Genomic DNA, 140640 nt, shown 5'->3' with positions numbered 1-140640 from the left:
AGATTACATCAGGCTGCTTCCTTCTAAAAACAGCACCACTTCTATCCATGTTTGTGTTCGGGATTACAGCTTGAAAGGGTACACCAGCGGGCAAAAAAAAATTCTATCAAGTCAACCAGCGTGAGAAAGTGCCAGAGATTTGTAAGGGCTAGGGCAGCACCTTGCAGGGGGCAGCACCAGGGAGCAGGGGGGAAAGAAACACCTTTTAATTTATTTTTAATTTTTTAGTCTCTGGCCCCCAATTCAGACTTGCCAGTAAATCAGGTGTTTTTTTCGGGGGGGGGGGGGGGGGGGGGGGGGGGGGGGGGGGGGGGGAGAGGTCTGGTATGGCGGTGTTATCCAGTCACAGTATGGTGGTATTGGTCAGGTCTGGTATGGTGGTGTTATCCAGTCACAGTATGGTGGTATTGGTCAGGTCTGGTATTGCGGTGTTACCCAGTCACAGTATGGTGATATTGGTCAGGTCTGGTATGGCGATGTTATCCAGTCACAGTATGGTGGTATTGGTCAGGTCTGGCGGTGTTACCCAGTCACAGTATGGTGATATTGGTCAGGTCTGGTATGGCGGTGTTACCCAGTCACAGTATGGCGGTATTGGTCAGGTCTGGTATGGCGGTGTTACCCAGTCACAGTATGGTGGTATTGGTCAGGTCTGGTATGGCGGTGTTACCCAGTCACAGTATGGTGGTATTGGTCAGGTCTGGTATGGCGGTGTTACCCAGTCACAGTATGGCGGTATTGGTCAGGTCTGGTATGGCGGTGTTACCCAGTCACAGTATGGCGGTATTGGTCAGGTCTGGTATGGCGGTGTTACCCAGTCACAGTATGGTGATATTGGTCAGGTCTGGTAAATGTGATGTCTGGAGCTATTACCTACCAATCCTGTGGTGAGAATTCCATCAGACATAATGAAGATGGCTCTAATCATTGATTGAAAGTGGAAATTTGTTTGTTTAAAAGTAGTTAAAAACCATAAAAAACACAATTAAGACAATGTTTCTACATGTAGATAAATGCATGTGGTTGAAACCACGCCCCCCAAGATGTTCCGTCTTCCAGTTTAGTGCCTAGGGCAGCAGCAGCTGTTAATATGGCCCTGGCAGGAGGTGGTGTATTCTTTCCAGCTTAACACAGACCTCTCTGCTGCCACCTCTGTCCATGTCAGGAACTGTCCAGAGCAGCAGCAAATCCCCATAGAAAACCTCTTCTGCTCTCCAGACTGGAAAGAATCCACTACTTCCTGCAGGACATACAGCAGCTGATAAGTACTGGAAGACTTGAGATTTTAAAAATCTCTAGAACTTTCTGGCACCAGTAAATTTAAAAGATTATTTTCCCACTGCAATACCTCTTTAAACTACTTTGAAGTGATTGGAGTTTAGCTGTAATAACACACAAAGCGTGGACAGTTGTGTTGTTTTTGCTTTTGGAAGAAAGCCGTAGTGTTTTTCTAGTTCTAGATAACCCCTTGAACTGATGTACAAGATAACTTTAGTAATATATGAGCCATCAGATAATCTCCATAGTGCATGACATGTTCTATTGTCTGGCCATATCCACTAATATCTGTTTAACCAGCTTAGGCCAAAGCATTGTGTGGATCGGACAGCTCCTTAGGTTGTATGTCCGGGCCCCTGGCGGCCTGAAGCCCTTTGCTTGTCGTTGATACATGCCTGACATACATGACATACCTGTGTTGGACAGTTTTATGGATCTTGTATGACTTACTTACTGACTTACAGCTTCACTGAAACTTCAGTATTTGTTGTCTGCAGCAACCAGATTATCTGGATCCCCACCGAGGGCCTAAAAGGACATGTAAGAGGTTGTCATGCACAAGAGTGCGAACGAGGTGTCACGTACAATGCCTGGGATTCACAACGGCCTCTGTCTGCTCCCTGATGGTGAGGGTAGTCACACAACAAAAGCTGGCGTGGAGGCACTTATACAAACAGTGCCACTGGCGCCCTTAGAGCGACACCAAGGAATGAATAGGGGTGAAGGTTTAGAAAAGAGCCAGAAGAGGCGATTACTGATCAAATAGGATTAAAAGGGAATGGGCCGCAAGTGAAAAACGCTGCGGCAAGGAAAAGGAATAACCGCAGTGAGCCGGAGAGAGAAGTGCCTAGTTGGGTGCTTCTCTCTCTAATGATTGTGATGGTCTGAACAGCTAAAAATTTTGACATGTCTCTACGTCTATATTATACCCGTCACAGGTGAACTCAATAAAAGACATTTCTGGAGTGTAGTAACATTACCGCCTATAGCCTGGAGAAGGGGTGGGGATCAGGGTGGCCAACCATCCTGAACAGTGGGAAATTTTTTCCACCGTCATTAGAAAACGTCGGCTTTGAGTGAGTTGTAGAGAAGTAATAAAGAAAGTCAGGTTGGCATCCCTAGAGGACGCCCAGGGATAGATTTTGGCCACATTTAGGGTCGCAAAGCGATAAACACACTCAGAAATTATATAGGGGATTATTATGTTTAATACACAGTGTCACCTATATAAAAGACTGTACAAATATGTTTCCAATGAGATCCTCTCCCCCATCATTATAACAGTGGGTGGAAGGAGGGCGTCACATCAGTCACCTCATCAGCTGTATATAATAATGATGCGTAATCATTGGCATTAGATACGCCCATAGTGATTGACCCCCTTCTATCTGTGCACCATTTGCCACTAGGCCCCTTTCTTATTTTTCTAGTTTTTTTCAAATATATTTATTTAAAAACATTAAAAAAAAAAATAAGGCCCCCTAGGCCACTTGAAGTTGCGATCTCTTGATCTCCAGTACATTGCAATATTCCTGTACTTCTGATCCTAGTAAACCCTGCCTCCAGGAGTAGTAACATAGCAGGCCTGACCGCCTTCCTCAAGCCCTCAGGTTTTCAGGCTATGTTGTGGTATATGTTTGGATACCTGCAAAAAGATTATTCCAATGAATATTGTAGTGTACCCTTGCACCGTAACAGGCCAAACATAATCTACTGGTGTATATTTTTTATCTGTTTCCCCAATATACACTTTTCTTTTTCAACATGGCCCCCTACCTACCATGTGCTGTGTATAATACTAATATCTTGTGTGGAAGAGGGGTCCACGAGTTCTGTGTACTGCTGTAATGTAAGGTCGGCACTATGGTTTCTGCTATACATCTCTGAACTTTCAAACAATGTATTCCTTTGATATGCCATAATGGGAGTCAGACATAGGGGCAGACATTGACCATGCCACAGGCACTTGTATATTTACCAGACACAACACAGCTCTCACTCATGGGTTTCATCTCCATTATAGTCAACAGGGCTGTTCTGCAGTGCTGGATACAATGGAGACAAGGGAGCAACCAGTGTCTGGTGAAACTTCAAAAGGGGCTACAGCATGGATAATGTGGCTCCCAGCTGTCTGACTCCCACCCAGGGATATGTCATTCAATGTCCCACCCGGGGATACGTCATCCAATGTCCCACCTGGGTATATGTCATCCAATGTCCCACCCGGGGATATGTCATCCAATGTCCCACTTGGGTATATGTAATCCAATGTCCCACCCAAGGATATGTCCTCCAATGTCTTACCCGGGGATATGTCATCCAATATCCAACCTGAGTAGATGTCATGCAATGTCCCACCCGGGGATATGTCATGCAATGTCCCATCCGGGGATATGTCATCCAATGTCCCACCCGGGGATATGTGATCCAATGTCTCACCCGGGGATATGTCATCCAATGTCCCACCTAGGGATATGTCATCCAATGTCCCACTTGGGTATATGTAATCCAATGTCCCACCCAAGGATATGTCCTCCAATGTCTCACCCGGGGATATGTCATCCAATGTCCCACCCAAGGATATGTCCTCCAATGTCTCACCCGGGGATATGTCATCCAATGTCCCACCCAAGGATATGTCCTCCAATGTCTCACCCGGGGATATGTCATCCAATGTCCCACCCAAGGATATGTCCTCCAATGTCTCACCCGGGGATATGTCATCCAATATCCAACCTGAGTACATGTCATCCAATGTCCCATCCGGGGATATGTCATCCAATGTCCCACCCGGGGATATGTCATCTTATGTCCCACCCGGGGATATGTCATCCAGGGCCGGATTAAGGTTGGTGGAGGCCCTGGGCGACAATTTTGTTTTGGGGCCTCTCAAAAAAAAAAAAAATATGTATATATATATATACAGCCATCCATACAAATGGCTGCCTTACTGTGGGGGATTAACAGTATAATGTTCATAAACATTATACACGGCTGTGACACCAAGCTTTTTATGATTTGTAGTGAAAATGTTTGTAGATGTTTCATTTCTTTCAAATTCAGTGTTAAAAACTGTCAGTTTTCATTTAATTTCATGCGGGGCCCCTCTCTGTGTATTATCAGTGTGATGCGGGGTCCCCCCTCTCTCTGTGTATTATCAGTGTGATGCGGGGTCCCCCCTCTCTGTGTATTATCAGTGTGATGCAGGGTCCCCCCTCTCTGTGTATTATCAGTGTGATGCGGGGTCCCTCTCTGTGTATTATCAGTGTGATGCGGGGTCCCCCCTCTCTGTGTATTATCAGTGTGATGCGGGGTCCCCCCTCTCTGTGTAGTATCAGTGTGATGCCTCTCTGTGTATTATCAGTGTGATGCGGGGTCCCCCCTCTCTCTGTGTATTATCAGTGTGATGCGGGGTCCCCCCTCTCTGTGTATTATCAGTGTGAGATCAGTGGTCCAAAGTCAATTTTATTTTTAATCATAATTTTGTGTTTTTACTTTGATGCCCATTTTTATGCCAACCGTGGGGTCCTTTTTGCCATATTTATCACCAATCCCCTCACGGCCCCTCACTTCCAAGCAGGTTATGAATACAGTGGTGCCTTGGATTACGAGCATAATTCGTTCCGGGAGCATGCTTGTAATCCAAATCCACTCTTAAACCAAAGCAAATGTTCCCATAAGAAATCATAAAAATGCAGACAATTGGTTCCACACCCCAAAAATAAATATTAATGATTCTGAATAACATGTAAAATAGATTAAACAAACATTCAGAAACAGCAGGATATGTGATATTATAAGTTACTGGACAGTAATGGAGAGTATGGGAAACACAAGGGCTGACAGAGACTGCAGGGAGCATGAAGGAATGAGCCGGACATATGTGGGCACAGTATAGCAGCCCTCTCTGTCCACGGAGAGAGGGGTTACAGCTATGGAGAGATTACCCCCACAGTCCTGTCCTCTGATGCAAGCCCCAGCCTGAAGTGTATATGCCATGATTTGAAAGGAGAGGAAGACTTCCTGGGTCAGAGTACAGGGCTGTAGACCCCGCTATGCAGACTATGCCCCTCCTCCACTCGTGCTCCCATCCAGTTCAGGGAGCTCTTAAACCAAAGCAATGCTCTTAAACCAAGTCACAATTTTGAAAAACTGTGAGCTCTTAAACCAAAACACTATTAAACTGAGTTACTCTTAAACCAAGGTACCACTGTATTACACATTTTCTGTAAGAATAATGGCTAAAACAGGAAAAATAAAAATCCTCTGAATAAGAAACTGCTGAATAAGAAACCAACTTCAGCCTGGTTAATGTAGATGCTATATAACAGCAACATGGCAGCCACTATGTGGTAATGGGGACAGAGGCTATTTGTCCAGTAGTACGGCAATACTGTGCACAGTGCCACTGAGGGGGTAGTGGGTCTCACCACAAAATGTGGGCATTGTTGTGAAAACTGGGGGGGTGGGCATTAAGGGGGCAATGTGGAGAGCAGAGCTGTATGTGTGTGAGCATTAATAAAAGGTATGTATGTGTAACTGGCAGGTGTGTGTGTGTGTCTGTGTGTAAAACACTGAGCAGGGTATCCCGTCCTGCAGCTGCCGTGGTTTCCTGTCTCCCAGCCATATTACAGTCCTCATATGGAGAAGCATTAGTCACAGGACACACAGGCTGCTGCAGCCATAGTTAGCAGCAAACAGTGAGGATACACAACACTCTGTGTGAGGTTGTGTATCCTCTACTCTTTGCTTTTTTTTTTTCCAAAAACCCTACTTCCATGTGTGGGCTGGTGGAGGCCCCCTAGTGGTGGAGGCCCCAGGGCACGTGCCCCTGGTGCCCTGCCTTTAAGCCGGCCCTGATGTCATCCAATGTAACACCCGGGGATATGTCCTCCAATGTAACACTCGGGGATATGTCATCCAATGTCCCACCTGGGGATATGTCATCCAATGTAACACCCGGGGATATGTCCTCCAATGTAACACCCGGGGATATGTCATCCAATGTCCCACCTGGATACATGTCATCTGAGTACATGGTACCCTCAATAAGAAGTGATATTACTGGGCACCAGTTGTGTGTGCACTATTGTAAAGGCACTACCACTTGTTAGTTGCTCTCCTATAGTATGAACTTTTGATAAAGACTGTTGTATAAACATTGCCACATTACTAACGCTATTATATGGGCATTGATATACATATGGTATTATGTAGTAAGCCCGCGGAAGGTGTTATAGCAGTGGGACGGACGGTCACTTGCTAGATGGAAGTGTGACGCCACTATTATGGTGGATGTGCAGCGAGCCGGGGTAACGGGAAGAGAGTGAGGGGAGTGAGGAGAGGATGATGGTGATGGTAGTCTCTCCTGAGCGTGGCACTGAGCTCCTCTGTGAGGGGACGCACTGAGGGCTGCAGGGGGAGAGTGTGCTATACCTGCAGGATGGCTGGAACTTTGTCACGGTCACAGGTGGGCCCGAGGGCTTCTGCAGGTACAGGGGGACTCTCTGGCGCGTCCCGGGTATCTCTCTCTCTTCTGTGGCTGCTGCAGCGGTTTCTGTAGGGGGGGCTGCACCCGTGTGTAAGGTGGTCGGTGGACTTGTAGTTCCCCCGGGGCCAACCCCAAAATACTGCTGCCTGGTAATATGGCCCTTGATGGTGGTGTGGTGCAGGTGGACCAGACAACAGGGAGACAAGGAGGGAGGCAGTGTAACAACAACTCCTTTACTGTAAGACTTGCAGGTGTTATACAGTCCTTTAGCATACAGTGGTGAATACTGGCGGCTTTGACTGGGTTACTGTACTTGTGAGAGCCTGGTGGTGTGTAGAGAGACGACCTGCCTTAGGTCCTGGTCTGCCAGTACGTGTGGGACGCTGGTGAGCACGGTGATCCTGTGGACTTCTCCCAATGGCGCTTGAATCTGCTTTTCCCCTCCCTGTCTGCCAGGGAGCTTCCTGCAAAATTACTGGGCCGGGCCTTAGGCCACAACTTTCGGGTCCCAGAGGATCCAGGGGTCCTAGTCAATCCTACCCCCCGAATGTCAGGAAGATGGGTGCCGAGGCTAAGTTAACTCGGCTCCCTCCTACAGCCAAGTCTCTCCACTGGGTGTCTGTCTTTAGGATTCCCACTGACTGTATATGTGCGGGCCCTTTCCTGAGGGGGCACCTGACAAACTGTCTCTCAGGGTCTCTCTTTCTCTCACCTCCAGCTGTCTGTTCTCTTGCTGCTCTGTGTAAGATCTTTCTCCTTGTTCCCCTCAGCAGCTTCTCTCTCTGTGGTGATCTCCTGAGGTGATGTTATTCCCTCTACAGCGGGTCACTTGTCTCACTGGTCTCTTGTCTCCTGTCTCAGCTTGTCTCACTTGTCTCAACTTGTCTCAGCTAAACACTGCAACAGCCAGCCTTATATAGGGGGCCTATCTGCATAACCACACCCCCTTCCAGCAACTTCCTAAGCTTACCACACTACCTAAGCAGTTCCCACTAAGGTCAGTAGATGGCGCTGTTGTGTAGTGTGCAGTGTAAGCATGTAACCCATCTCTGCCTGCCAGTTACTGGTACACAGAAATACACAGAATAGTTGCACATAAAACATGTTAACTCCTAAAATAGACAATAAACTGCTTGTAGACAGGTGCCATCCTCAGCCCAGCCACAGGAACCATGCTCTGGTACACTACATAATTCCCCCTCTAAAAATAAGCCGGCCTCGGCGACGGGCTGGGGCGAGGATGAAAGCTGGAAACACAAATAAAAGGCACCATACCTGTATAAAAGTGTAAAAGTTTGGTTAGGCACATAGGCAAATATAGTGCAAACAACTCTGTAAACATAGTGGGCTCCTGCCCAACAGGGAACTCTTATAGTCTCTCTATTGGCACTTAGCACAGCGTCCATATTAGAGTGGTCCTTTCGAATAAGCAATACACATGGCTGCAATAACAGTGTAATAGTGCAAACAAACTCTTTGGCACATGACCTGGGTAGCGTCCATTAGAGTTTCACGGAAAAAAGGCAGTCCATGGCATATGTGTGTCTTTTTAACACACTAAACCCCAACAAAAACATAACCCCCCCCAAACAATAGCACTTTAGATGCAATACTTTCATGGTCCTAAGACCAGGCACTTTTACTTGAACGTTGCAGCACACATAAAACTTTATAAAACCATATTTTGGATCATGGCAGATGCCAGGCACATAGCACTTAAACGTTGCAATAAACAGTTAACTTGTAGTAGTTCCTGAGGTAACTAGGGCATTCCTGCCAACAGTGGGTAAAAGTACCTCAGTCAAACTCAGCGCTGCTGCAACTTGTAGAGAGCCAAGATGGCGGCTCTGCCCTTAGCGCTGGTTAAGGGTGGTCGCTCTTCACCTGGTGGGAGCGGCGGAAACGCTGGTAGCTGTGCTGCTGCTACTCCAGATGGTGTGTGGGTGGAGGACTCGGCCGAGACCCCTGCAGGCACTGCTTTCTCCTCTCCGGTGGATGTGCTAGGACCGCTGAGCACCTTCACTCCTGGCGCTAAGTGCATATGCCAAGTGGCATTCGCCTCCACAATGGTGGTGGTGGCGACGTCCCGAACACCCGGAGGGCTTGTGGACCAGGTTGCGGTGGTCACAGGCTGTGCAACCACCAGGGTGGCCTCTACTTGCGTAGGTGGTACCTCTAAGGTGACGGTGGGTACCGCTGGAGCTGGGACAGTAGGGACCGGATCAGGCGGAGCCGCTTCTGCAGCTATTGCTGGGGCTGAAGGGGGAGAAGGCGCTGGTTCAGCCATTTTGGAGCTGGGAGCACTCTCATCCGAGTCTGGGGGCGGTAACGGCAACAGACGTAGGCCCTCCGGGGTCTCACGGAGGGCTACGGAGGGTCTGTGGGGGTCTTCTGACCAGTCCTCATCTAGGCCGCTATAAGGTGGGGGCGGTACCCTGGTGACACCCGCTGCCCACCACCCTCGGGGTCCTAGCATGGGGGTAAACTCCACTTGTTCTCCTGGGAACAGGGAGTGCAAGTGTTCCGGCAGGTCAGGGCGTTTCACCGAAGCCCGGTTTACAAAATACCACTTGGGCCCGTGGTTTTCCTCAATAAACCCATACCCCCGGTCCCGGCTGAACTCACGTACTGTCCCTTGCAGCCGTAAGGGGCGTGCGTCCTTCTCGGTGGGCTCCTTCAGCCTCTGGCGGATCTCCCGCTCTCGGTCCATCCTCTCCTGGTAAAACTGCCGATACTTTTGGTCGGTGTCGGTGCTTGGCCGCTGTCGGGGCTGGGTCCCCTGGACTGTGTTGGCTTCCCGGATCTCTGTGAGGATCTGCTGCAGGCAGTCTTCGTCCCCAAAGCACCATTTAGGGATCACGGATTCCTCCGGGCTCGGTGGCCGACCGTCCATCAAATGGGGTTGTATCGCTGCCCCTTCCTCCCAGGGTATGACAGGAACTTGGCGCGGTGGAGCCTCTGGCGCCCCTGCCTCTTCTGGGTCGGCTGTCTCGAGCGCTGCGTCCGGAGGCATACTAATGCAGACCTGCTCCGAGGAGTGAGGGGCAGGCTGCGGCTCAGGCATGCCGTCCGGGTTGGCGGACATGGCGGATGCGGGAACTCCGGTCTCGGGTTGCTGCTTGCTCGCCATGCTGCTAGCTACTGAACCCCCTCCTCTTCCGGGCGGTCCAGGCTCCGCCCACTTCCTGTGGGGGACGGAAGCGCTCTTTTTCCTATGAGGCTCGGACTCACCCAAGATGGCGGCACACAGTGGACTCCGGAAGCGCTGTCTGTGCAGACCTCTAGGAGACTTGGCGGGCGACCGTTGCTGTTGTGGTGCTGCGTAGCTGCTCTGAGGTGAGGCGGGACTTACTCTTTCCCGCGCTTCAGCGGAGCTGTAGTTAACCCCTTGAGGGGCGGTGCACTGCGGCTGTGACGCACCAAACAAATCCTTCTTCTTTAGGACAGTGGCAAAGTCTCTGAGAGCACAGTAAAAGTGGCACAGTGAAACAAACATGGTGGCTTGTAAAGTCTCTTTCAATAAAGCAAAGTCCATGCTGTACATCTGTAAATCCACACACAGGGATATGGGTTCCATCTTCCCCCTCTTTTAAGCAAAATTTCTCTCAGGCGAAACAGTTCAGTAAAACAGTAGCAGACACACTTTAGCAGTCTTTTCTCACAAGCAGCATACAGTTAAAATCTCTGTGGATACAGGGTTCCCCCTCTTTTGCGGTTAGCACACACTTGAGGGCAGTTTTCTCACAGCTGAGGTGTCGGTACTTTGTGACAGGCACACAGCCTATCCTGTTCGTGACGCCAAAAGAGAACTATGCAGCGAGCCGGGGTAACGGGAAGAGAGTGAGGGGAGTGAGGAGAGGATGATGGTGATGGTAGTCTCTCCTGAGCGTGGCACTGAGCTCCTCTGTGAGGGGACGCACTGAGGGCTGCAGGGGGAGAGTGTGCTATACCTGCAGGATGGCTGGAACTTTGTCACGGTCACAGGTGGGCCCGAGGGCTTCTGCAGGTACAGGGGGACTCTCTGGCGCGTCCCGGGTATCTCTCTCTCTTCTGTGGCTGCTGCAGCGGTTTCTGTAGGGGGGGCTGCACCCGTGTGTAAGGTGGTCGGTGGACTTGTAGTTCCCCCGGGGCCAACCCCAAAATACTGCTGCCTGGTAATATGGCCCTTGATGGTGGTGTGGTGCAGGTGGACCAGACAACAGGGAGACAAGGAGGGAGGCAGTGTAACAACAACTCCTTTACTGTAAGACTTGCAGGTGTTATACAGTCCTTTAGCATACAGTGGTGAATACTGGCGGCTTTGACTGGGTTACTGTACTTGTGAGAGCCTGGTGGTGTGTAGAGAGACGACCTGCCTTAGGTCCTGGTCTGCCAGTACGTGTGGGACGCTGGTGAGCACGGTGATCCTGTGGACTTCTCCCAATGGCGCTTGAATCTGCTTTTCCCCTCCCTGTCTGCCAGGGAGCTTCCTGCAAAATTACTGGGCCGGGCCTTAGGCCACAACTTTCGGGTCCCAGAGGATCCAGGGGTCCTAGTCAATCCTACCCCCCGAATGTCAGGAAGATGGGTGCCGAGGCTAAGTTAACTCGGCTCCCTCCTACAGCCAAGTCTCTCCACTGGGTGTCTGTCTTTAGGATTCCCACTGACTGTATATGTGCGGGCCCTTTCCTGAGGGGGCACCTGACAAACTGTCTCTCAGGGTCTCTCTTTCTCTCACCTCCAGCTGTTTGTTCTCTTGCTGCTCTGTGTAAGATCTTTCTCCTTGTTCCCCTCAGCAGCTTCTCTCTCTGTGGTGATCTCCTGAGGTGATGTTATTCCCTCTACAGCGGGTCACTTGTCTCACTGGTCTCTTGTCTCCTGTCTCAGCTTGTCTCACTTGTCTCAACTTGTCTCAGCTAAACACTGCAACAGCCAGCCTTATATAGGGGGCCTATCTGCATAACCACACCCCCTTCCAGCAACTTCCTAAGCTTACCACACTACCTAAGCAGTTCCCACTAAGGTCAGTAGATGGCGCTGTTGTGTAGTGTGCAGTGTAAGCATGTAACCCATCTCTGCCTGCCAGTTACTGGTACACAGAAATACACAGAATAGTTGCACATAAAACATGTTAACTCCTAAAATAGACAATAAACTGCTTGTAGACAGGTGCCATCCTCAGCCCAGCCACAGGAACCATGCTCTGGTACACTACAGATGGCCGAGACCTTAAGGTTTTGTCACGTGACGCCAGTGCCAGGTGGGCACACAGGTGTCATGGCACGCCTGCTTTTAGTGTGTAAGGCCAACTGTACCCTTTTCACCTGTGGTCGGTGCCCTGTCGCGTTGCTACCGTGTGCCTTGGGATAGTGTAGTCACGGAAGATGAAGTCACAGGTGGCCAGAGCGGTGTTATGACCCTCCCGGATAGTAGGACCCGCCACCTACAGAAAGGGGAAGTGTCCTAATGCTAATGTTGCGGTGCATATGTTGTGTACAGTAGCGGATTATAATAGGTCCGTTTCGGGCGGTAGCTGAGGTAGTGTAGTAGAGAGGAGGATGCCGCGAGAGTCTCAACCCGAGTAGTAATGTGCTCTGCTGGTATGTTGGAGTATATAGAATACTTTTAGAAGAAGAAAAATGAGAAAAACCTGTGCCTGTGTATTGACCTTTCTAGAGTCTTTACACCGCCTTATGCCCAATAGCGTTGGCTGAACCGTACTAATAGGTGACACAGGCCCCAGCACTCTGCTGGGATGAGCAGAGTGCTGAGGGTTTTCTGGCTGACACTCACGCTGCAAGATGGAGTTCATAGACTTTTACAGTAACTTTGCTCCACCCGGATCAGCTCTTAGCTCTTTGGCTCTTTAGCTCTTTAGTGGATACTGTCCTGTGCTGTTGTTTCTCCTAGTCCACAATGTGGGTTGAGGTGATCTGTTGGCTAATCCTCTCCTGAGGGGTTTGACACTGCATCATGCAGGGTATAGGCACTGAGGAAGAAGTTTGTAACAGAGCACTGTCCTGTGTCCTACCCAAACGGGGCACTGACTAAGACTACTCCTCTTCCTGTCTCTCGTGTGATGCACTTCCAATCCAGCATGTAAGGCGAGCTGTGGTTGGATGGAAAGACTGCAACAGAAGAGCAGAGAGAGAGAAGAGGTGATAGGACAGAAGAAAGTAAAGATCCTACTGGCTCACAGATTCTGGTACACACATTCACAATAATCCTTTGAGACACTTAAGCTGTGCAGCTTCCACACTTCAATACATAATATAGTGACATTGTGGGATTTCGTGTGCCCCCCAGCTTTGAAGTAGAGAGGATCAGACTGATCTTTGAGGTTTTAGATAAGTACATTACCAATCTCAGGCACAGGGCTATAGATGGAGGGTGGGTGAGTGTTAGCTGATGCCCCAGGCTCCTGTATACATGGATGTGTGGCACCATTCCATAGTCGGGGGATACATTACTGACTGCTTTTATATTAACAGCCAAGACGTAGATAAAGACAAAAAACGTCTCTGTGTTTTCTATGTAAATTTCCATTTCTGCTGCTTTGTTTCCAGGAAATAATTGCTTTGTCATCTACATGTACCTGCAGGCTACTAGTGACATATGCTATTCACGTGGACTTGGGCTGAAAATCATCTTTCTGGATAGTTGAAATGGTTTCTTGTTGTTAAACTGTATGGCCAAATGTATGGGAGGACTTGTCATAATTTATAGCTTTAACATTTTTTTCCAAAATGAAATTTGCTTTATTTTTAGCCATAACATATAGCTATTTTGGAGCCTATTTTAAAGGCGTTATCCACAATTTGCCTTTTCCAGAAACACTGCTTTTAGTAAACCTGGATATACAATATATACAGTCTATATAACCACATAGTGGGCAAAAGCAGTAACCAAAGCATCTTAGCTACAACCGACACAACTAAGGGGTTGTCCAGGCTTAGAAAAACATGGCTGCTTTCCTCCAGAAACAGCATCCCCCCTTTGTACAGGGTGGAACACTGCCTACTCTTGTACGCTCCGGCCGGGATCCCATGCAGTGCCGCAAAGAACTGACATGTCACTTTTCTGCGGCCGCAATTCAGTGAATTGCGGCCGTAGAAAGACCTGTCAGGTTACACAATGAAGCGAGCGGCTCCGGCCGCTAGCTTCATTGTGTGCTATGGTAAGTTCTGATGCGGGCGCGCTCTGATGCGCTGCATCAGAACACTGCGGCCGGAAAGATCATCCGGTCAGTACTTAAGTCCTAGCCGGAATGATCTTTGCAGAGACCGGCTTTTCCGTGACCCGGCCGGGTCACGGAACAGCAAGTCTCTCACGTAGTGTGCACATAGCCTTAAGTTGTTTTTTCACTCCTCGGAGGCAGACAAGGAAACTAGTTTGATATTGCTTTAGTATGGGCTTTGGGTACGTTCACACTTACCGGATCCGCAGCTGATTTTCTGCTGCGGATCTGCAGCTGATCCGCAGCAGATCCACAGCAGATTTCATTTAAATAACTGAACACAGCATCAAATCTGCACCATCAAATCTGCTGCGGATCTGCTGCAGATCTGCTGCGGATCAGGTAGGTGTGAACGCACCCTTTAAGGGTTTTCCCATGAGAGGTATATCCTTTGCATGTGTTTGTAAGATTCTCCCAGGTGAGATGGCTCTGTGATATACACTTGAGGAAGTCACAACCCATGGCCATGTCATTTATGGTTGGGTAGAGTTGGTGCCACACATCCACACTCCACATGGTATTTTGAATCCCTTAAACCCCCCCTAAGGGCATCATGTTATAATTGTTACACCTGTCATCCAGAGAACAGGCCCATAGGACACCATTCATCATCACCATCGGCCACAGGCGATGAGTTGTTGCTCTTCACTGGAAAACGAGTTTATCAGCCGTATTACAGTATCTGTGTGTGATAACATGGACAATCGCTACATAGGTTGTAATATTGTATAAGGTCAAAGGACAGGAATTATCCTGTCACCTGTAACCTATAATTGTACACCAGTCCACTAAGAAGAAGAGGTTATTGGCTTTCTCTTGTAATTTACAAAAAATTCCAAATTTACAGCTCAGTCTAAAGTAAACTAAATCAGTGCCATGTGATTATTTTTCTTATTCTCTTTTGCTACACTAGGTGGCACCCTAGAGCATCATTTTAATTTTTTTTTTACGATTTGGTGATGTCTGCTGCATGTATACCATATCTCCCAACTTTTTGGAAATCTTATGGTTCATCGTATGAAATTTTACCTGCATTTTTATATTGCTGTTAAAAAAAATGGACGCAATGAATATAAATGAGATGACCAGGGATCCCATTATGGTCTCTGCTGTGGCTGCAAGAATGGAGAATGAGCAGTCTGTAATAAAGTGTCTATACACATTATACTAAATCCAGAGGGTTCGGCCTACTGTCTAAGGTGTATGGTTGCTTCCAGGAGAGAAGAGTGGGACAAGATGGATTTTCACTGCCTGTCCCTATTGTTCTTGAAGAGATAAGCTGGTCCTAGAGTCATGCTGAGCGTTCATGAGGGAAGATTGTAAAGTCCAGCATGGCCGTACATTGATATGTAAGCCACAGCTATTCTGCTCTTACTCCCCCCATCATTTGTTGGTGGAGAGTTGGCTGAACTCACCAACTATGGGTTCGGACAACATTAGTAGGGCTGGATTTAAAGTAACCCTGGCAACTGCAGGGGATAGGGTGATCCTTTATAAGTATATTATAAGCAGCTTGCTACTGTCTATGATGAAGCTGCCCCGACATACTAGAAATGTGTTGGCCAAACCTGCTGATTTTTGTAGGAGCGGCCCACCTTCTAATGCGTCTAGGGGCTTCTCCACTTCCCTCTGACAGATAATATCTATGGAGAGAAGGATCAGTCATGTTAAATTTCAATTGACCAATTTTTTTTCTCTCGGAAGAATAAGTCACCGCCAGAAGCGTCCCATGAGTATGGGGGGGGGGGGATAGATACATATCATATGTTATGTGTATCAATAGACTAGATAATGAATTCTTATTCCTTTTTATTATTTATGGATTTTTTGGAGTTATTGAAAAACAAAAAATTGATGTATTGTTCTTTCATGGTAAACCCCTGTCTGTGCCCCGGGATGAAGAATTCTTCCTCATACTCGTATACAAATCTAACTCTGCGGATGGTATTTAGTTCCTCATTCCATCACATGAGTGTCTTCATGACCTAGAGATGACATCTCTTCTAGGTCCTCATGTTTACCTTGGATGAAGAAGCCCTGGGTGTTGATGGGAATTGGAGTTTGGCTCTAGAACCCGACATTTATCCTACCTGCGGGGTGTTTACTCTGCTCCGCCATTAATAACAATTCTGTGGCTCTGACCTCAGGCACGTGAGGTGTGGAGGAAGTCACATCAGCAGCCAGACCCCTGGCCAGGTGTATGTAGATGGAGCTGACCCCTCCGCTCAGGGATATTTATCTTCCAGTGATGGGGAACCACAAAGACAAATGACTTCTAACAAGCAATTCATTGTGACAGTCGGGTGCGAATGTGACAATGACGTCACGTGCTGATTGGCTGCTCGGGGTTTAGGGCACCTGTGAGAAGTTTTTAGTCAGTCACTTTAGTGACCACACAGATGAAAAGTCAATATGCAAGCCGATCCTGAGATAAATGAGCCCGGGTCAGAGGGCAATAATGGTGACTATAGGCACTGAGGAGAGCCCTCAGCAGGGGGTATGGGTGGTGAATGGACATTCATACAACCAGATTGTCCTCATCTTATTACGTCTTCATACAAAAAGAAACAAAAATCATCAGTAAATGTGAGTCACTGAGTCGTCCTTAATCTGTGGGTGGGAACGCTTCATGAGAACTAAAATGGCCGCCATCACACCCACCATTACACAGCTTTCCTGAATTGCAGATTTTCTGCCATACTGACATCCAGAACATTAGGAAAGCCTGGTGACTAGCTTGTTATTTTTTGACAAGAGACACTTTAAGACTTTTCCATAGTCCCTGTGATCTATATATTCCGCACACACAGGGCACTGGATGCTGATCTGCTGCACAGTTTGACATCCCGCTGTGTCCGCAATATGGGGAGGCTATACAGGCCGTCATAAACATTTATGGCATAGGCAAGATGTCGTTTCTGCATAGTGGTGCAACTGTACAGTGATCAGAGGATCTTCAGGTCAAGTCTAATAGTGGGATCAAAACAAGAAAAATATATACAGTGCGATGCCCTGGCCCATGGGGGCCACTTCCGCAGTGCTGGTGTTATGAGCGGGCAATGACCGGGGCAGCTGCAGGGGTTATACTTGTCACGGTATAGGCCTGAGGGCAGCACAGCTGTAGGGACGGTCTGTGGAATCTGCGGGTGATGATGGGCATGCGATTCTTCGCTGCACTTAGGGCACCAGTTAGTGGACACCAATGCCAGGGTTCAGTAACAGCGGTTTTATTATAGATGAGGTAACTAGTAGCAACAGTCTCTCCGGATGCAACCGGGTATATAGCAGGCTTTGACAAATAAAGCAGGAGTGGTTCTGCATAGGCTGTGAGAATACGTGCCGGATGATGGGAGTAGGAGTATGAGAGAAATAGTGTTGCTGGGTGGATTAGCTTGAGAATAATACTTGCTGTGAATCCTTGCAGAGATGAGGAGAGATAACGGAATGACACCCAGATGAGAGAGAAGAATCCGGTCACCTGAGCAGGCAGATACAGCCGAAGACTTGAATACTGCAGAGCACCTGATCCACACTTCTAGTGGTGAAGTGGGAGCTGCAGAGAAGAAGTCCAACTCCTCTGAGGTAGGAGAGGGACGACACACATCCTCCTTGCTTGAAAGCAGGGGGAAGACTAACTTGTTAGGAGGAAGTGGGAGGTCACATGGTTGCTCCTGGCCAGAACTAGTCGGCCATTGGAGGAACCATGGTTACAGGTCACGTGATCAACAGCCTTGCATACCACTGTACAATGCAATAATACACAGGAATACATGAGAATACACATGAGAATGCACATTACCAGAGAATACTAGGGGAAAACCAGCAGCAGTTGCAGTGCAAACACTTACCAGAACAGGCATGGACACAGCAAGAGAAATGGCCATAATAGGAGTAGTAGTCTGCATGTTCTGGGACACTGCACAGTATCAATAAAATGCACAGAAAAAGAAAATACCAAGTAAAATCATTTTTAAAGCAAATGTACCATAAAGTACATCACTTTTATTTTTTTACATGAATAGAGCGGTGATGGTGCAGTCCTTTTTTTAACCGCTGCCCGGTTCCCGCATACATCACTGATCCATTCCCGGGCACCGAGCTGGCCTGAAGCTCTGGGGAGGGGCCCGCCGGCCTCCAGTGTGACAAAGCCCACACCCTCTGTGACATTGATTTTAATGGAGCCGCGTCACAGAGAGGAGGGTTTTCGGCACACTGGGGGCCAGTGGGCCCTCCCCAGTGCTTCAGGCCGGGGCGGCATCCCCACACCGGACCCAGTCTATTTATTTAAAAAAACTTAAAGCGATGTACCTGATGGTCCATTTGTCTTAAGATGTGTCGATATGAAATTGGAGGAAAAAATTACAAAAAAAATTGTTTGAAAAAATTATAATATATATATATATATATATATATATATATATATATATATATATGAATACCAGAGACACATAACTGCCGTTACCCAAACATAATAACCTTAAAGGGGTATTACGGAGGGGAAAAGAATTGTTTTCAAACCAACTGGTGTCATAAATTTATATTGATTTGTAAATTAGTTCATTAAATTCACTAAATTACTGCAGTAGCAAATCCCCACAGAAAACCTCTGCTGCTTTGGACAGTTCCTGACATGGACAGAGGTGGCAGCAGAGAGCACTGTGTCAGACTGGACAGGATACACCACTTCCTGCAGGACATACATCAGGTGATAAGTACTGGAAGACTTGAGATTTTTAAATAGAAGTAAATTACAACCAAAACAAAACAATATCTATATAACTTTCTGACACCAGTTAATTTGGGAAGAAAAAAAAATTCATCTTTAAAATGATCACATAATACAAGTCACAAAGCAAACATAATCTAAACGACAATTGAAGGGATTTTTGAAAACTTCTATGTGCCTAGTAAAACATGACTGCAAAACAGAGCTGCTATAGCGTTCCCTTACCATAGTGTGTGAACCGTCTTTCATTAGGGCATAACCGTGAAAACGTTCTTTTATTCTGGTGGGAACAGAGGTGGGAACTAGTCATTAGGGCGAAGCCAGCCGATAAATAGTCACAGCTCTCTGCCTGTCAATCGTCTTTGCAGAGTGCGCTGACAGGCAGAGAGCCGTGACTAGTGACGGCCCAGACACTGCCCAGATGACTAGTCACAGTTCTCTCTGTGCACTGGAAAAAAAGAACATTTTCTTGTATATGCCCTAACAGAAGCCGGTGTACACACTATGGTAAGGGAGCAGCTCTATCAGTAGTGTTCTATGCATTATTTAGGCTGGGTTCACACTACGTATATTTCAGTCAGTATTGTGGTCCTCATATTGCAACCAAAACCAGGAGTGGATTAAAAACACAGAAAGGATCTGTTCACACAATGATGAAATTGAGTGGATGGCCGCCATATAACAGTAAATAACGGCCATTATTTCAATATAACAGCCGTTGTTTTAAAATAACAGCAAATATTTGCCATTAAATGGCGGCCATCCACTCAATTTCAACATTGTGTGAACAGAGCCTTTCTGTGTTTTTTTTTAACCTGTTTTTTCCTCGTTTTTCTCCATTCCCTATCCCCCCGGCTGGCACATACATCACATTTTTCCATGGCTTCCAGCAGCTTCACAGAGATAAACAGAACACATGGGGAAGGAAAATGTGTGAAATGTGCTGCGGCTAGAAGAAATGCATGAGGAAGGACATTTTTTTTTTTTTTTGGCTATGTATGAAATGTGCAGATATTTGCATAATTTTCCTGCTTTTAGATGAGTTGAGGATGTTGTTATCTTTCATAATAACCGCAAATAATAGCCATAATAACTGTATATTATAAGTGACTGGAGAGGCTGTATATTTATAGCTTTGTCCCATTCACTGCTGGTTGGCACCTTGTGGCCCTAGAGGGCTGGGACTAGTCTAAGATGGCCTAAGTCAGCTCTGGATCAGTCAGAGGGATCACTGCACTGTTTATCATTTAAAGGGGTTATCCAGCACTACAAAAACACGGCTACTTTTTCCCAGAGACAGCAGCACTCTTGTCTCCAGTTTGGGTGCAGGTTTTGCAACTCCGATCCATTGAAGTGAATGGAGTTTATTTGCAAACCGCACCTGACCTGGAGACAAGAGTGGTGTTGGGTCTGGTAGTAAGGGTCCATTTACACAGAAAGATTATCTGCCAAACATTTGAAGCCAAAGCCAGGAATGGATTTGAAAAGACGAGAAATCTTTCTAATGGTGTAAATGGACCCTTAGTGGTCAAGTTTAGACCACCAGGTGAGCACCAATGTGGGCATTCAAATGCAGCTGTCAGTTTTAATAGCCACTATCTCCGGCTGCTGATAGCAGGCTGGGGTTGTGCGCTTCCAGTACTTATCAGCTGCTGTATGTACTGCAGGAAGTGGTGTATTCTTTCCAGTCTGACACAGTGCTCTCTGCTGCCACCTCTGTCCATGTCAGGGACTGTCCAGAGCAGGAGCAAATCCCCATAGAAAACCTCTCCTGCTCTCTAGACTGTAAAGAATCCACCACTTTCCACAGGACATACAGCAGCCTATACGTACTGGAAGACTTAAGATTTTTTTTTTTAAAGTGCAAGGACTTTTCTGACATCACTTAACTCACAGAGAGATAGATAGATAGATAGATAGATAGATAGATAGATAGATAGATAGATAGATAGATAGGAGATAGATAGATAGATAGATAGATAGATAATTTCAGTATTGTAGTCAGTGAGACCCATATACAGGTATAAATTATACATTATAAATCACAATAAAATGCTGATCCTCTCCCTGGTCCAGTTGCCCCTCTGGTGTAATTGTGCAGGGTTGTTCCCTCATCATGGTCCTGTGTGAACGGGGGCAATTATAGCTTTCCAATATTACCAGGACTGAAAGGAACAAAAGTGTCACCATCCCCAGAGGACATCAAAGGACATGGACAGGACCCCCTTCACCTCTCATTCTTCCATTGTCACAGCTGAGTGGACGCAGGGGGGGGGGGGGGGGGGGGGGTGGGGGCTAGGAAAGCCTGGAGGCCCCATCATTGTCTGCCATGATTGACATGTCCTCAGTAACCCCCTCCCTACAGGTCCCAAACCTTCATTGTCAGCCATGACTAGTATTACCCCGTACTTAGCTCTAATGATACTATACACTATGATCAGTCTATGATCAATCCCAGTAATATCAGGTTGATCCTGATATTGTGTCCTAGTGATCTCATGGCAGAGAGTAGATGTTCAGCCATTGCTCTGCATATCCGGCAGCAGAATACAGGTCGCTTCAGAGCAGCAGTGCTATGATACTTACCCCTCTGCATTGGCCTCTATGATTCTGCAGCACATTACCATACTACCATGCATCTGAATAGGGTGTTAAAAATCATCTACATTTTAGTGCTGAAGCCATTATGGATTGAGTACAGATTTGTTGCAGATTTCCCCCATTGAGTTAAATTACAAATTACATATATACTACTTATATACATATAGAGAGAGGATTTTTCAGTGGATTATTTCTGGATAAGCAGTGCACATATATGTCCGCCACTGCATTTCTATGGGAGCCCATTCATAAGGTTGCAGGGTCCCAGCAGACCCCAATCCTGTTGTTAGGTGATAATATTTGATGCCCCTTATAGCAATACCTTTTATCTTTCATAAAGCCCCACTCTGTGGAGTATACTGCTTATAAGGTTCTTATGCACAGATATTTCTGCTGTACAGCTGGTGGGTGAATATGTATGGGTGAATATGTATGTATGTGTGTGTATATATATATATATATATATATATATATATATATGCATGCACTCTTTTTAATTTTTATTGTCATAAAAGCAGTTTCCTCATTCCACTTTATCAATCTGGAATATTTCCTGAAGTCCATTACATAAAATCTATAGTTCTAATGCAACAAAACAGGAATATAAAAGGGGGTAAATACTTACACATGGCCCTGTATATAACAGATTAATCACTGCCACCTAGTGGTGGTATTGTATACTACACATTTGTTTCACCCCTGGGTAAATTATATTAGTCTGGTACAGGAGTATTGTTGTACCGTGTTAGCCATAGAAATCAGTACAATAGAGAAGAAATCAGGCGGTACCTTGTGGAGGCTAACTGAGTATATTTGATTGTAAGCTTTCGAGAGGAACACACAGTAGAAGATCTGCGGGTTAGGGTCTCAATAGGACATTTTAAGACACAAAGAGAAAGAAGGGAATGGGAATATAAACTAATGCTCAAATTTAAAACTTTGCAACATGATCTCAATATCCATGCCAGCTTCATGTCGGCCTATGTGAGACCTGTTCTGGCTATGAAGACCATTAATTGCTATCAGGCCATTAATCTGACAACAATCAGATAGCAACCAGAGCTTACCATCCTCTTGTCACGCCTCATGAGCTTTGGTTTATTGACCGGTTGTAAATAGCAGACCCTGTGTATATATAGCAGACCCTGTGTGTATATATAGGAGACCCTGTGTATATATAGCAGACCCTGTGTGTATATATAGGAGACCCTGTGTATATTACATTTTGTTATTTTTAGTTTCTAAAATCCTTTGATGAGCTCTGTCTAGTGTGTATATAAGTCTGTGATTTTTTTAGTTCTGTATAACATCTTGTCTGACGAAGGGAGCTAGACTCTCGAAAGCTTACAATCAAATATACTCAGCCTCCAAAAGGTATCGCCTGATTTCTTCTCTATTCTATTAGCTGGTACAGTGATATATTCATCATAAAGGCAGACCACTCCTCTGCTCAGTGTCAGTGGCCTTAGGTAATAAGGGGGGCCCAGCTGTAACTCTTCCTGGCCCCTGCATTTTCCTGCAGTCACCACTAGGGGTATCTCACTGCATAGAGATTACAGTTCCGTGGTAGCTGTTCAACTTTTTTTTTATCCAAATAGCTCCCCTAGTGGTGGCTTCAGGGACTGGTCTTATCATGGGAAACAGGTGAATTACATGTTCAGCCTGATCTATCTATCTATCTATCTATCTATCTATCTATCTATCTATCTATCTATCTATCTATCTATCTATCTATCTATTATCTCCTATCTATCTATCTATCTCCTATCTATCTATCTATCTATCTATCTATCTATCATCTCCTATCTATCTCCTATCTATCTATCTATCTATCTATCTATCTATCTATCTATCTATCTCCTATCTATCTATCTATCTATCTATCTCCTATCTATCTATCTATCTCCTATCTATCTATCTATCTCCTATCTATCTATCTATCTATCTATCTCCTATCTATCTATCTATCTATCTATCTATCTATCTATCTATCTATCTATCTCCTATCTATCTATCTATCTATCTCCTATCTATCTATCTATCTATCTCCTATCTATCTATCTATCTCCTATCTATCTATCTCCTATCTATCTCCTATCTATCTATCTATCTCCTATCTATCTCCTATCTATCTATCTATCTCCTATCTATTATCTTTCTATCTATCTATCTATCTATCTATCTATCTATCTATCTCCTATCTATCTATTATCTATCTATCTATCTATCTCCTATCTATCTATCTATCTATCTATCTATCTATCTATCTATCTATCTATCATCTATCTATCTCCTATCTATCTATCTCCTATCTATCTATCTATCTATCTATCTATCTATCTATCTATCTATCTATCTATCTCATATCTATCTATCTCCTATCTATCTATCTCCTATCTATCTATCTCCTATCTATCTATCTCCTATCTATCTATCTATCTACTATTATTATTATTTTTTTATTTTTTTTTGTATAACAGTGGTTGGTAGGGTGGATTAATTTGTACTATGGGAAGGGGGTCTACCTACATTTTAGAGGCACAAAAGATACAGGCACAGCAACTATATAGGAACAACAAGGGGGTGCATTATTGCCGTCTGGTGGCGTGAATGGGTAATATAACTTTTGTTTAGGGGATTAATGCTATGTGGGAGCGCTATTGTGTGGTGCACTGATAGGAATACTATTACTGTGTAGGGCACAAAAGCTGTATACTGTTACTGTGTTGGATACCATAGGGAGCATTGTTATTTAGGGCAATATAATGGGGAGCTTGCAGAGAGGTGGGGAGAAGGGGAAGCTGCCGGATAAATGAGGAGCAGGACACAACCTGCAGGATGAGCTGTGGTTGGAAAGACGGGATAGGAGAATAACTACAGAGAGGTTGTAGATGGGACTGCACTGTAATGACTTCTGCAGCTTAGTATCAACAACGTTTTTTCTTCTTAGTATTGTGGTAGTCAGTCATTATGCAGCGGTCATGATGTGACGGAAATAATTTGGCCCTTGTATACTGATATTATTGGTAATATTAGCCTTGGTATACTGGGTTTTGGTTAGTACAGAGTTATCACAAACAGGTGTACCATTATTGGGCACATTGAGTAAACATCCACAGGGTGAAAAAGTGTGTCTGTGTCAATGACTTCTCCAAGAGCTACTTCGTGACCAAGGAAGGAAGATAAGTAGCCATGTTTTTGGAGCGCTGGATAACCCCTTTAATAACACATCTGTTCTTTTTAATAAAGCATGCCTCAACGCAAACTACACCGTCCCGCTAAATAGAGTTGGATGACTACTCGGTTGTCAGACAGATTGTCTCCCTAATTGCTATTTCTGATGCTATATGCCTATTTTGCAGTCTGCAATGCCTGTGTATGGTTTGCTGCCATCTAGTGGCCATTTAGTAACATGGTCAGACCAAACTACATCCGCCACAGGAATTGAAAGCCTTGGAGGCCCTTTCACTGTCAGCATGTCTTCAGGCTGTTAGGGCTTTAGGCCAGGCCTGGTGATCACAATGGATTCAACAACTTGGCTAAATAATACTACCATACTGTTACTAAATAATATCACCATACTGTTACTGAATAATACCAGCACCATACTGTTACTAAATAATAACAACATACTGTTACTAAATAATAGCACCACCACACTGTTACTAAATAATGCTACCATACTGTTACTAAATAATACTACCATACTTTTACTAAATAATATCACCATACTGTTACTAAATAATTGTGCCATACTGTTACTAAATAATACCACCACCATACAGTTACTAAATAATATCACCACACCGTTACTAAATAATACCAGCACCATACTGTTACTAAACAATACTACCATACTGTTACTAAACAATACTACCATACTTTTACTAAATAATCTCACCATACTGTTACTAAATAATACCACCACCATACAGTTACTAAATAATATCACCAAACTGTTACTAAATAATATCACCATACTGTTACTAAATAATAACAACATACTGTTACTAAATAATATCACCATTTTGTTACTAAATAATTGTGCCATACTGTTACTAAATAATAACAACATACTGTTACTAAATAATATCACCATTTTGTTACTAAATAATTGTGCCATACTGTTACTAAATAATACTACCATACTGTTACTAAATAATAGCACCGTACTGTAACTAAATAATTGTGCCATACTGTTACTAAATAATGCTACCATACTGTTACTAAATAATACCACCACCATACTGTTACTAAATAAGACCACCACCATACTGTTACTAAATAATACTACCATACTGTTACTAAATAATACTACTATACTGTTACTAAATAATACTACCATACTTTTACTAAATAATATCACCATACTGTTACTAAATAATACTAACATACTGTTACTAAATAATACCACCACCATACTGTTACTTAATAATTGTGCCATACTGTTACTAAGTAATACCACCACCATACTGTTACTAAATAATACCAACATACTGTTACTAAAGAATACTACCATACTGTTACTAAATAGCATTGTACTGTTACTAAATAATTGTGCCATACTGTTACTAAATAATGCTACCATACTGTTACTAAATAAGACCACCACCATACTGTTACTAAATAATACCAACATACTGTTACCAAATAATACTACCATACTGTTACTAAATAATATCACCATACTTTTACTAAATAATATCACCATACTGTTACTAAATAATTGTGCCATACTGTTTCTAAATAATACCACCACCATACTGTTACTAAATAATACCAACATACTGTTACTAAATAAGACCACCACCATACTGTTACTAAATAATACCAACATACTGTTACTAAATAATACTACCATACTGTTACTAAATAATACTACCATACTGTTACTAAATAATACCAACATACTGTTACTAAATAAGACCACCACCATACTGTTACTAAATAATACCAACATACTGTTACTAAATAATACTACCATACTGTTACTAAATAATACTACCATACTGTTACTAAATAATAGCACCACCATACTGTTACTAAATAATACCAACATACTGTTACTAAATAATAGCACCACCATACTGTTACTAAATAATACCAACATACTGTTACTAAATAATACTACCATACTGTTACTAAATAATATCACCATACAGTGACTAAATAATACTACCATACCCTTACTAAATAACACCTCCTAAGTATACCTCCATTCCATGACTGGATAATGTGACCATAAATCTTGAAGTTGATAGGACATTTTGGGATGTGAAGTGATAAATCACTGGTTCTGGCACTTGATATTTTATTTCCGTTCATTGTGCAGGCTCAAGATTTTTATTTTCAAAGTTTAAACATTTCCACTGGCAACAATGCCAATTATTATATAGTAAAACCTCCTGAGAGGACCACCCCTTGTGAAGACCCCTTGCCGCCTAGACCACTTTTTTGTGACTGGTTTTCCTCCCATTATAGTCTATGGGACCTGCCTCTCTATAAGCAGACCACCAGCACTTTTCTAAGCACAGAATAGAGCACATATAAATACTGTGCAGAGTAAAGGAAACATAGTGCCCCCATGTGGTGCAATTTCAGCGATATATGATTGATCTAGGATTAGAAAATTTACCATCACATTACAGTCACTTGAAATTACAGTCACATACTGAACCCTAAACAAATACATTATATATGATATAGCTACCAGATTTAATAAGAGGTGCGCAAATCAGGAGAGTCTGACGCCAACTTCATCTTACTTAAGGAATTTAGTACATTTCCTCCTTGGCATTTATCTCAATTTGTCTTTGATTTTATTTTGAGGCAATACATGAGAGCAACCACTAGGTGGCAGTAGATTATTGTCTATTATTAGCAGTATGATAAGCTTGTGTAGTTACATGGCTGCTTGCCCTATGAGATTCCCTATTATCTTCAGGCTGGAGAACTCTGTTTCTCCTCTGCTTTAGCTCACAGAGCATTGTCTAGAGTGAATACAACGGTGTCCTTCCCATGCACAATGCAGCTACCAGATAAAGGGGTGATTTACCTGGGATTGTTTTTCTGTTGGTCCAGGCCTTAAATAAACCAGATCATAGAGAAAGCATTCATGGAATTATTAGATAATCTGGCTGTGGAGCTGTCTATAAATATATTATATTGTTATTACAGCACATGTCTCTACAGAGCACAGAAATGGATAAGGATTTGCTGGAAGACAATAGAGTATGAGGAGGGGCTGCGGGGACAGAATACTTCTCATGTCTTCCTGTCAGTAGGACTACATTTTATTCTGGACCTCATGCTAGTTTATGGTTTTATTCCTGACTCTAATACTGCAGCAGGAAGGAATAATATGCACCGTCCCTTCCGGGATCGGTGGCTGAAGAAGTTGGATGTAGCCCTAAGGAGTCCTGGAAAACATGGATACTCTGCCCCAGTTTTGAAACAACCAAAAATCTATTAGTTTTGTGCGTATTCGTTTTGTACTTCCTGGTTGAGCAGTTTCTCAGTACTACAATCCCCAGAATGCATTGCTTTCCCACAGCTCTCTATCACAGTCCTTCCACCCTGCCTACTCCCCTCCCACAGCACTCCTGCTATTTATCCATCCAGAGCGGTTGCAGAACATCTCATTTTACGGCAGACTATTACCTTATCAGGTGAGGTTGCAGCACCTACTGCATTTATTCCCTGTCTGCAGTCTATAGGTAATGCTGAAAGGGGAACCCTACATGTTCTTTCCATCTCTCCCATGCCAGGCCTGGACTGACAATCCTGCGGACCAGGCAAATGCCCAGTGTGCCCTCCAGATTTCCAGTCAGTGGGCCACCTGTCATACTGCCAGGGACGGGCTGTCCCCCCGGTATACTTAAAGGAGAAGTCCGGCAAAAATGTTTATTAAAGTATTGTATTGCCCCCCCCCCAAAGTAATACAAATTACCAATATACACCTATTACAGGAAATGCTTATAAAGTGCTTTTTTTCCCTGCACTTACTACTACATCAAAGCTTCACTTCCTGGATAACATAGTGATGTCACGACCCGACTCCCAGAGCTGTGCGGAATGTGGCTGCTGGAGAGGATGATGGCAGGGGGACACTGAGGGACACAGGGCACTGGAGGGACACTGAGCATCCCCCTGCCATCATCCTCTCCAGCAGCCACAGCCCGCACAGCTCTGGGAGTCGGGTCGTGACATCACTATGTTTTGGGGGGCAATACAATACTTAAATAAAAATTTTCAGTGGACTTCTCCTTTAACCCTTTAAGGACATGGCCCATTTTCGTTTTTACGTTTTCGGTTTTTCCTCCTTGTGTTTAAAAGGTCATAGCACTTGCATTTTTCCACCTAGAAACCCACATGACCCCTTATTTCTTGCGTCACTAATTGTACTTTGCAATTACAGGCTGAATTTTTGCATAAAGTACACTGCGAAACCAGAAAAAAATTCAAAGTGTGGTGAAATTGAAAAAAAAAACGCATTTCTTTTATTTGGGGGAAATGTGTTTTTACGCCATTCGCCCTGGGGTAAAACTGACTTGTTATGCATGTTCCTCAAGTCGTTACGATTAAAACGATATATAACATGTATAACTTATATTGTATCGGATGGCCTGTAAAAAATTCAAACCGTTGTTAACCAATATACATTCCTTAAAATCGCTCCATTCCCAGGCTTATAGCGCTTTTATCCTTTGGTCTATGGGGTTGTGCGAGGTGTCATTTTTTGCGCCATGATGTGATCTTTCTATCGGTACCTTGATTGCGCATATACGACTTTTTGATCGCTTTTTATTACATTTTTTCTGGATTTGATGCGACCAAAAATGCGCAATTTTGCACTTTGGGATTTTTTTGCGCTGACGCCGTTTACCGTACGAGATCAGGAATGTGATTAATTAATAGTTCGGGCGATTACGCACGCGGCGATACCAAACATGTTTATTTATTTATTTATTTGTTTACTTTTATTTAAAACCTGGGAAAAGGGGGGTGATTCAGACTTTTATTAGGGGAGGGGGCTTTTTACTATTAACAACACGTTTTTTTTTTTTTTTTACACATATACTAGAAGCCCCCCTGGGGGACTTCTAGTATATACACTTGGATCTCTCATTGAGATCTCTGCAGCATAGATATGCTGCAGAGATCCATGAGATCGGCACTCGTTTGCTTTCGGCTGCTGCAGCCGGAAACAAACGAGTGCCGAGCCGAGGACGGCGCCATCTTGGACGCGTCCCCGGCCGGCATCAGACAGGGAGATCGCTCCTCCGGGACAAGGTCCCGGAGGAGCGATCTCCCCCACTAGACACCAGGGAAACGTTGCCTCCGGTAATCGGAGGCAGCTGTCAACTTTGACAGCTGCCTCCGATTAGCTAATTAGCGGGCACGGCGATCGGACCGTGCCCGCTAATAGCGGCGGTCCCGGGCTACACGCGGCACCCGGGATCGCGGCACTTCAAAGCGGGGCCGCCGCGCGGCCCCGCTTTGAAGTGCTAATGAGGACATAGGACGTACCGGTACGTCCTATGTCCTTAAGAGGTTAAGGCCCATACACATGTATACTTTGCTCAGTTGACATCATGGCCAACATATGTCATCGAAGGAGATTTAGACAAAGATAGTAAGACCCGTCTCAGCCGGCTGATTATTTTTGCCTGCATTTGTTTTCCCATTATGATCCTATTATTATGATCCTCCAGTCCCCAATCCCATCACAATGACCTCAATAACAGTGAATTACCCCTAATATCTGGATGACAATGTCAGGAGGCCGGAGGTCATGTTTTATCCTGTTGTGTTCCATGTAACCCGGGGCGACACTTCCATATAATTCCAGCGTAATGTGAACCTTTACTTACATGTTTGTCAGGCTTGCTTCATTATAGATTAACCTGGATTTTGTGTTCAGCAGCTGTCTACTGACTCCGCATTCACCACTGCTTTAAATAGATCCCTCTACAAAGACCGATCGCATTGCATAATCATTGCACAATGACGGCTGTCACGTATGAGCTGACACTTCATCACTTGTCTCATGTCTTCACATCATCAGTATCATGTTGGCGGAATATGAGATAATGGGGATTTTCATGTAAAATGTGAAAATAGTGATCTACAAGGATCTGCGTAGTGTACAGGCAGAATATATTATTGCTATAGGGCTCAGAGGTGGAAGGGGGCATCGCTCAGACTATTCCTAATGGGCTGTGTTGAGAAATGGCCTTAGGGATATCCCCCACTTATGTCCTGTGCACGCGCTTGATGACCTCTACATGTAGACCAGGGATGATGCACAGAACACACACAATGGGGTTTCTATATTTTTATATATATATCTAATATAGTCATATGTTCTGTTTGCTATAGTATACACAGATGGGTTGCAAATAATCAGTAAAAAAAAAATTGTTGTAATACCACGAACGGCCACATTTATGGAAATGGTGCTCTATCTGGTAAAATAATGGATTTCAATGCAAAATCTGTAACAGAGCTCCCAACTACCCTGTTCCATTTGCAATGCAGTTAGATGGCAAATTGACATTGGTTTCAGGCCTGGATGCTACTGCTATCTCTGCACCCAATATACATTGTCATTAATTTGGCCAACAACTGTCTCTCTCAATCCACCCATACATAGGAATCTTTGGCCTGGATGAGCGTTCATGTGTTGTGAATACAGAGAGGAGGGGTAAGCTGCTGCCAAATTCCTCTAGCAGTGGCTTATCTCTCCAAGAACAAAACGATAAGCCAGTTGAATTCAACATGTCCAATCATACTGTCCCCTGAAAGTAGAGAGACTCCCATAAACATTTGACAGATCTGCCAGACCTGGGCTTTGACAAGACAAAAGTTTTTTTTACATAGACAGTGACAATTTAAAGGGGTATTCCACCTAAGAGCTAAAAAAATTAAATGTTCCCAAACCTAGCTGGTCGTACCAAGTCCCCCTGAGTATTTTAAACCATCTCCCAACTTTCTAGCTTTTGCCATTCCTGATTTACACATTTTTCTAAAAGCTGTTCTATATCCAAGATGGCGCTAGCCAGGAAACTACATCACCAACTACAAAGTACAACTGCACCTCAGAGTCAACTGCCAAGTATCTGCCTCTTCTTGTAGTATCCACCCATCGCTGGCTCAATCTACTTGTTTACACTGAATCTATCTATCTATCTATCTATCTACAATAGATAAATTAGAAGGAGAGACATAGATGAAACAACTGTATCTCCTTTCCCCTATACTGCTCAGGAGGCTTTCACTGTTTTGTTGTTCCCCTCTCATTGGCCAGGTGCTCACTGATTGATGTGATGTCAGTGGTGGGCGGGGTTACAGATGAGATGTTACAGCTTGCCTGGCAACAGAAGAGACAGATCATGTGACTTTCTTCTCAGAAGGGAGGAGTAGGACAGAGGAGTACAGATCAGTAAGTGGACCAGGATTTTCTACAGCTTCAGGCTAAGTTCGGACGAACGTCCCAACTCGTAATAAAAACCTATTACAAACAAGCTTAGATTATTAGTGGTGATTGAATAGGATTAGATTTTCTTAAGTGGAGTACCCCTTTAAATAACAAGAGACAATAGATTGTTACATGCACCTCCACCCATCATAACATGTCTACATAGGATCTAAAGAAAAGAAGTCGTCTAAACGTATGAATAGATCCCAGAGCAGAGGAGGAATAATGGGCAGGAGAACAGACCTCACAAACATCGGAGGAATGCAGCCTCCCATCCAGCGTGATGTCATCCTATACATCTATAGCCGTACAGTATACATGTGGAGACCATCAGTATGTCAAGCTCTACATAACGTCCTATAGAAGTATGGTCAGCACATGCCGCTCTCTTCCTCTCTATCCATATATGTTCATCACCGCACCTGAAGGTTATAAGCTATAAGCGAGATCTTGTCTTTGAGTGAATTGTCTCCACGCGCTGGAATTCACCTCGATCCGTCCGTCTGCTTGCCATAAAGCGGCAGTGTTATTCACTAAACATGGAAATCTACGGATGAGTCAATGTCAGTCATCTACATGGAACTTATGGAATGACCTGCCCATCCTGTTCCAGACAATTTCATGGATAGGATTCTATCTATATTCCACTGCACTGCTATACCTGATGATGTTCAATGTCTAGAGCTGTAATATATATATATATATATATATATATATATATACTGGCAGTATCGGACTGATTGGGGTATCTGGTGCCCATCAGAGAAAGTGATCCTGGGGGCCCACCAGTGAAGAACCAGGGAGAAACGACATGTCAGTCAGTGTCAGTGCAGGTTCTAAAGCTGGGGGCTAGTCCGGCACTGTATACTGGATGTGTGTGTGTGTGTGTGTGTATATAGATATATATATATATAGTATAGGTACAAATATTTAATTGCACCCAAGCCCATTGCAGAGGCCAGTCTGCCTTATAAGTGATGGAGGTCTTATACTAGATTTTGCACTGGGACTCAGGGCACTACCTATTAGTATCATTGCTGGGGTCTTCAGATAAGATATCACAATAGAGATAAGGAGTAATCGTTATTTGTTTTCTGCTATTTTTGGGCGGAGGACACCTCTCCGCTGTATTCCATCACTGCCGGCTTGTTGTCCCCTGCCTGACACTGAGCTCCTATAGCGCGGCTCCCTTCCCGCACACATTCAGCACATTGTGCCGACACATAATGGACGAATCTTGTAAAATCTCAGTAATTGAAATGTAAAATGAACTGCGAGAATAGGAGACATATCCATTTTCTCTCCAGACACACGAGAAGTAGGAGGTAAGGTCATGTAAAACATTGCACAGGAAACCATTTAGTGCTTAGCTATTATTACACTGTGATTCTCTCCGCACAAAACATTCCTGCCGCAGCATTCCAGGCGTTCATGAAACTAAATACAGATGTGAGCCAGCGCTTATCAGACGCAACATCATTAACCTCCTATACAAACAACACGTGCAACTACAACTCCCAGCAGGAAGGACTGAACGCATCCCCCCAAGCTGGGAGCAAGGACTTCTGATTGTTCTGATATCCACTAGAAACATACACACAATGGGGGAGTTTTATCAAACTTGGTGTAAAGTGAAACTGGCTCAGTTGCCCCTAGCAACCAATCAGATTCCACCTTTCATTTTCCAAAGAGTCTGTGAGGAATGAAAGGTGGAATCTGATTGGTTGCTAGGGGCAACTAAGACAATTCTACTTTACACCATGTTTGATAAATCTCCCCCAATGTGTTCTCAGTATAGAATAATATAATTAGATCAAGTGTTGAAATTCATCTGATCGATTCTTTTACCCACTGACATCATCTCTCATCATACCCCATATACATAAGGTAGTTAGTCAGTCCCGCCCAAATTGTTAGGTTCGACCAACTTTTCTCTTCTGTGTATGGGCACCTTAAAACTAGGTAGAGCGTCTTTATTATGTCCTGCAGGCAAATGTTACTTACTGCCCGGAATATCCCTTTAAGTAAGCATATGCAAATAGCTCTCACACCACTTCGGCAAAGTAGTGTCCCTTCATGTCAGTGTTTCACTCCATCTAGGAGTCTTAAAATATAGTCTGGGTAAATATGCCAAGCAAACAATCTTGACATATTTCCCAAGTCAATGTTCTCAGACTCCTAGATGGAGTGAAATACTGACATGAAGGGACACTACTTTGCCTAAGTGGTGTGAGAGTTTTTTTGCATATGCTTTATCCCCCAGAATTTCCAGTGGAGCAGGAATGACCTTTAAGTTTCCACACATCTTTATGGCGGACTCTCCTGAAGGAGAACTAGTATCTCTTTGACCCATGTTTGTAAATTAAAAAAAAAAATCTCTCTCTCCCTTTAGAACACCCGACCAGCCCATGAATTACATTTGAAGCCCATTCATTTACAGCTACCAACCTACAAATTACAGGTGATCCCTGGGGGCTCCAGCAGCAGGATTTCCTGTGATCAGTTTATTGGTGGTAACAATCCCCTATTCAATAACCTATTTCAGCTGAACCTGTCGAATCAAGGTTGTTAATAGAGATTACATTTCTTTGTAACATACAACATATACAGATTCTCTCCCTGAGCTATCCTATTGTCTCCTAAGTATCTGACCTTAAATGGAGTAGTTGTGGACCCCATTACGGTTCCTTTTTTTTCCACCTCCAATCGAATAGGAGAAAGTTAATCTTTTGGATACAGTATCCACGCTGTGACATGGGATTTTTTTTTTGTGATCTCGTTCAAAACGTTTTCTAAAGTAGAAAATGATTTTATTGAACAATGTGAGGGCTGTAATCCTTCTGCATCAATTACATGATTTTGCAACTCAGGGCTTGTTGGAGCTGAAAAAGCCTTTACTTCCAGCAGTTATCCATCACGTTGAGAGTATTGTTGTATGACTGTTTCTGCCTATGGATGCAGTAAGAATAGTGACCCAGTCTAGGCCCCAGCTCATACCTAGGCTCTATTCCACTCTCCTGGCCCCATGACCCAACAACTGGAAAATGTCCCTTCTCTCATTGTCATGCATCATTTAGTTCAAAATACTTTTATACATCCCCCCCCCCCCTTACCATCTGCATGACCCATATCTGTCAATACATCTACATTATAATTAATAAGATATAGATTGGCATTTTGTCTGATCTGTTATTTTTTTTCATGCAACCACCCCTGTCCTCAGGTTGTGTGTGGTATTACAGTTTAGCCTCATTCACTTTAATGGAACTGAGTTGCAAAAACCCACACCAAAACTGGAGCGTGCCGCTATTTCTGGAGTAAAGTAGCCATGTGTTTTTAATCATGGACAACCTTTTTAATGGGGTTTTTCCATCTTGAAACATTGTGATATATCATTTAGATATACCATTACATGACAGGTGCAAATATATACATTTTCAGAAAGTTATATAGAGTTGTAGTTTACTTCTATTTAAAAATCTTAAGTCTTCCAGTACTTATAAGCTGCTGTATGTCCTACAGGAAGTGATGTTTTATTTTCAGTCTGACACAGTGCTCTCTGCTGCCACCTCTGTCCATGTCAGAAGCTGTCCAGAGAAGAGGTTTTCTATGGGTATTTGCTACTGCTCTAAACAGTTCCTGTCTCGGAAAGGGGTGGCAGCAGAGCGTGGCAGACTGAAAAGAAAACACCACTTCCTGCAGGACATACAGAATACTTGAGATTTTTAAATAGAAGTCAATTACAAATCTATATAGCTTTCTCACACCAGTTGATTTGAAAAAAAAAAAGAAAGATTTTTGCCTGAGTACCCCTTCAAATAGCTAGGTCAGATTAATCACTGGGAATTTTTTGTCTTCTGCCAAACCCTCCTTCCTATACTCCTTATTCCTAAACACCAAAGTAGATTAAGTATAGGAGAGAGAATTGCGTGTGCCAAAGAAGCCTTTTTGATGTATTTTACAGGCTTTAGACATGTTTGTGCCTTGTTAGACAAAGGGGCATGGCTAATATAAATGTGGGTGTGGCTTATCAAAGGGGTGTGGTTTGTGCCAAAAAGTGGCACTGTGTGAAGTGGTTGTTATCACTGACTACCAATGAACTGCAGGGGCCAATGTGGTGAAAAGAACAACAGAGCGTCAATATACCACCCATATTACAATTACATACTATATATATATATATATAGTATGTATTTATATAATTGAAGAATATAGACAGTATAGATCTACTTTAATACATTAATACTTTAATAGCATACCAAATATTAACACGACAAGCCGCTTGCGATGAATGGAAAAAAAAATGGACGCCAACAATAAGGGTTACAATGTCACACAAATAAGAATGAGGCCTAAGGTTCCAATACGACGTCAGTATCTGTAAGATCTGTATGAATCGCGTCTTGTACAGAAGGAGCCCCAACATTGCTATGGAAACCAGGCGGGAGAACATGTGCTACTTACACAGATAATACTAGGAATTGTAAGTGGCCACATATTACTGTGTATTATACCGCTATTAGTGCATAGAATTAATATGGTCAGTAATACACACAGTGCTGACATCAGCATTCAGTGACTATATATACAGGTGATGGGGATCACAAAAAGCCCATTTGATGGAAGATGTTGTGCATTTTCCTTTAAAAGGAATTCATGTTCATCTTGTAATAGTCTTTAAAATACACAATATAAGAAGGGAAAGAATAGACCTGAGAAACATGCATGTAACAATAGGGGGCGGCAGAGGCAACATGGAACCTAGATGGGCCTAACTATAGAGGGCTGCAGAGACAACATGGAGCCTAGATAGGCCTAACTATAGAGGGCTGCAGAGACAATATGGAGCCTAGATAGGCCTAACTATAGGGGGCTGCAGAGACAACATGGAGCCTAGATAGGCCTAACTATAGAGGGCTAAAGAGGCAACTTGAAACCTAGATAGGCCTAACTATAGGGGGCTGCAGAGACAACATGGAGCCGAGATAGGCCTAACTATAGAGGGCTACAGAGGCAACATGGAACCTAGATGGGCCTAACTATAGAGGGCTGCAGAGACAACATGGAGCCTAGATAGGCCTAACTATAGAGGGCTACAGAGGCAACATGGAACCTAGATGGGCCTAACTATAGAGGGCTGCAGAGGCAACATGGAACCTAGATGGCCCTAACTATAGAGGGCTACAGAGGCAACATGTCACCTAGATGGACCTAACTATAGAGGGCTGTAGAGGCAACACAGAGCCTAGACAGGTCTAACTATAGGGGGCTGCAGAGGCGTCATGGAACCTACATGGGCCTAACTATAGAGGCAACACAGAGCCTAGACAGGCCTAACTATAGGGGGCTGCCGAGGCTACAAGGAACCTAGATGGGCCTAGCTATAGAGGGCTACAGAGGCAACATGGAACCTAGATGGGCCTAACAATAGAGGGCTGTACAGGCAACATGAAACCTAGATAGGCCTAACTATAGGGGGCTGCAGAGACAACATGGAGCCTAGATAGGCCTAACTATAGAGGGCTACAGAGGCAACATGGAACCTAGATGGGCCTAACTATAGAGGGCTGCAGAGACAACATGGAGCCTAGATAGGCCTAACTATAGAGGGCTACAGAGGCAACATGGAACCTAGATGGGCCTAACTATAGAGGGCTGCAGAGGCAACATGGAGCCTAGATAGGCCTAACTATAGAGGGCTACAGAGGCAACATGGAACCTAGATGGGCCTAACTATGGAGGGCTGCAGAGGCAATATAAAACCTAGATAGACCTAACTATAGAGGGCTACAGAGGCAACATGTCACCTAGATGGACCTAACTATAGAGGGCTGCAGAGGCAACATGGAACCTAGATGGACCTAACTATAGAGGGCTGCAGAGGCAACATGGAACCTAGATGGACCTAACTATAGAGGGCTGCAGAGGCAACATGTCACCTAGATGGACCTAACTATAGAGGGCTGTAGAGGCAACATGTCACCTAGATAGGCCTAACTATAGGGGGCTGCAGAGGCAACATGGAGCCTAGATAGGCCTAACTATAGAGGGCTACAGAGGCAACATGGAACCTAGATGGGCCTAACTATAGAGGGCTGCAGAGGCAACATGGAACCTAGATGGACCTAACTATAGAGGGCTGTAGAGGCAACATGTCACCTAGATGGACCTAACTATAGAGGGCTGTAGAGGCAACACGGAGCCTAGACAGTTCTAACTATAGGGGCTGCAGAGGCGTCATGGAACCTAGATGGGCCTAACTATAGAGGCAACACAGAGCCTAGACAAGCCTAACTATAGGGGGCTGCAGAGGCGACATGGAACCTAGATGGGCCTAACTGTAGAGGGCTACAGAGGCAACATGGAACCTAGATGGGCCTAACAATAGAGGGCTGTACAGGCAACATGAAACCTAGATAGGCCTCACTATAGGGGGCTGCAGAGACAACATGGAGCCTAGATAGGCCTAACTAGAGGGCTGCAGAGACAACATGGAACCTAGATGGGCCTAACTATAGAGGGCTACAAAGGCAACATGGAACCTAGATGGGCCTAACTATAGAGGGCTACAGAGGCAACATGGAAGCTAGATGGACCTAACTATAGAGGGCTGTAGAGCCAACATGAAACCTAGATGGCCCTAACTATAGGGGGCTGCAGAGACAATATGGAACCTAGATGGGCCTAACTATAGAGGGCTGCAGAGACAACATGGAGCCTAGATGGGTCTAACTATAGAGGGCTACAGAGGCAACATGGAACCTAGATGGGCCTAACTATAGAGGGCTACAGAGGCAACATGGAAGCTAAATGGACCTAACTATAGAGGGCTGTAGAGCCAACATGAAACCTAGATGGCCCTAACTATAGGGGGCTGCAGTGACAACATGGAACCTTGATGGTCCTAACTATGGGGGGATGCAGACGCAACATGGAGCCTAGATGTACCTAACTATAGTGAGTTTCAGGCATCAGTACATAGCGTAAAACAAGTCTGTGCAGCATGGTGAGGCAGTCAATTGCATAGCACATAGCATTTTTTTGCTACCACTTCTGTACATGTAACTAAATGTTGCCAGGCTTTCCTTTAACCTGTATCTTAATACCCTAGCCAAGATGGCCATCTTCTTGTAAGCCGCCCCTCTGGCACCCAGCATCCATGCCCCTCCAGTACCAGTCTTCTATCCGGAAGCTAGAAAGACATGACTTATTAGTAATATAGGAGTAGTATTGGGCTTCACCATATCTGTAACTGTAGATATTGCCAGGAAAGGTTTCAAGGTGCATTTTATAGGTCAAAATGTGGGGTAGAAGAGGGAAAAAGGGGCTTCACTCCTTAAAATACAATGTTCTGTTCATGCACGTGGAGATCCTGTGCTGTGTCTGGCACGCGCATGTTTCTCGCACACCAGCTCGTCGCCCGCCCAGAAGTGTCCTCTCATGCGGAGGTTGAGGCCGCAGTCTGCACACACGTAGCACGCTGGATGGCGGTAGTGGCCCTCTGAGATCCTCACTGCTACATCACTAAAGAAGAAGAAGGACAAAACCATTGTTAGGAAAAGTGCAGAACCACATCTCACCATAAGAGGCCGACACCTTATATAATCTCCATTACAGCTCACTCCTACATAGATAGGAAGATTATCACAACCACAAGCGTGAGAACTGTGTTGGCGGGAATGGAACAACTACTATTTAACACAATAGAATTCTAAGCAGTGTAACACGTTCACTCACTTTATCGGCTATCATCCACACATTGTATTCTAATACTTCAGAGAGGAAGGCCTGCAGATACAACTATGGTCAGGGCCTTATTGCCCTTACCCTCTATCCACAGAATAGTGGATAACAAGCTGATTGTTAGGGGGTCTGACTGCTAGGACCACCGCCAGTCCCATCATCTGCAGAATAAATGGTGCGTACAGAGCACGCTCGAAAATGTTCTCCGGCACCATAGAAAATGAATGGAGCAAGCAGTATGCTAAGGGCCAAGTCAAAGTGCAATGTCTTCAAAGTCGCCGACCAACATAAACATCTAGGTGTTGCCTTCAGCCCCCATGACCGGCATGAGAAGAATACATCTCAGTCCTAGGATTGGCCTGTGGAATGCTATTAGCTCTATACAAGTACACAGAGCCCAGCGGGACTGTCACTATGACACATTATACGATTAAACATGGGAGTGCCAAGTGACACTAGATGACGTACGTTCACGCTAGGTATGAGCCTCGCACACCCCATTCCTCTCTATTATGACTTTCACTATCTTGCACAATCGTCCCACCCCTGGATTACCCCAATAGTGAAGCCTGATAGATACAATAGGGGAGATTTATCAAACATGGTGTAAAGTGAAACTGGCTCAGTTGCCCCTAGCAACCAATCAGATTCCACCTTACATTTACCAAAGAGTCTTTGAAAAAAGAAAAGTGGAATCTGATTGGTTGCTAGGGGCAACTGAGCCTGTTTCACTTTACACCATGTTTAATAAATTTCCCAACGATGCTTCGGTTTTGGGTGGTAAAGATTTGCACACTCACTTAATGTTTGTGTTGCACTTTTCGCACAGCCGCAGAGGAGCAGGCGGAGGATTGCTGATAGGCTTCTGGAGGCTGCTGACAGGTTTCTGTACACTGGGCGACAATCTGCTGGGAAATGCTGTGGAAATACCTATAGAAATACAGACAAGAAACAAAGTTATTTACTGGATTGTGGATAGAGCGCCACTCTGGTCATGTGTCTATGCTTGGTATTGCAGCTCAGAATGACTAGGGGGAGTCCGACCTGTAATACCAGACACAACCAATGAACAAGAGTGGCGCTTGAAGTTGTTTGTTTATCAATAATCGTATATTGGAGAAAGGTCAATGTTCATGACGCCTTAGAGATAGAGTCTCCTATTCCAGTATATGTCCGGTAGTTAACCGTAGTGTGACATCAGGGCACAAAAAGGAACTGGATTATTAGGGAAGTCCTGGGAGTGATGGTGGATTCACTGCCTTCTATGTCTATTATAATTCATGCCAGATCTAGAAATATCTCAGCAAATTGTTCCAGTCCCAACATTAACATTGCCAACGCCAAGCTATGTCTGCTGTCTGACCCCAAGCTGGAAGAGTCTGCAAATATGCAGAATTCCTGGTGCTAGAAGAGAACTTGCGGTGGTTTTAATGATACCAGCATGCCGGCACTGTCATCTACAGTATGTCCGCCTGACCACAGCCGTGATAAAAGAGAGTGTCTACTCAGGATTGTGGCATAACATGGATCTCATAGCTCTGCGGGCACTGATGGTAGTGTCTACGCCAGGGATTGCCCATCCACTCAGGTTGGTGCACTGTGCATTAACAACTGTATTTCTATTGACATGGTGTAACATAGGAAGCCAAAGTTATATCATCATATAGTGCCCAAATAATGCAGTCATACAGTGCACGATTTATACCATCATACAGCGCACGAATAATACCATCATACAGTGCCAAATAACAGCATCATACAGTGCCCAAATAATACCATCATACAGTGCCAAATAACAGCATCATACAGTGCCCAAATAATACCATCATACAGTGCCCAAATAATACCATCATACAGTGCCCGAATAATACCATCATACAGTGCCAAATAACAGCATCATACAGTGCCCAAATAATACCATCATACAGTGCCCTTATAATACTATCATACAGTGCCCAAATAATACCATCATACAGTGCCCTTATAATACCATCATACAGTGCCCAAATAATACCATCATACAGTGCCCTTATAATACCATCATACAGTGCCCGAATAATACCATCATACAGTTCCCAAATAATACCATCATACAGTGCCCGAATAATACCATCATACAGTGCCAAATAACAGCATCATACAGTGCCCAAATAATACCATCATACAGTGCCCTTATAATACCATCATACAGTGCCCAAATAATACTATCATACAGTGCCCGAATAATACCATCATACAGTGCCCAAATAATACCATCATACAGTGCCCTTATAATACCATCATACAGTGCCCAAATAATACTATCATACAGTGCCCGAATAATACCATCATACACTGCTCAAATAATGCAGTCATACAGTGCCCAAATAATACCATCATACAGTGCCAAATAACAGCATCATACAGTGCCCAAATAATACCATCATACAGTGCCCTTATAATACCATCATACAGTGCCCAAATAATGCCATCATACAGTGCCCAAATAATACCATCATACAGTGCCCTTATAATACCATCATACAGTGCCCAAATAATACTATCATACAGTGCCCGAATAATACCATCATACAGTGCCCAAATAATACCATCATACAGTGCCCTTATAATACCATCATACAGTGCCCAAATAATACTATCATACAGTGCCCGAATAATACCATCATACACTGCTCAAATAATGCAGTCATACAGTGCCCAAATAATACCATCATACAGTGCCAAATAACAGCATCATACAGTGCCCAAATAATACCATCATACAGTGCCCGAATAATACCATCATACAGTGCCCGAATAATACCATCATACAGTGCCCGAATAATACCATCATACAGTGCCAAATAACAGCATCATACAGTGCCCAAATAATACCATCATACAGTGCCCAAATAATACCATCATACAGTGCCCAAATAATACTATCATACAGTGCCCGAATAATACCATCATACATTGCTCAAATAATGCAGTCATACAGTGCCCAAATAATACCATCATACAGTGCCAAATAACAGCACCATACAGTTCCCAAATAACACCATCATACAGTGCCCAAATAATACCATCATACAGTGCCCTTATAATACCATCATACAGTGCCCAAATAATACTATCATACAGTGCCCGAATAATACCATCATACACTGCTCAAATAATGCAGTCATACAGTGCCCAAATAATACCATCATACAGTGCCAAATAACAGCATCATACAGTTCCCAAATAACACCATCATACAGTGCCCGAATAATACCATCATACAGTGCTCAAATAATATCATTATACAGTGCCCAAATAATACCATCATACAGTTCCCAAATAATCCCATCATACAGTTCCCAAATAATCCCATCATACAGTTCCCGAATAATCCCATCATACAGTGCCCAAATAATCCCATCATACAGTGCCCAAATAATTCCATTATACAGTGTCTATAAATAATCCCATCACAGTCACATTGCCCAAATACCATCATACTGTACCCAAATAATACTATCATACCAGTGCCTAAGTAATACTATAATACAGCAACCAAATAATGCAGTCATACATTGCACAAATACCATCATACAGTGTTCAAATAATACTATCATACAGAGCCCCTATAATACCATCATACTGTATTCAAATAATACTAACATACAGCATCCCTATAATACCATCATACAGTGCCCAAATAATACCATCATACAGCACCCCTATAATACCATCATACAGTGCCCAAATAATATCATCATACAGTGCCCAAATAATCCCATACAGTTGTCCAACCAATAAATTATGTAGCAGAACTCTTTGCAGTTGGTTTTCCATTGGCATGGTATGGGCACAGAGGATGGTATGAAGGTTGCAGCTGCGACCACTCGTTTTGCCTCCTTTAACAGTGGCAGATGGGGCACCCTGTATGTGGCTGCACACCCTAAAACAGACTCTGTATTGGGAGTGTTAGCTAGCTAGATAATGTAGCAATGATAATTGTGTAGGGTAGCCATGTAGAAAGGAGTGTCTCTATAAGGGTTCGTTCACACGTCCAGGATCTGCAGCAGATTTGATGGCGCATATTTGAAGCTGCAGATCTGCTTTGAATCTGCAACTTCAAATCTGCGCCATCAAATCTGCTGCAGATCCTGGATGTGTGAACGCAGCCTAAGACCTACTTGCTGGCATCAGGTGGTTGGCTGTCTAGTGGCACTATATGTTACACCGCAGGCCTAGTGGTGATATGGGAAATAGCAGTTCCATGGGGCAGTGCCAATCTAGCTATGGTACCAGTGCCAGGTGATGGTGGTGTCACCTGCTAGCAGCAGTTACATGTCTGGCCTTGGGGTGGTAGTCTAGGACAGATGACGTCCCATGCTTATAAGACATTGTTGGCTAGCTCTGTGGTATCTGGGTCTGTAGGTAGGTGATCAGTAATAGTCCAAGTGTGGAGATCTAGTTGTATAGTGTCCCAGTCCAGTCCTAGCAGTACCGTCAGGGTTGCTCTCCAGGGCCTCCTGAAGGAGCTTGAAGCTGCTGGACTGTCTTGGAGACGTCCTGGTCTCCTGGTTCCCATGCAGCATCTTGTAGACCTCGGACTCCTCGTGCAGCCAGCTCATCTTCTTCTATTTCTCCTTCACTTCTTGTGCTGGAACAAGAGAACCATTTAGAACTTGGGAGACACAAGAGACAATTCTGCCCCGATGATGATTTCGCCTCTTTCAGCATGTGCTTCCTCTTAGTCTCTATGAGGGTGTCTGCTTCCGCCCCGTGCCCGCCTCACTCTTCTGCTTTTTCATCTCCCCAGCTGTCTCTATATATCCTCACCCATCTCTCCACCCTCTGAACTATATTACGGTATACTATGTCTCTATATATCCTCACCCATCTCCCCACCCTCTGAACTATATTACGGTATACTATGTCTCTATATATCCTCACCCATCTCCCCACCCTCTGAACTATATTACGGTATATTATGTCTCTATATATCCTCACCCGTCTCTCCACCCTCAGCACTATATTACGGTATAGTATGTCACTATATATCCTCACCTGTGTCTCCAACCTATTCACTATATTACGGTATATTATGTCTCTATATATCCTCACCTGTCTCTCCACCCTCAGCACTATATTACGGTATAGTATGTCATTATATCCTCACCTGTGTCTCCAACCTATTCACTTTATTACGGTATATTATGTCTCTATATATCCTCACCCATCTCTCCACCCTCTGCACTATATTTCGGTATGCTCTGTCCCTATATATCCTCACACGTCTCTCCACTTTCTGCACTATATTTCGGTATATACTGTCTCTATATATCCTCACCCATCTACCCTCTGCACTATATTTCGGTATCCTCGGTCCCTATATATCCTCACGCGTCTCTCCACTCTCTGCACTATATTTCAGTATATGCTGTCTCTATATATCCTCACCAGTCTCACCACCCTCTGCACTATAATTCGGTATATACTGTTTCTATATATCCTCACCCGTCTATATATTTCGGTATCCTCTGTCTCTATATCCTCACCCGTCTATATATTTCGGTATATACTGTCTCTCTATATCCTCACCAGTCTGACCACCCTCTGCACTGTATTTCGGTATACTATGTCTCTATATATCCTCACCAGTCTCACCACCCTCTGCACTATATTTCGGTATATACTGTCTCTCTATTTCCTCAGCTGTCTATATATTTCGGTATATACTGTCTCTCTATATCCTCACCAGCCTCACCACCCTCTGCACTATATTTCAGTATCCTCTCTGTCTCTCTATTTCCTCACCCGTCTATATATTTCGGTATCCTCTGTCTCTCTATATCCTCACCCGTCTATATATTTTGGTATATACTGTCTCTCTATATCCTCACCCGTCTATATATTTCGGTATCCTCTGTCTCTCTATTTCCTCACCCGTCTATATATTTCGGTATATACTGTCTCTCTATATCCTCACCCGTCTCTCCACCCTCTGCACTATATTTCAGTATCCTCTCTGTCTCTCTATTTCCTCACCCGTCTATATATTTCGGTATCCTCTGTCTCTCTATTTCCTCACCCGTCTATATATTTCGGTATATACTGTCTCTCTATATCCTCACCCGTCTATATATTTCGGTATCCTCTGTCTCTATATCCTCACCCGTCTATATATTTCGGTATATACTGTCTCTCTATATCCTCACCAGCCTCACCACCCTCTGCACTATATTTCAGTATCCTCTCTGTCTCTCTATTTCCTCACCCGTCTATATATTTCGGTATCCTCTGTCTCTCTATTTCCTCACCCGTCTATATATTTCGGTATATACTGTCTCTCTATATCCTCACCCGTCTCTCCACCCTCTGCACTATATTTCGGTATCCTCTGTCTGTCTCTCTACTATTATCTCCCCCTCCCTGCCCTTAGGCTGTCTATATTAGAGACTCACATGTCAGTCAGACGTCTCTTCTGCCAGTGATGCCCCTTCCGTCTCTGCCAGTCTTCCTCTTTGCAGCTCTCTCTTTTTCTCTCTTGGCTCTTTGCCCTCCGGTCACCAAAACGTGTCTGCACTTCTTAGTTGCGGCTTCTTTGCTTTTCTGTCACTGCTGTCTCTTCTTCCTGACTTGAGGACACACCTGTCTCTCTGTCCCCGCCTGTGTGTCTCTCCTCCTCTCATCACAGACACACCTCTGTCTCTTTGACACTCACCCCTCTCTTCTTCTCTAGCACTCACAATCTCTCTGTCCAGGCAATGAGGCACTCCGCAGCCAGGTTACTGCCCAAACACCCGCAGTCTTTTGCTCCCCACATAGGAGCCTCTCACATCTGCTTTTAGTTATATTACTAAGAAAGTACAAGAGTCAGTGTGAGAGACAGCCAGGAGAGGGGAGAGACTGCCAGGGAGCAGAGAGAGAGAGCTGCTGGGAGAATGTGTGCAGGAAGGAAGACCCTGGGGGTCATGTATGATCTAGGACAGTGCAGGGGTCCACATGGGAACACGCAGACTCTATGGGGATCATTCACAACTGGAAATGGAGCGTGAACAATTGTTGGGTGGACCTGGACTGGGAATGCGGCGGGGGATGGGGAGGTTTCGTGAATTATCATCCAGATTTGCAAAAATGAGACTTTATATGAAAATGAGCGGGACATGGCAGTGCCTGCGGGTACATAGAGCGGCCAGGCCAGGAGCCAAGCTGCAGAATTTGCTTCAGGACACTTTAATTTTCATAAAATCTTTAGCAAATCCCATTCACTTTGTCCGGTTTACATAGTGGAGTCTGTATGGGAATGTGATAAAAACATAAGAGAAAGGGCTACAGCTCCCACTCATGTGCATCTATATCCCTGCTCATCCTGGGCTTCCTGGTGCAGCACCCTCTCTAGGCTGTATCTATCCCCCTGCTCATCATGAGCTTCCTGGTGCAGCACCCCCTCTCTAGTCTGTATCTATATCCCAGCACCCCCTCTCTAGTCTGTATCTATATCCCAGCACCCCCTCTCTAGTCTGTATCTATATCCCAGCACCCCCTCTCTAGTCTGTATCTATATCCCAGCACCCCCTCTCTAGTCTGTATCTATCCCCCTGCTCATCATGGGCTTCCTGGTGCAGCTCCCCCTCTCTAGTCTGTATCTATATCCCAGCACCCCCTCTCTAGTCTGTATCTATCCCCCTGCTCATCATGGGCTTCCTGGTGCAGGGACCCCTCTCTAGTCTGTATCTATCCCCCTGCTCATCATGAGCTTCCTGGTGCAGCTCCCCCTCTCTAGTCTGTATCTATATCCCAGCACCCCCTCTCTAGTCTGTATCTATATCCCAGCACCCCCTCTCTAGTCTGTATCTATATTCCAGCACCCCCTCTCTAGTCTGTATCTATATCCCAGCACCCCCTCTCTAGTCTGTATCTATATCCCAGCACCCCCTCTCTAGTCTGTATCTATATCCCAGCACCCCCTCTCTAGTCTGTATCTATATCCCAGCACCCCCTCTCTAGTCTGTATCTATCCCCCTGCTCATCATGGGCTTCCTGGTGCAGGGACCCCTCTCTAGTCTGTATCTATCCCCCTGCTCATCATGAGCTTCCTGGTGCAGGGACCCCTCTCTAGTCTGTATCTATACCCCTGCTCATCATGGGCTTCTTGGTACAGGGACCCTTCTCTAGTCTGTATCTATCCCCCTGCTCATCATGAGCTTCCTGGTGCAGCACCCCCTCTCTAGTCTGTATCTATATCCCAGCACCCCCTCTCTAGTGTGTATCTATATACCTGCTCATCATGGGCTTCCTGGTGCAGTGCCCCCTCTCTAGTCTGTATCTATATCCCTGCTCATCCTGGGCTTCCTGGTGCAGCACCCTCTCTAGGCTGTATCTATCCCCCTGCTCATCATGAGCTTCCTGGTGCAGCACCCCCTTTCTAGTCTGTATCTTTCCCCCTGCTCATCATGAGCTTCCTGGTGCAGCACCCCCCCTCTAGTCTGTATCTATCCCCCTGCTCATCATGGGCTTCCTAGTGCAGTATATCATATGTGAGAGCGTGTGACCCTGGGATTATCCCAGCTACTGCACATTATTATAGCTGTCACTGAGCGTCTATTCTGGTATTGACTGCTCCATGAACTATTCCTTACATTATGTGTGAAAAATGTACAGAAACTATGACTGTTATGTCAGTGCTCCCCCCGGATCAATGTCACAGGCCTCAGCCCTCACATCATAAGGAGCTCTGTAGTTCTGCCAAAACTGCTCCGTAAATGTAATGTTTTCCTATAAAGAATAAGTTGCAAGTGGCCTTCGAGGGGTACTCCAGAAAAAAAATGTTATACAGATTTGTAAATTACTTCTATTAAAAAAACAAAAAAGCCTTTGAGTACTTATCAGCTGCTTTATGTCCTGCAGGAAGAGGTGTATTCTTTCCAGTCTGACACAGTGCTCTCTGCTTCCACCTCTGTCCAGAGCAGGAGAGGTTTTCTATAAGGATTTGCTCCTGCTCTAGACAGTTCCTATCACGGACAGAAGTGGCAGCAGAGAGCACTGTATCAGACTGGAAAAAATTCACCACTTCCTGCAGGACATACAGCAGCTGATAAGTACTGGAAGACAAAGATTTTAAATAGAAGTTAATTACAAATCTGTATAACTTTCTGACACCAGTTGATATGGAAAGAAAAAAAATCTCTGGAGTACCCCATTTTTTTAACAGCAAGGGGACTATTATTGTGCACCCCGGGCTCACTAGTCCCCATTACAGATATATAGCCCTTCCATTGTAGTACAAAGATATTGAATGGAAACTGGTGACAAACCTGATGTTATAGCTCCCACTGACGTCATATCTCTGTCTGGTGTCATTTATTTACCGAAGTGAAAAACTTAAAGGTTGATGGCTGTGTTTTTCTTTCTAGCTATGGGTGTTGGACCATGACGTCTCCAGCAAAGAACAACTAGCCTGACACAACCCAACCCAGTTCCCGCACAGTATTTTTGGTCAGTATTATGTATAACCAAAACCAGGAGTGGAATGAAAACACAGAAAGGCTACGTTCTCACACTGTTAAAATTGAGTGGATGGCCGCCATATAAGGGCAAATAACGGCTGTTATTTAAAAACAATGGCCGTTGTTTTAAAATAACAGCCATTATTTGCCAATAAATAACGGCCATTCACTCAAAAACTGACACCCCCACCCAAAACTCATGGAATTGGTGGGTGTGCCAGTGGTTGGACCCCCATGATCAGCTATTACCGCTCTCCTGTGAACAGAGAATAACTTTTATTCTTGGGATAATCCCTATAAACCTTTTTTTTTTATATAGTGGAAAAAAAGGCAAGGTAAATGACAGGTACCCGGGCACACCTCACACCCTGGATTCTCTCCTGGCTGGTGTGTCACAGGTCATGGCCGCCTGTTTGTGGACATTGCTGTCGTACAGAGTCCATGGAAAAGTTACTACTGATCAAACACTTCAAAAGTCCATTAGGTGTCATAAACCGGGACTTTGTAAGTGCAGGTACATTCCAGAGCGAGTTTATTACAGGCCTGATAACATAGCTGCTACATAAAGATGTCACCATTCCGCCAGATGCCTACTGATGGCCGCCATTTTCCCCCTGTACTTCCTTATAATATTGACTGTTTTTTTCTATATTTTTTTCCCCAAACAGCCAAAACTTTATTTATTTATTTTTTTAAAATAAACTTGTTTTTGTTATTTATAATAATTTATGAATAATTCAAGGCCATGTTAAAAGGTCACAAGTACCAATCTCTATTCAGATTTGTAAATTAGACAAAATCTTTAAGAATTACATTGAGAAAGCTCTGAACTTTCTTATGGCTGTAAGCATATAATCATATTTTATTGACAATATAATATTTTTTATAAATCCTTTGGGGGTTAACTGTCAGCAATTTCTAAAGAGTCAGAGAGGCGGGATCTTTGAGTGTTCTTTTTCTGCCTGTCATCACTGATTGACACCTCTAGCAGTTCTCTCACTGGATGCTAGAGTTGTCAATCATTAGTGAGAGGTGTGGCCAGGATGGCTCCCGTTATAGAGTTTCGGTTAGATCCCACCTCTTTGACTCTTCAGAAACTACTGTCAGGACATTAAAATACCATAACATGTACGCTGTCCCCTTCCCAGGGACTATTTTCTCGGTCATGTATGGTCTCCCCATCTTAATATCTATTTAGGGCTGTCGGTAGTTTTTGCTATTACAAATTTGCAGACAGATTCTTTTTAATGGTTTTATACCATTTAATATTGTATCTTTATTCTATAGGTTATTCCGACTGCAGCAGCACTAAACATGTTATTTATGGTAATCTTAAAAATTCATGAGAAAAGAGGTTATTTTTATTTATTTTTATTTGTTGGGGGGGTTATACTTTAGTGTTATTCTGCTTTCTATGAGTTTAAGCTGCTATCAGTTTCCTTAATGCTTTGGAACACTAAGTAGTCCAAAGAATATTGCCTGAGACCCCCACCAATTACTAGAATGAGCTGGGAGAAGCGCCAGTTAAGCGCTTCTCTTCCCAACTCAATGCAGGAGATGGGCTCTACTAACTTACTATAGGACCCATCACCTTCAGTGAAATGGGGAGAGAAGTGCTTAGCTGGGCACTTCTCCCAGATCATTCTAGCCATCGGTAGGGGTCTGAACAACCTGACGCTGACCGATCAAAACTTATGATGTCTTTGTGACTTGTCAAAAGTTGTTTTTTTTTTTTAAACAACAGAGACATACGCCTCAGTTCCTGGTATGGGGGTCGCTTCATGGGATCATTATACTGCAGGAGCAGGCCATGGGGCCCCCTGAGGCGGCGGGCCCCATAGCAGCCGCTATGGCTGCTATAGTGGTGTAACTACCACTATAGCAGCCATAGCGGCTGCTATGGGGCCCGCCGCCTCAGGGGGCCCCATGGCCTGCTCCTGCAATACACTGGGCCCCCCGAGCCGTCATCATTTGCAGCACCAGGTGGCCCTGCTGGTCTCCTGGGTTTTGCAAATGTCCCTTTAACTGCAAGCACTCCTGACCAGAGCTAGCAGTTATGTAGTTATGACTTCACTTAACCGTTTAGTGGTCAGTCGGGGGGGGGGCAATCAAAAGTTTGCTATGGGGCCCAGCCATTTCTAGTTACGCCCCTGATTATACTGTATATTATATGGTAGACCACTGTACAATTTTTGCAATTGATGATTTACAGCAATTTCTCACCGCTATAGTCCCAATCTCACAGGTGCCTCGCCTCTCAGGAGAACTTTCCAGCACATAGTAGTACACAGACACAGGTGCTGACAAGTCTCGTTCACCTGAGTTCTATACATTACTGTATGACTGCAGACGACTGTTCAGCAATGAATGTCAGGGCAGCGGGCCGATCCAGTCACAGTCTCATCCAGTAACCCGAAAGAATCTGATTCATATTGTATGAAATGCGGAATGTAAGCCGGCATCTGCATCACTGCCACCTCGCCCTGCAACTGGGCCTAAGGCAGCGGGCACAGTGACAGGTAGAGGTAGGGCACTTACGTAAGACGCATGGAGGGAGCCACACCCAGGGTGGGCAGATCTCAGCTGTATGGAAACAATACGAGGATGAGAAGACAAGCGGAGGAAGGAACGTGGGAAGAGAACGAGAGATCAATGTAAAGTAAGGGAAATGAAAAGGAAGAGGATAGGTCAATGCTGAATATAAAAAAAGAGACATTACAGTGCGATAGGGCTCAGCTGCTCAATGGCCTAACTCAAGAGATTCAGCAAGTGTTTCAGCCTCCTTTTGACACCGTGTGAACATACCCTAAGGGAGTTGCTGACTTGGCTGTATCCCATATACTTCAGAGAAGAGAGACATGTACATGCATGGCCACTGAGAGCTATTATGATCCCTGTGGAGAGGAGGATTCCAGGAATCTTGGTGATCTCCTGGCTATAATAGTGTTAGCGATCCATCATCACAAATGTTCCCTATAACCTAGACGAGCAAACAAGTAATCCCGCTGCTGCAGTATATGGCGCTGAAAATACGCCATATGGTCCATTGAATTGAAGTGTCTGTATTGCAGTAAAATGTCTATCATGTGGCTGGGAGGAAGTAGCATTGGGGAAGTAGAGAGAAGTTCTTAAAGGAGCTGTCTCATTTAGAAAAGCCATTTTATACACCCTATTAGTAATCTTAGTAATATTAATTGGGGGGGGGGGGGGTCCTTTGTTTAGGATCCTTAGGAGTGGAGAGCAAATACAGAGGGTGTCTCTCTCTAGAGGAACTGTCCCATATTACACAGACATCCCACTGATGTGAATAGGCACTGTGTCATGCTTACTGTGCCCTGTGGTGGCGCTGCAGGGATACTGAACACTTACTGGCAGGTTTTCCTACAGATTACAGCTGAGGGTCCTGGTTTATAGTCAAGGGACCTTCTAGAGATGAGAGAATTTACAGTATAAATGAAGCAAATTGCTTTGTTAGCTCTGCAATCTGCTTATCAGCCGGCTGCCTTTGAAGTCAATGCTGCTCTGTGCTGCTCCACTCCGGGTGCCTGGAAAAGCTGGATCCAGTCCTAGGAGAAGTTTCCCAGCACTAGATCCAGCTTTCCCAGGCACCTGGATTAGAGACAGGGATTGTCAATGCGGAAACAGGGATTGTCATACGGAGGACCCCCCATTACACACCTGCAGTATTTCAGCCCCATAAAGGAATCAAATTATAGGTATAGGTAGAATTTAAGGCCAGAGGTTTGAGTGACAGCGCCCCCTGTGGAGAGTTCTTATAACATATAATTTTATAGAAGCCTTTTTCCTAATAATGTACGTCCTATACGGCTTCACCGCGTCTGTCTAGATGCGTCATCCCATCTACAAGTCACATAAAATAAATTATACACGCAGGTAAATCACCCATTTCACTGTCACAGTCCTTAGACTGTGTGATTTACATCTCTCCCGGCCATTAAACCTGCCCATTTCCACCGTCCTGCTCAGTCTGTCTATTACTTTGCCAGAAGTTTGAGAGGAGGCAGATCGGCGACTTATGTCTGCTGCAAATTCCTCATCTGCTTCAGAATATTTCTCCTAACCTCCTGAGCCCTTCACTTCCTTCTCATGTCAGATGTCTATATTTATGCTGCACACCCCACCACCAAGGTCCCATTCCTTTCCTTAGCACCAGGCCCAGGAGCATTGCTATGTTACAGAATGGCGGCCGTACGCTGTAGAATAAATACTATAAAGCTATAATTATAGAACACATACATATGTATTATATGACGGGTTCTATAATAGATAATTACACAAATGGGCATTATATAAGAATACATACATTTTATACCTTCCAAGATTGCACTTAATGACAGCATAAGGGTGGGACTACATGGCGACATGCGGCTGTCTGTGACACAGCGTTAGCGTTTACCTATAGAAAATGAGGTTACATTCCACCATGTCTGACATATGAAATACCATAAAGTATAGCAGCTGGATCTGATCTAATGGACCCATAGGAATATAAAATGGAGGGGCTCAGGTTTTTATTATAGTGCTCGGCCACGTTCTATCAGTGTCTATGAGACTAAGGGCCCTTTTACACAGAAAGATTATCTGCCATAGATTTAAAGCCAAAACCAGAAACAGACTATAAACAAAGATCAGGTCATACAGGAAAGCCTGAGATTTCTCCTCTTTACAAACCTATTTTTGGCTTAAGGCCCTATTACACCAAAAGATATCTGACAGATTATTTTACAGATTTTTCCAAAGCCAAAGCCAGGAATGGATTTGAAAAGAGAGAAATCTCAGTCTTATCCTTACGACCTGTTCTCTGTTTATAGTCCGTTCCTGACTTTGGCTGAAAAAAATCTGTCAGATAATCTGTCAGACATCTTTTGGTGCCTTAGGCTTTAAATCTTTGGCAAATAATCTTTCTGTATAAATGGACCCTAAGAAAACTTTATAGTAACTACTCTGCAGTGCCACCACAGGAGGAATTAGGCATTACAGTTGTCTGTGTAATATAGGGCAGGTCCTGCAGAGTAAGGGCCCTATTCCACCGGACGATTATCGTTCAGATTATCGTTAAATAGTTCGAATCTAAACGATAATCGTTTGGTTGAAATGCAGTTAACGATTAACGACCGAACGAGAAATCGTTGATCGCTTTATAAGACCTGAACCTATTTTTATTGTTGCTCGTTCGCATTGAATAAGACATTGTTCGGTCGTTCGCAATAGATACGAACGCAATAGCGAATAAATAGCGAAGAAAAAACTATCGCAATTACGATCATAAGTAACGATTATCGTTCCATGAAAATGAGTGAACGTTTTCAGGTCTTTCGCAATAGCGGTCGTTTGAGATCGTTAATCGTTAACGATTATGCAAACGATAATCGTCCGGTGGAATAGGGCCCTAAGAGATACTTATGTAGTCACTCTGGCAAAGCGTTGTACAGAGGACCCCCGCTCTTAACCGGACAACCTATTTTTAACTCCCATAGAGAATAACAACAGTTGACGACATTTATGGGGGTCTCACTGTGTATCCAAAGCAACCGCACTAAATACTGTATAAAGTAGAGGTCTTCCAGCGCTGTGAAAGCTAAAACTTTATTCCTACATGTTTAAAATATACACATCTGTATCAGTAAAAATGCAGCATTAACACCAACATGTTTCAAATAGAGGTCTGTTCTTACTCATGGCATTGTAAGAATACCACAAATAAGAACAGACCTCTGTTCAAAATGCATTGGCGTTAGTGATGCATTTTTACCAAACCCACTGGGGGAGATTTATCAAACATGGTGTAAAGTGAGACTGGCTCAGTTGCCCCTAGCAACCAATCAGATTCCACCTTTTATTTTCCAAAGAGTCTGTGAGGAATAAAAGATGGAATCTGATTGGTTGCTAGGGGCAACTGAGCCAGTTTCACTTTACGCCATGTTTGATAAATCTCTCCCCATTGTTTTCTCCTACAGAGTGACAATTTTACATCTAGTATGCAGGGGAAAAAATCTTATAGGTGTTAAGAAAATTTCCAGTTCTTGTGATCTGTATATGAAGCCAGTGGAGATCATGGGCATCAATCTTGGCAGTGCAGGTCCTTGTCATAGGAAGGAATGAAGCCAGGCAGGAGATTACGTACTCTCTTATTTACAGATGTAAGACGTAAGACGATAGCATCTAGTAGATCAGGAAGCATGGGCTACACGTAATACATGTTTCTAGATAAACATTGGCCCTGATGAGGCTAGATGGAAGAAGTCACTGAGTTTATTCCTCTGTATCTGGTGATGATCCCTCTGTCCATTAATCCCATACACACTCTAGACATCACATACAGTCTATGAGGTTTCATATGGGACAACAAAATTTCCAGGGAAGGTTCCAAACTTTTGAGTTCTCCAGCAGACACCTGTGAGACACAGAGAGGGATGACATGGATCACACACCACCACCACCACAATGCATAGCCTGGAGCGCGGGGTTACTTACCTACATACCAGCCGTCATCACACTGCTGCGTCACCGTCACTATGTCCCCAGTGCTCAGCTGCAGCTCATCTGTGCTTTTCGGGGAGTAATTGAATACTACTCTGTACCTGTAAGTAAGAAGAACTTAATAAGGAAACTATACTTGATTCTATTTCAGTGCTGCAATACTTCTGCTCAAACATAACTTTTCCTATGTTGCTGCCCATGGCAAGACAAACAATTCATTCCATACTTATTATTATGTATTCTGTCTCCTTCCCCCAGTTTTGAGCTGCTGCTGCTGTGTGTGAGCTTTTCTCTCTGTCCCCCCTCCTCCCCCCTCCCTTCCGAGACAGCTGATCTAAACAAGTCCTTGGCAGGCTGTATCTGAAACTTTGTAACTTCCTTGTAATGCTAGGAGGGTTAAACTGAGGTTAAACTCACTGGCATTACAAAGTTGCTACAAAAATAGGCACTTGTTTACATCAGCTGTCTCAGAAGGCAGGGGGAGACGGAGTGGAAAGCTCACACACAGATTTTTGTCTCTTCAGCAGAAAGCAGCAGCTGAGAACTGGGGGAAGGAGACTAAATAGATAATAACAAGTATGGAACGAATTGTTAGTCTCACCATGGGCAGCAACATATGAAAAGATATGTTTAAGTTTAATACCCCTTGGCAAATCTTTTTACTTTCAGACATGAGAAATTACATCAGTTCCGGGTGCCGAAAGTGTGCTTATCACTATTTTAGGAGGAAGCAGAAAAAGAGAAAACAACCAAAGGTGCAACTTGAGACTGCTGGTTCCTGGTGCAAAATCATAAGATATACCAAGTGCCATAATAATAGTGACACCAGGGTACAGGGGTGACTGCTCCTCTGCACACCCTTTTGGAAACAACTACACTAAAATTAAGAAACTGAAGGGGCGGTAACACTAACATCACAATCACACACACCGGATGAATTTTTACAGTGAGTAGAATTGCTTCTTAGGTCATAAGGTGACCATTACATTCAGGTGTCATAAACAAACGTCCACACAGAACTTACATAGTCCCTCGCAACTCCTGAAGCCGGTTGGATGCTGGGGCCTTCACAATACAGGGTTTCTCTTTGAGTGTTAGAGGGCTGGAGGCCTGCAAATAAAGTGAATGTAAAGAGTTGAGCTAAAAGTAATAACATATAGGAAATATAGTGTTCATACAACATAGGTGAATGTCACATTATAAACAGTGAGTCAGAAGACGAGGCATGTGGAGCAGTACTAGGGTACGGGGCATGTCGATAAGAGTCAGGAGACAGAGCGTGTAGAGAAGAGTCAGGAGACAGAGCGTGCAGAGAAGAGTCAGGAGACAGAGCGTGTAGAGAAGAGTCAGGAGACAGAGCGTGCAGAGAAGAGTCAGGAGACAGAGCGTGTGGAGAAGGGTCAGGAGACAGAGCGTGTAGAGAAGAGTCAGGAGACAGAGCGTGCAGAGAAGAGTCAGGAGACAGAGCGTGCAGAGAAGAGTCAGGAGACAGAGCGTGCAGAGAAGAGTCAGGAGACAGAGCGTGTAGAGAAGAGTCAGGAGACAGAGCGTGCAGAGAAGAGTCAGGAGACAGAGCGTGTAGAGAAGAGTCAGGAGACAGAGCGTGTAGAGAAGAGTCAGGAGACAGAGCGTGCAGAGAAGAGTCAGGAGACAGAGCGTGCAGAGAAGAGTCAGGAGACAGAGCGTGCAGAGAAGAGTCAGGAGACAGAGCGTGCAGAGAAGAGTCAGGAGACAGAGCGTGCGGAGAAGAGTCAGGAGACAGAGCGTGCGGAGAAGAGTCAGGAGACAGAGCATGCGGAGAAGAGTCAGGAGACAGAGCGTGCAGAGAAGAGTCAGGAGACAGAGCGTGCAGAGAAGAGTCAGGAGACAGAGCGTGTAGAGAAGAGTCAGGAGACAGAGCGTGTAGAGAAGAGTCAGGAGACAGAGCGTGCAGAGAAGAGTCAGGAGACAGAGCATGCGGAGAAGAGTCAGGAGACAGAGCGTGTAGAGAAGAGTCAGGAGACAGAGCGTGCAGAGAAGAGTCAGGAGACAGAGCGTGCAGAGAAGAGTCAGGAGACAGAGGGTGTAGAGAAGAGTCAGGAGACAGAGAGAGAAGAGCACAATACATGGGCCTGCAAGGAAAACTCGCTCTTCGGGCCCTATTCCACCAAACGATTATCGTTTGCATATCATTAACGATTAACGATCTCAAACGACCACTATTGCGAAAGACCTGAAAACGTTCACTCATTTCCATTGAACGATAATCGTTACTTATGATCGTAATTGCGATCGTTTTTTCTTCGCTATTTATTCGCTATTGCATTCGTATCTATTGCGAACGACCGAACGATGTCTTATTCAACGCGAACGATTTGCGAACGAGCAACGATAAAAATAGGTCCAGGTCTTTTAAAGCGATCAACGATTTCTCGTTCGGTCGTTAATCGTTAACTGCATTTCAACCGAACGATTATCGTTTAGATTCGAACGATTTAACGATAATCTGAACGATAATCGTCCAGTGGAATAGGGCCCTTCCATGTAATAATTCTTGGGTATTCTCCTCCACCATCTGACATCAGGAGCTTTCATCATGTAGAACAATGTTAGGAAAAAAGACCAAGTTAGGGGACTCTGTGAGCAGCAGATCATTGTTGTCCTGTTGGGTTGAGTTGGTTTTCAGTATGTGGGATAGAAATCACCAGTGATAGGTATACGGCAACAAGTCACGTCACACATTGTTAGTACTGACCTGCTCTATAGGGTTAGTATGTGCTGCTCGCTTTGTTACGGTGTCCACCTTCCTGGCCTGCATAAGACCATCTGTGACCTGCACATAGCTCGCAGGAAACAGGCCAAGTCGCCTGGTGCCTTCAACTCGCCCTTCAAACCAATTGCCACCAACCCGCCGATTAATGAGAACACGCTGGCCCTGAGGCAGAGACAGTGACACATAGACATACATATACAATAAGCCATAATAAAACTGACTATACAAAGGTGTTATGTTCACAAGCAGAAAAAAAAGTGAAAATGGCAAAAATAAGTTAAAGGCAAAAATGTTTTTCTTTCAAATCAGCTGGTTTAGGAAAGTTATATACATTTGTAATTTACTTATATTTAAAAATCTTAAGTCTTCTAGTACTTATCAGCTGCTGTATGCCCTGCAAGAAGTGGTGTTTTCTTTTCAATCTGACACAGTGCTCTCTGCTGCCACCTCTGTTCATGTGAGGAGCTGTCCAGAGCAGCAGCAAATCCCCATAGAGAACCTCTCCTGCTCTGAATAGTTCCTGACATAGACAGAGGTGGCATCATACTGGAAAGAATACACCACTTCCTGCAGGACACACAGCAGCTGATAAGTATGAGAAGACTGGAAAATTTTAAATAGAAGTCAATTACAGATCTATAGAGCCTTCTGACACCAGTTGATTTTAAAGAAAAAGATTTCCATTGGAGTACCCCTTTAATAAAGTAATATGACAGAGATTCACTGTCTGTACAGCCATGTTAGTAAATGGGGGATTTCTCGGCAGCATTTTACAGATCATAGACGTATATAATATATCATAAGTTGAGTAACTTTCTAAACACATTACTTATCTTGTACGGAAAAACACATTGTCCCGACATCATAATTTATGGAGATATGTTCAGTACATAGTAAACAATCCAATGCCAGCCATTCTCCTGCAGTAGTCACTAGCATGAACACACCGCACTCCATGTGAAACATGTTTTGGCATATCATTTCAATATGCTATAATTCTGTTCTGCGGGGGGCGGGGGGATCCTAATAACTGGGAACACCATTAATGTGGGTAACCAACTCTATACAGTAGAGCAAGCCACATAAATCAAATAGAAAAAAAAGTAACCTATGACTGCAGGATCAGACTACACTGGGTTTGTTTGTAGTCTGTTACCATGGAGACATTTAGTCTGAATAAGAGCTGTATACACAATAAAGTTGTATTTTTTTAACAAGACTATTGTGAGCATATAATACATACAATATAATATATTTCAAAAGAAAACCATTAAAACAGCATTTTCTCCTAAAATAAAACATGTCCCTGTCATAAAAAAAACAACTTTCAACACTTCAGAGAGATATGTCATCCCTAGAAATTACAAAGAGAAGTGTGCGGTAACATGCTTCACCCCCAGGCTAGCTACCAGCCAGTTAGCCGTGCTCCAGAGATTAATAACAGAGCCTATCCAGTGTACATGGATGAAGACTGTGGCCAGCCACACAGTGAAGCACACTACTGCACGCTTCTCCCTGCAATAGCTAGGGATCGGTCAGGGTCTCAACACTCAGATCACAAGCAATCAAAGCTTTTTCTGCATGACGGGGATCCTTTAAGGTCTATTTAGCTGTTCCTTATTTATATATGTTTCTGAGCACGCTGGGTGACAACCGTTCTGGCTTTTTCCAGTAGTCCTGAACCCTAACCCGCTATGTTATGCAGTGATGTGAGAGTCCACTGGCTGCAGAAAGACATCTTCCTTCCTATACGCATTGATAGGAAAAAAATCTGACAGCACCAATAGGCCGGGGATCCCCCAGCTCATGGCTATGTAAATATCTTTTTCAAATTAACTGGTGCCAGAAAGTGCCACAGATTTGTAATTTACGTTAAAGATCTCCAGTCTTCCAGTACTTATCAGCTGCTGTATGTCCTGCAGGAAGTGGTGTATTCTTTCCAGTCTGACACAGTGCTCTCTGCTGCCACCTCTGTCCATGTCAGGAACTGTCCAGAGCAGTAGCAAATCCCCATAGAAAACCTCTCCTGCTCTCCAGACTGAAAAGAATACACCATTAGAGAGCAGGAGAGGTTTTCTATGGGGATTTGCTACTACTCCTCTGGACAGTTCCTGACATGGACAGAGGTGGCAGCAGAGAGCACTGTGTCAGACTGGAAAGAATACATCACTTCCGCAGGACATACAGCAGCTGAAGGTACTGGAAGACTTGAAATTTTTTAATAGAAGTAAATTACAAATCTATGGCACTTTCTGGCATCAGTTAATTTGAAAGAATTATTTTCACTGGAGTTCCTGGAAAGTAGACTGGAAAAGAATACACCACTGATAATACATACATACAGCCGCTGATAAGTACTGGAATACTTTTAAATAGAAGTAAATTACAAATTTCTAGCACTTTCTGACACAAGTTGCTTTTAAATAAAAAAAAAAAAAAAAAAAATCACTGGAGTACCCCTTTAACGAAACAAAAATGTTCCTTTAGGGCTCCCATACACATAAGACATTTGTCGGGAAAAGTTCTAGGCGACAACTCTCTTCATAACACATGGACAAGCCAAGCATTCAGGTGTATGAGAGCATCGAGAGAGAGATAGCTGTCAGCCAAACCAGCCAGCTTATGTGTATGGCTACCCTTAGGCTAACCTGGGCCATGCACTGACCCAAGGCATTCCTGACTCAGGCAGATCATAGTTACACTGGTTGAACTGGCTGCTGCAAGTCATGACCCGCTAGGTCCAAAGCATCCAAATTCTCCAGTATAGTCGCAGCATGTATGGGAGGCTTCATATAAACAGGCTTTACAGGGGTGTGGAGGGTTAAGGTAAATCCTGCTGTATTATTGGATTGGGACTGAAAAGCGCAAAAAAAATTCAGTTTATGCAATGATAGAATGATAGTGACATGAGCATTGTCCTCGCACTGATAGGGCGGCCTGGTATATGTGATGGTATCTTAAGTGCAAGGTTCAGATTGTGATGGGACTCGGCAAGCACAGGAGTTTCACGTGAGATAAGAAATGTCTCTCCCATCTGAGTACAAGATCGCCGCTATAGTAGTAGAGACACTTCCCACCCCGAACAGAAACTGGGAGCGAAACTCACAAAGGTACCAACCAGTGCATAGAAGCCAGTGCCTAGAGAGTTAATAGAAACTACTAAGTTCTTCTCCACCATTATTTGTATTAGTCGCGGTGCAGATTAGACAGGATTAGACAGCAGGAGACTTTCTAGAGGAAAACCATACTTAGGGTATAAACCCACACACCGTATACGCAGCGTATTTACTGCTGCGATACGCAGCAAACACGCAGCAAATACGCAGCAGATTAGATCTAAATAACTGAACACAGCATCAAATCTGTACCAACAAATGTGCTGCGTATTTGTTGCATATTTGTTGCGTATCTGCTGTGTATACGGTGTGTGGGTTTGTACCCTAAGGGTAGCTTCACACGTACCGTATCGCTGCGTATTTAACGCTGCATATTTATCGCTGCGTTTTCAGTGCGATTTTTACATGCAAGTTTTTATTTTCACATGATTTTCATGTGAAACTCAAAACTCGCATGTAAAAATCGCACCAAACACGCAGCGATAAATATGCAGCATTAAATACGCAGCGATACGGTACGTGTGAAGCTACCCTTACTCTGTATTTATATGGTGAAAACTGATTTTTAATATTTTATTGCTATGCTGAGATATGAAGGCTTCAATTTAGAGGCCCAAAGCCTGAGGCTGCACTACTGAGAGAGTCTGACCACCACATGTTCTGTTCTGTCAGGTGCAGGTAGTTATGGTAATGATTCTGATCAGATACCCGGATAGAACCATAGGGTACAAACACACACGGCATATACGCTGCGTATTTACTGCTGCGATACGCAGCAGAATAGATCTAAATAACTGAACACAGTATCAAATCTGCTGCGTATCTGCTGCTTATCTGCTGTGTGTGTTTGTACCCGAAGGGTACAAACACACACACCGTATACGCAGCAGATACGCAGCAGATTTGATGGTGAAGACTTGATGCTGTGTTCAGTTATTTAGATCTAATCTGCTGCGTATCTGCTGCGTATTAGCTGCGTATCGCAGCAGTAAATACGCTGCGTATACGGTGTGTGTGTTTGTACCCTAAGGGTACAAACACACACACCGTATACTCAGCAGATCTGCAGCAGATTTGGTGGTGCAGATTTGATGCTGTGTTCAGTTATTTAGATCTAATCTGCTGCGTATCTGCTGCGTATTTGCTGCGTATCGCAGCAGTAAATACGCTGCGTATACGGTGTGTGTGTTTGTATCCTTAGGGTATAAACACACACACCGTATACGCAGCGTATTTACTGCTGCCATACGCAGCAAATACGCAGCAGATTAGATCTAAATAACTGAACACAGCATCAAATCTAAACCATCAAATCTGCTGCAGATCTGCTGCGTATACGGTGTGTGTGTGTTTGTACCCTTAACCCTTTCCTGCACGAGGACGTAACTGTACGTCCTCGCGCGGGAACGGGCGTTCAGAACGGGGCCGCGCGGAGACCCCGCTCTGAACCGCGGCGGTCCCGGGTGCCGCTTGTAGCCCGGGACCGCCGGTATTAGCGGGCACAGTCCGATCGCCGTGCCCGCTAATACAGTAATCAGATGCAGCTGTCAAACATGACAGCTGCATCCGATTACCGGCTGCAGCACTTCCCTGGTGTCTAGTGGCGGAGATCGCTCCTCCGGGACGTTGTACCGGAGGAGCGATCTCCCTGTCTGATGCCGGCCGGAGACTCGTTCAAGATGGCGCCGTCCCCGACTCGGCACTCGTCTGTATTCGGCTGCAGCAGCCGAAAGCAAACGAGTGCCGATCTCATTGATCTTTCAATGAGAGATCAAAGTATATATACTAGAAGTCCCCCAGGGGGAATAACCCTAACCCCAGGGGGGCTTCTAGTATATGTGTAAAAAAAAAAAAAAAAGTGTTGTTAATAGTAAAAAGCCCCCTCCCCTAATAAAAGTCTGAATCACCTCCTTTTCCCAGGTTATAAATAAAAGTAAACAAATAAATTAATAAACAAACATGTTTGCTATCGCCGCGTGCGTAATCGCCCGAACTATTAATTAATCACATTCCTGATCTTGCACGGTAAACGGCGTCAGCACAAAAAAATCCCAAAGTGCAAAATTGTGCATTTTTGGCCGCATCAAATCCAGAAAAAATGTAATAAAAAGCGATCAAAAAGTCGTATATGTGCAATCAAGGTATCGATAGAAAGAACACATCATGGCGCAAAAAATGACACCTCATACAGCCCCATAGACCAAAGGATAAAAGCGCTATAAGCCTGGGAATGGAGCGATTTTAAGGAACGTATATTTGTTAACAATGGTTTGAATTTTTTACAGGCCATCAGATACAATATAAGTTTACATGTTATATATCGTTACGACTTGAGGAACATATATAACAAGTCAGTTTTACCCCAGGGCGAATGGGTCAGTTTTACCCCAGGGCGTAAAAACACATTCCCCCCAAATAAAAGAAATGCGTTTGTTTTTTTTTAATTTCACCACACTTTGAATTTTTTTCTGGTTTCGCAGTGTACTTTATGCAAAAATTCAGCCTGTCATTGCAAAGTACAATTAGTGACGCAAAAAATAAGGGATCATGTGGGTCTCTAGGTGGAAAAATGCAAGTGCTATGGCCTTTTAAGCACAAGGAGGAAAAAACGAAAACGCAAAAACGAAAATTAGCCTGGTCCCGAAGGGGTTAATATAATATTAATATCATTTAGACATTTGAATCCAACTGCAGTAGTGCAGCCACAGGCTTTGGGCCTGTAAATTCTAAGGATTATATATCAGCATAGCAGCAATATATTAAAAGGCTGTTTTCACATTTTTAATGTATACAATAGAGGCCTTTATATTTTTTGGGGGGTAGCTCTCTATTGGTCACTGTGAGATGAGACTGATTTATGTCCATCAATATAAATAACTCTAGTACCATTGGGTTCAGTTAATACATTTAATTTAAATATATTTTCCCTTAAAGCAAAGATGTATAATACATATATCTAAAGCAGAAGAAATTTGTGTGTTTTTTAGGTAAAATGACCTACATCACTGTACTGTTCTTCTCCCCCATGTATTTTATCACTTCCTGGTTTTGTCTGTACTTTTGAAAAATAATGGATTGATTTCATGGGTCTCAATTATTCAGAATGAGACAGGACAGACGGTGCAATATGTGAAAATATGCAAGCTGTAGAACAGAACATACATTTTAATAAAGACCTAGGGGTTTTTTTTGTACTTAAATAAGTACAATGCAATAATATAAAGGTACTCATGCCTTTTAAAGGCCTATTCCGACACGGAAAAAAAATTTTGCGCGATAATGATCGAATTCAAACGACAATCGTACGTGTAACGCAGCGAACGATCAAACGACGAGCGAGAAATCGTTCATTTTGATCTTTGAACATGTTCTCAAATCGTCGTTGATCGTTCGCAAAAATTTGCAGATCGTTGCGTGTGAACAGTCGTTTGCCGATTTAACCAATGTGCGAGATAGGCTTAAGCGATCGCAAAACAAATTTTCCGTACGATATATCGTACCGTCTAAATGCTGATCGTTATGAAAAAAAAAATTGTTACTCCAACATCGTTAATCGTACGATCGGGCCAATTATCGTTACGTATAAACGCAGCATTATATAGATATGTAATTAACTATAATTTACTTATCAGCTGCTATATGTCCTGCAGGAAATTGTGTATTCTTTCCAGTCTGACACAGAGCTCTCTGCTGCCACCTCTGTCCATGTCAGGAACTGTCCAGAGCAGGAGAGGTTTTCTATGGGGATTTGCTGCTGCTCTGGTCAGTTCCTGACATGGACAGAGGTGGCAGCAGAGAGCACTGTGTCAGACTGAAAATAAAATACAACTTTCTGCAGGACATACAGCACTTGATAAGTACTAGAAGACTGTTGATTTTTAAATAGAAGTAAAATACAAATTTATATAACTTTTTGACACCAGTTGATTAGAATTTTTTTCTAATCTGAGACAGCTCAAAGAGGGATACAATATTACTGGTAGAGTGACTGTCAGCCTCAGCTGGCCGTGAGAGGGATCAGAGCCCACATTCATACGGTCACAATGGTAATGAGCATCTGAGTCACACCTGCTATGTGCCTGCAGGTGATGGAGCTATGTAGTATGTGGGATGAGGGTAAGCTAACATCTGTGGAGCCATGAAAAGTCGGCTTAACCACTTAGTAACCAAAGTAGTTTGGGTTTTAAAGGGAAACGCCTTCTACACCCTATCTACAATAAAAGGTGTGTATAAGGCTTATGGCCAAGTACTAAATAAGTCTTGGTTTTGGCTGTCTATCTTTGATTAGAATAATTGTTTTTTAGGGCCAGAGGTTCCCCATCCCTTCAGCTTTTTTTTTTTTTTTTTTGCATTTTTTTGACCTTTTTCCAACATTTTTGTGGCCATTTGTGCCCCCATCCCATTTAAGTGAGATTATTTTGTGTGCTTGTGTATTCAAAGGGCAGAAGGGCTGTAGCCTCCACTGATGAACTACTAGACAATAGAAGTCTACCTGCCGCACCATGCAAGAGCCGATATGACCAGCTTAGCTCCGGAATGTAAAAGCGGCTCCAATGGCAGGTGCGGAGCGCTATCAATTCTCCATTTTGCTGGGGGACACACGGTCCAAGACATGCAAATACTCAGCTCGTCCTGAAGTGACTGACCTCCTCCAGCTAGAAATAGTCTGAAGATCATGGAATTCAATACAATAAAACCCTGATCTGTTTGTCAATGAGTCATGTAGAAGGAATGAACCACGTTGTCCCGCAGTATGCAGGTAGCAGACGTCATCCCCCATTTCCATTGCCTGGATAATAGCATTCGGCATCCGGAATGGAAATCCTCAAGGACTTCCTCGTATTACAGAGCAGGGTTGAACGGCCAATATTTACGTCCCTCAGGTAGTGATGCAAACACATACACCATGTAATAGTCATCTTCACTGTCAACAGGGTAAAATTGCAGTCAGATGTTTTTAGTTGGGAAAGCTGGGCGGAACTGTATACGCTCATCTTAGGGTACTATTACAATAATTTGGCCCAATTTGGCCGATTATCGCTTCGTGTAATAGATACAACGATCAGCCGATGACATCGATCATTGGCTGATCGTTGATATAGGTTAGAGCTAGGGATGGTCCGAACCTGCCGAGGTTCGGGTTCGTACGAACCCGGACTCTCTGTAATGATTCCCGCTGTCTTAAACCTCCGTGGAGAGGGCGGATACAGTGGGAGGACCGCCTGGAAAACCGGGATACAGCCATAGCCATAGGCTGTATCCCAGTTTTCCAGGCGGTCTTCCCGCTTTATCCACCCTCTCCACGGAGGTTTAAGACAGCGGGAATCATTGCCGAGAGTCCGGTCATATTGGGACAGGCCGCTCAGCCAATCACAGGCCGCGGCGGTCCCGAAGCTCTGAAGCTAGAGCGTGCGGGACCCGGGGAGAAGCGGACCGCAGGAGCAGCCCTGGAGCGTGGATAGGTAAAGTATATAGTTTAAGCAAGGGCTGCAAGGACATTGGTAACGATGTCCCTGCAGCCCTTGTTAAACGATTATCGGGCCGTGTAATAGGCCTAGTAAACAAGCGCCACCAGAACGAATAATGTACTGTATATAAAATTGCACTGTAAGGTTGCTATCAGACAAATCAATTTTTAACGATTAACTATTGCAAACAAGATCGTTTATCGTTAACCTGAAATCATTCATATTATGGTCCGTTTACCCATTAATCATTTAACGATTTTGAAACAACGATTTGGTTTTTATAACGATCAGCGTTTAGATGAAGAGATAAATCGTTAGAAAAAATCATTTTAAGATCGCTTTAGCCCATCCCACACAGAGTGAATCGGTGAAAGACTGTTTACACGAAGCGATCTGCGAATTTTCAGCGTTCGACAACGACGATTTGAGAACATGTTGAAAGATCATGATGAACGATTTCTCACTCGTCACTTGATTGTTTGCTGTGTTTAAACGAGCCGATTATCGCTTAAATGCGATTGTTATCGCGACAATTTAAACGATAATCGTTCCGTGTAAACGCAGCATTACACTGCACGATTACAATGATTTTGGTGTCAGCAACAACCAACGATGAACGATTTATCGTTGGTCAATTGATTGTTGCCTGCATTTACACAAAACGATTATTGTTAAAATTCGAACGATATAACGATAATTCGCACAATAATTGTCCCGTGTAATAGGGCCCTAAGGCTAGGTTAACACTGCGTCACGCAAACACTTTCTGCTCTCTACCGCCACCCCGGTGGACATCAGTAGTGTGTGTTTATTCGGCCTTATAGCGGTCTGTGTCTTTGTGGACCTCCAGTTGAGCCAAACCACCTTGTACACTTGGACTCTAGTCTTCAGGGTTTTTGCTTGTCCAATCAAGGATTTAACATCTCCAGAACTTCTCATGTGACTAAACTGACTACACACAGGCCCTATTACATAAAGCGACTATAAGCCGCACTTGGCCGACTACCCACTATTCCGGCCAAAAATCGCTTTGTGTAGTAGGGCTTCTTGAAATTATCGGCCTGTGTAATAGGACCTTATCTCTATATTCCCTGGCATCCGGGCCTCAAATATAAATAGGAGGTGCAGATGGTGCGGTTGCACCTGGGCCCAGGAGCCTGAGGGGCCCATAAAGTCTCTCTTTCCTATATTAGGAGAACAGGACTATGAATGATGTATTATAGCTGGGGGGCCCCTGTATTCGGCCCAGCATCTTCAGGTTACATCACTGCCCGCACCTCTCCCTCTCATTGTCCGATGTTCCACCTCCGGCTCAGGAATGTTCCGTTCAGGTTGAGCTGACGTGTCAGGTTTTGGCTGTCATCCTCCTAGTGATGAACCTGCTGTATTATTCTTGTTTATACGCCTATGGCAACGGCACTTATGTCAATGTCACGCCGGCTTCCAGAAGAATGTGTACCTGACTATTTCTCGGTGATACACCCGCCATGTGTATACGGTTTCATATTAAAGAGAATATGTCATGGACAGGCTTCACATGATATCATGTGGTAACATCTGCTCCTGGTACCTGCTCTAGGACATGGGGCCTCTCAGTATATGGGCCTCTCATCTAGACTCTGTCTAGGTAATGTGCTATAGATAGGCTGATCTCTATACAGATACAGATGACAATCCACTAAATCCAATAAATGGACAGTATACAGTAGTATACAGTCATACAGCTCAGTATATACAAGGATCCCATACACATCAGAGGGACATTGGATTAACCCAGTAACTTCAGCAAGACCACCTGACTGTCATGTATACAGTATGGCGAACTCCTGACCATCCCCCAACTCAATTATTTTGAGGGAAAGAGGGTCGGACATAATCAGTTTCAATACCTAATGCTCAGGTACAAGGAACTTCATCATCATCAAACATCTGAGATGAAGGCCTGGATGCCTTCTGTAGTATATCTGGCCTCCTAGTTCTCCAACATATGATTTCTCTATGGATATATTCATCTAATAGTGGGAACCTTGTATAGGATAGGGAGCAAATAAAAAGACACTAGAGTAACTCATAATAGGGAAAACTACAGCTCCCCCATAACAAAGCAAGCCAGAACGCCCTATAACACTGATATATTACAGCGCCCCTATAACAGTGACAGTTACAGCGCCTCCATAACAGTGATGGTCACAGCACCCCCCCATAAAAGTGACAGTCACAGTGCCCCTATAACAGTGACAGTCACAGCACCCCCATAATAGTGTCAGCACCCCCATAACAGTGACAGTCACAACACTGCCATAACAGTGACAGTACCTCCATAACAGTGACAGTCACAGCGCCCCACAACAGTGACAGTCACAGCGCCCCACAACAGTGACAGCCACAGCCCCCCATAACAGTGACAGTCACAGCGCCCCACCAACAGTGACAGTCACAGCGCCCCCATAACAGTGACAGTCACAGCGCCTCCATAACAGTGATAGTCACAACACTGCCATAACAGTGACAGTACTACCATAACAGTGACAGTCACAGCGCCCCATAACAGTGACAGTCACAGCGCCCCACCAACAGTGACAGTCACAGCGCCTCCATAACAGTGACAGTCACAGCGCCTCCATAACAGTGACAGTCACAGCGCCTCCATAACAGTGACAGTCACAGCACCCCATAACAGTGACAGTCACAGCACCCCCATAACAGTGACAGTCACAGTGCCCCCATAACAGTGACAGTCACAGCGCCTCCATAACAGTGACAGTCACAGTGCCCCCATAACAGTGACAGTCACAGTGCCCCCATAACAGTGACAGTCACAGTGCCCCCATAACAGTGACAGTCACAGCATCCCCCCATAACAGTGACAGTCACAGCACCCTCATAACAGTGACAGTCTCAGTGCCCCACAACAGTGACAGTCACAGCATCCCCCCATAACAGTGACAGTCACAGCGCCCTCATAACAGTGACAGTCACAGTGCCCTCATAACAGTGACAGTCACAGCGCCCTCATAACAGTGACAGTCTCAGTGCCCCACAACAGTGACAGTCACAGTGCCCCCATAACAGTGACAGTGCATCATAACAGTGACAGTCTCAGTACCCCCATAATAGTGTCAGCAATATAACAATAACAGCAACACTGTAATTCTAGTCTACTGATCATGAAATGACAATTTTTTGAACATCCTAAAATTCTTTAAAAAAACAACAAAAACAAATAAAAAAAACTTTTTAAAACCCTGTTTCTCCATTACAAACTTTCTGAATTACCAAAGGGGGTCCCACACCCAAGAGACTCCCAGGGCCTGTTTTCTATATGTGATTGTCCAGGGTAATGGGGCAATATGGCATGTAACTAATAAAGTGGCATTCTTTTCTGAACACACTGGAGTCTCTATCATTCCGAGCTGGTAAATTATAAAGACAAAACATTACGACGCTCTCTCATAATATAACAATTAAAATTGTTGGAATATTCTAAATATAATAAAAATGTCACCACATAAATCCAGCACAATCGCTTTATGATAGACGTGGTTTATGATTAAAACCCGGTTGCTATGGTTCCTTTTGTTTGTTTGCACAAGCATGATTGACAGACAGAGGTATCGGAGTAACAAAGGGACCTGCTCTTACTTTACGTAGAGGCAGCTCTGCAGCTGAATCTGCCTTGAAGTCATAAAGGGCAATTCCTGAGAGCTGGGGTGTGTCCGATGGTTCTAGCTCACCTGAGGATAGCACCTGTAGGGGCAAAAAAAAAAAAAGCATTACTATATACATCCTTCGTAAAAGCCTGTACTTATTTTACTTGAGTGGTGATGAAAGTAGTGATAGAGTTTCGCCACTAGATGTCGCTATGTTAGATGTGTATATTCAGATGCTGCACAGCTGAAGAGTATGAAGGGCGCGTCATCAGCTGCTCGGCTGAGCAGCTGATGACTCGCCAGAGGGGGGCCGGCATGAGGGACGGCTGGAGGGGTCCGGCTGGCCTCCTGAAGATGACGCGATCGACCCAAGATGGCGGCCAGGGTTGACAGTAATGCGGTGAGTATAATGCACCACACTTTCGGGGGTGGGTGGACACGGGGAGGGGGCCAATAACTTAAATAACACACATTACAAAGTTGTATAACTTTGTAATGTGTGTTATTTAGTGAATAAATGTATAACACCGCACTACCCCTTTAAGCATGAGCTCTGACTTGAACTTAAAGGGACATCTCTCTAATGTGTCCTCCACCTATCCCTGTCTGCTGTTACCTATTTAAAGGGGCATTGTAAGAGTCAGGTTAAATATTTAATAGTTACAATTGCAATTACATTGATTTAGCAAACCCGCATCCTTCTCCTGATATGCTGCTTTTTCTCACCTATTGTTGACAGCTGATATTTTGGCTAATATGTATACCCTGTTTCCCCGAAAATAAGACAGTGTCTTATATTAATTTTTGCTCCCAAAGATGAGCTAAGTTTAATTTTCAGGGGATGTCTTATTTTTCCATGAAGAATTCACATTTATTGTTGAACAAAAAACAAGCATTTATTAAAGGGGTAGTCCACCCCAAAAAAATTTCTTTCAAATCAACTGCTGCCATGAAGTGCCAGAGATTTGTAATTTACTTCTATTAAAAAATCTCAAGCCTTCCAGTACTTATCAGCTGTTGTATGCCCAACAGGAAGTTGTATTATTTACAGTCTAGAGAGCAGGAGAGGTTTTCTATGGGGATTTGCTACTGCTCTGGACAGTTCCTGACATGGACAGAGGTGGCAGCAGAGAGCACTGTGTCAGACTGGAAAGAAAACACCACTTCCTGCTGGACAAACAGCAGCTGATAAGTACTGGAAGACTTAAGATTTTTTAATAGAAGTGAATTACAAATCTCTGGCACTTTATGGCACCAGTTGATTTGAAAGAAATTTTTTTTGGGTGGACTACCCCTTTAAATACTGTACAGTCTGGAGACTGTAACAATCTCCCACAGTAGTTCCTGAACCACTTGTACAGCTGGGACGGTATTGCAGCTTCCGGCCACCAGGGGGAGCTCATCACAGCCCACTTGTACAACACATCAGGGACAGCGTACGGTATGGCAGCAGATAATGGAAGACTGTGTGCACCTCCAAGTATGGCACCTGAACATTTACAAGTGACGGCCGCAGATAGGAGCATCGGGGGTTGGCGGCAGGCGACGGTCTTCATGTCCTCCATGCAACTGCTCTGCCACGGACGGTGAAGGTAGGGGAAAACGCTTCCAAAACAAAATCTATCCTAGGTCTTACTTCCGGGGGAGGCCTTATATTAAGCAATTCAGAAAAACCTCTACTAGGTCTTATATATATATATATATATATATATATATATATATATATATATACTGACCTTGACATAGCTCGCCGGGAAAAGGCCTCTTCTTCCACCTTGTTCTCCCAGCAGCCAGTGATCATCTACTTTCTTCAGGATGTTGACCATGGTTCCTCGCTGTAAGGAAATCTCTCTAAAACACAAATAATGACAATGATCAGTTCTATATTGTAAGATGGCACATCACCCAGTTCTAATAGCTTGAGGATAGATTCAAGGGGTTTCCACCATTATCTACCTGAATGGTGAATTGTAGATTATTATCCACTTTAGACCTCTAAATCTTATCTCCTTAAAGGGATTATCTATAATAACACCCTTCAGCTAACGGAAACTATTGATGAAAGGTTCTCCAAAAAGTACTCTCTCCATACTATACAGTGCCATCCAATATCAGGTAGTAGATTATTGTTCTGTAAAATTATACAGAACAATATATATTTTTTTAATTAAGGGAATAAAAAAGTCATACTCACTCACTTTTCTGATTCTGCCAGAAAGTCAAACTTTACCGCAGCTTTGGAAATTGGTGAGAGATTCTGAAAAGTATAAGAGGGCGAAGATCTAGATGAATAAAATTCACGCACATTGTAAAAAAAAAAAAAACACAGCCATGCTTAGTAGTAGCTTGTTAAAGTGTTAAAAACTTCTGAGAAGTCATAGTGCCAGGTCAAAAATTTGGATTGGTTGGGGTCTGGGTAATAAGAACCCAACCGATTGCTAGACCAAGTGGGAAGAAACACTCAGCTGACTCCTAGATGCAGGAGACAGGTTCCATAGACTTAAAGGGGTACTCCGGCGGGGGGGCATTTTTTTCCTGGGACCGGGGATGAGTGGCTGAGGGAAACAACGTCCACTCACCTCCCCGGTTCCAGCGGCGGGTCCCGCATCGCGGCGCTCTGGTCCCCGGCTGCTTCCTGGTGTCTGACGTGGGCCCGAGACAATACGTCTCAGGTCCGCTCAGCCAGTCAGTGATGGAGGCGGGATACGTATCGTCTCGGGCCCACGTCAGACACCAGGAATCGGCTGGGCACCGGGGCGCCGTGATGCGGGACCCGCCGCTGGAACCGGGGAGGTGAGTGGACGTTGTTTCCATCAGCCACCTCCTCCCCGGCTTTAGGAAAAAAATGCCCCCCCCCCGCCGGAGTACCCCTTGAAGCTCCTATTACATGGGGCAATGGAGAGGAGCAAACGAAGCTCCTCGGTTTCTCGCTCCCCGCTCGCTGCTGCCGCCGATATTGCACGTGTCGGTAGCGAGCGGGTAAGAGCCGGGGGGGGGGGGGGGGAAGGGGTGCGCAGGGAGCTGCGGTGTGCTGCCCGGGTGATCGCTAGATTGTCCGGGCAGCCCATAGGAGATAGCAGCGGTCTGCTGCCGCCACTCCTGCTCCACGGGGAGATGGCAGCAGATCATTGCTATCTTAGTCGTTTGTATTTCAACATGTTGACAGACAACAATCAGCCGACATCGTTCATCGTTGTCTTCGGCCGTAATGGCCGATAATCGTTTCATGTACTAGGGTCTTAACCCCGGAATTAGTCTCTTGCAGTGAAGGCCCCGAAACCTGAAAGACCTGAGGATGGAGGATGGGACACAATCCCTGCTGCAGTGTCTGCAAACCTGGTCAGACACTCCAGGAAACGGCCGACCTCTGTAACGGCACACACAGGTTTCTGCACAAAATATTACATTCTGTTTTCTATTGTATCAGATATTTATGTAATAAATGTAATGTAATAAACTGCTAAATAATTATTTATAAATCATACAATGTGATTTTCTGGAATTTTTTAATAGATTCTGTCTCTCACAGGTGACGTGACCTACGATAAAAATTACACATCTCTCCATTCTTTGTAGTTGGGAAAACGTGCAAAGATGCCAGTGTATCAAATCCTTATTTTCCCCACATCACATGGGTAGGTGTTTACTAGATTCAGGCTGCTGTCATCCAGTTAGTCAGAGTTGGGCCCTGCCATCAGCCCCCAACCTATTCCCATGCCTACAGGTGTAGCAGAGCTGAATGTGTTGTGCGACTGCTCCTTCCGTGTATGATACTACAGATATAGCATGCTGTAACCTGTCATTCTCCGCATTACATACCATGATGCAGCAAGCTATTAACGTGACATTTTCAGTGACATAATGTCAGGTTAAAGTCGGCTTCATCATGGTCACGTTAGATATCTAGTAGTGTTGACTGGAGATGCAAAACTGTTTGGGTTCGGCAACGTTCTCCAAACCCCAACATTTAGTATTTCACTCCTCGTCGCTGCAGAAGTTGGATGCAGCCCTAGGGGGAGTCCTTGGAGTCATGGATACAGCCATAGGCTGTATCCATGTTTTACTGGACTCCCTAGGGCGGCATGCAACTTCTGCAGGCGCATTTCAATGAGGTGGATTCCATAACAAAGGTTTACTGCATGGTATAGGATTTGTTTTTAACATGGAAGCCTATGTATGACAGATGGCGATAAGGGACATCCATCATAGGTATACACTGAATGGAAACGCCAGTGTCTCCCAATGATGTAGACATCCGCCAGACACTGCTTAAAAGGGTTATCCAGTATTAGAAAAAGAACAGCCACTTTCTTGCAAAAACAGCACCACCCCCTGTCCTCAGGTATTACAATTCACTTTCATTCACTTTAATGGAATCGAGCTTCAAAAACCCACACCCAAACTAAGGACAGGGGTGGAGCTGTTTCTGGAAGAAAGCAGACATGTTTTTCTAAGCCTGGATAACCCGTCTGGGTTCACACTGCATTAAGCAGCGTCCGGCTCTGTTTAACAAAAGCCATTTGACCCCTATTTACCCGACAGAGGCTAAAAGTCTGCTATTTTGCTAAGCTAACATGGCACTCTATGTATGCCAAGTGTTCCTCATAGTAATATGTAGAACGTATATGGACTCCACCAACATACACACATCATATAGACTCATCAAGATAGGTCTGTATCACTCACCGGCTCCTCTGTATACTGCCTACTAGATTTGTTTCCTTTCGGCTCAGGGCTGCCACCTGCAGGATAAAATGTGGGATTACAATTACTTATTATAGTCACAGACCCATATTAAAGGGATATTCCACCAATAGATAGCATATCAGAGGTAAGGTTCTCCAATGGACACCGAGTCCAACCATTTGGCTTCTCTATGACATAGAACCATTCAGGAGCTGAACCTGCTATGGGGGATGGGGAACCTTCGGCCCTCCAAAATTACAATTCCCTTCATGTTTGGCTCTCCAGGCACGATGGGAATTGTAGTTTTGCAACAGCTGGAGGGCCGAAGGTTCCCCATCCCTGTGCTATACCAATACAGCCCCATTCATTCTTCATAGCACTAAACATTCCCCCAAGGTGTTGTTCCCAGCAGTCATAGCATTTTCTAGTTTATTTCTCCAGTTCCCATTTCGCCAGTGTTAACATGCAGTGTTGTGACTGGGGCTTGTGTATAGCTATAGTGTGAACTGACAGCAGCACATGTTATAGTAATCTCTATGACAGCTGAATAAATCCCATCAATCTTCTGTGTCAATGGTTAATCCAGAAGTAATGTATCCAGGGGAAATCTCCCTCCTCATTCTTATTATAGGAGATGCTTTACCTTAGGAACAGAACTGTGTTTTCCTGGCAGCTGCTTTTTATTATAATAAACCATTTTAGGCTAGGGCTATAGGACAGCTATGGCTGGGACCTGGGTTGTGGCGCCGCATTGCATCTAATGATGGTGAATGGGGTGACAAGTGGCCTGACCCGAAGCCCATCCTGGTCAGAGTAAATTTCAATTGTTTCATTTACTTTCACCAGTGTGATTCAGGCAACGCTGTGCCAGGGGGGTCACTTAAAGAATAGGTAAAGCCTGTAAATGCTTTGTTGCTGTGCCATCCAGTGTAACTCCTAACATGCCTCTAAGGCACTCACAGTCTGTCAGGGTCGGCGGCAGCACAGGGCTTACCGGGGCAAGTGCCGGGCCCAGAACGACTCTAGAGGCCCAGAGAGGGAGAAGGGCCCGGTGTTCTAATGTTCAGCTCGCTCACTGTAGTGCAGAGTGAGGGGCAGAACATCAGAAGACAGAGCAGGACCTGCAGAGAGAGAAAAGGGTGAAGGACCTGATCACATGACCCAAAGGTCCTCAACCTTACAGAGTGGAGAACAACCCAACAGAGAGGAATGGAAGAATACTGAGCTGTAAGTACTGTGTGTTAGTGTCTAAGTGTGTCAGTGTCTGTGTCAATAATGTGTGTTTGTGTATGTTAGTGGTGTCTAAAGTGATTGTACATAGTGTGTGAATGATGGGTGTGTAGTGACCTGGTACGGGCCCCTAAACCTTTATTGCACCTGAGTAAGGTAATTCCCACGGGTTCACACAAGTGGGATGGAGTATCCACATCAGTTAGTGTTTTTCCCACTAGGTGTCACTAAAGTGTGTCAGATGTTGTTCTTCACCCACTCAGAGGTGCAGCTTTTCCTCCTTTCGCTACCCTATCCTCTGTTCTCTCTCTGCACACACAGCCCCACCAATCACAGACAGGGTTAGTTGAATCCATGTAGGAAGGTTCCTGGTGGGAGGAGTGTTGTTAGTATTCTGTATTTAGTGTAAGAGTGAGCACGACAGACAAGTCTCTGCTGAAGCCAAGCCAGGGCCTGGCTTTGGCCAGGTCCCCTGACAGGGGGAGGGACCAAGCAAGCCACAGGTTCTTCCTTATGAGGAACACAACTACGATGCAGTGCTAAGGAAGTACCAAGGGTAGAGAAGCCACACAGGGATCACCTTGTCCCCGCCAGGAGCCTCTCTAAACGTGCAGGGCAGTTACCTCAGCTGTCACAGGTACTGACCTCAGTGGAACAAAGTTACGGAAAGTCAGCGTATTCCACTGCGCAGCGCAGGATGACTGGGAAGTCTCGGGAGTCTGCTTAGCCCAGATAACAAGGCCTGGGGCTTGTACTACCCTAGCAAGACGATTAGCTCACAATTGCAGGACAGAAGGCGGTCAGACTAGAGTCTATACATGAGTATAAGTGTTCTCTATATCTCTTCTACACACCTACCACTGTTGCAGGTAGACTATACTTCTACATTGGGCAGGGCCCCTCAGGCACCCCCTCTCCTTTCTCTCTACTACAATGTCCTGGCAGTATATGCTATAAAATGTTATATATTTTTCATGAAATGGGAATACCAATTTACTTTATCTGGGCTCCCACAGATAGCTATTTTTCTAGCAGCCACTAGGGGTCTCAATGCATCCTGATTACTTTTGAGGGGACTTTCCGAACTGTTTGGGCATCCAACTCCTGGTTGGATGCCGCCCTAGGGCTGCAAGGAAAACATGGACACGGCCTATGGCTGTATCCATGTTTTCCAGGACTCACTAGGGCGGCATCCAACTTCTCTAGCTGCCGGAAGGCAAGAAATGTGTAATGTAGAAAATCTATAGATAAACTTCCATATAGAAATCCTGAATCCCCCTATACACTGTGGTTATACTTTTGCTATTCCATCACATTACAGACAGAACACATATAGGGTTCATGTTACACCGCCTTCTGTAAATCTTATATTGACTGTAAATGAACAGATGAGTATTGGTTTACCCACACATTCCATAGTCTTTACCTGCTCGGTGTGAATATTTCTGTGATACAACCTTCTGCAGAGAGAGACAAAGACTGAGTGAGATCTGAGCAAACACAATGCATACGCTATATATAGAGAGATTTACACATTCCAGGCTGCAAAAGCACAAAGACTAAACTAAACAGAGCAAGAATGTATAGTGACCAACATGGCAGCAAGTGGTGTATTCTTAGCGGTCTGACACAGTGCTCTCTGCTGCCACCTCTGTCCATGTCAGGAACTGTCCGGAGCAAAGCAAATCCCCAAAGCGTAGTGCTTCTCAATTCCAGTCCTCATGGCCCACCATGAGGATTGGAAGGAAGAAGCACTGCCATCGAAAACCCCTCCTGCTCTGGACAGTTCCTGACATGGACAGAGGTGGCAGCAGAGAGCACTGTGTCAGACTGGAAGGAATATACCACTTCCTGCGGGACATACAGCAGCTGATAAGTATTGGAAGACTGGAGATTTATAAATAAAAGTAAATTACAAATCTATATAACTTTCTGACACCGGTTGATTTATTTTTCCTGAGGGGTACCCCTTTAAAGCCTCTATTACACAGAGCAACGGAGAGGAGCAAACGAGCACTGTCAGCGCTCATTGCTCCTCATTTCTCGCTTGCTGCCGCCGCTATTACATGCACAGGCAGTGAGCGGGTGAGTGCAGAGGGGGCCGCAGAGAGGTGCGGGGGGGGGGGGGGGGCCTGCCCGGGTGATCACTAGATCGTCCGGGCAGCCCATAGCAGATAGCAGATAGCAGAGTGATGGCAGCAGATCGCTGCTTTCTAAGTCATGTCTTTCAACATGTTCATGTTTAATTTATGTCAGCTGATCGTTGTCTTCTTTTACACAAGACGGCCTATAATAGGGCCTTAAGTCATGACAAACCTTGTACATGACTAGTTGCACCAGCCCTAAATGTGATAGATAATGACTTCATGTAAACCATACAGTGGAAGTTATACACAATTGGGCATATATAGCAAGAGGGCCACATGAACAGCATCACATGTAACCAAGTATATCACAAATATGTCCCCGGAGGACTACTGATGTGTCAGACACTGGCAGCTAAGCAAGTATGAGCTCAAAGTCCACCCCAGATGAACACCAGGCGCTGGTTGTTAAGCCCCCAGCCCTATACAGCAATCCAGATATATATGTGTGTCATCCATAAGTATTAGCACCAGAGCCCCCTTAAAGGGGGTATCCAGCCTGTCCTCAATATTACATTTGTAATGATAACTTGCAGCCAAGGTAAACAATGAAGAAGCCGCAGCACACGACCACCATGGCCTCCTCAGACAGCTGACGGGGGATGCCAGGGGTAAGACCCCATTGATCTGCTATTGATGGACTCCTTAGGGGATAAAGCTTCTTATAATACAATGCAGGGGCTGTGCTGTTCATGGAAATAATAAGTAGGGTTTCCCCTACACGAAGTGACCGATTGGTTTATTCATATTTCCAGGAGGAATAAAAGAGGAGCAGTATTAACAGTATTAACTAAAATAGATGTTTCAGCAGATTCTGTTTAACAAACCAGGGACAGACTATCATATTCCATTTCCTGAGATTAGAGATGAGTGAATAAATGTTTTTTTCTAGACTTTTTATTGATAACCTATCAATATGGGACTGGTCAGAGGTTCAACATGAAAGAGACAGAAGCAGACAGCGCCATACGTTGTATAGTGGCTGTTCTGGGTTACTGCAGCTCTAACTCATTTGGCCAAAGGCTGATGGGTGAGAGTTCCAGGTGTCAGACCCCTACCGATCAGATAGTATTAGCTATCCTCAGGATAGGTCATCAATAAAGATGAGCGAACCAGGTTCGGGTTCGAGTTGATCCGAACCCGAACGTTCGGTATTTGATTAGCGGGGGCCGCTGAAGTTGGATAAAGCTCTAAGGATGTCTGGAAAACATGGATACAGCCAATGACTATATCCATGATTTCCACATAGCCTTAGGGCTTTATCTAACTTCAGCAGCCACCGCTAATCAAATGCCGAAAGTTCGGGTTCGGATCGACTCGAGCATGCTCCAGGTTCTCTCATCTCTAGTTATCAATAAAAAAATGTCCAGAGAAATCTCTTTAAAGAAAGTGCCAAAACAAGTTGAAATATATATCTTTCCCATAAATGTCAAATCCCCCTCCCCATGGCATCATGCCATCACATGACATTACCCTACAGGGATCCTATATAGTAATATCTATGAGAAAAATCAGACCTCTGTACAAAGGGAACTGGGAAAACATTTTGCTCCAGACCCAAAAACAACAAAAAGTCAATGAGTCATTAAAAACACGTAATTTCACCCGGCCTGATGTTTGCAAATGCCAAAATACACTGACTGCAAGATGAAACCAGCCCAGGCCCCCATCCCGGTGTATAGTGAGATAATGCATCTATATGCACATGTATCAAGAACAAAGACTGAAGCTGAAATCTATAGGCATGGATGTAAGGAAAGCTAGTTACTGCATAAAGTAGTCAATTCAAATGGTGTCCATTAGAGATGAGCGGAAATCGAGCATACTCAGGTCCATCCGAAACCGAGCGTGCGGTATTTGGTTATCGGTGGCTGAAGAAGTTGGTTGCAACCCTAGGGAGTCCTTGAAAATATAGATACAGCCATAGACCCTAGGCTGTTTTCCAGGACTCCTTAGGGCTGCATCCAACATCTTTAGCCACCGGTTATCAAATACCGCATGCTTGGGTTCGGATGGACCCAAGTAAGCTCATCTAGTGTCCGTCAACAGGTAGATCCATGGCCGTTATGGTGGATGCAGAAGAAGCCATCACACCTAGGTCCCGCTGTCTGAGGAGGACCCCATGGCCCCTCTGACATATCAGAAAAATATCAGTATTATAAATGACACATGGTACGTAGGGGGCCATGTCATGAATGTGGTATGGGTGTCCCCCTTGTTAAATCATGGCAGCTACAATGTGCTCTAATAAATAAAGTATATTTGCAGCCACAAAACTGAACAGCACCAAGCAAATGGCATAATGTGGTACATGCTAGATTCAGACATGGCACACTACCCCTCACTTAGCTGTTATAATAGTATGAAGCATTGGGGGCCTCATGTGATACCCTATAGATTGCATGGCTGGGAGGGCACCCTGATTTAGTTATCTCTTAAAGTGGTACTCCGGAAAAAAATGTTTTTAATACATTGCTTTAATAAACATTAAACATTAACGTCGTCCCTTACTGCTGCCACTCAACAGAAGTAAGGACGTACATAAAAAAAAAAAAAAAAAAAAATTAAAAATAATATATATATATATATATATTTAAATTAAGTTATATTACAAAGTCATATAACTTTATTAAAGCAATATATTAGCAAAAAGAATATTTTTGCTTAGTCTCCCTTTAACTATGAGGTCAATAAATATGCAGTGTCCCAGTACAAACCCTGCTGCCAAAACTGTGTTGGTTGGAGTCTGGTTGTACTGTGATCACATGCCTGCCTGTTTTCTCACTCCCTGTGATCTGACATCAGGGGGCAGTCAGGAGGCCATCATACACATTAGGTGAATGTATGATCCTGCTGAAATCTGTATGTTTGGCTGATTTTACTCAGTATGAGTATGGTCAGTTTTGGTAAGGTTCTGTTCACACCTGTGTTGGATGCTCCTTTACAAAGCCCAACAATTTGGTACGTAGCACTATTATTCCCATCAAGCCAACAGATGCTATTGGAACCTAATGGACCCCAACAAGAGTCAGTGGTATCTGGGGCACCAATAATCTCCGTTACCATTTGGTTGACCCAGTACTGACTTAAGGTCTCTGAATATAATAGTAACTACATAACAGATGTCAACCACCTTAGGTTCCATCTTCTCTATTTGGCGGCAGAGACTTGCTATGGTAGATTAGACTTTTCTTACCTCGCACTGTTCTAGTGTTGTTTCGGCACGTTGTTGTCGAGCCTCCAGGTCTTTGTCCAGTTCCTCTGTGAAATTACGTAGATCAGATTCCAGCTGCTCCTGTCAGATAAGGGGAAGTAGATGTATAAGGAAGTCTATGGAGCAAAACATCGGCAGTACAGGCTTAGCCCATTACGTACCAGGCCGAAATCATAGAAACTTATTAGCACATAACATCAACAAGACTATAAGTCTGTGGAGTGTATGGAGTCTTGTATGGATATTTCCTTTAGGGACCATTCATTAGGGCCGAAATTCCGTGTGGAACCCCCCCCCTGTGTGGGCTCGGACCCAAATCCTGCCTTCTATCTATTTGAATGGGAGGGCATGCACACCTCCTGCACCTCTCCACTCAAAGAATTAACATGTCAATGTTCCGGTCCTTTTTTTGAACCGCCGCCGTTCTATTCATGTGTGCAAAAGAACACTGCAGAGACACCATCACGTGTCTCGATGTCAGCAAACTAGCCAGACCTTCCTCCGGGAAGGAACAACCAAGCCAAGGAATGTCTCCAATCAAGAAAACCACCCAAGCAAGGTATCCATCCACAGACAGCTGTTTCGTGGTATTTGCCCCTCATCAGTGTGGAGTAGGATTCTGGCTAGTGGGAGCAATGCCTAGTAAGTGCATGCAAAAGGATGCTGGTTGAACTCAGGGAGATCAACCAAGACACTGCAGAGACACCATCACGTGTCTCAATGTCAGTGTATTCTGAAACATTGCTCCCTGGGAAATCAAATATGTAAAAGAACCCTGCAGAGACACCATCATGTGTCTCAACGTCAGTGAACTAGCCAGACCTTCCTCCGGGAAGTAACAACCAAGCCAAGGAATGTCTACAATCAAGGAAACCACCCAAGCAAGGTATCCATCCAAAGACAGCTGTTTCAAGGTATTTGCCCCTCATCAGTGTGGAGTAGGATTCTGGCTAGTGGGAGCAATGCCTAGTAAGTTCTATTCATGTGTAACACCTAAATCGAATGTGCCTGATGGTACATTCGCTTTAAGTGTCCTTTTAATTCAAATGTTGGTGCAAATATAAAGTTATTACAAATCTACATAAAATACTTTGTTTTATTAAGCTTTAACCCAAATCAAGTGTTATTCCCAGAAATGTAAGCTGTACTTACTAACATCTTGGAGGTGGATTTCCTGGAGGTGGGACTTAAGATGTGTGAGGTGGGGCCTGCTGATGAAGAATACTTAGACTTATGCAGTGAGGATGTTTCCTTATCATTGTGAGAATGGCGAGATGAATGATCGGGGAAGAAATAAGTTTGTGGGACGGGTTCTGATGTCTGTTTCTTGCTGCTGGTACTGGACACTTGCTGGGTGTTGTGGTTCGGTGAGGAGCGGACAGTATTAATGTTACTGATATGATGTGATACTTTAGAGGAGTAATGTGGAGGAGATGTCTGTGATGGATGCCGAGATGAAGAACGTGGCAGTGTAGTGGCATGTGGTTTGGAGGAACGTGGAGATGTTTCTATCTTTAAGGTATTGCTGGCCTTGCTTGGTGCTTCCCTTATGGTGGACTTCACAGTTATATGTAAATGTGAAGGTTCTTGACTTCTTTTTTGTGGATCCTGCAGCTCCGATTGACTATTTTTCTCAGCTGTTATAAACCTATGGCCAGAAAGGAAGAATAGGAATAATCGTCACTATATAGTAAATAATAATACGACCGATATTAGATGGTTAAACGTCATTGACACAGATTAAGACTACTTGCTGTTAGTTAAAGAGCATATCATATGACTGTGTCCCATTTCTTCACATTGCACAGGATACTGCATTAGGCATTGCTAAGGACAGGGGTAACTGTACGGGGTACAGAGGTAGCAGTCGCACCAGGGCTCCAGTACCTAAGAAGATGCAAGGGCTTCTGTTCTGCACAAGAGGAACCAGTATTATAAATGGATGGATGGAGGCTCTGTTACTGTCTTTGTGTTGGGACCCACAAGCTTGAGGTACCTGGTGGCTACGATACATACAAAGCCCTAGTCATGTATAATTTAAAGGGATACTCCAGCAAAACTTAAAAATAAATAAATAAACTGATGCCAGAAAGTGACTGAGATTTGTAATTTACTACCATTTAAAAGAATATCAAGTCTTTCAGTACTTATCAGCTACTGTATGTCCTGCAGAAAGTGCTGTTCTTTCAAGTCTGGAGAGCAGGAAAGGTTTTCTGGTTCAATGTTTTTATTAGGTTTTTTAAGAACAAATTACAAAAGAGAAAATCTATAAGCACTGACTTTAGTGCCAACAGTATAATTAACGTTTAGAAACAACAGGAATAACATTCAGTATTTCTATTTCTGGACAGTTCCTGTCAAGGACAGAGATGGCAGCAGAGAGCACTGTGTCAGACTGGAAAGAATACACCACTTCCTGCAGGACATACAGCATCTAATAAGTACTAGAATACTGGAGATTTTTAAGTAGAAGTAAATTACAAGTCTCTGGAACCTTTTGCCACCAGCTCATTTGAAAGATTTTTTTGCTGAAGTACCCCTAAGCTTTGCAATATTTTCCATTAACTATCTTTTTCTTTCAGTTAGGGTACTATTAGACGGGCCGATAGGCGGATAACTGTAAACGAGCGCCGATCTGCTAGATGACCTTGCAGCCCTTGTTTAGATGTTATACTTTACCTATCCACGCTCCAGGGCAGTCCCTGGGTCCCACACGCTCTAGCTTCAGAGCGGCCTGTCAGCTGACAGGCCGCTCAGCCAATCACAGGCCGCGGTGGTCCCGGCCTGTGATTGGCTGAGTGGCCTGTCAGCATAGGCAGGACGCTCTGAAGCTAGAGCACGCGGGACCCGGGGAGAAGTAGACCGCAGGAGCAGCCCTGAAGCGTGGATAGGTAACGTAGATCGTCAGTCGTCGGCCGTGCACTGCTACCGCTATTACACGTAGCGATGTGCGGTCAGCGCCCGACAATTATAGGTTCTAGCCTATATCAACGATCAGCCGATGACAATGATCATCGGCTGATCGTTTTCTTTATTACACGGAACGATAATCAGCCGATTCGGCCGTAATAGTAATGTAATAGTACCCTTAGTCTTTACAATTAGTGTTGTTTTCCCAAAATGAGAGTATAGACATGTGAATCTATAGTACTACAGAACCAGTAACTTATGTATACCTCAGTCACTTACTTGGATGCAGTAAAAATGTCATTATTGTTATCCTCAGTCTTTGACCAATTACCATCACCATCACTGTCCTCAGAATCTGAAATAAAAATATATTGTATTCATTGTATAATTCCTACATTGTTAGCAGTGACTGAAATAAGAAGATAGATAAATATATGGAATATTCATCCTCTGTATCCTCTCTCCACCTCTTGACCTGTGAATGGTGTTATGTATGACTTAAAAGACATTCTGTTATGCTAAAGAACAAATACCTTAGTTATTGTATAATATCTAAAGTAAATGTAAAACAACTTTGCAAAACACAACTATGAGTCTCCATGGTTACAGACTACAAACAAAAGTGTAGTCTGACCCTGCAGTCTTAAGGCCTTATTACATAGATTGTCTGAGCGCGGCCTGTTACTTCAGAGACCGGCTCTGAAGTTCCAGTGGCGGCTGTGGGGAACGGGGAGAAGCTAGATGAACACTGGGGAGCATGGACAGGTATGTATAAAGTCAATTATTTAACACTTAAGGCACTTAAGTCCTTGCTACACAATTTTCGAGACGAGTAATAGGCTTAGTAAGCTTATTTGGCAAATCGTGCCGTGTAATACGGCCCTTACTCTATTTTATCCGTCCTTTATATCATTGTAATGTATTAAACATAATAGCAAGACATAGGGGGTACATGGAAGGTATGACTGTCTCTGTTTTTTACCAGCCATTCTATAAGGTTAACAATTAACCTATAGACTTTGGATGACCCAATGGCCTAGACTGTGACTGGTTCATTGTGGGAAGGATCATGGTTCTGGTGACTACCCTTCCATAAAAATGTCTCCTTTTAGAACAGTTGTATTGAAACAATATTGAACTTTCTGTTTGGGACACTGAAGACCAATGAGATGACCACTGACCTGACATCTGGTGCAGAACCCTGTACATGTTCTTATACCATTCCCGGGGCTTGTCAACACTCTAGAAGAGAATAGAGGAAGTTAGGAAAACATGGGAAAGTTCATCATAGGATATTGCTGGTTTTGATAGATAAAATTGTAGACAAGTGGCCCTATTCCACGGAACGATTATCGTTCGTTTTCGGACGATATCGACCGCTACAGACGATAATCGTTCCGTGGAATAGAGTGCAACGATCAGCCGACATCGTTCATGTCGGCTGATCGTTGCAGTCGCTTGTTTTTCAACATGTTGAAAAACAAGCGACTGATATAGCAGCGATCTGCTGCCGTCGCTCCGTTGAATAGGAGCATCGGCAGCAGATGCTGCTATATCCTATGGGCTGCCCGGACGATCTAGCGATCCCCCGGGCAGCCCCCCCGCAGCTCCCCGCCGCCCCCTCCCGCACTCACCCGCTCGCTGCAGCCGCGTCGAATAGCGGCGGCAGCGAGCGGCAAACGAGCGCTGACAGCGCTCGTTTGCTCCTCCAACGACCCGTGGAATACGGGCTTAATTGGGTCAAATCATTGGGCCGAGAAATGGAGACACAGAAGACATGGATCAGTATATTTTTAGGTGTAAACCCCAGTCCTAGCTAATGCTTCTAACCAAAACTGACAAAACCAATGTCATTATAATAATGGGTTTCTAGTGCCCAGATCCAACAAGGTCCCTGAATTCTTTAAAACATATCCTTCTAGTGCTTATAATAGGGATACAGTACTTCTAGTAGATCTAATAGGACATATGCGATCATCCCATAAGAAATACCCGACCACCTCCCATCCACTACGCAGGTAGCCAAGTCCAACCATGATGACACATAGGACATATTAGGCTTCATAAATTTCACAACAGCCTTAGGTTAATATTACATAATAGACATACAGTCACATTATAGTGGACTTTATACTGATGGAGCGTGTAAATCACACAAGTATTCCGACTATGGAAATGGGCCAGCTTACCGATCTGGAGGCGAAGGGCATCCCATCCTTATCTGTTGGTCCAATGCCTTCGTAGCGTATATACCGCCTTTGTGTCTGCGGGCTTGGGATGTCCGGGACATCATCAGTCAATACCAATGTGGCCTTGTAGTAATAATCTCCCCCATCAAAGCCGTCCTGCTGCGTAACATCACAACATAATAAAAGGTCACGTGTGTTATTCAGTGTCACCATGAAATCTGATGGAGCCTATCTATGAAGAAGATCCTTGTTCTACAATGTGGTCTCAGTTATACATGGTATGGACACAAAATATGCAATTTTGACCAGGACAAATGGTGCCCAATGTGTGCCCATATAATATTTTCATTGAGAATAACAGTATTTTTAAGGAAATTCATTGACACAATTTACTTTGGGTACATTGGCTGGTAAATATGTCGGATCTGGTCCTCTAGTCATGGAGTCATTGAGGTCAAAGCAAAGTATGTGGGTTATAAATGTAGAGGTCAAACGTTCCTATACTTAATACATGCTGGAATGTTAATCTGATCGCCATTGACTTTGTATCTATGGGCAGCTTTAGAGTCAACCACATATTACAGCCCTGACTTAACCCATTCCAGAACTTACAGGACATAATTCACATTTATACGGTATTCCCATTCCCTCGTATAAGGTAATTCCACTGGATGTCCATCCTTCTATTGTTGCCTCCGATATTTTCCCCCCTATCCAGTGCAATCTTACCGTATATGCATCGTGGTTCTGTGATGCCCCCCGATTTTGTTTCTTCTGCAGGTGAGGGGGGATGAAGTCATCCAATGATAAAGGTAGGTCTGGGTCCATCCCTTGCAGCGCCTCCTGCTGGTGATATCATAAACATATCATGATCCTGCCATGTGATAGAGCACCACGTCCTGGTATAGATGTCTCACCTGTCTCTTACAGGTGTGATGTCCGATGATGCTTCTATAGAGAACGTCCACACGCAATGCTGCAGCGCAGACTGATAGCCCTGTGTTCTTAGTCCACTGTCCTGAAGGGCTTGCACATGTCACAGTCATGCAAGTTCTCCTGACCCACACAATTCTCTATCAGCATTCACTACAGATGTCTATTCTTCAAAGTGAAAGCGTGCACACACCCTGCACTATAGTACTCGAGCACACCCCTGCTGCTTTTTCCATAGCAGTGTACACACACCCTCCTCCTGCCCGGCTAGTGCCACACAACACACCCACCCCCTGAACTCTGCCCTCCGAGCCATGATAACTTATTAACAGCGGGGGAAACTCCTATAACAATCAATTTCATATGATGGAGGGTGGGCAGGGGAGATCCGCCATACTAGGTGAAGGCAGGGGAGACAGAAGATGCAGGAGGAGAGGTACCACTATAGAGGGAGGCAGCCAAACATATAGAGATGGAAATGATGGAAAGTGGGAGAAGGAGAATGCACTGAGGAATGTGACAGGGAGGAGAACACAATGACTCAGACACCAGCGGAGAAGGAGTTCAGGAACCCTCAGAGGAGCAAGTCTGACGGAGGGAAAAAGTGACTGCAGAGCCAGATACATAGGAAAGTGACGGGAGATACATAGGAAAGTGACGGGAGATACATAGGAAAGTGACTGGAGATACATAGGAAAGTGACTGGAGATACATAGGAAAGTGACTGGAGATACATAGAAAAGTGACTGGAGATACATAGGAAAGTGACTGGAGATACATAGGAAAGTGACGGGAGATACATAGGAAAGTGACGGGAGATACATAGGAAAGTGACTCGAGATACATAGAAAAGTGACTGGAGATACATAGGAAAGTGACTGGAGATACATAGAAAAGTGACTGGAGATACATAGGAAAGTGACTGGAGATACATAGAAAAGTGACGGGAGATACATAGGAAAGTGACTCGAGATACATAGAAAAGTGACTGGAGATACATAGGAAAGTGACTGGAGATACATAGGAAAGTGACGGGAGATACATAGAAAAGTGACTGGAGATACATAGGAAAGTGACTGGAGATACATAGGAAAGTGACGGGAGATACATAGAAAAGTGACTGGAGATACATAGGAAAGTGACTGGAGATACATAGGAAAGTGACGGGAGATACATAGAAAAGTGACTCGAGATACATAGAAAAGTGACTGGAGATACATAGGAAAGTGACTGGAGATACATAGGAAAGTGACGGGAGATACATAGAAAAGTGACTGGAGATACATAGGAAAAGTGACTGGAGATCATAGGAAAGTGACTGGAGATACATAGGAAAGTGACTGGAGATACATAGAAAAGTGACTGGAGATACATAGAAAAGTGACGGGAGATACATAGGAAAGTGACTGGAGATACATAGGAAAGTGACTGGAGATACATAGGAAAGTGACTGGAGATACATAGGAAAGTGACTGGAGATACATAGAAAAGTGACTGGAGATACATAGAAAAGTGACTGGAGATACATAGAAAAGTGACTGGAGATACATAGGAAAAGTGACTGGAGATACATAGGAAAAGTGACTGGAGATACATAGGAAAAGTGACTGGAGATACATAGGAAAAGTGACTGGAGATACATAGGAAAAGTGACTGGAGATACATAGAAAAGTGACTGGAGATACATAGAAAAGTGACTGGAGATACATAGGAAAGTGACGGGAGATACATAGGAAAGTGACTGGAGATACATAGGAAAGTGACGGGAGATACATAGGAAAGTGACTGGAGATACATAGAAAAGTGACTGGAGATACATAGAAAAGTGACTGGAGATACATAGAAAAGTGACTGGAGATACATAGAAAAGTGACTGGAGATACATAGGAAAGTGACTGGAGATACATAGGAAAGTGACTGGAGATACATAGGAAAGTGAGGGCAGTAGAGCCTGGGTCATACTCACTAGACGCAATACACTAGATAGGAGCGGCCATATCCTTGGGACATAGAATTTCTTCACAGACGTCATTGAATTTCCTCCTTGATCCGTTGAGTCCTAGCAGAGTATATACAAGGCAATTACATGAAAAGCAATTCCACCCAAAGTGGAAGGTTCCAGTATAGGGGTAATATCCATTGCCAGTAATTGTCCTGCAGACCTGTAGGCTACAATAGACTATAGGTTAATGTATGGGAGGTTATATGCTTGTGAGATGGAGAGAACTAAAAAGGGAGACTTATGGTCCTTTTACACGGAACGATTTATCGTTCGAATTTGCACGATAACAATCGAATTCGAACGATAATCGTACGTGTAAACGCAGCGAACGATCAAGCGACGAGCGAGAAATCGTTCATTTTGATCTTTCAACATGTTCTCAAATCATCTTTGATCGCTCGCAAAAAATTAGCAGATCGTTCAGTGTAAACAGTCTTTTAACGATTTGACCTATGTGTGAGATAGGCTTAAGCGATCGCAAAAGATTTTTCCGAACGATGTATCGTTTCATCTAAACGCTGATCGTTATTAAAAAAAACAGTGTTCATTCAAAATCGTTAATCGTGCGATCGGGCGAATTATCGCTCTGTGTAAAAGTACCATTAGGGTCCTATTGCAATTAACAACTAACGATAAACGTTTGCAAACGAGATTGTTTATCGTTAGTTCATCGTTAAAATCGTTCACCATATTACACAGAATAATTGTTATAATCGAATTGTTAATTACTATCGTTACTATGACCGTTTACTCCTTCTGATCCCAGCAAAACAATGAACAATGTGCTATTACACTGAGCGATTAGTGAACAAATGCGGAAATTGAGCAAACGAATGTGGAATTACAGCGAACGATTAGCGAACAATTAACAATAATTTTAGGTTGCGATCTAAGTCAACGACATGCGAATGATTTTTCGATCGTTGCCTGCAATTGCACTGAATGATTATTGTTTAAATTCGAACGATTTAACGATTTTTCACACTATAATCGTCCCGTGTAATAGGGCCCTTACTTAGACTGCCATTTCAACTGCCAGTATTGCCTTTGAAGATTGATAGGCCATCAGTATTAGATTGGTAATGACCCAACCCCTGGCACCATGACCATCAGCTGTTTGATAAGGTAACATGAGACATTGCAGCACTGTCTTGTTCTTGTACCTTGTACCGTCATTACAATTAGATAGATATTTGCAAGTAGTTGGCTGACTTAAAGGGAATCTGTCATCTGCTTTTCAGCTGTTGGCTCAAGGAGACACGTGGTCCCTCTCATATAGCCAGCTGTGTTTCCATAATATAGAAAGATGCTTTTATTTGCTTGCCCTCATTCCCACTTCCCTAAAGGGCAACACCTCCTCGCTGCCAGGGATAGGGAAGGGAGGAGGAAAGAATGGAAACGCCTCTTTGACAATTTTGCAGATATTCAGATGGACATAAGGAAGATACCATGGGAACATTTATCAAACATGGTGTAAAGTGAAACTGCCTCAGTTGCCCCTAGCAACCAATCAGATTCCACCTTTCAGTCCTCCCAGACTCTTTGGAAAATGAAAGGTGGAATCTGATTGGTTGCTAGGGGCAACTGAGACAGTTTCACTTTACACCATGTTTGATAAATCTCCCCCAATGTGTCTCCTTGACCTAACAGCTATCGAACAATGTCAGCAGTTTGAAACCGACAGCATATACTGTAGGCCCCAAACAAACCTAACCATTACATGAAGTGCCCTCCACCAGAAAAGAAATTCAGAGACAGATTCTTTTTTGGGTGGTGATTGGCCACAGATTTTATTTTAAATGGTAAAAACACAAATTTAAAGAAAATATATATATATAAAAAAGTTTCAAATCAACTGGAACGTTATACAGATTTGTAAATTACATCTATTTAAAAAAAAAGAAAAAAAAAATCACAATTATTGCAGTACTTATCAGCTGCTGTATGTCCTGCAGGAAGTGGTTTATTCTTTCCCATCTAGAGAGCAGGAGAGATTGGGATTTGCTACTGCTCTGGACAGTTTCTGTCACGGACAGAGATGGCAGCAGAGAGCACTGTGTCTGTGTATAACACACAATATTGACCTACCAATAAGGTGGTAGAGATGTGAAGGAATTACCATGTGGAAAACTCAGGGTGTAGCTTGTGACTATTGAGAGCAGTGACGGGTGACATAGGACATAGGTCTCGCAATTACAGACAATAAACCCAGGAGCTGGCACATAACAAATATGACACCTCATTACTGGAACGCATCAGGGGCCGGAATGTGGACGTCACTGAAATGCAAATAACAGACCGCTATAAGTGTGTATAATAAAGCATGTGATGGGGTGATTATAACAACAGTGCTGAATGTTATATATGAGGCCAGGGGTGCATGGCAGCCTGAAGCAGCTCTAACATCTATCTATGGTAGGAAATGGTAAGTCGGTGGCTGTTACAGATTCTGCATTGCGGCCCAGAGATATCAAGTCCCCCTCTTGCTGTGGTCAGTTCACCCTTTGCATACTTATAGTTCCTGGGCAGATGAGGATAGGAGGCCCCATTGTATAGGCCCGGCCACTGTATCCTCAAGGATCAATGGGCTGCCACATTTTTCTCCTGCAGCGGCCACTAAAGTAGGGCATGGACATTGGTTGCCTTAAAGGGGTAATTCACAAAAAAAATTATTTCAAATCAGATGCTGCCATAAAGTGCCAGAGATTTGTAATTTACTTCTATTTAAAACATCTCGTCTTCCAGTACTTATCAGCTCCTGTATGTCCTGCAGGAAATTATGTATACTCTTCAGTCTGACACAGTGCTCTCTGCTGCCACCTCTGTCCATGTCAGGAACTGTCCAGAACAGTAGCAAATCCCCATAGAAAACCTCTCCTGCTCTCCAGACTGGAAAGAAAAGAATATCATGAATGCACTGCATGATTATAAAAGTATTGCGTATATACGTCTGATATACAGGGGTCTTCTTCTAGGACCGAGGGGGACTTATCTTTGTGTGGGACCAGGGTTGTAGATGAGGCACCAGCAGACGGTTGAATGAAGAGGCAGCTGAGCTGTGAAGGGGTATCCCCCCCATACACATAAATGATAGTCCTCCCAACACTGTGATGTCAACCTATTGAGAGAATGGGGGTCCCAAATGTGGCAACTACCGAGTTCTGCATCCTGGTGGACATTGACTCAAGAGGAGGCCATGTTCGTCCATGCATTTCTACCAAAGTTTTACTACCCTTAATATATATGTTTTATGGCTAAAATAAAATATAACATTTTTCCCACACACAGAATTGTTCATCCCAATCTTGATGTTTCTTGAACAGAATAGGAGAAATGCAGTGAAGACTGACACCAGGGCAATTACGTAGGCGGATGCAGAATTTTGGATTCAGGGCCATTCAGGGTCAATGGTGCCTATTAGTGATTTTCATCCAGCATTTGTTCCAAGATGGACTAGATAGGATTGCTAGGAACTGGTATATTACAGTAGAGTTGTAAATTCTTCATCTTTGCCCTGCACTACTGGGATTGATGCCACCCCAGCTGGGGAAGGTTATATAAGGCTGATGAGTAGTTATAATGAATTCCAGGCCAAAGCATGAGAACGGGAAAGAAAAACACATTGGATGGAAACTGCAGAGGGAATGCCAGGACCGTCCAGCAGCACATATGAGACACACGCCTATAGCCCGGACACCCACACCATGAGGATGGGGTCATATGTTACAATTTGGTCAGGGCTTTTAGCAGAAACCAGGAATGGAACAAACATAGAAAAAATCATAGATGACTAATAGTATTTCTACTGATGCTAACCTTTTATATTTGGGTTGTGGGGCTTTAAAAAGGAAACAAAAGCAACCATACTCACCTGCTCTAATCTCCCACCACTGGCGTTCTGTCAGCTTATTCTGATGTGTTGCCTGTGCAGGACCTTCCCACTCAGTTATTTATTGACTGATGCTTTCAGTCATTGGCTAAGTCGGCCATTCCTTCAGAGACAACACGTCTGAGGAAGCAACAGGGAACTGCTGGAACGGGAGCAGCAGCAGGGCATCAGGGAAGGTGAGTATGGTTGCTTTTTTTTATTTTTAAAGCATATAAGTGAAAATTATTTTAAAATATTTCTGGATTTGTGGAATAACCCTTTAAAGTCTGGTCTACTTTATGGGTGGGGTCTACAAAGCCAGATAACGAATGCCTATAGACACTATTGGTGCAGAGTACACATTCCTGCTTTCCTCTGTCCTTCCCATGACTATCAGTTCTGAGTATGTTAAAGGGGTTATCCAGTGCTACAAAAACATGGCCGCTTTCTTTCAGAGACAACACGACTCTCAAGGTCAGGTGAGGTTTGCAATTAGGCTCCATTCACTTCAATGGAAGTGAGCAGCAAAACCCCGTCCAAGCTGGAGACAAGAGTGATGCTGTCTCTGGAAGAAAGTGGCCATGTTTGTTTAGCGCTGGATAACCCCTTTAATTCAGCACTCACACTAGATCTGCCTATTGGGAATATTAGTAAACGGGACCACAGTCCAACACTGAAGTCGGAACGACCACATTACAGCTCACTAATACAAGACTCTATTTATTATAATATGGGAAATATAATGCATACATGTGCTAGAATGTTTGACCAATGAACAGAACAGTTCGGAGGCCTATGGTGTATGTGTAGGACTATGTTTCCTTCGCTTAGGCAGCGAACCAGCAGGTTATTCTGGAATTCTACCAGATCAGCTGCTTATTATCTATTATTTATTTGTTATCACTGTGTCTTTTAAGTTACAAGGAGATGACCTATACCTTTAAGACATTCAAGATAACTTCATATACAGAAAACCAATTCTCCTATCATTCCAGGTATATACGCTTTCTAACATGTTTAACTAAAGGGTGTTCCCTACTGACAAGTATTCCATTGACTTCACTGATCTCGCATAAAGTATCTGACACTCTCCTTTATAGGCCAGACGTCAGCCAGTAGAGGTTTATAAATGGCAATAAAGCTGACACTTCTCTATTATTTGAGATGTAATATAACTTTTATTAGGGTCAGGGTTAGAGGATTTCAGTCCTTGAAGGCATGTATTACTAATAATGAGGATAGAGGTTGGGTGGTAAGGTTGGGTAGTGTCTCCGGTACGTAGCGGTTAGTACCTACCAAATGTGGTGCATGGTGGGACAACAGGAAAAACCAGCAATAGTTGTCCAGCACATTAAATCCAGTCCTACAGACTGCAGAACAAATGGCTAAAAACAGTTGTTTCTGACTATAATAGTAAGGTGTCAGATCACACAGGGCATTGCAATTGCTGGGCGGGGTAGCTGCAGACTGGTGCTGACCCCTATCCACTGCCATAAGTGAAAACAATGGGTACATGAGCATTACAACATGACCATAGAAGTAGGGATGGTCCGAACCGAGTTCGGTTCGGGTTTGTATGAACCCGAACCCTCGGTAATGATTACCGCTGTCTGCCCGCTCAGTGCACCGGGGGCGGATCCAGCGGGAGGACCTATGGCTATGGCTGTATCCCAGTTTTCCAGGCGATCCTCCCGCTGTATCCGCCCGCTCCACGGAGCAGGCAGACAGCGGGAATCTGATGACGAGCGTTCGGGTCATAGAAGAATGGGAGAGTATGTGCATTACTTACCTGGCATGCACTATGGGAAGAAGACAAGATACACAGTGACACTCTGGGCAATGGCATGCTGGGAAATCTTGGGTCCTGGCTAAATATTTATCTGACCATCAGGGACTGGATGCTGAAAATACAAGAAGCATGTATTAGGAACCTAATCTGTGATAGGGAGATTGTTGGTTATTGGTTATTACCCTGTTTCCCCCCAAAATAAGACAGTGTCTTATATTAAAGGGGTTATCCAGTGCTACAAAAAGATGGCCACTTTTGCCCCACTCTTGTCCTGCAATTAAGCTCCATTTACTTCAATGGAACTAAGTTTCAAACCCCACCCAATCTGGAGACAAGAGTGGGGCAGAGGTGGCCATGTTTTTGTAGCACTGGATAACCCCTTTAATTTTTGCTCCCAAAGATGCGCTATGTCTTATTTTTTCTCTTCCCATTGCCACCACTTTCCCCTCAAGAATACTCACCAAAGTCTTGGGTCCTCAGTATGTGCTTACTGCAGGCAGGAGCAATGCTGAGTGATGTCACCCAGCAGCGGCACCTTGGAATGTGCGGCGGGACGTGGGGGCCATGGAACAGCGGTATGCCCACGGCGCCGGCAGTGAAGGGCCACAAGGGGCTGGTGGTGGGGGGTGGCAGTCTGGAGGATCAGACTACACAAGGTTTATTTGTAGTCTGTTTCCATGGAGATGCTTAAGTCCTATTAGGAACTGTAGATACAAACTATATTTTTTAATCAGGACAATAAAATGCTAATAACTTACATGTATGCAGTTTTTAGGTTGTTAGTAACCTTGCGTCGGTTCAGTACCATGTTAGAGCCCATCTCTTTGTGGTGACTGACCAGCTCTGATGTCATGGACCAGCAGAGATAAAACACAAGGTCTGGTGGGCCGTCTTTTCCTATAAGTAGGCCACTAACCTAAGCTACTTTACTACTTGTTTCCCTTACTCCAACCCATTATCATGGCTGTGACTTTGGATTCTGCCATCCTCTTTGGATTCGACTTTTCGTACTTATCTTGACCTTCTGCCTTGTTCTCATCTTCCAGCTTGCTCTCTTGGTGATGACCCCCGGCTTTGCTCCTGTCTTGATCTCTACTTCTGCTCCATTCTCTACACAACTCTATTTGTTATGACACATGACCAGGAAAACTGTGAAAAATGACTTTAAATCCCACCCATAGTGTTTTTAAAAGCTGTATATTATGTGTACAGTGACTAGGTGGGACAGTAGCGGACGCCTCATGAATGACGTGTGACCTCCAGTTCTTTCAGCTCAGCGCTGCTGTCAGTCATTGTTGGCACCGGTCTGCATTAACCTTCTGCCGCTGCCCCACGCAGAGTCCGTGGGCACAGAAGAGCCATTGTGTGCTTGTCGTCCCCTCAGGACGCATACTTTCTCTGGGACAACACTTCATATTATGACAGCAGATATGGTTGTGGGCAGAGGGTGACGTTTTACTCAGAGATTGGGAACCTTTGGCCAGCTGTTGCAAAACTACAATTCCCATCATGCCTGGACAGCCAAAGCTGTTGCCTATAGCAACCAATGAAATGTGCAATTTAATAGGTTGCTATGGGCAACAGCTCCACATTTCCCTTGCACACACTTTGATAAATATCCCCTGTGCCAAAACTAGGTTGCTATGGGCAACAAAAACACGAGAAAGCTACCGAGTTAATATTTACCTATAAACTACTATAAAACTACTCAAAGGTCATAGGACAGTGGCAGGGCCGCACGTACAGAGATAAGGAGATGTATAGAACAGCATTTCTCTCCTCATGGATCAGCTGGAGAACGTGTCCTCACGTAGTCATTCTTGTCATTCATCATTTTTGTTGGTGCTGGATTATAGAATGTTCTGGACTAATACTGTTCTACGCATGTGTAGAAAACTAACTTAGAGAGGTATTCCAAGATAAAATAAGAGATTGTGGGGGGTCCGACCTCTGTACCCTCAGTAATCCCCATATTGTCCCACAGTTTATTTGTTTTGAATACAGCACATGACCCGCGGCTCTATTTATTCCTATGGAGCCACTGGACAATACCTCTTTAAGGCTAGGTTGAAGGGGTTAGCCAGCAAAAATCTTTTTCTTTCAAATCAACTGGTGTCAAAAAGTTATATAGGTTTGTAATTTACTTCTATAAAAAAAATCCTCCTCTTCCCATACTTATCAGCTGCTATATGTCCTGCAGGAAATGTTGTTTTATTTTCAGTCTGACACAGTGCTCTCTGCTGACTGAGACAGGAACTGTCCAGAGCAGGAGAGGTTTTCTATGGGGATTGATAGAAAACCGAGACAGAGATCCTGCCTCGGCCAGAGATGTCAGCAGAGAGCACTGTGTCAGACTGAAAATAAAACATTTCCTGCAGGACATACAGCAGCTGATAAGTATGGGGAGACTTGAGATTTTTTAGTAGAAGTAAATTACAAATCTATATAACTTTATGACACCAAATGTTTTTAAAGAAAAAAGATTTTTGCTAGACGACCCCTTTAAGGGGTTCCTGTTCCAGACATGGAAAGAGGTGGCAGCAGAGACCACCGTGTAGACTGGAAACAATACACCACTTTCTGCAGGACATACAGCAGCTGTTAATTACTGGAAGACTAGATGTAATATCCAAATAGATCTAATATCCAAATCTATATAGCTTTCTAACACCCAGTTCATTAGATTTTTTCCCCACCACAGTACCTCTTTAAAGCCTGTGTTAAGGGATATGTTTGAAATGTATCTGACATACATAGGTGTGAACCAAGCCTAACCTATTCAAGAAGTTGTAGGACAGGTTGAACATTTTTTTATTGGAACCGTTGTGGGGGACATATAATGTATTGGATACGTGCAATATAAATGACATGCTAACGTGCAAGTCAATGCAATTTCAGCAAAAAATTGTATAGTTTTTTGAAAATTCAATTTCTTTGGTGCAATGAAAATATTGTACGTAATTGTACGTAAATATTGTACGTAAGTGTACCTGTCACCTCAAAAAACATTTGACATATTAGAGGCATGATGCCAGTTTTCATACCCTTACCAATTTTTTAGAACGAGGAGGGAAAAGTTCTGCTCTGTGTACTTTACAGGTGATGATCCCATACAATTTCTATAAAGTTCCATATCCGTTGCATGGACAGAGCTAGGAGAGAACACACTTAGCACTCACTTCTCCTGTTTATATCTACAGTAGCAATTGGTTGAGGTTTCAGCACTCAGACAGCTACTGTCTTGCTAAAACAGTGCCACTCCAGATTGTGTGTGGTATTCCAATTCACTTCAATGAAACTGAGCTGCAAAACCCACACCCAAACTGAGAACAGGAAAGGTGCTGTTTCTGGAAGAAAGCATCCCATGTTTTTTTTTTTTTGTTTGTTTGTTTGTTTTTTAAGCCTGGAAAACCCCTTTAAGGGAGTGCTTTCTCAGCCACCATTGGTTGAGGCTGATCACAAAATTAGTAGTCAAAGCATTTTAACCCAGCGACAAGCCCTGGGAGTCAAAGTGCTGAGAGTGCTGAGAGTGGTGACTGTCTAATTTAATGTAATTAGACAATCCCTTTATGTGCAAGCTCAATTGTTAAACTATAAACCATGCCCTGTGTACAGTATGTCATGGCTTATATATAGGGGGAGGGAAGAGGCGGCAGGTTGCTTCAGACCTACAATATTGAATAACCTGGTGAGACTTGGTTGTAAGGTTTTGCAATCTGGTAAGTAATGGATATTATCAGTAATGATATGTTCAGCACTGGATGGTGGGTGTGCTTTATTTCCCGCTCTTAGTAATGAGGTTACTATGTGCGGTGACATTTCTTACCGTGTACACCAGTAATTACTGCAGGTCCTTTGTGGGACATCAACCGTTTCTCAGGAATCTCTATATTACAGGGACACGTAACCTCTACCTGTACGGTGTCCTTATTCATTATTTTAGTTATCATATAACACTATATAACCTGCAGAAAAAATAATGCTGGCCAATAAATTCAAGTTTTTTAACCAAATAAATGCTTTATTGTTCTACACAAACATTAAAAACCTTTTAAAATGGCAGAAAGTAACACAATATACACATTGGATGGCTTGCAAGGCAGATCTAATAGTTAGGAGCTATATATATATTATAGCAAATATATATATATATATATCTTATTTGATCTGCCTTGCAAGCCATCCAATGTGTATATTGTGTTACTTCCTACCATTTTAAAAAGGTATGTTAATGTTTGTGTAGAAAAATAAAGCATTTATGTGGTTAAAAAACTTGAATTCATTGTCCAGCATTATTTTTTCTGTAGGTTATACATATATATATATACACTCTCCCATCTAACACTATACAGTGCATACCATTCCATATAATGTACTCCCCCGTCTGACGCCACACACTGCATTCTTTCATCTGACGCCACACACTGCACTCTCCCCGTCTGACGCCACACACTGCACTCTCCCCGTCTGACGCCACACACTGCACTCTCCCCGTCTGACGCCACACACTGCACTCCCCCCCCGTCTGACGCCACACACTGCACTCTCCCCGTCTGACGCCACACACTGCACTCTCCCCGTCTGACGCCACACACTGCACTCTCCCCGTCTGACGCCACACACTGCACTCCCCCCCCGTCTGACGCCACACACTGCACTCTCCCCGTCTGACGCCACACACTGCACTCCCCCCCCGTCTGACGCCACACACTGCACTCTCCCCGTCTGACGCCACACACTGCACTCTGCCCGTCTGACGCCACACACTGCACTCCCCCCCCCCGTCTGACGCCACACACTGCACTCTGCCCGTCTGACGCCACACACTGCACTCCCCCCCCCCGTCTGACGCCACACACTGCACTCTCCCCGTCTGATGCCACACACTGCACTCTCCCCGTCTGACGCCACACACTGCACTCCCCCCCCCGTCTGACGCCACACACTGCACTCTCCCCGTCTGACGCCACACACTGCACTCTCCCCGTCTGACGCCACACACTGCACTCTGCCCGTCTGACGCCACACACTGCACTCCCCCCCGTCTGACGCCACACACTACACTCTCCCCGTCTGACGCCACACACTGCACTCCCCCCGTCTGACGCCACACACAGCACTCTCCCCGTCTGACGCCACACACTGCACTCTCCCCGTCTGACGCCACACACTGCACTCTCCCCGTCTGACACCACACACTGCACTCCCCCCCCGTCTGACGCCACACACTGCACTCTCCCCGTCTGACGCCACACACTGCACTCTCCCCGTCTGACGCCACACACTGCACTCTGCCCGTCTGACGCCACACACTGCACTCTCCCCGTCTGACGCCACACACTGCACTCTCCCCGTCTGACGCCACACACTGCACTCCCCCCGTCTGACGCCACACACTGCACTCCCCCCCGTCTGACGCCACACACTGCACTCTCCCCGTCTGATGCCACACACTGCACTCCCCCCATCTGACGCCACACACTGCACTCTCCCCGTCTGATGCCACACACTGCACTCCCCCCATCTGACGCCATACTGGCAGGAATCAAACACAGCCCGCGCCTTGTTTACCTATTTTGCAGTTTATTCTTAACAGTTTTTTTTTTCTCCCAATCTCTTGTGGAAAAAAATCATTTACTTTTTTAAAAATGTTTCCTCCTTTTTAATACAAGACAACTCAGCAAATCGTAGACTTAATGAAGAGAAGAAAGACGGAAGAGAAGAATGAAAAGGGGGGCGTAGAGAAACAAGCATATCTCCCGACTCCCTCCAAGTGGGCCATCGAAATAAAACTCAAAGATGGGAGCAGTGAAGGAGTTAATCATTGTGCTATTCATTACTAGAGGCACCAGAGGACACAGGCGGCCATAATGCGGCTCTTCCATGGTGCTCGAAAGACCCTGCAGGAGATGTGCTTAAAATGAGATTGTCTGAAGGTAACCCAACTCCTGAGTGCCTTATTGCAATGGCAGTATGGGTCCCTGGTCAATAGGGAACCCAGTATCTGAGTGCCACACTAAAGATACAACTTTGTGTCACCTCAAGCCCTTGTGGTACAAAGGTTTCCTATGTAGATAGCCCTAAATGCACTCCCTTAATATAATGGATGTGCCCTTTGGGGGGTGGGGAGATGGACAGGTGATCTGGAGTGTTCAAGGGGGCAGCATAACCCCTCAAAATAAACCCAAAAACATGTGATCTCTCTCGTATATGATTATTAGTGCTTGAGAGAGCAGCGAGACACTGCAGAGCAACCACCGCAGCGCAATCTATGTGCGCAGAGCCACCCACGGCAGTGCAATACAAGTAGTCACCCATGTCAGAGCACTCAGAGGAGAGCCGTTTGTTCTCAGTGTTCAGTGCAATGTATGAGTGTACCCCGTATGTCATCATGGAGATTGGTTGTGTGTGCAGTGATCATGCATTTGATGTCTTGGACATGCCATGCTATGCTCTGCAACCTCTGAGGGTGGATGGGTTCCTATGCTTCATTGGCAAGACTGGGGCAAAAATTAGGCTCTGCATCTATCAGAGTATTTGGTGATGTCCTTACATCATGTAAAAGACGCATCTCCTTCTTTTAGGATGAATCAATAAGCCATGATCAGCACATGAAGCAGTGTGCCCAGCTATACAAGGAGGAGATACCTGGGTGCAGTGCAGGTGGCTCTGCAGGAGGGGGCGCTGCAAACTGGCCCTGGTAATATGGTACAATACTGCAGCTGCTGCCGCTAGACGGACCCTACGTTAAAAAACAGGGTATTTATATTACACATGTATAAATATATATATATAGGACGCAAATAACATTTACAAAGAGGATACAAACTGGAGGACAGACCAGCTCGGAGTGTGTATGTTCACAATTGTCTGTGTGTCTGTATGTGTCCACCCAGGTGTTCTGAAGGTATCAGTCATGTGATTTATGTATGGACCCTATATTCATATACATACCTGGGGGATGATGGGTGATTATTACCACTTGTGTACATGATTACGGTACTACTATGTATGTAGGTAGAGCAGCATGATTGAAATGTACATGTTTAGGTCCCGGATGTACAGTAGTGTGTACATGGTTTTGTATGTTGGCCTGGTTTGAGAGTCCTGCCCTCGAGCATGTGGTGGTGGAGGTGGTAGATGAAATCATGTGTTAATGCTGGCGGCAGTGTCACTGCTGGCTCCTGTTACTGTTCTTGTCGGCTGAGTTCAGGTTGATGTCTTGTGGGGAGGTGGGACGGCGAGGTGGCATACGCTCATTGATTCGATCCAGTCCCCTGGCTTCTTCGAAGCTGCGAATCTTGTGCTGGGGAGAGATACGGACGGCTGCGGGGAGAAGAGGTTACAGTGATGAGAAAAACAAGGAAAAAATCTGATCCGATAACAATGGCAAATGGGACTGACACTGTATGGGTTGTCACCTAACTGTGACGTGTATCACTTTATAACTTAGTAAGTTACGAAGTCTGCAAAAGCTGGATGATGCATACCTACTGTAATGGTGGCCATATTAGATGTCACATCTCAAGAAATACATAAAGAATCCTAAAGTAGAAATTTTTATGAGGCTAAGGGCTCGTTCACACTACAACTTCACTGTGGTGCACAGGTATAGGCTGAAGTATCTGTACACAGAGAGCCACAGGGCCTCATTTACATCAATGGCTCAAATCTGCTAGAATTAACTCTTGTACACTCAACAAATAACCAGAACGTCCCCAGCTGACTATGTTTCGGCCACTGAAGTAAATGGAGTCCGTATTTCGTCAAGCACGAATAGGATGACAGGCTCTGCACGGCTCTATAGTGGAATATGTCAGGTGTATACACTGGAGATGTACATTCTCATAATGCATGTCTGACATATGGTATAAATGCAGTGTGAACATGAGATAACATAAAATCCACTGCCTGTCTCTTGCATCTGATCTGACATCAGGGATGGGAAGATGCTGCTGCACTGTGGGCACAATACTTCTGCAGCAACTAACAACTCTCTTGCCCCATGTCGGGTACGGGACATGCCTTTTAATAATAATATCAATTTCTTCATCATCGGGAGGCAGCCCTGAACTCTGGCTGACAAGAGAGACATTAGCTATGCAAAAATGCATTAAAATGCTAAGATAAAATACTCTACTAATGCTGTTCTGCTTGTTTGTCAGTCCAAAGATTAAACCAGCTGGCATGCTGTGCTTTCATTTCTTGTTAGCAGAGCACCCCCTAGTGTCAGTTTTATAGACTGTAGCTCGGGGGCTGCTGGTACTCACCTTCTTGTGCCTCCACTGCTTCTTCGGTAGCTGTGTGACAGATAGAGGAGGATAAGGTATTAGATTGGGATCTGGGTCACATGGATTTACCCCTCCTATACACACAATCAGGGGAGCCTAATAAACTGGTGACACAATTCCTTAAGGGATTCCCTGGGGCTGTGTATGTATTAGTTACTAAATGGAATATGGGACAACCGTGGGCATAGATAGGATGTGCAACAATGTGGCTGTAATACCAAGCAAGGTAATGATTTTCCTTATATACACTGTATACGGGAAGCTTATAATGCTGATGTAAAGTCATACAGATCCATATATACATTCTGGGTATATGAACACTGCAGATAAAGGGAGACAAAACCCCATGAATTTCTCATGCTGATCCTGACAGGTTATTCCAGTTCATCCCTAGGAATACAGGACTCATTGTGAGATCCTCCAGCACAACATAACATTGCACCAAGAGGGTTACCTGTGCGGACTTGTGAGGAGGAGAGGCTGAGGAAGAACATTCCTCACATCATTTCTCTCATATAAGGACTATGCCAGACACATGGATGATCCTCTGCCCTCCTTCTTCCCTACTTTGCTGGTCTCTGTTCAGCAATGTCGTGGTGGACTGTGACAGGCGACTGCCACAACCAATTATTCACTGTAACGGCCGCATGTCTCAATATTTCACTGGTGATAAACCTTTAATAGGGAAACTCTATATAGAAGCTGTATCCATTTTAATGGATGTATCCAACTGTGAAACGTTGCTGTGGGTGATGGGCCTAAAAACTGCTTATGATTTCTTCCTTACACTCTGGATGCTGCTTCCTTTTACCTTGCTCCTATTTGTCTCTGGTGTCCCCCGGAGACGATCCTGCAGTGCATTGTGAATTCCCCTGAATTAGCTAAATGTTTGCATTCTGGATCCAGGGTCACAGTATTCCTGGGCCCAAATTGTAACCCTGGAACTATCACATGGAGACACAGAGACACAGACACAGAGACAACACAAGACTATAAAACTTACCGCTCTGCAGGGTCTGTCTTCCTCCAGACAGGACTCCCTGGGGAAGCGTTCCTGTGGGTGTCAGGCCCTTCAGCGTCAGCACACTTTCACTTTCCTCCCTGAGGATGAAATATCATAAATCAGATACCTGGAGACTAGTAACACAAGTACAAACTGTTTTTCCTCATCCAAAGTTACCACTACTTTTGTATAGTTCTTTATGCAAGCGAGTCTGGGTGAAGCTTTTTTTTTAGTTGATCTACATGTGGTCCCCTCATGCAGAAGTCAGATGTGTTTTAATCCAATAGTGTGATGTGTCTGAGAATGTCACCTGAGTACTGAGAAAACACGGGCCATCTTCCCAATGGCTCGGATCTTGTTCCGTATAATCTCTTTACGCACAGATGCTCCACCTTGAAGGAAACACAGAATTTATTAATTCAATGGAAATTCCTTACACAATTACCTGTATAGGAAGTTGCTAAATATTTTGGTATGCTACATAATTTACTAAATGATAACACAAGAAATCTGCAAAGAAGAATGGCAGACCTAATTATTTTATATATATATATATATATATATATATATATATATATATATATATATATATACACAGTTACATTGGATGTCTGAGAACATCACATTTTCCCCTACTCTCTCTATACCAATACATGAAGCTGAGACTAGTAAATGAGAGACTGTAGATCAGAAACAGAGAGGAGTAGGGTACAAGTGGCTGGTGCACATGGCAAAGACCCCTTCCGCTTTATACAATGGACTATCTGAGATTACACAAATAATCTGTAACTCTGGTATTTTCACATAATGGAGAATATGCCTGTGATTGAAGGGGATGCATAAATGCCAGAAAGAGCCAGAAGGCTTCAAGGCTTGAGGTAGGTTCAGGTCCCATGAGTATGACCCACATCAACTGGACATTTATGGTATATCCTGTGGATATGTCCTAAATGTCCAGATGGCAATACCCCTTTAGGGAGCCTTCACACACACACAATGTATCCGCAGCGGATTTCTCATTGCGAATTTGCTGTGAAATCTGGTGCGGATACTTGCCCATGCATTTCAATGGGCTGACATACTCGCAGCAGGATTGTCATCCCACTGCGAGTATGGTAAACCCAGCGCCGTTAAGCCTCACAGCCCAGGAGCATACATTACCTGCTCCTCGCTCCTGCTTGCTTCTAAGGCGGCAGAAATATTAGTTCTGTTCACATCTGTATTAGAGGATCTGTTTGGGGTCTCTGTCACAAATTTTATATTTGGCTGTGCAAGATATAACTCTATAAACGACCCAGAAAAATGGATTATGATGGACCCTTATGAACATTTAAAGGGGTTATGCAGGATAAGCGCAACTGCTTTGTTGCAGCAACAGCACCATTGCTCTCCTCAGGTTGTGTTTGGTATTACAAGTCAGCTCCATTCACACCCAAGCTGAGGACAGGAGAGCAGCCATGTTTTTTCTTAAACTGGACAAACCCTTTAAATCGGTGGTTTCTAGGTAATATAAAATCCTTACGAGTGCCCTGACTGCCTAAATAGATTGAAATTGACATTGAAGTAACAGCTGAAAAAAGTGTTGTGATAAGAAAAGCAAAAAAAATAGGAGAAAACTTCGCCTTACTTTCCAGCGTGTCTTCTCCATCTGAAATCAGCTCATCGTCCGAGCATATACTGAGAATATTCACCAGCATTTCCGTAACTGGAGAGAAAAGGAGCAAGATAGCAGAACAAGGTCAACAACATTATATTATATATGTTCAATATGCAGGATTGTTAGACTGACACGTTCCCGCACTGTTGTTCTGGTAAGGTAAACGCAACCATTGAAAAGACCCTCTCAGTATAGATGCAGATGCAGAAAAGGATCCTTACAGGTAATTTCAGAACATGTCGTTGCTATGTTGTGCATTTTTTTTACCTTTCTCCCCAACAAAGGGCAGGGACCACGTGAACACATCCATGAAGTTTGGCAGCCAGTAAGGATGTGGAGAGCAATTAAACTGACGGATATTCATGACATTGTTTTCATACTTGAGCACTGCGGCTGTAAGGAGACAATAAGAAGCAATTTTACATATGCTGCAGACGCCTTTAGCACAGACTCCCACACACACAGGCAGCGGCAGTAGCTGCTCCTTACAAAGACATGTGGCGGTGGTAGCACAAGCTCCGACAGCTTCACACGTATGCAGAATATTTTATTATCTTCGTATAGCACAGAAAGTCTGACTGAGATCTTTATAACTCGTATGATGGGTGCAGTTGCGGACGTCTCAAATTTTTAGAATGATACTTGTGATGCCTGATAACTAGAGATGAGCAAACCGGGTTCGGGTTAGAGTCGATCCGAACCCGAACGATCAGCATTTGATTAGCTGGGGCTGCTGAACTTGGATAAAGCTCTAAGGTTGTCTGGAAAACATGGATACAGCCAATGACTATATCCATGATTTCCACATAGCCTTAGGGCTTTATTCAAGGTCAGCAGCCACCGCTAATCAAATACCGATCGTTCAGGTTCAGATGGACTCGAACCCGAACCCGGTTCGCTCATCTCTCCTCATAAACTTACAACCCATCCCCTCCCGTCCACCATCAAAACCATCATTCCCTCCCGCTTACAAGGTGTAAGAGTGTAATCCACCTATACAGGAGACAACGCAGTTCTTCCCAATGTAAAATGTCAATAAAATGTACACAATGCCGGCACCACAGGGAGATACTGTAACTCACCTCACAGCTTCCAGTATTACATCCCAACAAGCAGCCATATAGTCTACTGACAGCTGCGTCCAGTTGCTAGGCAACCAGATGCTTCTCCTCCTGCCGCTCTGCTTTCTGTCTCCAGTTGCAGCCCACGGCCTCCTGCTCTGGTCGCTGACTACACTCCTGCCTAGATCTTCAGATGCTACGCCTGATACTTGTAGTACTACTCCTGTTCCCGACTGCTGGTTATTTCCTGCTTATGCTCCTGCTTGGCTCTTGTCCTACAGTCCCTGACAGAAGTTCTGTCACTTATCCATGTTGTGGAAACCAAAGCTGTGGGTCCTATTCCACGGAGCGATAATTGGCCCGATACGGCCGTGTCATCGACTAATCGTTTATTAGGTTCAAACCTAAAAGAATCGGGCCCCGACCTCGCATCGCTGCGTGGAATAGCGGGCAACCGACGATTTCACAAGCACCATGCTTTACCTATGCATGTTGCAGGTCTTCTCCTGTGCTCCTTCTGACTCCTGATCCTGTGCGCAGCAGCAGCAGCCAATCCTGGCCAGTGATTGGCTGAGCGGTCTGTCAGCTAAGACAGGCTGAACCGAAGCTGCTACTGCGCGCGTGATCGGGAGGAAGAGGGAGTGCAGGAGAAGACCTGCAACATGTTTAGGTAAAGTATGGTGTTTAAACAAGGGCTGCAAGGACATCGATAACGATGTCCCTGCAGCCCTCGCTAAACGATTATCGGGCCGTGCATGTAATAGGCCCAGTAAACAACGATCTGCTAGATCGGCGCTCTTTACATTATTGATCTGGCCCCCACCGGCCCGTGGAATAGGACCCATAAAATTAATTCATTGGTTTTGGAAATGACTCAACATTTATTGAACACAGAGAGGTCAGATTTTGGCAAGACTAAAGTATTGTCACTCACAGAAAGTAATGTGAAAATCAAAAAATTCACTTCAAATACAAAGCTCTGTTTCCTAACATTGGTGAATGAAGCTGTGGTGCCATATTTAATATTTTGTGTGACTTCCATGCGTTTCCGCTATGATTCATAAAATTTATTTGGTCTTCCAAGCTTCCTCTTTCATCCTACCCCAAACCTGCTCAATGATGTCCATGTCTGGTGACCAGGCTAGCCAGTCCTGGAGCACCTACATCTTCATTGTGATGCGCTTCTGGTTTGCTTGCAGCCCCTGACCGGCAGGTAAGATGGCAACATTCTCCTGGTCTTCCTCTTCTGCATTTTCCAAGTCATCGAGACCCAACATCATCAAAATCATCTCCATCAAAGTTGTCTTCGTTATCAGACATGGCGCAGCTCCTCGTCTACAGCCCAGGCAGGTGAAGTCTCAGTCACTCCGCGCTGTCACAAAACTTCCACCACCATCTTGTATCTTGGATCCATATTGGCTCCAGTAGGTCTCCTGCAGTATTTGCGGCGGCTGTGGTGTAATTCAACTGAAGATTCATCTGAGAAATCCACCTCCTGCCTTGTTTCCAGCGTCCATCCATTTAGCAGGCTGTGGGCCTTGGCAAATGCCACACGTTTTTTTACTTGCCTTTTGTTTAGTGCTGGCTTCTGGGCACTGATTCCACCATGAAGGCCATTTTAAGACAGAATCCTACAGACTGTTCTAGCAGACACAGGGACATGAGGTGACCAGGCCTGTTGGAGCCCGGCTGCAGTGAAAGAGCTGGCTTTTTATATTCGAACCAACAATCGATCCTCCTGAGCTGTTGTCTTGTGGGGACTGCCGGACCTGGGCTTGTCAAAAACATCTCCAGTCTCATCAAATCTTTTTTTAATTCTTTGTACTTGACGCTGAGACACTTTAAAGGTGTCGGCCACCTCTGCGGTGGATCTGGTCTTCAGCCTCTTGATAATCCAGGCTTTGGTCACAGGGTGGATTCTTGGCATGTTGTCAAGTTGCAGTTGAAGTGAAGGTCTGGGGTGCTGGAGTTCTTTTTATACACACCCACTAAGTAACCGACCACTCATATAAGTCTTTTCTAAAACCAATGGATGAATTTTAAATCAGGTTATAAGCTTTGGTTTCCACAACATGGAGAAGTGACAGAACTTCTATCAGGGACTGTATGTCTCCTGTTTCTGATTCTTTTTCTTGACTACACACCTGCCTTGCCCTCTGGATACTACGCCTGGTACTTGTAGTGATCTTCCTGGTCCCGACTGAATGCTAACTCCTTCACTCCTGTCTCATCCCTTGACTTGTCACTTCTTGTTTTCCTGGTGACAAACCTCAACCCTGTCTCCAACTACATCCTGGCTCCCACAGCCAGCCAATGACTATTCTAGGAACCGTGCACTGAAAATTTACCAGAAAATTTGAAGAAAACCAAGGGATCCCTTAGGCTCCTATGACAGGGGCTAACTACAGCCCAATCATTTTAGTAAACGAGCTCAGGAGAGAAGACTGGAAGCGGGGAGAGGTAAAGTATCAGGTGTTTAGGTAAGTGTCAGCTGCCAGCGTCCAACACGTCTGGGTCCAAACCTAAACCAATGATCAGCCGATGATTGTTATCATTGTTGTTTCTATTACACGGAGCGGTAATTGGCTTGATTTGGCCGATTATCACCCCTTAAGGCACTATTACGCGGGAGGATTATAGTTCGAAAACTCCTTGGATCGTTCGGATTTGAACGATAATCGTTTAGTGTAATAACAGGCAATGATTAAACGACCAACAAAAAAAATTGTTGGTCGTTTGATTTGGACCTATTTTTATCTTTGATCGTTTGCAAATCGTTCGCATGTAATAAGACGTCGTTCGCAGTAGCGACAACAGCGTGAACGGTTATAAGTAACGGGTATCGTTCCGTGTAATTGGGTGAACGATTTCAGGACGTTCGCCATAGCGGTCGTTTGAGATCGTTTATCGTTAAAAAAAATCGCTTTGTGGAATAGTACCCTTAATCCATCCGATTATCGTTTCGTGTAATAAACACAACGATCAGCCGTTGATCGTTGTCAGTGGCTGATCGTTGATATAGGTTTGGACCTATAATTGTAGGGCGCCAATCGGGCATCGCTACGTGTAATAGCGGTGCGTGGACGGCGGCTGGCGATATGCAAACAGAATACATTACTTATCCATGCTGCAGGGCTCCTCTTGCGCTCTGCTTCTCCCCAGGTCAACGGCCTCTGAAGCTGGAGCGTGCGGGACCCGGGGAGAAGCAGAGAACAAGAGGAGCCCTGCAGCATGGATAGATAATGTATACAATTTAAGCAAGGGCTGGAAGGACATCGGTAACGATAATGGTAATGGCCATGTAATAGGCCCAGTAAACAATCGCTGATGTGCTAGTTTACAGTTATTATCGGGCCCCCATTGGCCCGTGTAATAACACCCTTAGACTCCGCACCCCAGACTATCCAGACCGCAGCTCAGTGATCCACATTCTGTCACATGACCATTATCAACTCACACATTAGCAAACCAGTTTAACCCTCAACGTGAGGATTAAAGACTCCAGAAGCCCTGGAGACAGAATCTCTAACACAGTGCCTCTTTTGAAGTTTTATTCAATCAATACCACTTGTAAAGAAGCAGTGGATGGAGATTTCGATTTATGGATATCTCTGACCAGCTTCAAAGGGGCTGATGTGCTTTGTTCTGACAGTCGGCTGGAGTTCCTGTTGACATTCCCTAGGCTTTGTTATCTTCCAACTTGTCTACACGAAAGAAAGTTGCAATTCCCCTTAAAAATTCAGCAGGACAACACCCAAATACACTGGAGCCATCATCTAACCTTTGTTGTTGTAGACATCAAGGTAATTCGGTGCAGAAAAAATGGTGATGAGGGAAGGAAAACCAGTCGTCTGACTCTTCCGATACATTCGGTAACTGTGGAAAAGGAATACAAGAGTGGAAAATTGTCAACCTCCTATATCCATACATCAATGTCTCTGTATGCTAGCCCTATTAAAAGGAGAAGTTAAGTGAATTTTTTTATTAAAGTAATGTATTGTCCCCCAAAACTTATACAAATCACCAATATACACTTATTACGGGAAATGCACATAAAGGGCTTTTTCACTGCACTTACTACTGCATCAAGGCTTCACTTCCTGGATAACATGGTGACGTCACAACCCGACTCCCAGAGCTGTGCGGGCTGTGGCTGCTGGAAAGGATGATGGCAGGGGGATGCTCAGTGTCCCTCCAGTGCCCTGTGTCCCTCAGTGTCCCCCTGCCATCATCCTCTCCAGCAGCCACAGCCCGCACAGCTCTGGGAGTTGGGGTGTGTCATCACTATGTTATCCAGGAAGTGACATCACCATGTTATACAGGAAGTGACATCACCATGTTATACAGGAAGTGACATCACCATCTTATCCAGAAAATGAAGCCTTGATGCTGTAGTAAGTGCAGGGAAAAAACACTTTATGTGCATTTGCCATTATAAGTGTACATTGGTGATTTGTATAACTTTGGGGGGGGGGGGGGGCAATACAATACTTAAATAAAAATTTTCGCCGGACTTCTCCTTTAAAGATACAAGTGACAGACGTTTGTACACCTGTAGGGCATTTTGCAAGCTCCTGTATCAGAATCCTGCAGAAATGACCTCCTGGTCCTTAACCTATCTGCCATGCCACTGCAGATGACTGCAAGACTCTGAAACAGCTGTCTGCAGATGGGTGGTCTTTCCTTTTGAAGAGATTTCTGGCTTGACTTATATCCCCATCAATGTTCTAAGACTCCTAGATGGAGTGAAACACTCAACACTTTGCCTAAGTGGTGTGAGAGCTATTTGCATGTCCTTTCTTTTCAGAATTTCCAGTGGAGCAGGAACAACTAAGGGCCCATTTACACAGAAAGATTATCTGCCAAAGATCTGAAGCCAAAGCCAGGAATGGATTTGAAAGGAGGAGAAATCTCAGGCTTTCCTTTATGACATGATCCCTGTTTATAGTCTGTTTCTGGCTTTGGCTTCAAATCTTTGGCAGATAACCTTGGCAGACAATCTTTCTGTGTAAATGGACCCCAAGTCTCCACACGTCTTTATGAGAGACTCTCATTATGGAAAACTAGTATCTCTTTGACCCACATTAAAGGGGTTGTATAAGATCAAGAAAAAAACAAGGCCCCTCTTATCCACATGCTTTGTGGGTAAATATGTGGAATACCAAGCAGCGTCCATAGACAACCTGTTTCGGGTGGAGGGGGGCAGACATGTTTTTCTAATCTTATCAACAACTTTTTTAAAAAATCCCATACTGTCAAAAGTATACACTGATCAACCTAATGTTGTGTAGGCCGCCTGTCCGCCATAACTCCGACAGCACAGCAGGGGCTCAGGATTGGTGAGACATCTGCATGGTTTAACCGTCTACACAGGTGTCAAACTCTGGCCCTCCAGCTGTTGCAAAACTACAACTCCCATCAAATCTGGACAGCCAAAGCTAAAAGCTTTGGCTGTCCAGGCATGATGTGAGTTGTAGTTTTGCAGCAGCTGGAGGGCCTGAGTTTGACACCCCTGGTCTAGGCTGAGAATAGTGATGGTGCAGCATTACCCAGCATCCTGTGCTTCATGGGCTCGAATCACAGACAGGAGGTTGTTGCTCTGCAGGAACTCACACACCGCGGGGTAGCTGAAATACACAAGGTGTTAATAAGATAGAGAACATAAAAGTCACATTGTGCTCAGTATATACAATGGACTGCTGTCTTGTTACCTGTAGAAATAGGAGCACCCACGAACCGTGTTGTGGGTGAAATGTTCCAAAGTCTTTTCATTGCCGTAGTCCTCAGCCGGGTCAGACCACAGCAGATCGCACATAGGTCCAAAGGCGGGGGGTTCCTTGAATCGGTCTAACTGAGGGGGCGGAAAGAATAAGGAGAATATGAAAGACGGGAACCACCAAGGAAGGCTTTATATCAGACCCAATGTATTAAGAGGCGTGCATTTGGTATACTTTACTCCAACGTACGTCACGCTATACAAGGGTAAAGTAACCACAGTGCCATTGTGAACCTATAATACAAAGCCAGTATGACTGATATCTAATCCAATCCTATTTATAAAACTAGTTCTATATTAAAAGTGGCATTATAAAAAAGACATGAATTCTAACGAATATTGTCAGATGACAGTACGGCGGGTGGGATTCACCTTTCTGATGTCGTCCAGGCAAGAGATTTCAGGGGAGAGACCCCCGTGCACACACAGGAACTGCTGGTTGAGCAGAGCTGCTAGTGGGAGGCAGTCGAAGGCATCCATACAGGAGTCATACACTCGCTCCGAATACTTAATTTTACCTGTGGGGAAATGATCAATAATAAAATGCATAGACATAGCCAGACCCTAAACTACAGGCAGTAACTACACAATGGTGCTTGCTTGGAATCTTTCCATAACTCTATAGGCTTGAATGGAAGGAGCAGCGCACATGCTGGATGCAGAATGCAGACCCCCATTCTCCGAATAGGTTGAGGTCACTGAGATGGGAAAGCCTCAAAAAAAAAAATCAACATACCTCCGAACATGTCAATCTCTATGGGCAGTATAGGCATGATGTGGTAGGAGGTGTATGGGCAGTATAGGCCTATACAGGTGATGTGGAGGGAGGTGTATGGGCAGTATAGGCCTATACAGGTGATGTGGAGGGAGGTGTATGGGCAGTATAGGCCTATACAGGTGATGTGGAGGGAGGTGTATGGTCATGTGCTCCTCCATCTTATGGAAGAGATTGCCATTCACAGTGCCAAGAAGGATGGCACAGCAAGGAGTGGAACTTTTCATATGACCACAACAGGAGCAAACAGGGATCAGTAGGTGGCTTAGCTATACTATTGGGCAAATAATACCTTTAGCATATGGTGGCCAACCCCTTTAAGAAGGCATACAACATACGATTTAAAGTATGATACCCTTATGTAGTTATACCAGGGGCCCTTCAGCGGCTCTTATGATATAACACATGACAGCTCCCCAGTAAGGCACTATGGAGTGAGTGAAATTACACTCGCTAATATCATTTTATTATATTATCACATGATTCTCTAATTTAAAGGGGTTATTCAGCACTATAAAAACATGGCCACTTTCTTCCAGAGACAGCCCCACTCTTGTCTCCAGTTCAGTTGTGGTTTGCCATTAAGCTTCATTCACGTCAATAGATCAGAGTTGCAAAACCGGAGACAAGGGAGGTGTTGTCTCTGCAAGAAAGTGGGCATGTTTTTGTAGCGTAGGATAACCCCTTTAACCTGTCCTGATCCCAAACCATTCGGCAGAAGTTCCAATTGTTACTGCGGCATCTATGTGGTTAGACAGATAAAGGGGACACTCTAAATTCATCATCAGGACCCCCCCCCCCCCCCCCCCCCCAAAAAAAAAAAAAAAAAAAAAATCAGGAGTCTACAGGGACTAACAAAAAATGTGATAAATAACTTGAAAAAAAAGCACCTCTCCCTTCCCCAGTTTGTCTGTCATTTTGCAGCACAGTTCCACTGAAGTGAATGAAGCTGAATTTTAATACCACACACGACCTGAGGACAGGGGTGGTGCTGTTTTTACAAGAAAGTAGCTGTGCTTTTTATAATCCTGATATCCCCCTTAAGTCACTGGGAAAAAATACCCTATTATTAATATTAGTATCATCCATAGGATATAATTCCATTTAACCCACTTCCCTACAAAAAAGAATAAAAAGTCATCAAAAAGTTAAAAAAAAAAAAAAGATTTAAAATGTGAAGCTGAAATTTTTTCTTACGCTTTTTGGTACTAAACTGGCCTCATCCTTAGGGTTAAATAAGTCTGTTACAGTTACAGGTTTTCTTTAAGGAGTCTCCTTTAATAGTGCCTGGGCAGAAGCTGCAAAGTGGACTGTAATAAAGTGTCAGCCAATATACACACAGACAGGTAGCAGCAGCAGGACAGAGGCAGACAATGGATGCAGCAGGCACAGCAGATGGGCACACTGACCTGTGCATGGCACTGATAGCAGCTGGATGGGAACCTCACAGATGGGCATGGAGTAACAGATTGGTACGGGGAGCAGCAGTGCACAGCAGGATTAACCACACATCATGCATGCAGGTAGCGGAGTTCACAGAATACAATTATAGGTGGAACGCAGAGCGGGTTTTATAAATGGTGCCTAATTCAGCCTGCAGTCAGAGGTACTTAAGGGATATACATATCTAAGTAGCCGAACACATGGTGCTGCGCAGCAGATGGGCAAAGCCACAGCACTGAGACAGCAAGTGACACAGCAGAATCCAGGGATTGGGTATTGTGGCACGGTGCATGTACCCAGGTCAGACAAATGCAGGATGCTGAAGCTAGATACACTACAGAGGCTGCACTACCAGAAACAGTGGTCACAGTAGTGGTAGAAGACCATGTGTACAGACCAACAGGAAAATGAGAGGGATATATCAAAGAGGAGCAAAATACAATAACAGGCAGCAATGTGTTAAAGGGGCTTTCCATCTCATAAAAAGATTGCATTAAACTAGAATATGGCATCACTTTATTATAAGCTGGGGTCAGATCTATGGGGCCCCCACCTATTCTGAGAATGTAGTGCTGTGCAACTTCACAGTGGCACTCGACTACCTGCTACGCAGGGGAACTGCAGCACAGCGCCATTCAAGTGAATGAGGCCAGCAACAGAATTAGTACTCACACAACCTCTATTTTCAGGGCAGGAGGGGGTCTCGGAGATCAGACCCTCATTGATCATAATCATGGCATATCCTTGTCATATCCTGTAAAGAATGATGCTAAGCAGCTCTCCGACACTCCCTTTTGGAGGTAGCTTTTTCTTCAAGTCAAAGTTTGACTCTTAAGAAGTCTCCAACGTTTTTAGTCACGTTTAAAGAGTCAAAGAGAAGGCTCCTCTAAGGGACATATTACACGAGACGATTATTGTGCGAAAAATCGTTATATTGTTTGAATTTAAACGATAATCGTTCTGTGTAATTGCAGGCAACGATTTAAAAATCGCTCGTAGATCTGCCAAAGATTCTAAGCCAAAGCCAGGAATGGATTTGAAAAGAGGAAAAATCTCAGGCTTTCCTTTATGACCTGATCTCTGTTTATAGTCTGTTTCTGGCTTTGGTTTCAAATCTTTGGCAGATATTCTGTCAGATAATCTTTCTGTGTAAATGGACCCTTAGGGTGGTATCACACACGGGCCGATAGGGGCCTGATAACAACTGTAAACAAGCACTGATCTGCTAGATCGGCGCTCGTTTCCTGGGCCTATTACACAGCCCAATAATCGTTTAACAAGGGCTGCAAGGACATTGTTACCGAGGTCCTTGCAGCCCTTGCTTAAACTATATACATTACCTATCCAGGCTCCAGGGCTGCTCCTGTGGTCCGCTTCTCTGAATGGGGGGCAGGACTTGATTTAAGACCGGCGTACCTGTACATTAACAAATGTGCCCCATTATGTTCCCCTCCAACTATCGTGGAACTACAAATCCCAACAACAGCTCAAAAGCCGCCAACTGCGGATCACAGATGTAACAGCCGCATATAGCAGCAAAAAGGGAGCACCACTATAAAGGGAGCATGTTTCATTGTTGGCATTGCTGTAAGCTAGGTGCTCATCCTATTGTTCCTCTGCTGTTTTCACATCAGCGGCGGTACAAGTGTACCACCTACATATTAAGTCTTTCGCCTTGACCTGTGCCGAACCCCATTATCATCAGCCATATTAACAAGAAAGCAGAAAAACAGATTAGACTGAAAGTACTATAAATGTACTCAGGCAGAACCCATGAAATGTGAATGCAGCCTATTCCAGGTGTCAGGGTTATCCAATATTATTTTACCCCTTGATAGTGACAATGTGGCTGAACTATCCTTAGGGTAGCTTCACACGTACCAGATCCGCAGCGGAATTCACGCTGCGAGTTTGCAACGAAATCTGTTGCGAATCCTGGTAGTGTTAAGTGAATGGGTCACATACCCGCAGCAGAATTTTTATTCCACTGCCAGTATGTGACTCGGCCCCTTTAACCCCCCCGCAGCACTGATTGGCTGATGGGGAGTTGGGAGCCTCACACACAGCTGCGGTGCTGAGCAGGTAATGTATGCTTCATGCAGGGGTCTGCAGGGTGTTAAAGAAGCCGGCTCACATATCCGCAGTGGAATGAAAAATCTGCTGCGGATATGTTAATCCATAGACCTTCACACTACCAGGATCCGCAGCAGATTTAGCTGCAAACGTGCAGCGTGAAATCCGCTGCGGATCCGGTACGTGTGAAGACACCCTTAAAGTGATATTGTCACCCCCCCTCCCTTACTCTACGTGCGGTTCTCCACACCATCCACAAGCTTAGATGCTGCACATTTGATATATATACCTGTATAATACTATAAGTCTGTGTCTTCCTTTTGCTCTAAAATCGTTTCTTTTCACCAGTGGAAAGTGTCACCTGGGCGGGGCTTCATGACAACTGGGCACTCTCCCCAGCCAGGAAATGTAGCCCAACTGCTGTGAGACCACGCCTAGGTGACACTTTCCACTGATGAAATGATGGGAGTGTAAGAGGGGTGACAGTATCACTTTAAACCATTTACTATATGATGGGCAGTACTTATACCCATAAACTATTTTCTACATGATGGACAGAACACACACACATATTTTTATATATATATATATATATATATATATATATATATATATATATATATACATATACATATATATACACACACACATATACATACACACACACAAAAGTCAAAGTCACCCGTCGATCCTGTACAGGTCTATGACAAGTACTGAACATATCACTCACATTCTTGCTTGAAGGTGAAATACTCTGTCAAGTGCCGGCACTCGTGGTTCCCTCGCAACAAGAACAGGGTTTTGGGGTGGATAATTTTCAAGCTCCAGAGGTAGAGGACACACTAGAGGAGACACAAAGGAGTAGGTTACAATTGCAATGTGTATGGTAAAAAGTAATGCAAGATCAGTTGCAGGTGCGTTAGATCGTAAGCTCTATGGTACAGATCCTCTTTCCTCAGGCTTCATCACTTTGCAGTCATAATCTGTATGTAATTCCTGTCTCCTGACTGTACTGCTCCACAGAACATGTGGGTGATTCATGAATAACTGGCAGGATTAACCTCAATGTGCAAGTGTGTCAGATTTTCCTGCATCTCCATACTATTCTGATGGATGATCCGAGTGAAGTATTTACTAAAACACATGAAGGGGGCTGGCAGATCCCAGGAAAAATAATAGCATAATCTAACAGGAAGCTGCTAAAGGAATTATCTGGGATATGCTATCATTTTATTTTATGATTTCTGACCTCTAGGACCCTGACAATGAAGGCTGTACAGATGTACAGATGGCTGCAGTTGTGCATTAAGGGCTGCATGGACATCATTAGCGATGTCCATGCAGCCCTTGCCCAAACACCTGATACCTGTCAGCTGACAGACCGCTCAGCCAATCACAGACAAGTGTTTGGGGGAAGAGCTGCATGGACATCACTAACGATGTCTACGCAGCCCTTCCTGCCCGATTCGGGCAGTCTAATAGGTCCAGTAAATGCACGACGATCTAGCAGATCAGCGCTCGTTTACTTAAATGACCGGGCCTTAGGTATCAGGGGTTTGGGCAATCGTTAGCAGTCGGCTGCCCATCGCTAAGTGGTCGGTCCCGGACGATTTTAGGTCCAAACCTAAACCAATAATCAGCTGATGATAATTTCATCGGCTGATCGTTGTTTCTATTGCACAGAGCGATAATCGGCCAATATTGCTCCATGTAATAGGGCCCTAAAACTTGGCTCCTATAATTTCAGGATCAGTGGGGTCCCAGAGCAATATGACTTTAGGCTTCTGTAGTTGGTGGCCTATATCCTGCTCACAGCAATTGGTTGGAATATGGAATGTTGCAATATATAAAGTATATTAGTCTTTTATTCTATGCACCATCAGTGATGTATTCAGTATTGATATGGAGACCGCCAGCAGCACCATCGGCACTGTGCAGGGACTAGCAGACCAGATGTGATCCTGTAGTGACTGTACAGTGACTGGTGGAAGCGTTATATATCTCATACAGCAATTAAAAACACTGAAGCAGCAGGAGCCGCAAATAAGCAGATGATGTTATGCAGCCTGAAAGTAAACAGGAAAAGCGGTATCATTGTGAATGCATCATTGGATGTGACAAGGGAAGAAAACATTATGTAACTCCTGCTCAGTACAAGTACGTGAGGCTATGTATTTACAGCAGAGAACCGTGTGGAGACTTAAAGTGCGGCGGCCTTGAGCTGTGCCGATTCAAACAAAGGCGTCTATAGGATGTGTATAAGGACCCACTGGTCAGACCTGTCAGTGAGCGGCTCTACTAACAATAACGGCTCTAATAGCACAAAGAAGTCTATAGAGAGAACTATAGCTACATCATCATCATCATCCGCATGTACCGGGTGGGTACAACTGACTTGGTAACAACGAGAGATATCTTGAGATCCCAGCCTGTTGCTGTCATTTTTCCCTCTTCACAGTCTGTAGTGACTGCAGTGAAGCTTCATGGTATTACCTGTCTTTTCCTATCATCTTTCCCCCTGTACAGTCTTATATGACACGGGGGAGGTTCAACAATGTCCTGGGTGCCTACCTTTAGATTTACCTTTACTTTTTCTTCTATAATTCAATATTTATTTGTAGTTGTCAAGTGTGATAACTGTCCCGGCAACAAAAGGGTTGAAAATGTAGGTAAAACTGCTGCCATATAACCCACTCAACTACCCCTTTAAATGTCTCAAAGGGCATCCCCTGTAGTCATTCAGTGCAGCCACATGCCAGTATCCCACACCCCTACTTGGCCTATTTTAAATCAGTAGTCATGTGCAGTACCATTCAGTGATGGGAGCCATGATGCCAGTAGTACGGCACTTCTGATTGGCTGCAGTGGTCACATGTTGGCTCCTAGTAAACAAAGTCTCAGCTTCTGCACGGGATTGTAAAGTTATAATGTAGGTTTATGACATTTAAGCCTCTTATTAAACATATTTTAAAGGGTGGATAGCCCCTTTAAGGCTGCAAATGTCTAGGTATACATAGGCCAGTATAAGCCTGGGCTCACACATAATATTTTGGACCCATGAGTGGGTTCACAACCAACAGAAAGTTTTTGTCTGAACCCAAAATATTACCTGTAAACCACGCTTATCAGTAGGCTTTCCTGACATGTCTGTATAAGGGTCAGTTCACACTTGGGATTTATGCAGAATTTCATGCGGAGTCTGCAATGCAGACCCCCCTTGAAATTCTGTGCAAATTAAGTTACTCCTCCTGAGAATATATGAATAAATTGACAACTGGGTGTCACCAGTTAGGGGGGTGTCCGTCCCTACACAAATAAAGAATTATTATTATTATTTATATTATTATTTATATTATTGTTGCTCCTCTCACTGCTGGGACCAAATTGACAATTTATGTGAAATGCTGCAGGATCAGTTGAGGCTATATAAATTAAGAAATATTATTATCCTTACAGTGCAGGGATGCCCCCTTCCACAAAGGTGACAGTCGGCTGTTAAAGGGGATATCTGAGGGGAAGCAAGGTCCTGCCTGTTCTGCTCTCTGTTGCTCCACTTCCTTCATCTGGTGGTGTGTATACCTTCTAAGACGAGAGGGGTAGTGGCTGTCGTAATGCACACAACGTCCAACAGCTGCCCAATGTTGCTGCATCAGACAGCTACTGAACATTGCCAGCATTCGATGCTTAGGACATACAACACCCCCCCCCCCCCCCCAGTCTTGTAAGGCATAATTCTGAGGCGTCTAGAAGGACAATAGGTAGGACCTTCTCTGCTCCCTGGATAACCCCTTTAATTCATTTATATTTTTAAGGGGTATTCCACCCATGGCATTTGAAAAAAAAAATATATATATCCTAAAGCCCCCTGGTTTTATTCCCATAATATTCATAGCTCTACCATGCTCCTCTGTGACTTTGTTCATCCATTTAAAGTTTTCGTCTTGCCATGACTATACTGAAGACATCTCCTGGCATGCTGGAGAGGTCAGGCAGGGGAGGATGTACATGGGTCTTGTGCGGGCTTCTGGGGTACAACTCGTAACCTGCACTGGGACTACAACCCTGGGATCAGGGAAAGGCACTCCTTCCTCTGTCCCCCTCCCATTAGAGACATGAAACAGCTGTCCTCTGTCTCTGCAGTGTGTCGGCATTAGTGGTGGTAACCTGGCCACCACTGACATCAGGGCTCTGGATTGGTCCATGGGCCTGGTAAGTGCTTACGACCCAACCCAATGCTGAGACGGAGGACACGTGATCCACGTCTTAGATGGGGGGGGCGACAAACAAGGAGCGAGAAGGCAGGATGACGATTTTCAGGGCTAGATGAGGTGAGTGAGCTTCTAAAGTGCCGGAGCCCACAGAACACTATTATAACCAATTGCAAGTTTTTACAGCTTGGTGAATACTGTTTAATAACGCAATAATGTTTTTGGGAGGAATATTAGAGCAAAGCCGAATGCTAAGATCAGGTCAGGAGTATTGACAGGTAATACAACAGTTCACGTTCCTGTATGAATGCCTTGCTGTGTGTGTCACATATATGCCCTCTATGTTCTTCTCACTAAGCAAATAAGCATTCAAATATCTATTTGCATTGATGTATGAAGCCCCAAATCCAGATAATAACCAACTACTGATCTTCTGTTCTAATAACCTAGCGAACCAACCTCTATACTGAAGTATCCCCGATCTACGTAGTCCCCTAAGAAGAGGTAGCGTGTAGTATGAGGGGAACCTCCAACCTCAAACAGCTTCATGAGGTCAAAGAACTGTCCGTGAATATCTCCACACACTGCAATACAAGAAGAGAGAGAAAGCGTCAGAGCAATGAGACGTACCAGAAATCATCAGGAGGAAGAAAAAAAAAAAAAAAAACCACGTTCTGAGGAAAACGGGTTGTGTTGCCCGTAGCAACTAGTAAGATCCTGGCATCCCTCCAGCATAGTTCTCCTTTTGATCAGCTCCTCTGTACGTCCCCACTGTGTTTTGCAATGCATATGAGCAGATTTCTGCACCGCGGCGACAGAGATTTGTGCTAACAATTGTGAGATTATTAACATAAAGGTTTATTAAGTCAAAGGAAAAAGAACAGATTTCACTGCTTATTGTAGGGGTCTTAGTATATAAATCATTCTTCGCCTATATCTGACCCCTAAATAGCATTGATCAGAAGGGGGGGGGGCCTTCTTGGCTGGAATAGGTGCCCACCTGTCCTGGTTTGGATGACCTATCAGGCGCTGGCATACTGAACCAGCTCTGGCACCTAGGGTAGCGAAGCTGGAGAAAGGGGGCGGTGATGCCTCCTCAATAGAATTTTTTGTTTCTTACATTTATTATATCACTAAGCAGCGAATGCTGAGAAAACCAGCAGCTGCTCCGGGGGGAGGGGAAGCGGCAGACAGGCATACGTCCCAATACTGAGATGTGAGGGAGAAAAGCGGTGTCGGAGCTGCAGCATGCAATAGATGACAGTCAATCTTCAGCAGCCGCAGCGGTGCTATAAAGAGGACTGACATCTGGCGCATGTAGGATATAGTAATGCCGTTGCATTCCCCACAATGGTTCGTTTTGCATAATAAATGGGGACATATGCTCGAGTGGCACCAGTCTTACTGCCTAAGGCAGAACAAACTGTAAGCAGATCCCGTGGGTCGTGACGCAAAGCATTATGGAGCTGGCAAACCTCATTCTATATATTCCTAATTCTATATCTGTACTCAGTTACTGGATAAGAGAATCTGATCTCTTGTCGCTTTATTTCCAGTTAAAGAACAATGGCTGACTTGCCCGTGATGGGAGCCTCCACCTCCAGCATTGTTTTTTCATGTCGTAGAATGGCAGCTCCTTCTCGGATGATACGTAGAGCCACTTCTTCCTCCAGTCTCCCCTCCTTGGCCAAGTGGTTCTTCAAAGTCTCCAGCTGAGGACGGCCCTCCACAAACACCTCATTCATAGCCAGCCGCCGGGTGGGAGGGAAAGGGACAGCTGCAAGACACAAAGTGCAACAGTGAAGACAGTACCTGCAAGACGTCACAGAGAGGGGGATTATGGGGGTTATGGATGGGTACCAACTGGTCGTAAAGTACAATATTCACTATGCTTTACCTGGATATAGATGTACAGTATGTATACACTCACTAGAGAACAGTACTGTTACATATAGAGATATATACATACACCATATATATACCAGAGACTGTGTCCTATATACGAAGATACAGAGGACAGAACAGTCCTATTATATAGATGATATATATATACCAGAGACTGTGTACTATATACTGAGATACAGGCTAGAGAACAGTCCTAATATATATAGTGTATGTATATATATATATATATATATATATATATATATATATATATATATCAGACCCTGGGTCCTATATACTGAGATACAGGCCAGGGAACAGTCCTATTGTATAGATCACTGTTTGTCACCCTGCAGTACACATACCACAGGGGGTACACAGCACAGGCTGAGGGGGTATGTGGCACTCATTTGAAAAAGATCTCATTTGCTTTTCGTGCAAGGACATGGCTGCATGCTAGTTTTGCCAGCATCTAACAACGTATCCTATCTGCCCAGTTGTAGGCTTATGTAGCCCAGGAGAGGCCATTGCTAGTGTGAGAATGCTAGAGTAGGGACCATGTCTCTGAGGACGCCTTAACGTGGTGACATGGTACATTCTGTTTGATCAAATAGTTTGCTAAGATCCCCATTTTTTTATATCTATATAGCAGGTGTTTATCGTGTGCACACTGGGGGGACTATGTAAGGTAAGCACTTGCATCTGTAGGTTGCTGTTGCACTTTCTGTTTTTTGTCTGTACTTAAGCCACATGCTGCGTGCCACCTACAGTGTAAACAGAGGCATAGAGGTGCTGCAAAATTTTCCCTTTTTTCTATATATATTATATAATATATATACATACATACATACACAACCAAGGGGCAAATCTGGCTATAGGGGGCATACCTGGATATAAGGGGGGATATCTGGTTGCAGAAAACATACCTGTTTGCAGGGGAAATACTTGACCACAGGGGCAAATCTGGCTACATGGGGGATATCTGGCTCCAGGGGGCAACAATATATTTTGCTACACGGAGCATACATGAACTGAGGGGAAATACCTGTCTGTAGGGGAGATTGTATCCGGCTGAGGGGGCATACCTGGATAAAAGGGAAAACTCTGGTTGCAGGAGGCATACCTAACTACAAGGAGCATACATGAATGCAGGGGGAATACCTGGATACAGGGAGTATACTTGGCTACAGTGGGCATCGTATGTGACTACAGGGGGTAAACTTGGCTACAGTGTGCATCGTATGGGGGTATACTTTGCTACAGGGGGCATTGTATGTGACTACAGGGGGTATACATTGCTACAGGGGGCATCGTATGTGACTACAGGGGGTATACTTTGCTACAGGGGGCATTGTATGTGACTACAGGGGGAATACTCAGCTACAGGGGGCATTGTATGTGACTTAAGGGGGTATACTTGGCTACAGGGGGCACTATAGCTGGATACAGGGGGAAATATTATTTGAAAGTACTTAAAGAGAACCTGTCACCCCCGGTGACGGGGTGACAGGCTCCCGACCCCCCGTTAGAGCACCCTATACTCACCTAATGCCGCCGGGTCCCGTTTCTGGAGATGGTTGGGTAACGGAGATATCGGCGCCCGGCGCGCGCTCCTCAGATGAGTCCAACACTCATAGAGAATGACAGAAGAGTCCAGCTCTCCGTCATTCTCTATGAGCGTTGGACTCATCTGAAGAGCGCGCGTGCCGGGCTTGGGGCGCCGATATCTCCGTGACCCGACCATCTCCAGAAGCGGGTCCCGGCGGGATTAGGTCAGTATAGGGGGCTCTAACGGGGGGGTCGGGAGCCTGTCATTCCGGCACGGTGGGGGTGACAGGTTCCCTTTAAGCATTATTACTGGCCTTTAATCATTGCTTATAACTGATTGCATCCTTGGGGGTACTCGGCGGGAACATCTCATCACATGAGGGTACCTGGCTTAAAAACAGTATACACACACACACACACACACACATATATACACACACACACACACACACACACACACACACACAGTGGTACCTTGGTTTAAGAGTAACTTTGTTTAAGAGCGTTTTGGTTTAAGAGCTCACAGTTTTTTAAAATTATGACTTGGTTTAAGAGCATTGCTTTGGTTTAAGAGCTCCCTGTACTGGGTGGGAGGTGGAGCAGGGGAGGGGCATGGTCTGCATAGCGGGGTCTACAGCCCTGTACTCTGACCCAGGGAGTCTCCCTCACCTTCCAAATCATAGCAGATACACATCAGGCTGGGGCTTACATCAGGGGACAGGACTGTGGGGGTAATCTCTCCATAGCTGTAACCCCTCTCTCCCCGGACAGAGAGCGCTGCATGTATGTGCCCACATCTGCCCTGCTCATTCCTTCATGCTCCCTGCAGTCTCTGTCAGTCCTTGTGTTTCCCATCCTCTCCATTACTGTACAGTAACTTATAATATCACATATTCTGCTGTTTTACATGTTATACAGAATAATAAATCATTATTTTGGGGGTGTGGAACCAATTGTCGGCATTTTTATGATTTCTTATGGGAAAATTTGCTTTGGTTTAAGAGTGGATTTGGATTACAAGCGCGGTCCCGGAACGAATTATGCTCCTAATCCAAGGCACCACTGTGTGTATATATACATACACACACACACATATACATATACATACACACACACACATACATACCGGAGACTGTGTCCTATACACTTAGATACAGACCTATGATACACACATACATATACATATACATACACACACACACACACACATACATACCGGAGACTGTGTCCTATACACTTAGATACAGACCTATGATACACACACACATATACATATACATACACACACACACATACATACCGGAGACTGTGTCCTATACACTTAGATACAGACCTATGATACACACACACATATACATATACATACACACACACACATACATACCGGAGACTGTGTCCTATACACTTAGATACAGACCTATGATATACGTAATATATATACACCAGAGGCGGTCATTGCCATCCTGATTCTTACTATATGAAACCTTTATAAGCGATGTATCCGTTTAGCATTGTCTTTGTGGAGAATAATCTCTGTAATGGAATAATGAAGGGAGATGCAGACACCAGAAGAATGGCTGTGATCTCCATAGAGTGCACACATAACTCACATACACACACGGTGCCTGCTGGTGCTGAGGAACACAGTATTCCCAAATATAGGGTCTGTCTGTGCAGTTTCTGTGGCAATGCCAAGGGGCTGTCAGTGTGTGAGGAGCAGAGTGCTAATTACATGGCAGGGAGAGAATCAGCCCCCACAAGACATGGCTGCCCGCACCGCCGCACACTCTATGTGTGTGGGATAGAGCTGTACATCCCAGATAAACACCAGAACACGCACTGTAACCCTTTCATCACCAAACCACTGCTGAGCCCGCCGCTAAGGACAGCCCCAGGCAATGCACCGGGGCAGAAGATACACAAGACTCTCCTGGTTGCCAATAGCAACCAATCACGGGGGAACTTTCATTTCTAGAGATCATGAAAAATGAAACGTGCAGTGATTGGTTGCTATGGGCAACACAGACGGTACAGACAGTGGTGGGGTCACTGTACTGATCCTGAGTTATATCCTGTATTATACCCCAGAGCTGCACTCACTATTCTGCTGGTGGGGTCACTGTGTACATACATTACATTACTGATCCTGAGTTATATCCTGTATTATACTCCAGAGCTGCACTCACTATTCTGCTGGTGGGGTCACTGTGTACATACATTACATTACTTATCCTGTACTGATCCTGAGTTACATCCTGTATTATACTCCAGAGCTGCACTCACTATTCTGCTGGTGGGGTCACTGTGTACATACATTACATTACTTATCCTGTACTGATCCTGAGTTACATCCTGTATTATACTCCAGAGCTGCACTTACTATTATACTGGTGGGGTCACTGTGTATATACTTTAAATTACTGATCCTGAGTTACATCCTGTATTATACTCCAGAGCTGCACTCAAATTTCCGCTGGTGGGATTACTGTGTATATAAATTACCTATCTTGTATTATACTCCAGAGCTGCATTCACTATTCTGCTGGCACAGTCACTTTGTACATGCATTACTTATCCTGTACTGATCCTGAGTTACATCCTGTGCTACAGCTATATTCATAATTCTGCTAGTTGGCACTGGAAACCACAATATATCACAATGTAATGTTGGAGACCCCCATCGATCAATCACTAGAAAGAGCAAGGAAAAGCTCCTCCTCCAGAGCATACTTACTGCCCCTGAAAGGTAAATCCAGGCTTCCCTCTCATGTAGGCAGCAGTTCAGTGTAACCCCTTCCTTGTAGTGCTGCTGTTTCTTTAATTTCTGCTCACACAGCAACTTGCAAACCCAATGCATCAGTAACCCCTTCTTCCCATGCATGCCCTCTACAAAAATGTACTATAAACCATTCCCGAGCATAGTTCCTCTTTTTCAATCCAGTGCACTTATACCTATGTTCTGACATGGCAGTAAGTGGATGGTGTGATGTGGTTTGGCCAGACAACTAAGGAAAAGAAAGTCCCTGTGTGTGTACTGCTGGCAAGTTCAGAGAGAATGAGAAATAGCAGTGCACAATGGAGGGGACTCTCCATAACAGCAGAGGAGGCGCTAAAATCACCACTATGAAGGGTTAAAGGGGCACTCTGGGCTGGGGTCCTTTTTATTGTACGGCCGGGGAGGGGGTAGATTTAGAGGCCTCCCCGGCCATACACTAGAAATGATCCCAGCCCGGAGTACCCCTTTAACTCTATCTATATAACAGGTACACTTTAAAGTGTTCTTTTAAAGGTTCCCCTATGATGTAATTTCACCAGGCTGAGAAACCCTTACCCTAAATTTACGTCACGCATATAGGCAAGTAAAATATTCCTCAGCAAAGTCTGACGGTATATAGAGGCAAAACATAAGTGGCACAGTGTAAAGATCTGCTGCTCTGAGGTCAGTGAACGCTGCACCTGTTCCTCAAGGTTATAGGCTGGTGGCAAGTGTGGACAGATGTTGATAAATATACACACAGATATAGTGTCCATAGTTGAGATGTCCAGTGATACGATACAGTGCCCCCCCCCCCCCCTCGCTGCACCCAAGTGATCCAGATAACTAGGACACGTCTCTCCTGAGCAGTCAGAAGATTGCAGGCCCAGCAGCTAAAGGTGCTATAATCTTACCAATGCCAGCTACAGATCCTCCAAGTCTCTGCCAGGGAAGTGTTAGACGCTTGCAGCACATCCAATGTAGACCTGGACCAGGTAAAGTAGATCCCCCGCCAGGTCTGGCTACAGTGCCGAGTACACTGCCAGCAATGCATCCAGCGTGCAATGTCATACGTTCAGTAACATCTACAACTCCACAGCCCCTCTATAGAGACCCTTTGACAGAGGTTTTTTTTCTAGGTTAGCGGCACAGCTCCTAATTGCACCTCTCCATTGCATACATTAGAAATATTATGATGGAAAGGTAAGACTGGGCTATTTTTTCCCCTCATATCGTTGGTGGTCAATAACTGGTCAACCAATGCTGTAATGATACAGGTCTGTAGAAACAGATAGAAAGTAGAACCAACGGATAGCTTTAAGATGGCCTTAGATTTTTTTTTTTCTGGATCTTTCAACAGTTTAGCATCTGTCCAACTGTTTTATCTAGAGATAAGTGACAGTGGGACACTACTTACTCCCCCTCCGACTCAAGTACTTTCTCTCTCCTGCATTTTTCAAAACCATATTTTCTAATGGATTGTACGCTCTTGAAAGCCAGCCTCTCCTGTCCTGTATGTGTGCCAGAAATTTATGGGGTCAACACTAGGTGGGCTAGTCTTTCCACAACATACATCAATAGGCCTTGGGCGCCTATAACCCCGTACCTGGTTCCTCGTTGTCCTTCCTTTCACCTCTTCTGGTTGGTGCTAACCACTGGATACTAGGGACACCCCCCTACTGTTTAGAGATGTTTTGACCCAATAGTCTGCCCATCACAACATCCTTACTCTTCCCCATTTTTCCTGCTTCCAAAACATCAACTTCAGTATCTCACCCCTTAACAGGCGCCACTGTCATCAATGTTATTCACTTCTTTTTGTTATGGTTGATCTGAATACAGTATAAGGGAGTTGGTTAGAGTACAGGATGTATGTGATACATGATATATAGTGTATACAGCAACAGATCTGGTGACCAGCAGTCGTATGGATATAAAATAGTTCTGGCCACTTACTCATATGGCGCGACTCGGTGTGGACCTTCACAGGCAGTGCAGTGACAGAGCAGAATGTACTTGCTAGATGGGAAGGGGTTAATCCCTGCCTTCCCTCAGTATTATGTATTTGCCTCCTTCATGCTGAACTGTATGTTCCATTTTTGTGGGAAGAACACAGACATGTGCTCACCGTGATCATGGATCGTGCACAGTGAAGTTTCCATGATAATGCATGGACCATGGCATCCACAGGCCCATAGACTATACCAGGACCTATATACAGATCCACCATTACTGACTGCAAAATATAGTTGTGTACAGGAAGCCTTAATATAGGATATCAATATCCTTCTGACCGTAGGCTCTATTCACTTCAATGATGGCTGGTGCAAGCACCACCCAGGTAATGGAGCAGGGCCTAATAGGAAAAAAAAATAAAAAAAGAGGGTAGCACTCACATAAGAGTTGCGACCCCTTAAATCAGCTGATCGGCAGGGAGTCAGACCCCCAACAACTGCATACTGATGGCCTATCCTAAGGAGAAAAAAATCCTGGATGACCCCTTTAAATAAAAAAAGGAATCCAATACATAGACCGGAAAATGGACATGTGCCCCCATGTATCAACAGGATAAAGGGAAAACTGGACAATCAGTGTAGATCCCAGCAATAATGAGAATGAAGGGTAACTGACCCCCAAATAAGTGGATCACCAACGTGCACCCATCTGTGGTGTATAGGACATTGCCTGGCACTAAACTCTGCATCTCCTACAGAGAAGCAATGGCCGAGCATGCCCACTGCAGCCACATTCACTCGGGTGGGGCCACTTTTCTTATGGTCAGGGGGGATCCCAGCAGTCAGACCCCACCCAGCAGCTACTGAGGATAGAGAATAACTTTTCATCTTTGGATATTAACCCTTTTTATACTAACATTACATACAAAGACGTTCCTCATCCACATGGCACCGTACTCTCCCCCCCCCCTAACGCTGACCTTACACGAGATAGTAACAATGTCTGACGGACCGTATGGGCCAAATCAGCATATATAGACACAGACCATATATTTATAACAATAAATTCAGACTATAGCCATATCAGACATGGTGGACCATCAGACTTCGCTGACAGTGATGTTCCCGTGACAATCGTCTCATGAAAAGGAACAGGAATGACACATTGCTGTGGCCGATAAGAGTGGTTTTATGGCTCTGTGACGGCCATAAAGAAGATATAATGTCAGAAGATCAATAAACTGGTTGACACTGGCCGTGCCCATGCCACAAACAGGGAACGTGTCAGGCTTCCCATACCTGCTCATCATGGTCTCATGCCCCCCTAATACACAGCGCTATAGCTAATAGAAGTGCATGGGAGAAGCATTACGTCTTAGGCACTGCAGTCTACACCAATGATGGGTGCAGTATCCTACCGCCATCTACTAGGAAAGCAATAGGGAGATGAGGGCGCAGGCTGCCCCCACTACTTCACCCCAAATTTACCCCATACCGGATGCTCCCCTTGCAGCTTCTGGGGCCACGGGAGGCGGAGTGACGAGGATCCTTTCCTCCTCCTCAGCCTGTACCTCCGTGGTGCCCCCGTCACGGGTTGGCTGGCTTTTACCTGTCCCCATGCTGCATCTGTCCCACCAGGTGGAGGATTAGGTAGGGACAGAGACACTTTAAAGCCGCGCCACACACACACACCTCAGAGCAAAGCCGCTGCGTGTGGGGGAGGAGGGCAGGAAATCCTATTAGTGAGTCAGGAGGGGGAGGGAGATCCCTGATCAGGGACAGAGAGCTGCTAGATTACCCTGCTGAGAAGCGTCTTTGGGATAGTCATCTTATACAGTATGTGGCCTACCTGCGCCTCAGCGTATAGGAAACACAGGCAATTTAGAGGAAAACTAGGTCAGATCTGACAAGGCGTGCACAGACTTTCATCCGAAAGAAAATTCTAATGTGATAGGAACTCGCGGGTTCCTGTCTGGCTGGATGGCTTCCAGGGAAAATGAACTCAGATGTGATGATATCTCTGCCTGTAATGAGACGGACCTGTCAGGAACCTGCACGCACCAGCAGATCCCGTCCTGATGCAAAGCAGAGGTGATGGCCGGCTGATGTAACAGGACCGGGCCCGGAACGCATACAATTTATAAGATTAGATGATGCTACTGAACGTCACAGTCCTTGGCTGACCCCAGGGAACGCAGCAGATGGGCTATAATAAAAATAACCTGTGAAAGTCTAATGTCCTCATTTATCAGACTCTGTTCACATCTAGTCCCTCAGATAATTGTCAGCCGACTCGTACATACATTCTGCGAGCCTTGTGATCACTGGGATCACTGCTCATTTACAGGCGGCTGAAAGCCAATATGCCCGATCTATGAGGAGGCTCTCATACTCATTCGATGGTTGGCCAGATCCTCCAACATCATCAGGTTAAGCCAAAATGTATCCCTCGTGTGGCCAGACTATTAGTTTTCCATTAGTAAGCCTTTTACATGGCTCCATGATGGAAAATAATTGCTGGATTCCACTTGTGCAGCCCTACATAGTGGTGTCACACATACCGCCCTCCTGCTGTTGCAAAACTACAATTCCCATTATTCCTGGACAGTCATGATGGGAATTGTAGTTTGGCAACAGCTGGAGAGCGGTATGTTTGTCACCTGTGCCTCACATCACTGTCAGCCACACATCCTATTTACAACGATGATCTATAGGAACGCAGCATCCCGGCAGTCACTCAGCTGATCGCTGGGTATATTACACTGGGTAACAACTAGCCGGTATAGCCAATAATCACCGCATGCATCACCAATGTCACTGCAGATAGGAATAACCAAGAACCTGAAAGGTAAAATCCTGCAGAGGAAACTGAGCAGGTTTTATAGTGTCTGTGTGGCGCATGGCCATAGTGTATGTGTGGCGCATGGCCATAGTGTATGTGTGGCGCATGGCCATAGTGTATGTGTGGCGCATGGCCATAGTGTATGTGTGGCGCATGGCCATAGTGTATGTGTGGCGCATGGCCATAGTGTATGTGTGGCGCATGGCCATAGTGTATATGTAGCATATCATTCATTGTGCTCATAATTCACAGATGTCCCCACATAGTGGAGGTCTCCATATGGAATATACAGCTCACCTGACCTTTATCCATTATTTACTCACACACATGACTATATTATGATGCCAGTAGTCAGATCAGGCTGTAGTCAGTGCAATAATGCTCCATTGGTTATCCAGAAGCCTGTCCGAGCACACAGGTTATACCACATCTGCCGCTCTTCTGAGAACGCCCTCACCCATTCAGCATAGCTTAAAGGGATTGTACGGCTGACTTTATTGTAGTCCTAGCTTCTGAAGTCAGCAAGTGGCAGGGGGAGCCCCCTACACTTATTATAGGGTTCCCCTCTGATAATGTTATGGCCCAGGGTCCTAGTGTTCCCTATGTGCATGGGCTGAGTGAGTGAGTGGCATTGCCCAGATAGGAGCTGACAATGTCATATCCACAGTGGCAGAACAAACCAGTGTCCGTGTGCGCCCATGCATTACCAGAGACGTTAGGAAGGATCCAGCTGACATTACACGACGTCCCATAAGTCTTCACTATACAATCACTACTTTGCCTTGCAAATCTGTGTGCAGTTATTCTATGCGGCATCCCCGGCCTGCAGATGTGAGCGCAGGTGTGAAGCCACGAAGAACAAGAGGCTTCAGTGTTCTGCTTACTGTAACCCATACCTCGAGGAAGGTTTATAGCGCCAACACCCAGATGGTGACTGTCCAAGTACAGGGAAAGGTGGCCAATGGAGTATATGGCTGTGTATTCCTTTACTGATCCAACTCCTGGCCTCCCCACTGATCCGCTTGTCATCCATACCTCCTTATACCTTACCAGGAACAGCTCCACACATTCAGCTGCAACTCTATCTAATATTGCAGTTCTTCCCATTTACTTCAATGGGCAATCGCAGGCACATTAGTGACATGGTGAATGTACCGCTACCGATCCTAGGGAAACAGCACCCCATCTGTGCACAGGTTGTGTCTGGTAATGCAGCTCTGTGCTACAGTTGCTTCTCTTTCTGATGCGGTCAGGGTCATTCACTTGAATTGGGGCCAGACTATGGGTGGCTGGTGTACCACTGTGCAAAGGGAAAAGCAACGCAGCCCCTTCATTCTAAGGATACAACCTCTTGGATCCTAACCGATCATACGATGGCTGCCTACCAGCTGCCCGAATGACCGTGTCATGAAATAATGGCAAGTGGTAATAAATAGAGATGAGAGAATCTTGAGCATGCTCAGCATTTGATTACCGGTGGCTGAAGAAGTTGGATGCAGCCCTAGGAAGTCCTGGAAAACATGGATACACACTGTGGCCTATGGGAGTATGCGTGTCTTCCCAGATTTCCTAGGGGTGCATCCAACTTCTTCAGCCACCGGTAATCAAATTTAAAGGATTGGACTAAAGCATGTTCAAGTTGTGGTCATCTCTAGTAATAAACTATTAGAAGTGGCCATGGGGGAGAAGGTATGTTCTAGGGGTAACAGAGAAGAATGGCTCTGGGACACGACCTAGATGGGAACAGGGAAGAACAGCCATGGGTCAGATGTTAGGTCCGGACATGTAAAATAATGCACTTGGGCAGGAGGAATCCTCTATCTGAGTATCATATAGGCAGTTCTGTGTTGGAAAAGACTTCAGAAGAGAAGGATTTAGGGACAGTGATTTCTGACACCCTTAAAATAAGTGACCAGTGCAACCAGGCGGTATATATAACAGTATGCTGGGCTGTATATATATAACAGTATGCTGGGCTGTAGAGCTAGAGGTATAACCAGCAGGAAGAGGGAGATTGTGATCCCGCTATATAGAGCTCTAGTGACATCACATCTGGAATACTGTGTCCAATTCTGGAGACCTCACATACAAAAAGGATATTGATCAAATAGAACGGATCCAAAGACGGGCTACAAAAATGGTGGAGGGTGTCAAGTCATAAAACATATCAGGAAAGACTTAAAGATTTGAATAAAGTATGTTATAGAACTAAATAAGGTTCCGGAGGGAAGTGTTTTTAGTAAAAAACTGAGCTCAAGAACAAGAAGAAACAGTGAGAAGTTATCTGGGGGAAAGATCAGAAGCAACATGAGAAAATATGACTTTACTGAAAGAGTAGTAAATACTTGGACCAAACCTCCAGCAGATGTGGTTGGTAAATCTATAGTAACAAAATGTAAACCTGCCTGGGATAAGCATACAAATACTAAAAAAGGGCAGACTAGATGGACCCAGTGGTCTTTTTCTGCCGACAATCTTCTATGTTTCTACATGAACTGAATTCAACCAATAGGTCAGTGACTCGGGCTTAGTTCACATCTGCTTAGTTTCCGTCCAAATAACTGGACAAACAAGTAGTAAGTGCCATTTCATGACGGAAACCCAACCGAACCTATTAAAGTCAATTATTTTTTTTCCCGTTCTTCTGGTCCCAGATGAACAGAGCCATAGCTCATGCCGTAAACTGCTAGGAACACCCATGGGTGACTAACTACAACTAACAGTGACATAACCTCATAAAAAGGGAACAGCATAAGACTGGATATGGGTAACTGGCAAAGGGAAAGGAATAAGGACTGATCAAGGTGTGTTTCCCAATCTGTGGCAAAACTACAACTCCCATCATGCCTGGACAGCCGAAGGGCACTGGTGTAAACTAACCACAAAGGAGGAGCTATTGGTTACTATCTAAGAAACAGCATGCTAGGAATGGCCAGGGGTGAACCTCTAGGATCAACCATGAGATACACTAGACAAATAGGAACTGCTATGGGTTAGGAACTAGGAAAGGTCATGATGTAAAGAGCTAGGAATAGCCATGTGAGAGCAGATACCACCAGCCAAGAGAACACAAAGAGATAGCTATAGTATATAGAGCAAAGGACATGAGTGACAACCTCTCACAGAATGGGTAAGGTAATAGTCCTGACCATGGGGGTCCACATGGGATACACACAACATAAGCCAACTACTATAGAGATAAAAGAAGGAGAAGGCCTCGGTATGACAACTATGGTGGTCACCAAAGGTCAAGGCATGGTAGACAGCCATGTGGGGGTCATCGGGGGTCAGCAAAAGTTTGTGAAGCATCTACAGTACTAGGGATAGTCAAGGGTCAGTGTCTGTAAGGGTCAAGTAGGGGTCAGGTCAGATGGACATTCCCATCATTTCCCAATACACGGACAGATTCATGAAGGACCTGCCCAAGGAAATGGTTCAGCTTGCTGCATACATTTATACTAATCGCTCTCAGCGTGGAGAAATCTTAGATGGTGGCTTACAATAGAATGGTCCGGTCATATGACGGACACTACTGACGGACCCCACTACTGTGCGATGGGGGGGGGGGGGAGCTGTTGAATATTCGTCATTTTGGACAGAGACTTAACCTGACCTCCAGTGATTAGTTAGGGAGGGGGTCAATCTCTCTGCTGCTCCCCCTATCAGGAGAAATGGGGCATTACACCATCATTCCAATCTAGTCCTTATAGACCAGGGGTGTCAAACTCATGGCTCGCCAGCTGGTGCCGAACTACAATTCCCACCCTGCCTGGTCAATCTCTCTGCTGCTCCCCCTATCAGGAGAAATGGGGCATTACACCATCATTCCAACCTAGTCCTTATGGACCAGGGGTGTCAAACTCATGGCTCGCCAGCTGGTGCCGAACTACAATTCCCACCCTGCCTGGACAGCCGAAGCTAAAGCTTCGGCTGTCCAGGCAGGATGGGAATTGTAGTTCTACAACAGCTGGAGGGCAACCGGTTTGACACCTGTGTTATAGCAGAACACTCTATTGGGATGGGCGTCAATGGACGGTCATGTTGGCCAATCATCGGTTTGTGTTCCCCAATCTTTGGCTCTCCGGCTGTCGTAAAACCACAACACCCAGCATGCGCTAATACACAAATGCACAGGTAGGGGGGGGTCACTGGAATACGGTCATAAGGTCAGCGATGGGGTGGCGCCATGGTGCGGTCAGTCAGGTGGCGGTACCTCGGACAGCACGCTCTGTGCTGGACAGCTTGTTGGGAGCCCGTGGTGCTGACATGGTGGGACGTCTCTGGTGGCGGCCGGTGTCACTCTTGGCGTCCGTCACTTGCTCGCCATGTGGGATGACGGTGAGGTATACGGCTGTGTACGCAGGCCCCGGTCACTGTCTCCAGCAGGCAGCCTCTCCTCACATTGCTGTCAGCCCAGGCCTGTCTCTTCTCAGCTGATAATCTCTCTCCTCTATGTCATCCTCCTCCCTGGTAATGCTCCGGCTAGTCCCTGGCAGCTACACCCAGCTATAAGATTCTATAGCACAGCGCTCTCTCCCTTGCTGTCTTTCCCCCGGGCTGTCTCTGCTTATGACAGTCTCTCTCTATCTCGGGCGCGTACCCCCGCCCACCTGCCGGCGTCGGGACCGCGCCCGCAGAACACACCCCCTTCTCCTACGTCACACGCTTCTAAACTACGTTTCCCAGAATGCACCTTTCTCAGGGGATTTAAAAAAAAAAAAAAAAGAATCCTAAGCTTGACGGGAAAGTCGCCGATTCCGGGTAAGGCTCGGTGTATTGTCTGTGAGAACAAATCAGATCGTTTCTTTTATCTGGTAAAACCTGTGCTGGGAAAATAGAAAACGGAATCTGATTGGCTGTCCGGGCCCTTTATGAACCAATCACTGTGTAGCTTTCATTTTGCATGTGAAAAATAAGAGCTGTGCTCTGATTGGTTGCTATGAGCAACAACAATTTCTGTTTCAGACCATGGAGGTCTCATAATAGGAATGCTCATTGTCTGTAGCAACCAATCACAGCTCAGCTTTTATTTTACTCATGAATATTTAAAGGCGGAGCTGTGATTGGTTGCTATGGGCAACAAAGGACACTCTTAGGGTCTATTTACACAGAAAGATTATCTGACAAAGATTTGAAGCCAAAGCCAGGAACAGACTATAAACAGAGAAAAGGTCATAAAAGAAAGCCTGAGATTTCTCCTCTTTTCAAATCCATTCCCGGCTTTGGCTTCAAAACTTTCAAATCAAGACATGCTCCATCCAGCACCTGTCCTCCCCATACACAGGAAAGTTGGGCATGGGCAAGTTTTCCTATGTTCTCTATTGGTAGGGGTAAACTGCAGCCAGCTTTTTTCTCCCAGAACAAAGGGGCCACACTGACCCCTATCTCCTCGAACATCATACAGAGGGCTGACTACATCCTGCTGCGAGTATGTAAGTGACAGCCCCGTTAACCCTCCGCCAGCCGGAGCATACATTACCTCCTCCGTGGTCCAGATTGCTTCGGGGGTTCCCGGCTGGACATCCCAGTCAGCCAATTAGTGTGCTGCTCGCCACAGACACTGAGTTGGACGTCCAGATACCAGGAGCCCAGAAGCAATCCGGACCGCGGAGCAGGTAATGTATGCTCCGGCTGGCGGGAGGTTAACGGGGCTGTCACTTACATGCGAGTATGCCTTCTCATAGAAAATGACTGACAAGGGATCCACAGTGGATTTTGCAGCAAGAAATCCTCTGTGGATCCGGCCTGCTTGTTTGTGCCCTTAAAAAAACTTGTCAGACAGTTAAAGAAGTAATTTACAGATCTGTATATGTCCTGCAGGACATGGTGTATTCTTTCCAGTCTGACACAGTGCTCTCTGCTGCCACCTCTGTCCGTGTCAGGAACTGTCCAGAGCAGGAGAGGTTTTCTATGGGGATTCGCTTCTGCTCTGGACAGTTCCTGATACAGACAGAGGTGGCAGCAGAGAGCACTGTGTCAGACTGTAAAGAATACACCACTTCCTGCAGGACATAAAGCAGCTGACAAGTACTGGAAGACTGGAGATTTAAAAAAAAAAAAAAGTAATTCACGGTGCTGCCTCACTTCAGTCAGAAGTAGCAGGGGACACTAAGCAAAGTATGTTATAATTTTTAAACAAAGTTGACAAACATAGTTCCATACAAGCCCCAAAGTGACATTTTCTTAGAATACCTCTTTAATGTGTTAGACACGTGAGTGGGACAAGGTGATTTGGCGCACAGTTTAGGATGGCTCCAATCACTGACTACCCCCTTAATGACATAACCAGCTCTTTTTTTCCCATCTTTGCCCCCCCACCCCCACACACGTTTAAGCAGCCCAAACTGTTTTTTGTTTTTTTTCTTTTTTATTGACGTGGCTGTATGAGGGTTTTATGTGTTGTTTTTTTCTTATGTAGTTTGACAATAGAATACAAAGCAATTTATGTGTATTATTCTGCGTTGTTGTTTTTTTGAGTGTGTAGTTGTTGTTTTTTATTTCATTTTGGTTTACAGTAAACATTAACCTATTAAGCCAATTATTCAGGTTATTATGGACATGCAGATACCCAATACGTGCCGCTTTGTTGTTGTTTTTTTTTATATATATACAAAATGAAATGTTCTTTAAATACTAGAGCGCGTTTATTTTTCCTTTGTTTCCTAGTTATAATTTATAATCATACTGCTTCAGTAGGCTAATACATTGTACTCAGTCACTATGACACAGGCTGCTGCTAGGGCTACACTTACTGTGCCCTAGCAGCAGGCAAACAGACAACCCTGGGGTCCTTTTTAGGTCCCCAGGGATAACTGTACAGCACTTGCCTGGTGGATGATCAATTCACTGGGAAACCCATTGGGGGAGATTTATGGAATGGTGTAAATATACACCTGGTGTAAACTGCCCACAGCAACCAATCACAGTTCAGCTTTCAGCTCTGGTAGGATAAAAGAGGAGCTGTGATTGGTTGCTGTGGGCAGTTTACACCAGGTGTATATTTACACCCTTTCATACATCTCCCCCATTGACTACAGATGAGCAAACTTAAAGGAGAAGTCCGGCGAAACTTTTTATTAAAGTATTGCATTGCCCCCCAAAAGTTATACAAATCACCAATATACAATTATTACAGGAAATGTTTATAAAGTGCTTTTTTCCCTGCACTTACTACTGCATCAAGGCTTCACTTCCTGGATAACATGGTGATGTCACCTCCTGGACAACATGGTGATGTCACTTCCTGGAAAACATGGTGATGTCACGCCCCGACTCCCAGAGCTGTGCGGGCTGTGGCTGCTGGAGAGGATGATGGCAGGGGGACACTGAGGGACACAGGGCACTGGAGGGACACTGAGCATCCCAACGCTCATAGAGAATGACGGAGCGCTGGACTCTCCTGTCATTCTCTATGGGTGTTGGACTCATCTCTCAGCGCGCGCGCCGGGCTGCAGCGGCTGAGATCTCCGTCACCCGACCACCTCCAGAAGCGGGACCCGGCGGGATTAGGTAAGTATATGGGGCTCTAACGGGGGGTCGGGAGCCTGTCACCCCGGCACGGGGGGTGACAGGTTCCCTTTAACTCTGCCTTAAGGTACTGCCATCCTCGCCAACTGCTTAGTTCGAGATGGCGTTTAAATATTTGATCTTCAATAAAGTTATAGATTTTATGGTGAGTGCCCTGCACATTTGCTAATTTTCTACCATATGAAGACTGTCACTGTATCTGTTTGGAAGTGAGCACCCCGTGCCTAAGACATTTATTGGACTATGGAACAATAACAATAGTGCCGATCTATTTCTCTATCATTCGTTTAAAGGAACAGATATTTAGAAACACATCCTCTAAGGGCCATACTACACAGTCCGATATTCTTTGTAAAAGAGCACGCATCTGCTA

The 140640-nt window shown here is 44.5% G+C and overlaps 3 protein-coding genes across 10 annotated transcripts; all 3 read right to left on the bottom strand.

Annotated features, from left to right (window-relative positions):
• Positions 1–36019: 36019 nt before the first annotated feature.
• On the bottom strand, positions 36020–46172 carry PDLIM2 (PDZ and LIM domain 2). Of its 2 annotated transcripts, none has more exons than XM_069944706.1 (5): positions 45973–46172; positions 44013–44168; positions 40336–40465; positions 36906–39316; positions 36020–36553 (listed from the first exon to the last, which is right to left on the bottom strand). In XM_069944706.1, exons 2-4 carry the CDS (start codon positions 44137–44139, stop codon positions 39148–39150), a joined length of 426 nt encoding a protein of 141 aa, XP_069800807.1. In that variant the 5' UTR covers positions 44140–44168; positions 45973–46172; the 3' UTR covers positions 36020–36553; positions 36906–39147. The 2 variants fall into 2 exon arrangements, with proteins under 2 accessions (XP_069800807.1, XP_069800798.1); XM_069944697.1 differs by having other exon boundaries at positions 36020–36861; positions 37248–39316.
• An 8786-nt stretch (positions 46173–54958) lies between these two features.
• SORBS3 (sorbin and SH3 domain containing 3) lies at positions 54959–95553 on the bottom strand. Of its 7 annotated transcripts, none has more exons than XM_069944634.1 (17): positions 95470–95542; positions 89777–89869; positions 87607–87723; positions 86878–87033; positions 85870–85930; positions 84968–85043; positions 82931–83426; positions 81761–81859; positions 77847–77880; positions 75191–75246; positions 72703–72761; positions 72241–72355; positions 70497–70601; positions 58253–58432; positions 56543–56628; positions 55513–55619; positions 54959–55432 (listed from the first exon to the last, which is right to left on the bottom strand). In XM_069944634.1, the coding sequence occupies exons 1-17, from the start codon at positions 95524–95526 to the stop codon at positions 55362–55364; spliced, it is 1968 nt and encodes a 655-aa protein (XP_069800735.1). In that variant the 5' UTR covers positions 95527–95542; the 3' UTR covers positions 54959–55361. The 7 variants fall into 7 exon arrangements, with proteins under 7 accessions (XP_069800735.1, XP_069800745.1, XP_069800777.1 ...); XM_069944644.1 differs by having other exon boundaries at positions 87607–87720; XM_069944676.1 differs by lacking the exon at positions 58253–58432.
• Positions 95554–101032: 5479 nt separating this feature from the next.
• PPP3CC (protein phosphatase 3 catalytic subunit gamma) lies at positions 101033–137417 on the bottom strand. The gene is made up of 14 exons (XM_069944621.1): positions 136954–137417; positions 123336–123533; positions 122216–122340; positions 118279–118390; positions 113630–113775; positions 113193–113332; positions 113031–113108; positions 111263–111357; positions 106688–106813; positions 106391–106468; positions 105074–105155; positions 104764–104861; positions 103740–103769; positions 101033–102795 (listed from the first exon to the last, which is right to left on the bottom strand). Exons 1-14 carry the CDS (start codon positions 137006–137008, stop codon positions 102641–102643), a joined length of 1518 nt encoding a protein of 505 aa, XP_069800722.1. The 5' UTR covers positions 137009–137417; the 3' UTR covers positions 101033–102640.
• Positions 137418–140640: the final 3223 nt, after the last annotated feature.

This window comes from Dendropsophus ebraccatus, chromosome 1 (assembly GCF_027789765.1).
Source record: "Dendropsophus ebraccatus isolate aDenEbr1 chromosome 1, aDenEbr1.pat, whole genome shotgun sequence".
In the NCBI taxonomy this organism is placed as follows: domain Eukaryota; kingdom Metazoa; phylum Chordata; class Amphibia; order Anura; family Hylidae; genus Dendropsophus; species Dendropsophus ebraccatus.
Note: the sequence above shows the minus strand (reverse complement) of the source record. Positions and strands in the feature narration are given on the sequence as shown.

Bases quoted from the DNA above. Each gene is read 5' to 3' on its own strand.
- SORBS3 (XM_069944634.1), bottom strand. From the start codon at position 95,526: ATGCCATTGCCCAGAGTGTCACTGTGTATCTTGTCTTCTTCCCATAGT. The intron at 85,931-86,877 runs GTAAGCTGGCCC...ATTCTCTTCTAG, and splicing joins TGCCCTTCGCCTCCAGATCG to AGTGTTGACAAGCCCCGGGA. The intron at 77,881-81,760 runs GTAAGAAAAGTC...CTCTCTCTGCAG, and splicing joins CAACACTAGAACAGTGCGAG to AAGGTTGTATCACAGAAATA.
- PPP3CC (XM_069944621.1), bottom strand. From the start codon at position 137,008: ATGTCAGCACCACGGGCTCCCAACAAGCTGTCCAGCACAGAGCGTGCT. The intron at 123,534-136,953 runs GTACCGCCACCT...TGTGTCTTGCAG, and splicing joins CACAGAGCGTGCTGTCCGAG to CTGTCCCTTTCCCTCCCACC. The intron at 122,341-123,335 runs GCAAGTCAGCCA...CTTGTATTGCAG, and splicing joins GGTGGAGGCTCCCATCACGG to TGTGTGGAGATATTCACGGA.
- PDLIM2 (XM_069944706.1), bottom strand. From the start codon at position 44,139: ATGAGCTGGCTGCACGAGGAGTCCGAGGTCTACAAGATGCTGCATGGG. The intron at 40,466-44,012 runs GTACTGCTAGGA...GTATTTCTATAG, and splicing joins CCTGGAGAGCAACCCTGACG to GTATTTCCACAGCATTTCCC. The intron at 39,317-40,335 runs GTGAGTGTGCAA...CTTCTTCTTTAG, and splicing joins AAGTGCAACACAAACATTAA to TGATGTAGCAGTGAGGATCT.